General features: G+C 40.3%; 3 protein-coding genes across 8 annotated transcripts; 1 reads left to right on the plus strand and 2 right to left on the minus strand.

Annotated features, from left to right (window-relative positions):
• Positions 1 to 38,324: 38,324 nt before the first annotated feature.
• On the minus strand, positions 38,325 to 78,562 carry LOC101671379 (torsin-1A-interacting protein 2). 4 transcript variants are annotated; one of them, XM_004767885.1, is made up of 5 exons: positions 78,412 to 78,562; positions 49,910 to 50,088; positions 47,165 to 47,644; positions 44,298 to 44,399; positions 38,325 to 41,571 (listed from the first exon to the last, which is right to left on the minus strand). In XM_004767885.1, exons 2-5 carry the CDS (start codon positions 49,941 to 49,943, stop codon positions 40,805 to 40,807), a joined length of 1,383 nt encoding a protein of 460 aa, XP_004767942.1. In that variant the 5' UTR covers positions 49,944 to 50,088; positions 78,412 to 78,562; the 3' UTR covers positions 38,325 to 40,804. The 4 variants fall into 4 exon arrangements, with proteins under 4 accessions (XP_004767942.1, XP_004767940.1, XP_004767941.1 ...); XM_004767883.3 differs by lacking the exon at positions 78,412 to 78,562 and adding an exon at positions 73,640 to 73,763; XM_004767884.3 differs by lacking the exon at positions 78,412 to 78,562 and adding an exon at positions 73,636 to 73,760.
• On the minus strand, positions 58,483 to 60,776 carry LOC101671084 (torsin-1A-interacting protein 2). Its single transcript, XM_004767873.3, has one exon. The coding sequence runs from the start codon at positions 60,274 to 60,276 to the stop codon at positions 59,881 to 59,883; it is 396 nt and encodes a 131-aa protein (XP_004767930.1). The 5' UTR covers positions 60,277 to 60,776; the 3' UTR covers positions 58,483 to 59,880.
• On the plus strand, positions 78,094 to 119,941 carry TOR1AIP1 (torsin 1A interacting protein 1). Of its 3 annotated transcripts, none has more exons than XM_013064218.2 (12): positions 78,094 to 78,568; positions 80,192 to 80,269; positions 83,893 to 83,952; positions 84,859 to 84,903; positions 95,257 to 95,298; positions 96,118 to 96,204; positions 98,892 to 98,948; positions 102,019 to 102,060; positions 102,597 to 102,665; positions 113,735 to 113,779; positions 114,140 to 114,196; positions 117,503 to 119,941. In XM_013064218.2, the coding sequence occupies exons 1-12, from the start codon at positions 78,094 to 78,096 to the stop codon at positions 118,285 to 118,287; spliced, it is 1,842 nt and encodes a 613-aa protein (XP_012919672.1). In that variant the 3' UTR covers positions 118,288 to 119,941. The 3 variants fall into 3 exon arrangements, with proteins under 3 accessions (XP_012919672.1, XP_012919673.1, XP_012919674.1); XM_013064219.2 differs by having other exon boundaries at positions 113,735 to 113,746; XM_013064220.2 differs by lacking the exon at positions 113,735 to 113,779.
• The last annotated feature ends 1,955 nt before the right edge of the window (positions 119,942 to 121,896 follow it).

The following is a 121,896-nucleotide window of genomic DNA, read 5'->3' on the forward strand; positions in this document are numbered from 1 at the left end:
GCAAAATAGGTCCCGGCTGCTCCTTGGACGAGGCTCTTGTGCTTTTATGGAAAATTGGGTGAACTTTCGGATATTTTGAAATTATAATGGCCATTCTGGAGAACCCCTGTTTTAGATAAGTCCATTTTAAGGGGTACCCTTAAAAAGAGAAGTCTAAGCCTCTCAGACACAATGGAATGCACTCTTTGATTGACATGTAGAATCTTCTAAAAGATAAAAATGACTCTAACAATTCTGAAAGAATCCTTACAGTATACCAACTTCTGTCATGGAGCTCATACCCTTAGCTTACTTAGACCATCTGTCAGAAATACAGCCTGGATGCAATTGTTTTCTTCTGATTTATATAACTGAGACATGTTTTTTTGTTTTTTTTTAAGATTTTATTTATTTATTTGAGAGATGTGGGGGGGGCAAGGGGCAGAGGGACAAGCAGTCTCCCTGCTGAGCACAGAGGGCCCCCTCCCTGGGACCCTGAGCCAAAATCAAGAGCTGGTCACTTAACTGACCAAGCCACCCAGGCCCCCTGACATGGTTAACAAAAGCTATGAGATCTCTATGCCTACCTACATGTTACATATTTCTATACTATATGTGTTTTAGGTACATCATATTTTTCTATCTCTAGATGGTATGAAATTTAATTATTAAATTACTTTTAATTCAATTAATTTAATTAAAATTAAATTGAATTAATTAAATTAAAGAGCTCTCAGTAATTGGCCTAAAGAAAATTAAGAATTTATAGAAATCAGATATACTCTAAAGAACTATAGAAACCATCCCAAATCCTCCTCAGGTTCATATGATTTTAGATAATCTTTCATAAATAAAACCTAAATTTTAAATTGTTGCTTTAATAAAAACGGACATGTCCTCAGGGTAATTTTATTAGGTTTATTACACTTAATGTAGATAAACAAATTTTTCTTCCTGGGTTTACAAATCAAATAAGCGAATACTACATGTTACAAAATTTGTCAGTAAGAGGAATAAGATGGTGGTTAGCTGTCTGATGAATAATCCAAGTATAAGAATTGAATGCAAATAATTCAAATAAGTGTAAGTAAGATCACAGTTTGTATTAAATTAAACTAAATAAAGGATAGCCATTGAATATCTAACTTGTTTCCAAATAAGACAAACATTAAAGGCTAAACGTAAGTTTATCTACTTTTGGCTCCATCATGAGCACACTATAAAGGCACACACGTGAGTTGTGCCTTTCCACAATGTCCGTTTGATTCGCTCATAAAGCAAAATGAATCACAATTATAAAGCAGGATCTGGACCCCAAATTCAGCAGCAGTTCACCATGTAATTAAACCTGACCTTTTTGGGTGTGGTTTTGTTTCGGGCACACCGGTCTGTGATTCATCCATCTTACAGAATGCGCAGAGCTCATCCCAACGCACACCTTCCCCAGTGCCCATCACGCAGCCACCCCGTTCCTCCTGATGTGTGGAATTTGAGAAACAAGGCAGAGGAAGAGAGGGGAAAAAATGAAACAAGATGAAACCAAAGAGGGAGACAAACTGTAAGAGAATCTCGGGAAACAAACTGAGGGTTGCTGGAGTGGAGGGATGTGGAAGGGGTGGGGGGGCTCGCGGATAAACTTGACTTCTCACACAGCACACAGAGCAGAACCCAAGACAAGCAAGGTAACAGAAGGGTGTAGGAAGTTAGGGAACCAAGTGCAAAGTCCGTCTGTGGGTGCGCAGTGGAGATGAGGCCTCGGTCCGGTCCAGGTCAGTGCTGGGCACTCAATGCTTCTGACGTTGAGGCAGTGAAGGGTCTCGGCTCTCTTGCAGATCAACGGGGCAGAGCCTTCAGGGGCAGCTGCTTTTTTTTTTTTTTTTTTTAATGGTCAGGCATAGAGGGCTCAGTGTCTGGAGAAGCTGACAGTTTGTTGCAAAAACCTTCCCCTTTTCAAAGGGATTAAATGGGTCTGGGGCCCCTGCGGACCTCCTGTGCCTGTGCTCAGGATCAGCCCTGGGGTGTCGGCGGCTGGTGCTGGTCTCAGCGATATCTCGTGGCTGCAGTGCCGGTAACTGCTGCTGTCACGGCTTGACCCCGGCCCCTGCTGGACATCAGACACTCCAGCTTGCTCTCTACAGGCTTTTTAGGTTTTACAGAGACCAAAAATATTTGGATCTATTAATAAACATGTTTTATGCCACACTGAGAAAAATGTGTTGTAAGGAAAAATACGTTTCAAACAAAGGTGTAAGTGTCTTTAAAGTTTGCTAATCTACTACGGGATCCTAATATATGGTAGTTCATAACTGCCTGCTTCCTGATTTTCACAATATAAAGTGAACCTTTAAAAATTGTCAGAACACTTAGAATAATAAGCATTAACTAACCTTGCACAAACTCTGTATAGTAGTGCTGAAAGAAAGTAAGCAAAGCAGCAGGCGCCCCTTTGGGGAGTAAGAAATGAGGGTGCTCCTAAGAGAACTTTCTCCTACTATGGAAAGATTTACTGTAAACCCTTCATTTGCAGACTGTAGTCACAGACCACTGATGAATTACGATTATCATTTTTGGGAAAATAGAAAATACACATATAGGTAGGTTATGAAGAAGTACAGCTTCAGGGTTTTTTCTTTTTAAAGATCAGAGAGAGAGAGAGGGAGAGAACTCAAGCAGGGGGAGCAGCAGGCAGAGGAAGAGGGAGAACCAAGGGCGTGCTCCCAGGATCCTGGGATCATGACCTGAGCCAAAGGCAGACACTTACTGACTGAGCCACTCGGGCACCTGATATATCTTCAGTTTTATCTATAATCTATAAATGGATTTATTATCTGTAGATAAATTAAAGGGAATAATTTCATATTATGCAAAATAGAAGATACATGTCAGTTAAACGTTTATTTCAATGTTACACTTCTGGTTTCCCCTTTAGAGATATATGATGAGCCGTGATACACGCTGTATTCTTGCTGAGGAATGATCCAGCGTGTTTGAAGGCCACTGTTCTTCTATCACAATCAGTTGAGCAACAAAGGTTCTGTGCAGCCAGCTGAAATGCGGAATGCAAACACCCAGTCTGCCCTGTATGAACACAGCAACCACAACTCAAGGCCAAGGTACATTCGCTCTGATAGCCTCATACTTAGCTGCTTCGCCTTTTCAGATTCGCAGCCAGGCAACAAACATTACCTAAAAGGACTTGCCATGTTTCTTCAACAGCAGCTTGCAAGGCTGAGAATTCTGGTGGCGGCCCCCCAGACAAAGATCTGCCATCAGCATTAAAGTTGTCAAGTTTTGCAGATCTTGATTCTGCTGACTCAACTCAGGGCAACCTCTTCAACAATCACGTGGGGGCCCTGTTGCCCCTGCCTGTTCTGCCATTCTTGGTCCAACAGAACCCTGTGAGAATGAGACTGTGAACAAGTGAATCTCATCAGTCACTTCCATAAAGCAGGCAGGTTATCAGAACTGTGTAATGTTAAAGGAATTTACATTCATTTAATGTGATCCATAAGCCATTTTGCTAATCTTTAACCTTTGTACTATAAAAATTGCCTTATATCCTTTCTAGATCAGTTGCACAAGATTTTGGACATGACCTTTAAACTGATAAATGTGAAATTGTCAGCAAAAGAAGGGAGGAGCTTTTTTTAATGTATGGTGGTATTTATGTGTATATGAATTTTTTTAAGATTTTTTTTTTTTAAGTTTATTCATTTGACAGAGAGAGCACAAGCAGAAGGAGCAGCTTCCCGGCTGGAGCCCAATACGGGGCTCGATCCCAGGGTTCTAGGTTCATGACCTGAGCTGAAGGCAGATGCTTAAGCCACCCAGGTGGCCTGTATGTATGTATTTATTTAATTTTAAGTAGCTCCATGTCCAACATGGGCCTTGAAACTCCCCATCCCAAGGTCGAGTTTGGCTTGGGCTGTCCCTCTGGAGGGCCCTGCTGCCTCTGGCACCGGATGGGACCTGCAGTTCGTCTTTGCCTGGGAGCTAAAATCCTGCAAGTGTCGGGATAAGCCTAGTTCTGAGCATCGCCCTATGTTATCGTACATGTCCTCCCCCTCACCAGGCACTACCTACAATTGTGAGAGATTGCTCCAGAGTTCAAAGGTGGAGATTTTCCCATTCCCTTGGCAGGGGTACTCTGTAAATATAGGTCAGAGTCTCTTGCCAGTATGGGACTTTGCTCTTGACTGAAATATGTTACAACGAGGGACAACTAGGAGCCTGATCCTGACCCTGTTTTGGTATTCTGAGGGCTTTTTACAGCTCTGCCTTCACAGGTATAAGCTTACTTTTGAAGTTAGAACCTTGAAATGAGGAAGATGCTTTGTGACGCCAAGATCCTGCTTCCGTGACGTGACCTTCCCATATCCGTGCTGCTTTCCATGTTTCGGGCTGTCCAGAGCCCCATTTTCTAGGCATGCACTATTCATCTCCTTTAGCACACAATAGGCAGTGAGGCCCTCGGGCCCTCCAAGCCATGAGAGCTGTGCCTGGCATCTGTCACTTACAGACTCCAGTGTTGGGTGGGCTGACCATGAAACCCATCCTGAAGCCACACAGGCAGGTTACAGACAGTCCACCTTTGGAGTTAATTCCTGAGGGGCCTGGGGTTTCTTCTGCAACCTGGGCTCCCAGAAACCTCTTACTAGATGATACCACGCCAACCTTTTCTGCCAATTCAGTTCATTATTGTTTTTTTAAGGTTTTTTATTTATTTACTTGACAGAGAGAAATCACAAGTAGACAGAGAGACAGGCAGAGAGAGAGAGGAGGAAGCAGGCTCTCCGCTGAGCAGAGAGCCCGATGCGGGACTCGATCCCAGGACTCTGAGATCATGACCTGAGCCGAAGGCAGCGGCTTAACCCACTGAGCCACCCAGGCGCCCCCAGTTCATTATTTTTAACTCTGCATTCAGAAGGAATACTGCCCACTGGTCAGATGGGGCTGATGAATATTCATTTGCCTTGTCCCCTAGAGACATTCCTCCAACCCAGCCTCTCAAGACCATTGCCAGATTCTAGGTCCCTCCTACCCTGAACTGGGCCATACCTCCGAGGACAGTTCGCACCTTCAGCTTGCCAGAGCAGCAAGGGCCCGATACACAGTGAGAGCTGGGGCCTGTCCCCAGGCTCCTGCATAGCTTCTAGAATGGATTGGGCCAACCCTCTGGAAATCTGAGATGGCAGCATTCAACTGGCAACAGTTTATCCCTATCTAGACTGGTACTTGATGGGGTCCTGATTACTGGTAAACCCATGCTTCTCAGGTGTCCCTCAGTGAAGAGTACCCCAGCCAGCAGCCCCGCCCAGCCTCGTCCTGTCAAAGCAGGCCAGATTCCTCCAGCTTTACCTTTGTTCTGTGTTAATTGGCATGATTTCAAATCCACTTTTTTATGACAAAGACAAGAAGTGTTTTTAGAGGTTGTTTTCCTAGAGGAATGAAGTAAGTCGTGCCAAGATGTCATCATCTCCTCATTCTCACTCTTGAGAACTAAGTAGCTCAGCTGCTAAGAGACCCCTGTGAGGGTCTTACAGATAAACACCTAAGAAGAGGCAAATGTGGCAGGACGCTCCTGCTACAGATACTGAGATTTGGGAGAATTATCCAAGAGACTGCAGCCTGGGCAAGGCTACTCTTTGCTGATCAAAAATAGCTCTCCAGGGGCGCCTGGGTGGCTCAGTCGGTTAAACATCTGCCTTCGGCTCCGGTCGTGATCCTGGGGTCTTGGGATAGAGCCCCGCATCAGGCTCCCTGCTCTGTGGGAAGTCTGCTTTCTCCCTCTCTCTGCCCCTCGCCTTGCTCATGTTCTGTGCTCTCTCTCTCTCAAATAAACAAATAAAAGCTTTAAATATATATATATATATAATTTAGTCTTTTACCCCCCCAAAACATGACCAAGGCTAAAGTGCAGTTTTAAACTATCCCAAGCACGAGACCTTTTTTTTTTTTTTTTTTTTTAAAGTAGGCTCCACACCCAATGCGGAGTCCAGCACAGAGTTTGAACCCAGAACCCGGAGATCAAGACCTGCACCAAGATCAAGGGTCCAACACTTAAAGTACGGAACCACCCAGGCACCCCAAGATGTGACCTTTTAAATATCAAACTGAAATTTGCTTATTAACACCGAGGGAGGTAATCTGCATGAGAGAAAAACCAAGATGTTCTCTTCCCCATGAAAGATGTCCTGAAACATTCTTTTCCTTTGTAAATAGCTTCCTTACAACCCCTCCTTCCTATAAACAAACAAACAATGAACCAACCAACCAACCAACCTTACAGGTGTGCAACGCTGCCCCCCAGCATCTCTCTACTTGCTGGATGGGATGCTATCTGAAATGTGAATTGCTTACTATAGACAATTAGATCTTCAAATTTACTCAGTTTAATTTTGTTTAACAACAGGTACAGCTCAACTAAATTTGAACTTTATTCCTTTCACTTCCCCTTGCCTGAAACAATAGTGTGATTAATCTGTCATTTGTTTGGAATATGTTATTTCTTTGTTGGCTTATTAAAAGACATTATCCTTAATGCTATTGGCTCATGAAATTCCACAGTGAACCTGTGCTGACTATATTTTTGGCAAAGACAAAATCAGTCTCTGAGTGTTAATTTGCCTCCCGAAACAAAACATTTGGCGATGTCAGCAACCCAACCCAAAGTAATAATTAGCATTGGTCAGTGCCGTGGGATATATCGTACTTCACGCCAAATATGAAATTATAAATATAAATGATGAATTATCTTAAATTTGTAATTGACAAAAATCTACTAGAGCCCATTACTGGGGTTTAGGTTTGCTCTTTGGGTTTGGGTTTTGGGTGTGACAAACTTTAAATTTAATATACTGTTTACCATCTATAGCAACCTCCTGAAATTATAAACAGTTTTTTCTTTAAAAATTTAATTTATTATTTATTTGACAGACAGAGATCACAAGTAGGCAGAGAGGCAGACAGGGAGAAAGGGGGAAGCAGGCTCCCTGCTGAGCAGAGAGCCCAATGTGGGGCTCGATCCCAGGACCCTGGGACCATGACCTGAGCCGAAAGCAGAGGCTTTAACCCACTGAGCCACCCAGGTGCCACTAAACATCTTTTCAATAGGCAAAACTGATAGAGCTGTTTTATAGTTTGGATGCTAATGTTGACCACAATAATTTTTTTTTTAACAAGACTACATCAGATTTAAAAGCATACAGACAGAAAATCCACACAGATGTGGAAATTCGAAAGACAGGCAAAATGAATTATTTATGTCATCTTGAATTAAGGAGAAGTTAAGGACCTGTGTCTTCAAAGGTAAGGAATGTCATCCTCAGAAAGAATTAAAAAGAGTAAATGGTAAATAAATGTTTACTGGGTGACCAGAAACAATGGGACAGAGAGAAGATCTCGATCTAACAGGCCCTGCTAGGTTCATCCCTGTCTGCCATACCTAGCTCATAATGTAATGTAGTTATCTATGGTGATAGCCCTCGTCCTGAAGTAGGTTCTCCATTTAATTTCTTTTTTAGGTAGTTATGGGGGAGGTAGAGCTTTTCCTGAATCTGCTGGGATTTGATTGCTTTTTATTTATTTATTTATTTATTTGTAAATATTTTTATTTATTTATTTATTTGACAGAGAGAGAGAGACCCAGCGAGAGAGGGAACACAAGCAGGGGGAATGGGAGAGGGAGCCGCAGGCTTCCCACAAAGCCAGGAGCCCGATGTGGGGCTCTATCCCAGGATTCCAGGATCATGCCCTGATCTGAAGGCAGACGCTTAACGACTGAGTCACCCAGGTGGCCCTTGATTGCTTTTTAACTCAAAATAATCATCATGCCAAAATAATCTTCATGCCTATCTTAGGGTAGCCCACACTTGACCCCTGCAGTCCCTACTCCAAAGCATCCTTGAAGTTTCACAGATAACCGATTGAGGTGGTAGATAGCTTCATCTTGTTGAACCCACAGAAATTATCTTAATACTGCTTTAGTATATTATAAACTATTTGGAACTTTCTATTAAGCATCTCTGTAGGAGTGCCCACAATACTGACTCCATTTTTGGCCCTCCGTCTTGCTCATGTTCACATGATGACCTTTCTTTGGGCTATGCGTTCTGGGCCCCTTGGAGATTAGTAGACATACTTTAAAAATATGCACCAAGGCCAGGATAGGGAAGCTTGCTTTGATCTCCCATGAATCTGTTAGAGATAACAATCTTTCCCCCTTCCTGATTCACAGATGGTGCCACAAGATCTAATTAAAGGTTAGCTGTCAATTAGGTGCGTGCAAACTCTTTAATCTCACTACAGTGTCCTTCTGCATGTCTCCTCACTCTGTAAAATTGTTACTGAATGATCTATCACAGCCACTAACTTAGGAAACAAATGGTAAGTCTTGGCATGCTGCCCTGGCCAACTGCTCCATCCTAGAGAATCCCAAAATTCTGGACAAATAAAAACAAAGTTCTTGGATGGGTTTGCCAACAATGTTACTGAACAAACTTGGAAAAACCATTGCAACAGAAGCCAGTGACTCAAGAGATGAGGGTTTGGAAAAAGAAAAAGGGAGCAATTTATTTCACGTGCCTCCAATCAGGGGAGGTGGCAGGCTCAGGCCTTAACAACCAATGCTTCCACCACCAAGATAGACACCTAGAGTTTTATAGAGATAAGTTTGGGGAGGGGGACTGATATATGCAAGACAGTAGCCAGAGAGCATGGGATCATGGGTGGGTATCAGTGTATGTTCAGCCCATAATCGTAGGCAGGGAAGGGATCATGTGGGGTGTGGTTTCTAGGCATTCAATCATTGCTATCAGGGAATTTACAGTCTGGTGGGTGGAATGTTCTAGTCATTGCAAAACATCTTCATCAATGTCTTAAGGTCTTAAGTGCGATATGAAATATTCACAATGGGTTTTAGTTAGAACATGAGTTAAGTGGTCTTGTCTATTTGTGGTTCTAATTACTAGGGTCTATAGTTGAGTAAGAGGGTCCATTGACAAAATCTGTAGACTAAAGTCTGTACTTTGCAGAGAATATGCAGCTGCCACAGAGAGCCATCTGCCTGATTTCCTGTCCGTAAGTTACCTTGAATAAAACTCTGTGCTACGTGTATGGGGTTATCTGCTTCGTGTTCTGGTCTCAAAGTGCCTTCTCAGCTTGGGGGATACATTACTGTCTCTCCCCCACCTTCTAACAATCTTCATAAGAAAACGTATTTGGAGTACTATTCTAAAAGGCAAGAGGACAATACCCAATATGGCTTCCTCATTAACCCTACAAAATTACTCAAGAGGTGGTTAGAGATAGAACAGACTATGTATATTGATTTCTGAGCATCCCTGGAGTCTAAAATGTACAAAGCACATGACTTCATCATTCTTTCACTCTCAATTTCATTATTGAGTTTCCATGCACATATAACCAAATCTGGGGGGTTCTTCCTCCTATTAATCTCTTTCATGTCAATTTCTTAGACCAACTAGAAGAGCCTTGAAAAATAGAAGAAATTTTCTCATCCCCAAAATCTGGAATCAAGATTCCCAGTAATCTTTTAATGAAGGGTACCCCAGCTAGCCTACTTGGCCCTGCCCTAGCAAGATGGTTCAGATTCCTCCAACTTTGCCTTCAGAGGAAATATGCACATTTGTTGAATTTAGGGCTTGAAATAAGAAATGCCATGGAACCCCATGGCCCATTCCTGAGATCTGGCCTCACCCTAAACTTGGTCTGTTCCATCCCCTGCCTACCATGACCTGTATGACCTACCATGACATATGCACCCTGCACACCTTGTCAGCTGACCCTTGGCAGCCATGGTACATTTGTACATTTGTAGGCCTGGCAGAGATTTGTTATGTAAATGTAATGTCACTCTAAACTACAATGAAAAGAGTGTTTTTATTTCCTTGCCATCAGACCAAGCCCCAAATTTTGCTTTTACGGTGTTAAAAAGAAAACCACAGGCCTAAAATGACATTACTTAAGCCAAGTCCAAAAACCAAGACTTACTACCTAACTGAACTGCAGATTCACTCCCCAGGAGGGTAAACTTTCATCAGTCAGCAAGGAAAATCTGTGTCAATACCAGCATAGACCACTTCCACTCCACTTGAGGAGGACAACCTTTCCTACACAATGCATTCCTTGCTAACAAATTCCTTCTTTCTTCCTTCCCTTCCCTTTCCCCTTTCTCCTTTCCTTTCTTTTCTTTTGCCTTGTCCAAGGAACATTTCTTTTAATAACTTTCTTGTCCCATCCTTCTTCTATAAAAACCTTCCATTCTGTACAACTCCCAGGAGCTCCTTGCTAGATGGGATGCTGCCCAATTCAGGAATCATATAATAAAGACAATTAGATCTTCAAATTTATTCAGTTGCCATTTTGTCCTTTTAACATATTTGGTGATGGCATTGGGAACCAAAGCGAACTTCTATCGCTGGGTTGGGAATAATGAGAGACACAGAGGTGGTGCCTCAAGAACACCTGTAAGTCCACTGTCTTTCTCACCATTTCTGAGAGCTGTTGGTAAGCCCCTCTCCATTTCAGCTCTGTTACTTTGCATTCAAGCTACCCATCTAATTGGCTTTCCGGTCTAGGTTAATGGGTGAGTCTAGATTGAAGGAGGCTCTAACAGAGCCCTGGTCCTTAGCTCTTGGTTCAGTCCACGATTCCACTTTGGAATCTTTGTCCCAATTTCCCATCTGCAGTCTCCCTGAAAGGAGTCCGCTGGTGTAGCCCATATTGGGAATTGCTCATGGTGCCTATGGCCTTCTCTTGGCCAGCCTGCCATGACATTTTAGTTACTGGTGGTATGTTGAGGTGTGCGTGTTTGTCTTGTGTTGTGTAAATAAAGGCTAATGCTAGCTGAGATCTCAGAAGTGAAAAAGCCATAAAACTTGGGAGACACAGCTACCCATCTAACTGATAACAATTAGCTAACACTTAGGAGTTATTAGAGGGCCTACCACCTCCAGAAAACTCCCATGTTAGATTAAATTTATCACGACTGGATTAGATTGACATTAGGTCATCCACCAACTAAGAAAACTACTATGCAACAAGGCACACTATAAAACACGCACGATCCCCAGCCCCACAGCAGCTGTCTCCTAGTTTTAGTTTGCCTCCGAGAAACCCAAAGACCTAGCTAAAGGAGATATGGGATTCTTTATATCCAGAAGTGAGGAAAGGGATTCTTTATATCCAGTACCTTTTGGCACACTTACTTGTTTTATGTCTCAGAATAGAAACGTTGTACTGAAAACAACATGGCATTACAATGGCCGTATGGGAAACATTCCAACTAGATAAGATCATTTAAAAAGTGCGGCTGAAAGCCATTCCCAAATTAAGTGGAATGGGACACCTGTTTTAACTGGCAAGCAGAAGCCTCCCAAAGGCTTCAAAATTCCAAAAGTTTCATTAAAAGATTCATTGCAAAAAGTGAATGAGAAAGGGAAAGGACACCTAAACAAGACTACAGGACTGACATAACTCCTCCCACTGCTCCCCTCTGTCCTTAGATACAGGCTTTCCTTCTCCTCCGGCGCCCACTTCGGAGAATGAAGAGGTAGACCAGACAGAGAGGAGGACAGCAAAGCAAGGTTTATTAAGAGATAGTGAAGTTTATGGAATGATAGGGTACAAAGCTCCCGAAGGGGGAGGGGACCTGAGAGGGCTGCCACTGGAGTTTTAAGTTTAGGGGTTTATAGTGGGCTGGTTGGCAGGTTATTTTAATCTGATTCATCCTCCATGTGCCTGTCCTCCAATTAGGTTTTTGTCATCTATTTGTCACGTGAGAGGATGGGGGGCTCCTTCCAGGGGGGTGTGAGAGCCTTGTAAGGGTGGTTTCCTCTTAGGGCAGGGGCCCCTTGATCCTGCCTGCCTTTCTTCCAACTCTCCTCATCAGTATTCATCCTAGGGATCCTGTCTGAATTGCTTTTCTACTCTTGAGAGGCTGGTAAAGTTAATGTTTGTTTGTTTGACTGTAAGTACGGTCCACACCAGCATGGAGCCCGACCTGGGGCTTGAGTTCATGACCCTGAAACTAAGTCAGATGCTTCCCAGACTGAGCCACCCAGATGTCCCAAAAGTTACCTTTTTTTTTTTTAAAGATTTTATTTATTTATCGGGGTGGGGGGAGAGCGAGCACAGGCAGACAGAGTGGCAGCAGAGGCAGAGGGAGAAGCAGGCTCCCTGCTGAGCAAGGAGCCCGATGTGGGACTCGATCCCAGGACGCTGGGATCATGACCCGAGCCGAAGGCAGCTGCTTAACCAACCGAGCCACCCAGGCGTCCCCCAAAAGTTACCTTTTAAAATAAGATCCTGTGAAGAAAAAAAAGACAAATGAGAAAATTTATTAATTAATTTGTGGATTCATTAAAATAAGACCCCCTCAGGCTACAGGTGCTCTTCAAATCTATGTTGCTTAGTCAACTTAAAGAGTTTCTTAAACTTCAGGAGGATTTTCACAAGCTTGGGGGTGGGGGAGTGGTTAAGGCTTTTCTTTTTTAAGTAATCTCCACACCCAACATGGGGTTCAAACATATAACCTAGAGATCTAGAGTCACATGCTGTACTGACGGAGCCAGCCAGGCACACATAGCTGTTTGTCTTGCTTGTTTGTCTCATTTTACACCCTAAGAACATGGCTTGGTTTCTGCCTGCTTGGGATGGGTTCTGTCTGTGGTTGCCTTTGGGAGTGACTCTAGATCTTACAAAGATAGTAGCTTTCACACTCTCTTTAAGGACACCTCTTTGGTTCATGAGGTTGTTTGATACTGCCAGAAATATTAACTATTTGTCCTGGTTGAAAAACTACAAGATAGTTTAAAGGATTTAATAATTCTATAATCAGAAATCTGGCCAAATTGGAAGCGGATAGTCAAAGCCTTACAGGAGGTTTTATTTTGTTTTGTTTTGTTTTGTTTTGTTTTGTTAGGTCTTCTTCCCTAAATTGTATATACCCAGAGGGAAAGAAGGCATTTTCATAGATGGATGGGTAAGTCTATCCTTTGATACCATTTAGGTGGCTGTCCAGTTCTTTGAGGAATTAAAAAATAGTTGTCCTTGTTTTACAAATCTGGTGTTCAAGCAGGATCAGAGGTGTAGTTCCAGAAACAATTCAAAGACCACATATCCTTTTTACAGATTCAAAAACCTTGCCTTTTTTTAATCTCAAACAGCTTGGAAGTATAAAGATTCTGGTCCTAAGGGAACACAAGTCCTTCTAGGGAAAACTTGCATTATTTTCCCCTGTGCTTTTAAAATGTAAATGTTCAATATTCTGCCTGGTACTCTCCAGGAACTCAATCTAGTGCACCTCTTTTAAATGCAAATTACAAGGAGGTAAATCTTATCAAGAAAAAACAAACGGGGTGGGGGGATTATTTTGGAACTCGACTTGCCAAGGACAAATAAAACTCTTAAGTGTCTTCTCTACAAATGGAAAATTAAGAAAGCTTTAGCCATCTAAACAGATATTATCCCATCCACCAGAAAAACAAACTCAGATCCAACTTCTAGTAAATTTTGTACCTATTTCAATATGGCAATAATTTTAAAACAGAAGCTGTAAATTCTCTATATCTGTATGTTCATCTGTGTGTGTATATATATATATATGCATTGTAGTTACGTGGTATTTTCTACCTCTAGATGGTATTGCTAAAATTAATTTGTAAAAGAGTTCTATTTAGTTGGTTTGGAGGCAAATGCTTGTAAGGATTGGGCATTCTGAAACTCTCAGGCAGTCACCTGGGTGGCTCAGTTGGTTAAGTGTCTGACTCTTGATTTGGGCTCAGATCACCCTCTCAGAGTGCTGGGATAGAGCCAAGAGTCAGGCTCCCCACTCAGCGGGGAGTCTTTCTCTCCTTCTTCCTCTGCCCCGCCCTCATTTGAAATCCCTCTCTCTCTCAAATAAATAAATAAATAAATAAATCTTCATTAAAAATAAAACTCCAGGGGCACCTGTGTGGCTGAGGTGGTTGAGCATCTGCCTTTGGCTCAGGTCATGATTACCAGGTCCCCACATCAGGCTCCCAACTCAGCGGAGAGTCTGCTTCTACCTCTCCCCCTGCCTCTCCCCCTGCTTGTGCTGTCGTCTCTCTCTCACTCAAATAATCAAAATCTTAAAAAAAAAAAAAAAAAAAAGAAGAAGAAGAAGAAAATACACTCCTTGTACTAAGAAGTAAAAAGACATCCTTCTCACCAGAGACAAGAAGGACTATGAAGCTAAGAAAACTATAGAAAAAACTTTATCACCTTTTTTCTAATCTACGACCTCAGCCCAAATTCTGCTTAGAATTCCTTATGAATAAAAGCTTCCAAACACGCTTTCTTTATCCTGCCAATGTCTCACAAATTTATTGTCTGTTTGTCTAAAGTGCATAAATACTGCCTACCTTGGTCATTTCTTTAGTTCTCAATTTCATTATCTAGCTTCTGGGGGCTAGATAATAATAAATCTTTGGATTTTTTTTTTCTCCTATTAATCTTATATGCATTTCTTACTCCAACTGGAAGACCATGAAGGGTATAGAAAGAATTTTTCCTTCCCTGCGCCTTAAACTCATCAGCCACACACACACACACACACACACACACACACACACACACTACTTTTTTCCTTTAGCCTTTAAATAGGCTCTAGGCCCAAAGTGGGGCTTAAATTCATGACCCCGAGATCCAGAGTTGCATGCTCTACTGACTGAGTGAGCCACGTGCCCCATCAACTAATCAGACATGATATGTAAATTACACGGAAAACATTGTCAAATAAGTAATACTTAGCCTTCTTTCTACTGTATTTTTGAGATGTGGCACATGTGGATAAAGTCATTCTGCTTCTGCAAAATACGGCCCCTTGTTCCCAGACTTTTGCCATCCTGATGTCCTGGTAACAGTCTCCTTCTAAATTAGAAAAAATAAGGTACATAATCAATAGCTACAAATTAAACAAATATTTGGAGCTATGGAAACCCCTAGGTGGTCACTTGGTTCTTCCCGGCTCCCTGGCAAATACCGTTTTCCAGTTTTTGCTTTACGTTACCTTCCACGGGGCATTAGGATGAACTCAAATTATGAATTGACGTTGGTAGACTTCTATAAACCTGTAGAAATAGTTTACCAGCAATGTCACATCTACCGGCCCATAGTACTGGAAAGATGATTTTTGTTTGTTCCCAGAGGCCTCCTCCCTCTCGACCCCTGAAATACCTATAGCGGGACTTCATTCCGTTGCCACTTAGCATGGGTTATCAATATGTTCCTGTTATGATGCGTGTGTTTTCTGGATAGAGTAAAGCCTTCCCCTACTGCAAGGCTGATGCCCCCACAGTAGCAAAACAACAATAACTTAAAAAGTATATTTCCCGCTTGGGGAAATGATCTCCTGTGATCTAGCACCCACTCCCCTGGAAAAATCGTAACAAAAACCTTGCAAACTTCTTGAAATTCTATCAGGGTACAACCTCCCGCTGACCCTTCTTTTTTTTCTTTATTTTTTTTTTAACATTTTATTTCTTTATTTGACAGAGAGAGACACAGTGAGAGAGGGAACACATGCAGGGGGTGTGGGAGACGGAGAAGCCGACTCCCCACTGAGCAAAGAGCAGGGTTCAATCCCAGGACTCTCATGACCTGAGCGGAAGGCAGCCTCTTAAGCAACTGAGCCACCTAGGCACCCCACTGCTGACCCTTCTTGTCCCCTGCTCTGATGCCCAACTACCATAACTCTCTAATGTCTTATCCTCAAGTCAGTCATGCACAGGTCAGAGAGGCCTCTCTGGATCCCAGTTCAAAGCAACCTGTTGGTCACAGCCTGAGTCTGGTGACTGGGTATTCTAGAAACATCATCAAAGGAAGACAGCCTTGAAGCGCACTAAGAAGGGACCTTACCAAGCTCTCCTGACTACTGACACTGCAGCAAAATGTAAAGTTGCTGGAGACCTAAATCAAATTGATGAGGAAGAGAAGGAGTGGACTTCAAGGTCCACTCCTTTCAAGACAGGTCCAAAATGACATATCAAGACTTCATACTTTATTTTTTAAATTTGTATTTATTATTTATAATTTTATTATTTAAAAAAAATTTTTTTGAAGTCTTCATACTTTAAACATAAAACCCTTTCTCTTTCTTTTCCTTTCTTTTACTCTGACGTTGCCCTGGGAAGATAACGCCCTTATCTTTATCTCCCAAGCCATTGCTGGGGGCAGCGCTGGGGTAGGGATTAGAAAGTGGGCGACCTCTGGAATTTAAAACAACCTTTTATTTTAGCCTAGGAGAAAATCTAACTGGGCCCCGAACTTTTCACAAGCAAAATAAGACATGTCATTGGTCACCTACCCTTAATTTACATTGTTGAGCTTAAAAGGACCTACCAGGAGGCTTTCCTGATTCAGGATTTCACTCCTTTTGGCAGGTCCTTTTTGTCCCTAGTTAGAGACAAATGTAGATGAGGCTATGATTAAGAACTTCTCCTTAACTCCTGAAATTATTGCAAAATCTACCGCTAGAGCAATCGCAGCCCAGCAAAGAGCCTCACACTCTCTAGCCAAAGTCATCCTTGATAATCGAAGAGTCTTGCTTGTCTGTTAGCTAAGCAAGAAGTTATCTGCGCTATGGCTAGTACCTTCCAGGTCTGGATTAACACTTCAGAAGAAGCGAAAACTTGATTACATAAAACCAAAGAATAAATCACTTGGTCTAAAAGGGTGACTCCTTCTATAGAGAGCAAGATGGTGTGTCTGATGTCCAGCAGGGGCCGGGGTCAAGCCGTGACAGCAGCAGTTACCGGCACTGCAGCCAGAGATATCGCTGAGACCAGCACCAGCCGCCGACACCCCAGGGCTGATCGCGAGCACAGGCACAGGAGGTCCACAGCGGCCCCAGACCCATTCAATCCCTTTGAAAAGGGGAAGGTTTTTGCAACAAACTGTCAGCCTCTCCAGACACTGAGCCCTCTATGTCTGACCATTAAAAGAGAAGCAGCTGCCCCTGAAGGCTCTGCTCCATGGATCTGTTAAAGAGCCCAGAACTGCCTGAACATCAGAGGCAGTGAGTGCCCAGCGCTGACCCAGCCCGGACTGAAGCCTCATCTCCACTGCGCACCCACAGACGGACTTTGCACTTGGTTCCCTAACTTCCTACACCCTTCTGTTACCTTGCTTGTCTTAGGTTCTGCTCTGTGTGCTGTGTAAGAATTCAAGTTTAATTTGAAATGTCATTGAGTTTGGAATCCTGAACCTGCTTTATAATTGTGGTTCAGTTTCCTTTACGAGTGAAAAAAGCTGCAGACATTGTAGAAAGACACAGCTCATGTGTGTACCTTCCTAGTGTGTGCACATGACACTTTCCATGAGTCTTTCTTTGATTATTTGATTTTGATTTGTTTGGGTCTTGAGACTATGGCTCTAAAGTGCAGCCCAGGGATACCTAGGTAGCTTAGTCAGTGAAACGTGGACCTTCGGCTCAAGCCCTGATCCCAGGGTTCTGGGATCGAGCCCCACCTCCAGCTTCTTGTTCAGTGGAGAGCCCGCTGCTTCCTCTGCCTCCCCTCCCCCTGCTTGTGTTCTCTCTCTCTTTCCCTGACAAACAAGTAAATAAATAAATAAAATCTTTTTAACATTTTTTAAAAAGTAAAGTGCACTCCAAATATGAGGAGTAATCCTGTTTATAGTAATCATGATAATCCCGCTCGCACATTGCTTTCTCTCAAAAGCTGTAACCACCTGATTGCTGTCGTTGACCACCAAGTAAATGATCTGAGACGGCAACTGTAAGGAACAAAGAGAATATGAAACGGAAGCCATGGAGTACCTGGGTGGCTCAGTGGGTTAAGCCTCTGCCTTCAGCTCAGGTCATGATCCCAGCCTCCTGGGATCTAGCCCCACATCAAGCCCCGCATCAGGCTCTCTGCTCAGCAGGGAGCCTGCTTCTCTCTGTCTGCCTGCCTCTCTCCCTAGTTGTGATCTCTGTCTGTCAAATAAATAAATAAAATCTTAAAAAAAAAAAAAAAGAAAGAAAGAAAAGAAACTGAAGCCATGACCTGTGAATATCAAGGAAAAAAAAGTCATGGTCCTGATGGGAGTTGATATTGGGGTCTGACAGTAAACTGTCAAGAAAGAATTCTTGAGATGGTTTTGGTGCAAAACGGTGGTCTCATTAAAGGACGGGGTGGGACCTGCAGGCAGAAACAGCTACACGGGGATTGTGAGGAATGACTGATTATATACTTTTTAGTTAGTGGAAGTTAGGGATAGGGTTAAGTCTAAGGAATTTGGAAGGAGGGCTCCCAGGACCTTGAAAGGCTAGCTGTTGCTGAGATAAGGTTATTTACTACTGTCTAGTAAAACATTCGGCATGAGACCCTTCGGAGTGTATCACTGGGTGGGCCATAAGCTTGGAGGATGACTCCTAATATATATCTTCATGGGGCGGGGGGCGGTTACGGTTATCAGAGTGAAGTTACATTAAGCAGAGCAAAGCCACAGTAGGTCAAACATGAAAGGAAGTCCTTGAGGAAGGTGTAGGAGTGTTAGAGTCCGAGTGCCTCCAGAATCCTGCTTGGAGACCATGCACCTCGGCTAAGTCTGGCCTTTGTTCCATTTTCCCCCATCAATACCACTCAAAAGAACAACAAAAACAGAAAGAACTTCAGTGGTAGCCAAGAGGGGCGCGCTATGCCTTAAATTTTGACCACGTCTTTCAGTTAAGCAGAGAGCTGATTGGAAGGGGTGAATTCCTAAAAAGAAAATCACAGACCCAAAATGGCATCACTTGGGCTGAGACTCCAAACTGGGGCTTAATACATCATCTCGTAGTCTCAACCTCCCCCAGAAAAGTAGTTTTAACTGGTTAGTCAGGAATTTTTTTTTTTTTAAGATTTTATTTATTTAACAGACGGAGATCGCAAGTAGGCAGAAAAGCAGGCAGAGAGGGGCGCCTGGGTGGCTCGGTGAGTTAACTGCCTTCGGCTCGGGTCATGATCCCGGGATCCTGGGATCGAGCCCCATGTCGGGCTCTCTGCTCCTCCGGGAGCCTGCTTCCTCCACTTTCTCTCTCTGCCTGCCTCTCTGCCTACTTGTGGTTTCTCTCTCTCTGTCAAATAAATAAAATCTTAAAAAAAAAAAAAAAAAAAAAAAAGCAGGCAGAGAGAGAGGAGGAAGCAGGCTGAGCAGAGAGCCCGATATAGGGCTCAATCCCAGGTTCCTGAGATCATGACCTGAGCGGAAGGCAGAGGCTTTAACCCACTGAGCCACCCAGGTGCCCTGGCACCATGGGTTCTTAAATTCCGCAGGTATTTCTATCACTAATGGGCATATAATTGCTATTTGCCTTCCTTCTAAAATCACTGTTGTTCACTGTTCGGCCCATACGAAGGAAATGGATGCTAAACCTTTAGGAAACAATAGAGCTGACAGCTGCTAAGTATGAACCCCAGATGGGCCCCCTTATCCTTTCTCCACTCAATTTTCAAACCTACCTTCGTCCCCAACTGATACTATTATTAGGCAGGTGCCCCACAATCTGAGAAAGACAGTTGGATACAAAAGGGTGTTGAACAGTTATCAGATGGCTCACACGCTGGGCCAAGCAGAGGCCCTATAGCCCTTCTTCTCTTAACCTATTGACTTGCCACCAAATGGGATACAAGTGCTGATAGGAAATAGTTAAGGAACTAAAAAAACAATTGGTTTTGTCTGTCCTACACGCGATTTCTGACCAAAATACTTGTCAAGTTGTGTACGATCTCACCAAAGTTCTGGAAGAAATCAGCATACCTCGGGAAAGTTTTCCAGCACTCCAAATGGATTTGATAGGTTTGCCACCAGTCTCAAGGCTATTCTTGCCTTCTGATATTGTCTGCCTGTTTAGTGGATGGTCTGACGCTAACCAATTGGAAATGCTCATGCCACAGCAATGGTAAAGAAATTAGTAACTGAGAGGCGCCTGGGTGGCTCAGTGGGTTAAAGCCTCTGTCTCCGGCTCAGGTCATGATCCCAGGGTCCTGGGATCGAGCCCCGCATCAGGCTCTCTGCTCGGCTGGAGCCTGCTTCCCCCTCTCTCTCTCTGCCTGCTTGTCTGCCTACTTGTGATCTCTGTCAAATAAATAAATAAAATCTTAAAAAAAAAAAAAAGAAATTAGTAACTGAGATTATTCCTCATGTTGGCATTCCTTTATGGATTGAATTAGACCAAGAAACTCACTTTATGACAGAGATAAACCACTTGCTTACAAAAACTTGGGGTCCTCATGAAAATTTCATACTCTGTATCATCCTCAATCATGATGGCAAGCAGAACATAAAAATCTAGACATAAAAGGGAACTCAGGAAAGTTCTGTCAAAAAAAATTGGACTAAAATGGCCAGAAACATTGCAATCGGCCCTTACTAAGACCCAGAATACTCCAAACAGGAGACACTATTTTGAAACAGTGCTTTGTTCCCCCAATACCTACTGACATGCTGAATCTGTCGATGTGACTACCTGGTGGATGAAATATAGAAGACGGATAAATGGCAAGGTATGATGTCCATGACCAGAAGAACATTTCCCCTGATGAGCTACTTGGGCTTTAGACAATCTCTACAGAAGCTCAAGGATTATCCCTTGTCTTAATAATGACAACAGTCAAATTTTTTTTCCCTTTGCATTGAAAAAAGACCCACCATTGGACTTCTCCTGAGTGATACACCAAGACTATATTGCAACCGAACTCTGTGGTTTGATGCTAAAAATGGCATCTTCATTTTTTTTTAATTAGATTTTAAAACTTGGGTGTAGGTGACACACAATGTTACATTAGTTTTTGGTTACAACTTAGTGATCTGGCAAGTTTATACATTATGCTACATGTACCAAAGTATAGCTACTATCTGTCCCATTACATTGCTAATACGATATCATTGACTATATTTCTTATGCTCTGCTTTTTATTCCTGTGACTTACTACTCATTCCATAACTGGCGACCGATATTCCCCTCTCCCTTTTATCCATTATGCCCAATGTCTCATCCTCCTCCCCCCGGCCATCATCAGTTTGTTCTCTGTATTTATAGTTCTAATTCTTCTTTTCACTTGTTTATTCATTTTTTAAATATTCCATTTATGAGGGGAATTATATGGTATTTGTTTTTCTCAGTTTGATTTATTTCACTTAACATAATACCTCTAGGTCCATCCATGTTGTCCCAAATGGCACAATCTCATTCTTTTTTATGACTATGTAATATTTATACAGACACACACACACACACACACACACACACACACACACACACACACACACACACACACACACACATTTTCCTTACCTAATTATCTATTGATGGACACGTTGCTTCCATGTCTCGGCCATTGAAAATAATGCTGCAATAAACATAAGGGTCCATTTATCTTTTTGAGTTAGTATTTTCGTTTTTCCTGCATAAATACCCAATAGAGCAATTACTGGATCATATATTTCTATTTTTAATATTTTGAGGAAGCGCCATACTGTTTTCCACAGTGACTATACCAATATACATTCCTACCAACAGTTCATGAGAGTTCCTTTTACTCCACATTTTGCTTACAGTTATTGTTTTTTGTCTTTTTGATTTTAGCCATCCCCACCGATGGTGAACGTGACGCCTTCAACTCTGCAAGAGTAAAAGTAACTGTAGCATAGAAGTTTGCCAAATCACCATCTATTTTACAGATCAGCCCTGTACAATATGGGGTAGCTCAGCTGATGCCTTGTTAGATGGCCCAATACCACAGATTATATTTGCCTGGATCAAAATTCCAGTCTGATTAGGCCAGATGACAAAACTAAGCTGTACAGCTGCCTGAACTGAACCACAGGCCTCCTACCTCAGATGTTTCTCAACTGGTTTTGCTCTCACAGATTGAACAGAAGCACATGAAAAAAAGGAGAGGTATGGATGTTAACATTATCAATAGGAAAGGTCATGGAATGCTCTAGACCTTGAAGAGTATAGGCTCCAACCTAACCTTCCATAAACCGCACTAGTTTTTTTTATTCCATGGATCAATCAAGTATATACAGAATTCCCACCTTCATGGTCAGGATGATGTGGAGTTGGATACCTAGCTCCTTCACTCACTGCATACTCCACTCCAAACGCCAGCCAAATTACAAATGTGGGCTCCTTTATTCATGAAGTTGTGCCACATGGATGTGCCATTTGAGAACTTATAGAAAACTGCTTGTGTATCACAACTCCAAGGGTTTGTTTTTTTTTTCTCTCAACCTTAAGGGTCTTACTCCCAATCTTCGGAGATTATGAATTGAAACAAGCCATCCTAAATCTCTCTATGGTAATGGAATAAGAGTCAATACCACCATGCAAACTTTGAAAATACTCTAGTCAGAAGTTAACAGCTTAGCCTCTGCGGTGCTTCAGAGTTGTCACATCTTAGCTACACTAACTGCCCAGCAAGGAGGAGTCAGTGCAATTGTCAGTGAAAACTGTTTCTTCTGTGTAAACTCAATGGGACAATATCTAACTTAAATCTACTAAGGGAAAGGGTTAAAAATTTTCATCAGGTAAATGAAGTACAGACATTCTATTGGACTAATCTATTTCCAGGGTGGGGGGCCGGGACTGATTTAATGGGGTGTGGGGAAATGTGTTTTGATTTGTTCTTTTCTTTTGTTCATCTTCATTCTAATTGGTGATCTTTTATCTGTTTGCCAATCTCTTACCACTCAATTACTAGCTCAATTTCTTTCTCCACAGTGACCACCTCTGCTTTCAGTATAGGAGACTTCCAGGAAAGTTTCAGAGGAGAGAACTGTCCAGTCCCAGGGTGGGCTGCCTCAGGAGGTGCCCCAAAGGCATATTGATTATGTTGAGTTCAAATTACTTAAGAAATGGCCAGTGTAGGAAGAGCACTCTGACCTTCCTTTGTTTCTAGGAACCAAGAAATAGATCTCCCATGTGAAGAGTACCCTTCTCCTTCCAAGAGGTAGAAAGAAATAGGGAATTCAGGGCTGAGAAGGTTGTATAAACCAACCTCATTGCTTTACCAATTTACAACCCAGCCCCAAATCCTGTTTAGAATTTCTTACTATTTGAAGCTCTCAAATGTAAGTTTTCTTTGTCCTATCAATTCTTTACAAATGTATTGTCTCTTTGTCTAAAAAGTATATAAGCTAGATGTCCTGGTTATTTCTTGGTTATTCAACTTAATTCTTAGACAAGCTGGAAGAATATTGGAGGGAAGAGTGAAAATTTTCCTCCCCAACAGGGATAATAGTAAGACACGTTTATGAAATAACAGAGAAGAGTGGGGAATTTTGATGGACAGAGACTCAAAAATCAGCCTTTACTTATTTAAAAAATGCTCTCAGAACTGTTACTACATTGGCACTAACTAATGAGGACTTTAGTGCCTATACTCGCAAGAGTTTGCAACATGTTCACTGTGGACTAAAACACCACAGGACCTAAAGTCTTATCCAATTGCATTTTGGACTCAGAAGTTCCCATGGTCCAAGAACAGATAACCCCCCAATTCAAATATTCATCTGGGCATCCTATAAAGTCCTACAAAATACAGAGCCACTAACAAAAAATAAACTAATTATACTTGAACTGCAACACCCCATCCTGGAGTGGGTAAAGCAGACCCCTGACAAACAAGGGGAACTCTTCCTGACAATAAGGTCCTAACATGGAAATGTTATATTTCCAAGCAAGGCATACAGATGGAGGGTTGACCCTCCCAAATAAATAAGGAAATTTCAGCAAGGCTGTTGATAGATTTTTCTGGGATATTGAAGCTCGCAGTTGGGACTATCCTGGTCCATGACACTCAACAAGGCATGGTTTACAGATGGGTCAGTCCTCATAATGCCACACGGAGTACACTGACAAGCTATGGTCTTAAGACTAATGATGGTCTGCTCAGGAGAGTCAGTTCAATATGCTGAACTAATAGCCATAAAATTGGCTACCAATCTATTAAGAAGAATAAGAATAAGATATTTCTTTTCTTAGACTCATGAGCAATCACTAATGAAATAACTCTTTGGTCAGGAACATGGTCAGAAATCAAGTGGAAAATAGGAAAATATAGGTAAGGACATATGGCAGAAAATATCACTGGCTGAATGCTCAGTTTCTTCACATAAATCTCTGCACATCAGAAGAGCAAGTCTGAAGTAACCACGTTTAATAACTAGGTAGACAAACTCACTAGGAAAATGAGTGAGGGGAAGATTCCTAAAGTTTATGTTTAAAAAACACACTGAGGGATGCCTGGGTGGCTCAATGGGTTGAGCCGCTGCCTTTGGCTCGGGTCATGATCCTGGGGTTTTGGGATTGAGTCCCACGTTGGGCTCCTTGCTCAGTGGGAAGCCTGCTTCTCCCTCTCTCTGTCTGCCTCTCTGCCTACTTGTGTGCGCTCTCTATCTCTGACAAATAAATAAATAAAATCTTTAAAAAACAACAACAACAACACACTGATTTGTGGCTGAGGAAACCAATTAAAAATGTAACCATGCATGGGGGCATCTGTGTGTTTCGGTTGCTTAAGCATTGGCTCTAGATTTCAGCTCAGGTCATGATCTCAGGGTTGTGAAATTGAGCCCCTTGTGGGACTCTATGCTGGATATGGAGCCTGCTTGAGGTTCTCTTTCTCCCTCTCCCTCTGCCCCTTCCCCCGCTCACATGTGCATGTGCACATGTACTCTATTTCTCTCAAAAAATACATTATATATAATGTATTTTATGTATACCTTACATAATACATTATTATATATAATATATTATGTACATATGTATAATATAATATGTATATTATAATATACATATTATAAACTGTATATTATATATATAGATAAACCATACACAAGAAGGGCAAGGGATCATACAACCTGAACAGAGATATGCCAAATGATAGGGTCCTTGCGTGGGCACCTCAGCAAACAGCTCATGCTGACACACATAGCACTAGAACATGATTAAAGAGAAGAAATATGTACATACCTACCAAATACCTCCAAATTCAAATTAAGAAATGTGATCGCTACTGAAAATTTAAAGCTTGGAGTCCTTTAATGAATACTCCAGATGCCATGAAGCCAACAGACCCCTCCAGAATAAACAAACTGATTCTATAGGAGCCCTGCCTATATCGGGATAAAGTATACACGTGCTCCATTGTAGTCACGTGGTGAGGAATAGGATTACTCAATCCCTACAGGAAAAATGATCAAAAATGCACCATCAGAGCATCAGAAATCTAGATGCTTACTGTGGTATCCCAGCCGTCGAAAAATCCAACCACAGCACCCACTTCACAGGAAGGGGAATATAAGAAAGCGCTATGGAACCAGGCCTAATATGAAACTTCCTCTTATCCATAACCCAACTGCCTCTGGATCAACGGAACGGTATAATGGTTTATTTGAGCAGAAGTTCAGGTTGCTTACTGATAATCTAGATATGAGAGATTATACCAAAACAATCTGGGAGGTGGCAAGAGCTCTAAACCGCAGATATAGAAAGGATGGAAAAATTCCTATTGAATTAGTATTGCAGGCACCCAAGAGAAAAGAATTAGCACTAACTAATTAATCTAAATTAATACCCTAGAATCTAAATTAAAAGGTAAAGTACTGATTGTTATTAGCAGCATGCGCGACTCATAACACCTTTAGGGAGATCAAAGGAGAAAGCATATTACATCAATTAATCACAATAATTTGATGCCACAGTAAAAATTTCAGGCATGAAAAACCCCATCTTTGGGCACCTGGGTGGCTCAGTTGGTTGGACGACTACCTTCAGCTCAGGTCATGATCCTGGAGTCCGGGGATCGAGTCCCACATCGGGCTCCCAGCTCCATGGGGAGTCTGCTTCTCCCTCTGACCTCCTCGCTCATGTTCTCTCTCACTGTCTCTCTCTCAAATAAATAAATAAAATCTTTAAAAAAAAAAAACCCATCTTTGACAGTAGATGCCTAATATTTAGCCTAGCATGATGCAGGGCAACTGTGCTTGGGCCATCATAACTACAGATTTTCTTGGGCAGCAAGAATAACAATAAGGAATAAAAATGGACGCTATTAAAATAGGACACTCCCTTGATGTTGCAGGCAGGAGACTACGCTGCATGGTTAGCTAAGCGGGTCGGCACAGCACACTGTCTACCGCTTGCTATTAGCTGCCGTGCCCACTGCGGCTACCAAGACTCTGGCCATGCCGGCAAGAGCTGTGCACCATGGTTCCAAAGTGCAATGCCACCTTCTGGTCCAGATTCAAGGCCACTGTCTGTGACATCCTCACTTCCTTAACAGATCACCGTCCTGGTCACCTGATTGTCAATGAGGGCTCAGCATCACCAACATTGCCAGCATCACCAAGCCCAACCTCCCCACTCCACCCTTCTTTACCAGCACCGCCGACTTGCTGGGGAACCTGCGCTCAGTGGAGAAACCAGGTACTTCGGGAAGCTGATGGAGCAGGGCAAACCTCCACTTTAATCTCTGCAAGAATCAACAGGGATCCCGAACATGGAAAAATGCCTACTGGATTAGTATCGCAGGCATCCACAGTGGTAAGAATGAGCACTAATTAGTTCATCTAAATGAATTCCCTGGAATCTAAATTAAAAGGAAAAGGGTTTTGTGGTTTTGTTTTCATGTTTGCGTTTGTTTTTGTTGAGAGAGGGAGAGTGCATGAGCATTAAGGGGCAGAGGGAAAAGGAGAGAAAGAATCGTAAGCAGGCTCCATGCTCAGCGTGGAGCCTGATGTGGGACTCAGTCTCAGGACATGATGTCATGACCTGAGCCGAAATCAGGAGTCAGAGGCTTAACCAACTGAGCCACCCAGGCACCCCCCAAAGGAGAAGTATTGATTAAAAAACATAATGATACATACAGTACTAGGGAAATTATAGCACCTGCTGCTATAGTATCCCCAAAGGATCCTGAGGTGTGGGATGAAGATTGGCCTGAAATACTAACTGGCTTTTGGTCGTATGACCCAGCCCAGATACCAAGACGACAGGCAGTGACCTTTGTACTTCTCCCTCATCTTGCTGAAGCAAGAGGAACACTGCACACATGGCAAGAGACTCCATAAAAATGACCCCAACTTAATTCCCAGTTTTTATTATGTTCTAGCATTTCGTTGGTGAAAGAGCAGCGGCTGATTTAGATCTTTAAATATAAATAGGCCAAAAAATGGCTCATATATGCACTTTTAAATCTATATCCACTGTTAGAAAAATAAGAATAGATCCTTAGTCACTATATCGAGACATTAAAAGAGCAGGGACACCCTGTAAAGTTTATGGAGGACTCATAGGAAATGCAGCATAGAACACATATCTGCTGTCATGGTACTTATCAGGCTCCTCACACCCCAGATTTCTACCCCAATACTTATTGTATTGGAACCTACAGTAGTAGCCTATACCTTGAAATTTAATATAAATTTCAAGCCAGATATCGATCTCCAAATGTTGCTCTGTTTCATCTACATTTGTTTATTGTCCAACTTATACTCTATGACCAAACCAGATTTGCTAAAAGGAAAGAAACACATGTGGGTGCCTGCATGGCTCAAATGGTTGAGTGCCTGCCTTCAGCTCAGGTTATGACTCCAGGGTTCTGTGATCGAGTCCTGCATCGGACTCCCCACTCAGCAGGGAGCCTGCTTCTCCCTCTCTCCCTGCCTCTCCCCTTGCTTGTGTTCTTCTCTCTCTCAAATGAATAAATAAAATCTTTAAAAAATAAACATAAAGGAAAGAAACACTTATAGTTCCTTACTGGACTTTAAAGAGGTTTAATTGGAGGAACAATGACAGCCACTTTTTCTCTATTTCAAATTGATCAAATCACATTTGATTTTTAAAATTTTGAAACCACACAATCTCAGTTGAACACATATGCATGGCAGCTTTGTCAACGTTGTGTACACAGATGGATAAAATTAGCACTACATCACAAAACAGAAATGAATACCACATGGAAGTAAATAGAGCAATGGAAATTTGACATAAAGCAGTTGGAGAAAATGCTAAAAATAATGAAACACTTCAAAAAGTTCATAAACTATATTTCTCCAAGTGCGGATTGTCAATATGAAGGTTAAGCTTGGTTGACATATGAAATCTTAAAAAAAGCTATAATCTCAGGGCAGTATTGGTCACCTGAGATCATAGACAGCCCAACGAGAAGCAGAGTAGACACCACATATCCCTAGTGGTTCTGATTCCTTGGGCAACTGTGAAATCAGATATTGACACCTGAAGGATGAAACGTGACATTGGGTCCCACACATTTGCAGTTCCCCAGTATCGAAAGGGAAGGTGGAGTCTACAGGCTACGGAAAGATCCCTTATGAGAGAAGGAAAACACATTCCTGAAGGTATGTTGTTGGAATGGAACCAAAACACCTTTATGACTGTTGGACTTTTGGATATTCATACCTATGAAACAAGGACTGGTGATCATGGCCTTGGTGCCTCCTCCACCAGTTAATACATAACACAGAAACTAGACCAGGATAGGAGGCTCTAAGCCAAATCTCATGCTAGCCTATTGGGGTCAGGAAAAAATAAGGAACATAACATGATAGGATGTGTAAAAATAGAACAGGTAATGAATGCATCAGTAGAAGAAAAAAATATATTTGAGGTCAATGGGTGATAAAGGAACTATTAAAATAACCAGAGAAATATTTCACATTAGACCTCCTAAAATTAAGCTAATAAATATAGGGGTACCTGGCTGGCAGTTGGTGGCATATGTGGCTCTTGATCTCAGGGTCATGAGTTCGAGCCCCACATTGGGTATGGACATTAAGGAAGAAAGGAAAAAGGAAGAAACGAAGGAAAGAAGAAAGAAAGGGAGAAAGGAAGAAAGGGAGGTAGGAAGGGAGGAAGGAAGGAAGGAAAAAAGAAAGACATTTTGTTTTTAAAAATATCTTATAAAGGTAAATCATACATTAGAAGTCAAATTGTTTTGCTATTGATTAAGGAAAACTTCAACTTTTAAATTTTTATTTATTTTTAAGTTTTTATTTATTTACTTGACAGAGAGAGAGCACACAAGCAGGGGGAGTGGCAGGCAGAGGGAGAAGCAGACACCCCACTGAGCAGGGAGCCTGATGAAGGGCTTGATCCCATGACCCTGAGAAGGTGATCTGAGCTGAAACCAAGTGTTGGACACGTAACAGACTACACCACCCAGGCACCCTGACTTCTTCAACTTTTAATATTTGCAGGCTGTGTTCCTAGATTCCCAGGGAAGCTTTACTTCCACATTTAACAAGATCACAGTGACTTGGCAAAACCTCAAAGCATGGGCTCTCATGTCTCCCCTGAGCACACAGTGTTCATCTACCACGTTAAAGAAAGTAACCAAAAAGCAACATTCTGAACACAAAAGAAAAAGGAAGAAAGTTCTCTGGTTTCCCCACAGACGTATACTAGAAACTTAAGGTCTGCAACTTTATGAAATGTCCTTTGTCTAATAGTTTGTAACTTTTTATGTAAAAAATGTGGATAACCCTACCCCCCAAATCTTCCTTTCCTGGATCTTTGTGAAGATAGCCCGAGAAGCAGCTTGGCTGGGCTTGGGCTCCAACAAAACTCTCTTCTTCTTCTTATTTTTTTTTTTTTTTAAGGCATTCTAGAAGGGTTGTTCTCTTGGCACTGGCAATACAAACACGAAGTAAATGGTGTCAGGATGTCCTCATCTCCTCTGTCCCCATGGATGAGATCTCAGAACAGCTGCTGAGGGGCCTGCCGGGGTTTGTCCAAAGAGGAAGAAGAAGTAACTACGGCAAGGGGGCATGTAGACGGCAAACACGGAGTTTGTGAGGACCAACCGGCAGTGTTGGGTCTGGGCAAGCCTACCATTTGCTCATCTGAAATCGCGACCTGAAAACCACGGGTCCTGGGGAGTAAGGGCAGCTCTTTCACGAGCAGTGGCCAAAGCCATGCTGGGGCTCCCGGGAGATTCTCTCGCCCATCAACACCATCCCCCTTGTTCTCTAGCAACGTGCACCAAGCTTGGTCACAAGGGACATTTACTTCTGCACGGGCCACACCTGCTCCCCCAATGCCAACTCATGTAAAGGCGCATCTCAGCTAAAGCTGAACTTCATTCCTTTCATTTCCCTTTACAGGACTGTGATTAATTGATCATTGGTTTGGATTAGGTCTTCATGGTTTATGAGAAGACATCCAATGGGCTTGTGAAATTCACAAATACAGTGTGTGGTGTACATTAATTTGCCTCCCCAAAGAAAATAATCTTCAGCAGGAAAATGTGCATTTGTGTTTAGGGCCCAGGATTACTCGGATGCCCTGTGCCATCAGCTGTATCAGTGGCCTGCCCTCACTCAACTTTCTCTGTAAATTGTTTTCTGGCTGGTGTGAACTGGGAGGCCCATTCATGTACCGGGCATGCTCCTTGGGCTGGCCAAGGGCAATCAGACCCTCCATGCCTGCGGAGCATGGACCGTCCCCAGGCATCTGCATAACCTCCTGGACAAGGGATTCCCCCCCCCAAAATCTTGCTGTGGTGGCACCTTTAAACTGGTGACAGTCCCATCTTGGACTGGCCGCCTGGTGGGGTCCCAGACTTACCAATAATCAAGATGCCCAAGTGTCTTTTTTTTTTTTTAAGATTTTATGTATTTATTTATTTGAGAGAGAATGGGGGAGGGGCAAGGAGAGAGAGACTCTGAAGCAGACTCCTCGCTGAGCTTGGAGCTCGACCCCATGACCCTGAGACCACGACCCAAGCCAGAATCAAGAGTGAGACACTCTGAGTCTCACAGGTGCCCCTAGACTCTCAGGTGTCTTTTGGTGAAGGACCCCCAGAGCAGCCCACGAGGCTCCACCCTGGCCAGGTGGTCCAGATTCTTCCAGCAGAGTCTTCTGAGAAAGATGGAACATCTGTGTAGATCAGGGCTGAGAATCAGGCAGGTGGCATGGACAACTGAGAACCCACTCGGAGTCCTAGATTCTCCATACACTTCCCCACTTCCAAAATCCTGCCGGCCCTGTCCCGCATAGCCTGCCTATGAGCGACACACATCCCGTTAACCGGATCTGGGCAGCCAAGGCCCTCAGCCTGCAGAACTCAGGCAGTCCTGGCCCTCTGTAGAGGCTCCGTGGCAGAGTAGCCCACTCACTGAATGTCTTCCTAAAGCAGCAGAGAGAGAGCACACATGCAAGAGTGAGCGAGGGTACCATCAGGGGCAGAGGGACGTGGGACTCGATCCCAGGACCCTGGGATCATGACCTGAGCTAAAGGCAGATGCTCAACTGACTGAGCTGCCCAAGAGCCCCTAAAGCAACAGCTTTAAAGGGCCAGCGCTCAGGCCCCACGTGGCCTGACTGCCAAATGAGGGTCCCAGGTTTCTGTTGCAATCAAGTTGCTAGGAGTCTCTGAGGTGCTCTCGGAATGCAGTTCTGGCCAGGCAGGCCAGATTCTCCCAGCTCTGCCTCCCACCCTATTCTAAATCCCCGGCTGTCCTGACCTGTGCAAACTGTGCGTGCACAGCCCACCCTGTGTCATTGGGCCTTGGGCTGCAGGGGGCTCTACCCGCCTGGTGGGCTACACCTGGACCCCAACCATCTGTTTGGCCTCATGGTAGAGGAAGCCTTTCTGTCGTCTTTCTGAGACGGCAGCTTTAAACTGGTGACAGTTGGTCCCCATATGAACTGGCTGCTTGAGGGGATCCCAAGCCTTAGGATTAATCGGATGCTGTGTTCTCCCAATACCCCCTCTTGTGACCTGGCCTCACCCGACATGGCCCTCTCCCAGGTCACCGGCTCTCCAGGCCTGCAAGGCCCGCTCATGTGCAGTCCGCACTCTGTCAGCATTTCTCTGGCTGCCGAGGCCCTCTGGCCCCTGGAGCTCAGGCAGGATGCCCACCATCCGAACAGACTTTACAGTGGAGGAAGCCACCTTCAGCAACCACTCTGAGCCCACAGCTGCAAATGGTGCCAGTGCGTATGTGGACCTGCTGCCCGATGCGGTTCCAAGCTTCTCTACAACCCAGGGTTCTCAGGTGTCCCCAAATGGAAAATAGACTTTCCTGCCAGCCTGGGCCCTGCCTGGCCCCGCTGAGAAACCTCCAGCTCTGCTTTCGAGGGAAATATTCCAGCATGGGAGGATAGGCCTTGTGGGTCAGGCCTCTGCCTTCTACCCCCCACAGCCTCCTCCTCTGACCTGGCCTCACCCAGCCCTGCCCTGCCTCAGATCACCGGCCCCACTGACTTCCATACACACACAGCATACATCCGGGAAGTTGGCCTCGGGCTGACCTGGTCCTGAGAGCTTATGAAACTACCACAAGGCCTCAACCTAGGGGGAAATTGTTTCAAGCAAACAGCTACAAATGAGAGACAGTGAATCTCAACATGCACTTGCCGCCTGATGAGGTCACAGGCTTCACAAGGAAACAGGCCTCCCGGCTGTCTCCCCGTCAAGAGCTTCTCTGTCCTGCCTACCCAGCCCCTCCTTCACGAGGCAGCTGTAAAACCTCCATATCGGCCTTTGGTAGGTAAGCCACGTGATTAGGCCAACATTGTGGGCCCCTATCAGCCCTCTCCTGGACCTCGGCCTCTCCTGATGCCTGCTCTGTTCCAGGTTCCAGGCAAGCCTCACCTGTACGTCCCCTCAGCCACCACTGGGTAGCCAGGGCCCCCCAGGCCTGCGGAGCTAGGACCCAGGCCCAATCACCTGCATTGCCTCAGGGTGGAGGTAGACCACCCCCCATGAAAATGGAGGGGACTGAAATGGGCTACCGTCAGGCCCCTGGAGGACCGGCTGCCGATGGGGCCCCAGGCTACAGTGGCCACCAAGCTCCCAGATGTCTCTTATTGGCAGATGCCCCAGTCAGCCCACCAGATCCAGCCCTGGCAAGGCAGCCCAGATGAGCCCAGCTCTGCTTTCAGGGGACTATACCTGTTTGTGTAGCTTAGGGATCAGGGTCAGGAAGATGCCAGTTATCCGCCATAACGTCCAGGCCTGTCCCATCATTGCACTGTTTCAAGACTGGCTATCTGACCTTCAAGGTTTACTCACGTGCAGTCTAACGTCTTTCAGCCGGCCTTGGCCTACAGGGCCGCTCCAGGCCTGCGGAGTTCCACCCCGACCTCAACCACCGGCTTGGCCTCAGGGTGCAGAAAGCCCACCACCCGAAAATCTTCGAGAGGCACCAGCTTTACACCAGCTGCAGTCAGTACCCGTCTAGACTGGCTGGCTGAGGAGGTGAGGCTCCCACAGCAAGTAGGGCCCCCAGGCGGCTCTGACTGGAAGGTATCCCAGCCCTCCTGCCCTGCCGCCTGGGCCCGCAGCACACATCCCTCCAGCTCGGCCTCCGGAGGAAACAGACACATTTGTGTAGTGGGACTTGGAATTAGGCGGAGGCCAGGTACCACCAATAACCTGGTCCTGTGACCAAGCCTCTCCCAACACTCGCCCTGCTCCAGGCCCTGGGCCAGCCTGCGCTGTGTGTCCCGTGCATGCGCCGTCCAAATCCGTCAGCCACTCTCCGGAAAACAGGGGTCTACACGCCGGTAGAGTAGGGCCCATCTCCAACCGCGTGCATAGCCACAAGGATGTTGAGAACCCACCCCCCAGGCCTCACCGAGGCAGCCGCTGAGATGGGTGAAAATCAATGTCATGTAGCCTGACCGTCCGCGCGGGGCCCTGGCTTCAGCAGCAGGCCGGGCTCCCAGCTGTTCCTCTTTGGAGGCGACCCCGGCTTGTACAACCCACTCCGGCCAGACAGCTCGGGTGACCCCGGTTAGGTCTTCAGTAGGAACATGCACGTTTGTGTAGGTTAGGGCTGAGCACCGGGCAGTTGCCCTGTCACCCCAGGAGCCCACCCCAGGTCTCTTGCCCTGTTCAGAGCCTTAGCTACCCTGATCTGCACCATCCGCATACTGCCGTGTGCACCTGTAAGACGCCCGGCAGCCCCGCCCTGTGAGCCTGTGCACCCCCGCCCGGCCTCACGCTCTGGGGTGGCTGCGGCAAGAAAATGGGTAACAGTCGGTCCCCGTACGGTCTTGCTGCCTGACGGGGTCCCCGGCTTCACAGGTGACTCCTAATGGACCGATACCCTGTCCTGCCTCTTCCTCACAAGGGAGTCAACAGCCTCCAGCCGTGACTTGGGGCGGGGCAGGGGGCCATACTCCACAGTGGTAGGTAAGCCTTGCCCTAAGGCCGAAGTTCCGACCCCTAAGAGCCCTCTCTTGTGACCCGGCCTCTCCTGACAGGTGCCCTGTCCCAGGTCCCTCACAACAATAATCTACTCATCCTGGAGATGCACATTTCATATCCCATCAGCCACCCTTGGGCGGTCAGGGGCCCCCACACCTGTGGAGCTACAACCCGTCCCCAACTACTTGCTCAGCCTCAAGGATGGAAGGGGCCCACCGCCCCCCTCAGGACATTGCTCTGTGGTGGCTACTGAAAAGAGCGACAGTCAGGGCCCACATGGACTTCCTGTGACGCCCACATTGACTTCCTGTCTGCTGGCTCCCGGGCTTCTGCAGCAGCTGGGGCTCCCAGGTGGCTCTTAGTGGAGGCTACTCGGCCCGTTTGGTGGTTCCAACCCGACAAGGCATTACAGATGATGCCAGGGAGGCATTCCGTGGGAATAGGGACATCTGCATCTGTTAGGCTGTGGAGTCAGGCAGTTGCTTTGTAACCCCAAGAGCTCTGAATACCTGAATTCTCCTCGCCCTGCCAGTTCACTGGCTACACCGACCACTGCGATCCACACACGTGCACACTTACACTGTCAGGGGGCTTGGGCAGCCTTGGTGCTCCAGGCCTGGGAGCTTAGGCTGGGCCCCCACTAATTGCATCGCATCTCGGGCGTCAGGAGCCCGCCCTCCAAAACCTTTCTGACTTGGGGCACCACACTGGCCACAGTAAGCCCCTATGTGCAATTTATTATGCCTTTTGGGTCCTGTGTGGACCCATTGTCAAGGTTCACAGGTGTCCCTTAGTGAAGGACACCAAGCCATCCCGCACCCCCCTGCCACACCCTGGTAAAACCGTCCAGATTCGTCGAGCTCCGCCTTCAGGGGTCAGACTGGTCCCCAACCATGTATATAACGTCCTGGGTGTAGGGAGACCACCCTTTGAAAATCCTCGTGAGGCAGCAGCTTTATCCTGGCAACATTCTGTCCTCATTCATGCTGGCTGCAGAATGGAGTCTCTGGATTTTCCAGTTATCAAGGCTCCACGTGGCTCTCAGTGAAGGAGACCCCCAGTGGGTGGGCCAGGACCAATCCTGGAAGGGCAGTCCAGATTCCTATAGTTTCATCTTCAAGGGAAGTACGCCCATGTGTGTATGTTAGAGCTTGGAAGTAGGAAGAGACCACGGACTCCCAAGAGCCAGCTCTGGCCCCTTGATTCCCCTGATCTTGCCTAGTCCCAGCCCCTGGTTTTGCTGATCTGTATGATCTGCGTGTGTGCGGTGTCCAGCCCATCAGCCCCCCATCCGCATCACGGGCCTCCAGGAGCCATGGCCCAGGCCAGCCACCATCATGTAGTGTCAGGTGTGGAGTGAGGCCGCCCTCCATTCTGTGCTCTGAGGCAGCTGCTGAAATGGGTGAGCCTGTCCCTTTCGGACTTCCTGCCGGCTGGGGCCCCAGCCTTCTGCAACAATCAGGCTCCAGGTGTCTCTTACTGGAGGATATGTGGGCCAACCGCATTTTCCACTCCCTACCCTCCACAGCCCTGACAAAGCAGCCCAGAAGCCTCAGTGTGGCCTTTGCAGAGAATATATACATCTGTGTAGGTTAGGGCTTAGAATCAGGCAGATGACTTAGACCCATGGTGGCCCGCTGCCGCACCTGGACTATCCTTACACTTACCCTGTGCAAGTGCCCGGTGACCTTAACTGCTGTGAACTGTGCGTGCACAGTATGTGCCCTGCCATCCAAACTTGGGCAGCCAGAACTCTCCAGAACTGTGGAGCTCAGGTTCATCCCTAGTCATCCGCATGGCCTGATGTGTGGAGGGAGCCCACCTGAAAATCACTCTGAGCCATCAGCTAAAATGTGTGGCAGTCCCCATGTGGACTGGCTGGCTGTCGGGTCCTGGGCCTCTGCTGTGATCAAGGCTCCCAGTTGTCTCTTACTGGAAGATACCCAAACCAGGCCTTGAAATCCAGCCTAGGCAAGGCAATCTACACTCCTCCAGCTTTGCTTTCGGGGGAAATATTCACATTAGATGCCACCGATCCCCAAGAGATCCTCATTGAGATCTTGCTCTTCTGACACTGCCCAGTTCCAGTGACCCTGGCTGCCCTAATGAGCACAGACCCTATCAGCAGTCCTTCCCAACCACCTGCACAGCCCCCGGGGCAGAGGAGAGTGGCCCCTCGGAATCTTTCAGAGGTGACAGCTTTAAACTGGCAATAGTCCCCATGTGGACTGGATGCCTACTGGTATCCTGGGTGTCTCTCAGTGAAAGCCATCCCAGCCAGTGTGCCCACCCCACCTTGGCAAGGCTGTCCAGGGTCCTTCAGCTGTGCCCACAGGGCAGTATGTGTGTGAGCGTAGATAAAGGCTCAGAATTAGGCAGAGGCTTTGTGCTCTCAACAGCCCACTCTGGGAGCAGCCATCACCCAGCACTGCGAGGAGCCCTCGTGAAGTCCGTTCACACCCCTGCAGCCTGCCTGGGGCAGTGGAGACCCTTCAGCTCTGCAGAATGCCTACTGTTCTTTAACCATCTGTATGGGCTCCATGGTGGAGGAAGCCTGCTCCCTAAAATCTTTCTTAGCCGTTTGGTTCATACTGGAGAAAGTCCCCATTTGCTAGCTGCCTGATGTGGTGTCCAGTTTCTCCAGCAAAGCTCCCAGGTGTCTCTTCGCGAAGGCTAACCCTACCAACAGCCCTCCTTGGCAAGGCAGGACTGAGTCCTCCAGCCTTATCTTCAGGGGAACTACTGAATTGCAATTGTGTAGCTTAGGGACTTAGAATCAGGCAGATGCCATAGTGCCCCAAGAGCCTGCATTTTAGACCCGGCCTCTCCCAACACTCGTGAGTGGCAAGTTCCGTGGTTTCCTTGACCTGCACCGCCCATACATGCACAGCACAAGCTGCTGCCCAGTCTTGGGCAACTAGAGCTCCTGGGCCTGTGGCGTTCAGGCCCATCCCCCACCACCAGCCTAACTTGATGTAACATCAAGTCCTTGTTTTGACTGCTTGATGGAATCCAGGGCTTATCAGGAATCTAAGCTCCCAGGAGTCTCTTGGAGGATCTCCCCGCTAGCTTGCCCGGCCCTGCCCTGGCAAGATGGTTCAGATTCCTCCAGTTTTGCCTTCAGGGGAATATGCGTATCTGTCGAGGTTAGGTCTTGAAATAAGGCAAATGCTGTGGATGCAAATGCCCCATGGCCAGTGGGAGCCCACCTACAAAAATCGTTGAGGCTGCCACTTAAAACTGGCAACAGTCAGGGGCACCTGGGTGGCTCAGTGGGTTAAAGCCTCTGCCTTCGGCTCAGGTCATGATCCCAGAGTCCTGGGATCGAGCCCTGCGTCAGGCTCTCTGCTCAGCGGGGAGCCTGCTTCCTCCTCTCTCTCTCTGCCTGCCTCTCTGCTTACCTATGATCTCCGTCTTTCAAATAAATCAAATAAATAAATAAATAAATAAATAAACAAACCTGGCAACAGTCATTCCCCGTTGTGGTGGGCTCCCTGATGTGGTCCAGGCTTCTCTAGAAATCAAGCCCCTTAGGTGTCTGTAATCAGAACATACCCAGGCCAGCTCTGCAGGTTCAACAGGGTCATGAGCTGGAGGGGGATAGGTCCCAGGCTTGCTGAGCCTTACCACAAAGCTTGGAGGCTTTCAAAGGAAATATATTTAAACTATTTTATTAATTTTTAAAAAATACAAATAGAAACAATAGCGTTATTACTTTAGGGATAGGAAGTCCCTGGAACTTCTCTGCCAATCTTTGAAAACGAACTGGGAAATTTAAATTTACCACAAAGGTGAAAAACCTCCAAAGTTCCGAGACAGTGTCTAGTTCTACACCAGTTTCTTCTAGAAGTCTGGTATCACTCAAGAAGTAATTCGTCTTAATGCAGAATGTAATTAGAGTTTTTCTGTGATAATAATTAAACAGTGATATATGGTATCATGTATGGTATCAGATGCCCACAAGTCCCTGTTCTAAGTCAAAAAAACAGACTCCAAAAGTAATAAAAGATTAACTACCAGATACACAAAAGAAAATATGGAAACTTGAAAAACAAAACAACTGAATAAAAATTAACTTAAGAGGACATTAGATAATAAATTTTAATTATTTCACATTTAAAAAATATAAAGTTTTGTTTTAAAAATAATCATTTTATTCATGAACAGAGCCAAAAGTAATATACTGCTTCTTTTTAAAAAGTAAGTTTTGAAATAGTATAGAAAACTGACAATAGTTTTAGTTGATTGCACTTATACAAGGAAGGAAAAGTGTTTTTTTAACAAAGCCTGAACATTAAAAAAAAAAGTTCCATTTTAAAAGCTTTTGCTAAATTATATTGAAAGGAAGTGATGAAAAACCATATTCAACTGAATGAAGAAACAAAAATTTTTGTTTCATTGGTGATTCGAATCACTGATAGAGGAAATAGTTATACACATTTCATACTGGTTCGTCATAGATCTGAGGTAGCACCGGTCAGCAGGCCAACAGAACAATTCTACAAGGCACCATTGGTTTTGTGTGACAGAACACTAGCTGGCACCTGAGATCTAGAAATACAGAAAAAATTCAAACGTGGTATATAAATTTTTCTTCAATTTTCTCTGATTTTATATTGGATTGATACTGATATGATATTTACTTTGTCTTTTTGTTCAGGCAGGTCTTTCCTCAAATCTACTTGAGAGATTCCTTCACAAAGTTGCAAATGTAAATAGTTCTTTCAGGTATGTCCCTACACTCAACTGAACGCCACCTTAAGGCCCTGGTTAGAACAGATTTATATGTTTTTCCTATGACAGATATTTTCCAATAGGTTCCTCTCCCATGTCTCCGTAATCTGCTTTTCGGGATCAATAAAGATCCCTGTATCTTCCTAGTGTTTCAAAAACTCCTTCCATGTCTTAATCATGTGACTTCCTTCATGCTTTAAGCATCAAAATGCTTAAAGCATGAAGGAAGTCACATGATTAAAGGATGGAAGCATTCTGGAAATACTAGGAAGACCTATATACATACACACACATATATATTATATATACATACATATTCTGCTCTCACAACAGCAGAGGCCAAAACCTAGTTGCAATATTCCAAGATCATGGTAATAGTCCCCAGGTATGCTGTGTCATGGAACAGACCTTTCCTTAGGTCAAGATAATTTTATTAGAGTTCTGCCTTCAGAGCTGCAATGCCAATCAACTACTATCTCCATGAACACTGTTCTCAATCTTTCTTACTATCACAGAACACGGTTCAACAACTAATATTGGTCACTAAAACCTCTTGGAATCTATTTTACCATGTATGCTTCCTTTTACAAAGTATAACACCTCTTGCATTTCTTTAGTTGTTAGCCTAATGGTATTTCTAACCATCTAGTCGAGAAATGAGCCGCATTATATAATGTTCCATCACTGTGCAACAAGTAAACAGCATGGTGCAGTTAGTTACTGTACCCATATAAAACCTACTGTTCAATTAGTTCCTAAAAATCTGTTCTGCTTAAATGGCACTCAAACTCTCATCCTAGACAATTATAAAATTCCATTCAGGGGAGACAGAAATGATGATCAAGAGAAATTAACAACAGCATCAGAAATATGCTTACCAAATACTAACTTATACATTCTTCTTTTCATCTGTACGTCTTTATCTTTCATAAATAGCATGTCTGTACAATAAACCTATATTTCATCTTCTTCCAACATATAAGATTTAATACAGTCATTATTTTCCTATCTTCTAAGTTTTTTTTTTTTTCACTTAATCAGCAATTTTCAAATTTCGTTATCAGTGGAACTCTTTGTTCCAAGGAAGTCCTATGGAGGGAGACTCCCACTATATAAAGTGGTCAAAAGCAGAACTGCCCTGATCAGGAGGGGAGGGCTGTCAGTAGACACAGCTTAGAAACCACTGCTCTAAAACATTCCAGAAGCTGAAGAAAAGATATTGTCCACTGGAACTTCTTCATTTCCATGATTATAAACAATCTCCCCCTTGTTTCCACTTTTTAAAAACATTTCTTAAGGACAGCTACTTTTACCTCAGCCCGTTAATGGGATAAAAAGCATAGAGTCTTACATATAGCTGAGTATTTGAATTCTTATTTCTTTTCACACTATTCCAAAATGCAAATTAGTATAAGATGTAATCCCATGACTGGTTATTAAAATCAGTTTAAAATTATTTAAGATGTGATAGAAAAAGTTTTTAATTACCATTGCTTCATAACTGTAATTGTTCTAGTCCAAGTCCAACATTAGCCAAAAGGCTCGTTATCAAGAAAACAAAAATCACTTTGTAGTCATTCTGAGCAGGTTTTATCTTCTCATGTAATGATTCTGTGGCTATATTTTTGGATTAAAAAAAAAGCTTCAGTTATATATTCTATGCATATTTTAAACATGATTGGCTTAAAAGGCCAGGAAAAGAGGTCACGTTTTGTCAAACTTAGAAAGATAATACAAAAGTTTAAAAATGAAAAATTTTTTTTTCTAAAATAAGCTCCTTTGTGCTTGCCAGGCTTTTCATCAACCTCCTTCCACAGAAACAGGTTTTTAAACTGACTTTTTAATAAATCCGTGCCTTCCGAAACCCGACTCGGTGCTTAGCTTATAAAAAAACACCCCTGTTCTTCTATGTTCCTCACAGGCTGGACGGGCAGCACCAGGTGTGAAATGCGGCTCCAGAGCCCACTCAGCTTGTCCGAGTCCATGTGGTTGAAGGAGCGGGGAGTGTCGGAGTTGGTAAACCTGGCCCAGAGTAAATCTCTCACTTTTTCCTCAGTTTCCCTTGGGCCAACACTTGCTTCTAATGTTTCCTCCTCCAGGAGAACAGTCAGCACCAGGGCCACATCTTTGAAGGCGGCATTCTCATGGTCACAATACTTGTAGAAGATCAGGGTAGAGCCCGCGGGAAAGGATTCGAAGTGGTGTACCACAGCAGCCTTCTGGCCATTCTCGAATCCCGAGCTCAGCTCCATGTCAACCAATTGCTTGACCGTGTCACTGTCCTCCAAGGTTCTTCCAGCCCCGTCGATCTGAATGGCGGAGACTTTTTGGAAGGAAGTGTAGGCGTCTGCGACGAGGTGACTCAGGCACTTCAGGGTCTCTCTTCCCTCTTGAGCTGCTGTAAATATGACGGTGGCCGGCTCGGTGGGGTTTGAAGCATTGAGGTGCTTCTGGAGAAATTTACGTCCTCTCTGCCACAAGAAGGAGCTCTGGCCTGGGAATTTATCCTTCAATTGGCTAAACTGAGCCAAAAAGGCCTCTAAAGCTGGATTTTTGGGCACTTGCTGGGCTGGAGAGGAACAGTAGCTATTAACAAAACTTACCAAAACAATAGTCATAACCATGAAGCAAAGAAAGATGGAGCCTGTCAGAAAATAGGATAATAAAATACAAAATTAGAACATCGACCAGAAACAAAACATGTGGTAAACTGAAATGCATTAGAGATACTGTCAGATTTTACTAATTGTGGAGAGTTTCTTTTGCCTATATCCTCTAAAGTTTGAGATATTAAGGTCTACCAAAAATACTTACTCTCTAATTTCTTAAATTATTTGAAGGTAAAATATTTTTGTTAAAAGGTGAAAGTGAAGTTTATGTATTTGTTGCTATAACTAATGATGTGACTTGGAACTATTGGGACAGTCTTCCACCTTCTCGAAGTACCATTACCCACAATAAGCTAATTCGTTCTTTATGGGTCAAAATGTGGAAATGCCACTTGAGAAGTTAAAAAATACTCTGTAATAAAAAGCAGTTTTAGTTTCTTATTTTTGAAAATGGGAATTCCCATTTTGTTAAGGATGGTGAAATATCTGCCAGGGCCCCTAAAGGAAAAATCCTTAAAACTCTATTGCTCTATTTCACTATTAGTTATTATCAAACACTTTTTAAAAACATATTAAAACAAGCCACAGTAATTAGATACCAAAAAGAAATAAGAGGCTTCTAAATTGGTAAGGAAGATGTAAAACTTTCACTATTTGCAGATGACACAATATTCTATATAGAAAACCCTAAAGAAACCACCAGAAAACTACTAGAACTCATAACTGAATTCAGTAAAGTTGCTGGATACAAAATCAATGTGCAGAAATCTGGTGCATTTGTATACACTAATAATGAGGCCGCAGAAAGAGAAATCAAGAAAACAATCCCACTTGCACACCAAAAATAATAAGATACATTGGAATAAACCTAACCAAGGAGGTGAAAGACCTGTACTCTGAAAACTAAGGAACACTGATGAAAGAAATTGAAGATGGCACCAAGAAATGGAAAGACATTTCATGCTCATGGACTGGAAGAACAAATATTATTAAAATGGCCAACTGCCCACAACAATCTACAGATTTAATGCAATCCCTATCATAACATCAACAGTATTTTTCACAGAACTAGAACAAATAATCTTAAAATATGTATGGAACCACAAAAGGTCCCAAAGAGCCAAAGCAATTTTGAAAAAGAAAAGCAAAGCTGGAGGTATTACCATTCCAGACTTGCAGGTATGTTATGAAGTGGTAGTGATCAAATAGGACGGTACTGGCATGAAAACAGCCACGCAGATCAATGGAGCAGAACCAAAAACCCAGATATAAACCCATGCTTATATGGTCAATTAGTCTTCGACAAAGAGGAAAGAAAATCCAATGGGGGAAAAAGATGATTTCTCCAACAAATGGTGATGGGAAAACTGGACAGCTACATGCAAAAGAATGAAACTAAATCGCTTTCTTACACCATACACAAAATCAAATTCAAAATGGATTAAAGACCTAAATAGGAGACCTGAAACCATAAAATCATAAAATCCTAGAAAAGAACACGGGAAAGTAAGACCTCTGATATCAACCATAGCCACACTTTTCTAGGTATGTCTCCTGATGCAAAGGATATAAAAGCAAAAATAAACTATTGGGACTACAACAAAATAAAAAGGCTTTGCATGGCAAAGGAAACAATCAACAAAACTAAAAGGCAACCTACCTAATGGGAGAAGGTATCTGCCAATGACATGTCCGATAAAGGATTAGTATCAAAAATTTATAAAGGGCTTACACCAATCAACACCCAATAAACAAATAATCAAATTAAACAGTGGGCAGAAGAAATGAAGAGACATTTCTCCAAAGAAGACATCCAGATGGCCAACACACCCATGAAAAGATGTTCAACATCATTCCTCATCAGAGAAATGCAAATCAAAAGTACAAATAGGTATCACCTTACACCTGTTAGAATGGCAAAGGTCAACAACATAAGAAACAACAGGAAAAGATGGCGAAGAGGCGGAGAAAGGGGAAGGGTCTTACACTGTTGCTGGGACTGTCCTCTCCAGTGGTGCAGCATCCTCAAAAGTTAAAAACAGAGCTACCCTACTACTCAGCAACTGTGCTACTGGGTATTGACACAAAAAATACAAAAACACTAACTCAAAAAGATACACGCACCCCTATGCTTATTGCAGCATTGCCTACCACAGCCAAATTATGGAAGCGGCCTGAGTGTCCAGCAGCAGAGGAGTGGATATAGATGTGGAGTGCGTGCATATGTACACACACATACTGGAATAATATTCAGCCAAAAAAAAAAAAATGAAGTCTCGTCATTTGCAACAACATGGATGGAGAAAGTATAAGGCTAAACGGAGTCAGTCAGAAAAAGGCAAATACCATGTGATTTCAGTCGTATGTGGAATTTAAGAAACGAGACAAATGAGCAAGGAAGAAAAGAAGAGACAAACCAAAATCACAGACTCTACAGAGAGAACAAACTGATGGTCATCAGAGGGGAGAGGCGAGAGGCGGGGGGGATGGGCACACAGGTGACGGGGATTAAGGAGGGCACGTGCCGTGTCGCGCACCGAGTGATGGATGGAGTTGCGGAATTACTAGCCTGTACACCTGAGACTGACAGAACACTGTAAGTTAACTGTACTGGAATTGAGACAAAACAGAACAACACACTATAAAACAATGTTAAAACTGTTGGAATCTGTTAGTTTTCTAGTTCGAGTTTTCTCCTTTTCTCTGAGGATTTCTGAATGTGAATCAACACAACAACAAGACCAATTTTTTTTTCTCCTACCATAACTCCAAAGATCCTTTTTATCCATCTTTTTTATGGTATCCGGTGCATTCTCTTTGTTTTCTTCCAACTCTTGTGTTTCTTGCTGATGACTCTCAGCCTCTGGGGAGAAAAGGAATATTATTTGCAGAAAATATACTAATGGGGTATCATATACTTTAAAACTCTTACCAAACCAAATTATTAGATTGAGAGGATTTCTGTACTTTGTAAAATCTTATACAAAGCTAACTTTTGTTCTGTCTTTTCCTTAAGGCTATTACTTTCACTCTACTTAGAAGAATAAAATCAAGTGCTGTAAATTCATGTAGGGTTACTGTTGCTACAGTCACTATTCCTCACTGGTCCTCATGTCAAGGACAAAGAAACAAGCATCCTAATATTACAGCCAAGCTTATCTACAATGTGTCTCGAGAAAATGTTCAAAATTAAAAAGGGATTTAAGAAGTGTTAGCTGCGGGCACCTGGCTAGCTCAGTTGGGAGAGCATGCACTGATCTCAGGGTCATGAGTTCAAGCCCTACACTGGGTATAGTAGAGCTTACTCAAATAAATAAAGCACAAATAAATAAATAAATAAATAAATAAAACACTTAAAAAAATTAAGTGTTAGCTGAACACAAGACTCATTATCACAGAGCAATGGTACTCTAACTCCAGGGTTCAAGTCATGTGGCAAGACTCCAAGTACACAAAAACAGAGACTCTTTTAAGTTTAGAGATAGGAGAGATTACTGTACAGTTACAAAACAGCTTACAAAAGCAAGTTTGAACTTCTTAGTGAAGGAAGGACAAAAAGCAAGGAATACAAAGTAAAGAAAATTGGTGAATTACATAAAAATGTAGGTGTGAGGCGAGATAGCAATCTTAAAATGTGAAAAGGAGGGCAGTATTTTGTAGCCCTCTCGGTCACTCTACAGCCGAGATGTGTGCTTACGGTGTACTCCATTAACATGAAGAAATAAGATCATCTCCACCTATAAAGGGTCGTGTATTTAGTCAAAGCCCACCCCAAAGAATGGACTTTAAAATATCATATCACAGGGGCGCCTGGGTGGCTCAGTGGGTTAAAGCCTCTGCCTTCCCGCTCGGGTCCTGGGATCGAGCCTCGCATCGGGCTCTCTGCTCGGCAGGGAGCCTGCTTCCCTCTCCCCCTCTGCCTGCTGCTCTGCCTGCTTGTGATCTATCTCTCTATCAAATAAATAAATAAAATCTTTAAAAAAAAAAAAAATATCATATCACAGACTATAAAAGGATCTTTACTGATACCCTCCTGTAGCCCCACCTTACCCATCATGGCAAAAGGTCTAGCAATGTTAAGGGCTTTGCCCAAGGTCACATAAAGAGATGTGATTAGAACAAGGCTTCTCATCTGCTAGGTCAGCTCATTCCATTATACATATAAATATATATATATATATATATATATATATATAATGGAATATATAGAATATATATATATAATGGAATGTATATATGTATGTAATATAATATATATTATATATATTATATTATATTATATTAAGTTGCTTCCCATACATAGCCTGCATTTTTAAAACAATATTTTCTTCCTCTACTCAGTGAACCTGCATACTGGTGAAAATCTGATGGAAGATTAATAGTTCATACAAGTCACATTCATTTATGTAACAACTATTCATAAAGTTGCTTCTCTGTGCCCAGTGCCACAGAAACACAATGAATGACAAAGACATAGTCCTTGCCTTCACTGAAGTTACAAACTATCCTAATGATTAGTGAATGAAACATTATATTATTTGAGATCTGTCACTGACTTATTGTGAAACATGAATTTCCAGTCCTTAGTCGAGTCCCTGAGGCAGAATGTCTTACATTTTATATTCCTTTGCACTTGGCAAATAGGCGTTTTAGACTTAGCTCTTCTGTGTACTTACGAAATACAAATCTGTCCATGCAATTATGGACAGTGAAAGCTAGGAGAGACCAGCTTTTGGATAGTTCTTATCCAACCTTTTCATACTACAAATAGGAAACTGAAGTACCAAGGAGTTAAGAGACCTGCCCAGGGTCACCCAGGTTAGCAAGTGGTAGGGCCACAACTAAAACTCATGTGTCTTTTGTGTTCCAGTTAAGGACTTAGCTGCTGCAACTATTATCCTCATAGAAGATAGGATGTTTACTCTCCTTAATATACAAGTGGGGGAAATCATATAGAGAGAAATTAACCGACCTGCTCAAAGTCCTATAAAATATGACTGAGTTAAGGGCACTGGACCATTGATGCTGGTTTTTAAATATACCCATCTCTTGATTTATGCAGCATTTAGTTTCAAAAAAAAAAATTAAAAAATGTTAAGTAAAACTGTGTTCCTAAAATAAAAAAATAAATAAAAGCCAGAGGTGAAGTTTTAAAAAGTCAATCTCTTTTTAAAAATCATACTACATTACTACAAACAGTAAGTAAATAAAAATAGTTTAAGGGCATCTGGTGGCTCAGTCAGTTAAGCACCTGCCTTGGGCTCAGGTCATGATCCCAGGGTCCTGGGATCGAGCCCCACATCAGGCTCCCTGCTCAGCGGCGAGTCTGCCTCTTCCTCTGACCCTTCCCTCTCTCATGCTCTAAATCTCTCTCTCTCTCTGAAACAAATAAAAAAATTTTTTTTAAGTTTAAAAAGGCAGTTTATGTGTTGGAAGCTACTTAAGTAGTGCAATGAGCTAGTCAACGAGATGAGAAACCTCACTATAATCTCAGCTCAGTCGTGTCTCTTTAAGTGGCCTTGATCCTATAAAGAGAAGTTCTCTAAAAAGTTCTCTAAAAAGAAGGCCCCTGACCTATGCTGTGTCCTCAGCAACAGAGCAAGACAAAAGTCCGATGGGCTTCCTCACCTGGTGCCAGCCGTCGCCTCCTCACGGAAGGCTGGCTCTCCGGCGCTACAGGGGAATGCTCAGGGCTCGGGGCACCCCGAGGGTCCGCGGCGGGTGGCTCCGGTGAAACTCCAGGTTCGCTGCTCACCTCTTCAGGCAGGGCTGCAGAGCCGCTCTGTAAGACTGCATCTTCTCTTTCTACCCTGTCACTTGGAGATCTGGTGGGTTCTGGTAGGTTCTGTTCTTCCTGAAAACTCTGGTTATTCTCATGTTGTGTTTTAGCCTTTGGATAGTTCCCATAATTTGTCCCATCTGGACTGTCTGATTGATCATCTGTGTCTGCACTTCCTGTACCTATGGTTTCTACCCCTTGGTGGACGACGTCATTGAGACCAGAGGCAGAGTCTGGGGTCTGAGCTTCTTCAATGGTACTTTCGGGGACTGTGGTCTCCTGTGCCTGAGGACTTACTGATACGTCATTTTTCAAATCCTTTTGAGGGGCTATTGAGATAAAAATTTATAATTTTTATTGAAAAAAATTCCCTATTTTTTTGTAGTTTAACAAGGTCCCTGATTAATAAGGAATATGTGTATAGATTTGATGGTTTACAGGCACTCTTCCTAAACATTACTTCTCTTGATTTCTACTCCAGGTGGTTAAGACAGACTTACTATGTGTTAATAAATCTAATAACACTAATGTAGAACTATTTTGAATGACAGAACCAATTTTTGGTTTATTAAATACATCCTCTTCCCTAACAAAATAATGAAAATAGGCAATAATCGTCAAGAACAATTAAAACCACTATGCAAAAAGCTGATGAGACATTTTATAATGAATGAACCAACTGATCACCCTTAACATCACAGAAAGAGGGAAAAAACAGACATCATTAACCTCCCAGGTCAGTGCAGTGGGAAGTGCACTATACCACCTATGAAGTATTCTTGCCAAATGAACTGGTATCTGATCAAGATTCTAGAGCTAATTACTGGCTTCCATGAAATATTTGGATAGAGGAACATATTAAATCATGCATCAAAAAATTAACATAATAATTACTATAATAATAAAATCGATTATTGATTAAATATTTTTAAAAATCATGCCTCAGACTTATATAAATAAGACTCAAATAAATAAATAAATTTATAATAAATAAATAAATAAATAATAAATAAAATCTTTAAAAAAAAAGAATTGCATATTTATGACTAAAATTACATGATGTCTAGAATTTGCCTCAATTCAAGAATGAGGGAGAAAGGAGCAAGACTACAGATGAAATAATGTGTTGACAGCAGATGAAGTCATTTGATGGGTATGTGGGATTCATCTCATCTCCGTCTCCATGCTTATGTATGTCTCACATTTTCTATAATAAAGCTTAAAAAGAAAGCAACCTAAAAGATATATCAATCAAATATAGTGAGTAGTCCACTAAAAAAAAAATCCCAAACCGCAACTGTGGAGAAAAAAAAAGATTAGGGAGAAAAAAAAAGGTATGAGGTAAGCGGGGAAATGTACATACTGATTAAATGTTTTATGATATTAAGGAACAACTATTAATATCTTTTTCAGGTGTCATATGCTATTTTGGTTACTTTTTTAAAAAATTATCTATAAGAGACGTAAACTGAAGTATGCACAAACAAAATGATATAATGCCTTGGATTTGCATTTAAATATTCCAAGGCAGGCAACATGATCAGCATTATAGGAATGCCTGGGTGGCTCAGCTAGTTAGTCATCTGCCTTCGGCTCAGGTCATGATTCTGGGGTCCTGAGATCGAGTCCTGCATCTGGCTCCTTGCTTGGCAGGGAGCCTGTTTCTCCCTCTGCCTGCAGCTTCTCCCCCTACTTGTGCGCACACACAGGCTCCCTCTGACAAATAAATTAAAAAAATGTTTTTAATCAGCATTATGTAGGTTATAATTGAAATTTAGATGTTGAGGGGCACCTGGGTGGCTCAGTGGGTTAAAACCTCTGCCTTCATCTCAGGTCATGAACCCAGGGTCCTGGGATCAAGCCCTGTGTTGGGCTCTCTGCTCGGCAGGGAGCCAGCTTCCTCCTCTCTCTCTCTGCCTGCCTCTCTGTCTACTTGTAATCTCTGTCTGTCAAATAAATAAATAAATCTTTAAAAAAAAAAAAAAAGGAAAGAAAGGAATTTAGATGTTGAAATTACCATATTGTTTGCCTGAAACTAGTATTACACTGTATTTCAACTAACTGGAATTAAAATAAAAACTTGGAAAAAAAAAAGGAATTAGATGTTGAGTATGTGGGAATTCATTATAGTACTAACTTTTATATATTTTAAAATACCCTCAATAAAAGTTTTAAGTAAATATGCCCTCTTCTGAAATATCTACTTACTTTGCCTATTTTTATCTTCTACCTATACATACAAGCAAGATAAAGAATTTAAATTTCATCTTTCCCTATAACTTAAAGTAGATGGAACGTCAGTTTTCTTGATTTTTAAAAATAGAACTCCAAAAATTAGTCTACTGTCCCTACTGTATTTTTCCTAGGTTTCTACTACTGGAATCTCTAAAACATTAATCTTCCTCATAATTCGGGTCAGATACTATGGTAGACTTCTAAATACAAAAGAATAAGAATAATCATACCAAACTATCAAACTAATCTTTTTTACTTCCGAACTTCAGGTTTCCATCATCTGAGATCCTCCCTTAGAAAAGATCTAGATTCCTACAGCACAGATCTGGACAAACCAGTGCTGTACAGACTAGTCTTACCCTCTGCAGGATCCCTAAGTCCTCTGTCCGCCATGTTTGTGTTCTAGCTCTTCAGACTTTGGGATACTTTTTGTTAGTGTCTGGTTTTTCTTGTGAAGATGTCTTGTTTTCTTCTTGTCCCAAGTCCCAACAGACTCATGCTTCCCGTGGACCCAGGAAACAAGGCATTTATACAGTGACTAAAATAAAATGAAAAAAATTAAATGACTTTTTATTCATACATGGAATAAATGCCAATTTTAGCTTTATTTATTCAATCTGTTTAGTTTGAGTAATAGTTCCTCTTTGAAACCTTTCTACTGAAGAAGAAATGTTTTCTGGCTTTGGTGAGGAGTCAAATCCTTGACAAGTAGAAAAAAGCTTCAGATTATTCAATTTTGCATAGATGCCATAATCTCCTAATACATTCCACTGAGTTGAAAGGATGGAAAATGCTAAATGACCAGAATCTTAAAGACAATGTCTTTGAAAATGGAATAAATAGTAATTCTAAGAGTAGACATTTAAGTCACCGCTCAGTTAATCGTCACTACAGATTTCCTTTATGTCTTCAATTTCTGTCCCATACAAATCTCTCAGCCCATCAGCAGCTTTCACTTATCATTACTAAATAACAATGCACAGGGAGTACACCTACAAACTAAGGTAGCTGCCTTAGGAAATACATATTAGGAGTTGTATCACTGCCTTTGCAGAGATTCCCTCACAGTATTCTTTTTAGATCTCTTTAATGCCTTTCCATATGGTGCTCAAAGAAGACTGATGTATAATTATGAGCTATATACAAAAGGAATCAAAATCAGAGGCAATTCATAATCAATAAAATATTTCTATTATCATATATATTATATATATATAGCATATATATAAATATTATATATAAAAATCACTTTTTTGGTCAGGAACAATAATACCAAAAATACTTAACTTGTCTTATCTGTAAAAATGATAAGGACTGCTATGAGGATTAAATACAAAAGTATATGTGAAATAGGTTTGGAAAGGGTTACATTTTTGATGGCCTAGTTGAGAGGCTAGCCAGCTAGCATCGTGTCTTTTTCACCAGCACTCCTCTGTAAAATTTTATTTTACGAGTTGAATACTTTAATCCCAAATGCCTGGTATAATGCCTAGGGTAAAGCAGACTCCCTATTTTAATTTAAAAGAATATGGATAACTAAATGTATGAATGTACAGAGTGGAGCCAATTATAAACGTGAAAGGAGGGAAGGAGTTAGAGACAGGCCTTCTTTCTGCTGGTGTAGACATCCAGAGAACATGTCTCAGATTTGGAGAGTTCGTGGTCACCCTTTTATCTTCTTCAATCTCCTAAGACTAGGCTTTCAACTCTACTTTTCATCAGCATGATATGTTGCAATGAGGGTTTCTCTCCTATCCTAGGTTCATAATAGAAATAAAAAGTCCCCAGTCTTTTTCTCGTTAAAACACTTTTTTCCTGTTAGCCCAAACCAGGAAAACGATGGGTAAAACTTTCTTATGCACCAGTGACAAAAATTTTAGAAAGCAAAGATGCTATTCATAATAACAATAAGGAATCTCATATTAAAAACTAAAAGATACCTGGTAATAAATCAAACAACAGCTATGCAAGAAATTTAGAATGGGGTGAATTTTATGGTATGTAAATTACACCTCAATAAAGCTGTATTTAAAAAAAAAAAGAACTTTAGGAAGAAAAGCATAAAACTTTATTGAAGGACATAAAAAAGACCTAAGTAGAGAGATACATCATGTGCATAGACAGTAAGACTAAACCATTGATGCCAATTCTTTCCAAATTAATCTGTATATTCACTGTAAATTGAAACAAAATTGTAAGACAATTTTTGGATTGTTGCATGTTTCTTAGAGAATGGACAGCTGACCCTAAAATTCACACAGAGCAGTAAAGGATTAAAAAGAGGTAAGATAATTCTGAGGGAGGGGAGCTATCTTTGCCCCATACATCAAGACTTATTATAAAACTTACAGTAAATAAAAATGATAGGGCAATGGTACAAGGAACAAATAGAACATACAGAATAGAGAGCCAGGAAATATATGCACACATAGATAAAGGAAACTGGCTATAAGCGACAAGAGGGAAAGAATGGATTAATGAATAGTTTGAGGACAAGTGACAGTTTAAATGGGAAAAAAATAGATTTCACCCTGCCACCCGACACAAAAATCAATTCCAGATTAGAGACCTACACATAAAGAGAAAAACTTTCAATTTCTTTATAATCTCAAGGTTTTCTTAAAACAAGATATAAAATACACAAACCATAAAGGGGAATTCTGATGTAATCACATATTAAATGCTCATTTCTATACAAATCATCAAAATCGAAGTTAAAACATAAATTCACTGACTAGAAAAATATCAGCAACACATATAATAATCAGCAGGGGATTAATATCCAGAACACATAAAGACTCCTAAGAGACAGATAATGCTATGAAAAAGTGGACAAAAGAGTTTAACAGTTTTAACAAATTGTTAAAACGAAGAGGAAACCTACCATTCTAATGAATCAATAAGAAGAGTGGTCAAGGAAATGCAAAACAAATTAATGACATACAACAGCTTTTTACAACCATTGACTGGCAAAAATTTCAAGTCAGGCAATACCAGGTGTTGGCAAGGATTTGGATATACAGAGTTCTTAAATGCTACTGGCAACAAGGCAAACTGTTACAACTTTGGAGAGCAATATGGCAATATCTGGTAAAGTTAAGATGTGCATGTTCTACAAATTGTCAACTGCACTTTTAGATTTATGCCTCAGAGAAACTTTCGAGGTTGGTGGCAGCATCGCTTAAAATGAGCAAAAATGAGAAAACCCCCTAAATGTCCATTAATAAGGAAGTGGATTTTAAAAAACTGTGGTATATTCTTACAATGTAGTAGCATATATGGCAATTAAAACAATGAATTATAGATCTCAAAAATTTGTAGAAGTACAGCATTATTAATTTTACATACAATTTAAAAAATAAATTTATACTACATCGTGTTTCAAAGAAGTATACAAATGGCATAAATAAGAACCACTGATACAAACCACAACCACGGATGTTATCTAAAAAGTGTAAGTTAAAGTCACACATAAAGGAGTATTATGCCAAATGATTTCATTTATATGAACTTCCAGAACAGGCCAATCATGGTCTATGGTGACAGAAGATCTATCAGTGGCTCCTGGGGAAGAGAACTGACTGGGAAAAGGCATAAGGAAACCTTTTGGGGTTAAGAAAGTATCTCATATCTTTATTGAGGTGGTGGTTACGTTTATCATCAAACTTAAAATCTGTACATTGCATGTACCCTCAATAAACTTTATTTCCAGAACTGAACATTATTTCCAAACAACTGAATGCTTTCAAAAATACATTGCCTGCTAGCTAGAATGTAGCCAATACACATTCTGTAGAAGGAACCATCACAGATCTTTCTATAATCTTACAAATGCTCAGCATATACCTTTCTTGTCACGAGGCACACATTCCTGCAGCCCATTTCATTCAGGCCCTTTGTAACAGATCACTGTTCATAGCTGAAATGGTATCCCCTCAAGGCTACAAGGAAGAAGTGGTATAAACATGGAGGTTCTCGACACATCCTTGCAAGAAGTCACATGGTGGGGCACCTGGGAGATCTTGAGGCCACTATTCCCAAAGCAGGTCACCTTTCGAGCGGTGTCCGATCCATATGAGGAAATGGAACCTCTGGACTGATTAATGAAAGTGAGGCAGAGCCTCATCCTGATGGAAAATGGCAATGTTGGAGACATTTTGCAGCGGCAGGAAAAACCCTTCCATAATCATGTCCACAAAAAGACTCCTCTGATGGTATCCTTTGCAAAAAGAACTGATGAAAACCCATGTGCTTCATATGGCACAATATTTACTTTCAGCAAATCCCTTACAAGTTTGTGAAATGTTGATTTTCAGTGCCCCATACATGGATGTTATGATTCATTTTGCCACTTAAGGAAAACACAGCCTCACCAATGGTGACTATCTGCACTTCCCTGCGACCCTGAATCCTGCAGCAAAAGTTGTATCATTTTATTTTAACAGTCTCTGCATGAGGGCTTTAAATAGAATAAAGCAATAAAGTTTTATTCTCCCTTAAGGAAGAACGCCATAGATGGTACCCTGAAGGATGCTTTCCTTCATTTCCACATCCTGGGACTTCTCTAAATAAGGACACAAATTTGCCTCCCTACTTTTCCTCTGCTGCTGTGATTGCCTTGGGCTCTTTTAAGATGTATCCTTTCTGTTCCATCCATTGTAACAATGGTAATGCTTTGACAACTTGGTTAAGTGTTCACAGACTAGTACACTGCCTGACCTTTGCATCTTTTAGTGGACTCCAACACACATGATGAAGTGTCGTAAGGGGAACTCGACAAACTGGTGCACATTACATCTTTATGCACAAATGTTACTGGTGTTACTGAGTAGTAACATATTTAAAGCAGTCGATTGTCTTATTGCTCTGAACCATTGTTTAAATACATATAAAATAAAAAATTAAACACAGGAACAGGAAGGATACACATCAGCTTCCATTTGATGCTTGCTTCTGCTGACAGAAGGACAGAAACAGGATAAGGACAAGAACGGGTTCCAACTCTATTTGTCAAGTATCTTTAAAAAAAAGAAACTTGAGGCAAATGTAGCAAAACATTAATGTATTTTAGATCTGGTTACCTGGTGAATGTTATTTTCTGGACTTTTCTATATGTTTGATATAGTTAATACTTTTTTAAAATGAGTAATACAATGCATCAGCCTCTGTAAGGAAAAGCATCAAAAGGCAGAGCCTATGATGCTTTTGCCTTTGAGCTCGCAAGCAATGAATTTATGCTACACAGGCCACTTCAACCACAGCCTTCCATGCATTTTGTCACAAGCAGCTGGGAGGAGAAAGGACAAGAAAAAGCTGCCTGTGAGAACAGTATCAGGGCTGGGAGAGCAGCAGGACTTCACCCAACTTCTACTCATTCTGAAAACCTCTGGTCCCACCATGGGGACCAGGCAGGAGGGAGGGCGGGAGGGGACAGAGACCGAGAGGAGACCTGGGGAATAAAGGGTAGGTACCAGGAAGCACTGGAATCTGTAACACTTAAGCAATATTTTTTTTTAAGGATTTTATTTATTTTAGAAAGAGGGAGAGCAAGAGGGAACATGAGTGAGCATGAGTGGGGGAGGGGCACAGGGAGAGAGAGAATCCCAAGGCGGGGATCAATCTCATGACTCCAAAATCATGACCTGAGCCAAAACTAAGAGTCAGACGCTTAACCAACTGAGCCATCCCAGGTGCTCCTAACGTGGTATATTTAAAAAAAGAGAGAGAGAGAGAATCAGAAGCTCAGCAGCTAAGGACAAAAGAGAATCAGTCAATTCAAGACAGTAATTTAGATATAAATGCCATCATGACTAACATATGGCAGTCAGGGCCCAATAAATACATATTATCTTTCTTCTATTTTTAAACACTTTTTTTTTTTTTTAAAGATTTTATTTATTTGAAAGAGAGAACAAGACAGCAAGAGCAGAAGCACAAGCAGGGGGTGTGGGAGAGGGAGAAGCAGACTTCCTGCCGAGAGAAGGGAGTCCTGTGTGGGGCTCCATCCCAGGACTCTGGGATCATGACCTGGGACGAAGGCAGATACTTAATAGACTGAGCCACCCAGGCCCACCTGCTTTTGGTGTCATTTTAGGCTCTAGGGATAACAAGCAGGTATCCTGGCCCTCAAACGATTTATAATTCTGCTGTAGAGACAACATAAAAAACATACACAGCAAAAATAATTGGTAACATTTATTGAGTGCCTTGTTTATGCCAACAGCATCCAAAGCACTTTATGTATTCATTCATTTAATCTTCACAACAGTCTTATGAGGTCTGGACCATTAATATTCTTACTATTTTACAGACAAGGAAACTGACAAACACAGAGCTTAAGAACCTTCCCCCAAAACACAACTAGTAAAGGCAGAGTCAGGATTGGAACACAATCTGACTGTGTGACCCAAGCTTTTACCCATGCCCCCCCCCCAAAAAAAAAAACCAAAAACAAAAAATGAAACAAAAAATGCCTATTGTAAACATAGTATAAAGAGCCTGGTGTCTAGTTCTGAACTGTGACTCTGGATCCTATGACCTGGCTCAACCTACACGTAATCTTTTTTTTTTTTTTTAAGATTTTATTTATTTATTTGACAGAGAGAAATCACAAGTAGATGGAGAGGCAGGCAGAGAGAGAGAGAGAGGGAAGCAGGCTCCCTGCCGAGCAGAGAGCCCGATGTGGGACTCGATCCCAGGACCCTGAGATCATGACCTGAGCCGAAGGCAGTGGCTTAATCCACTGAGCCACCCAGGCGCCCCACCTACACGTAATCTTAAAAGTTTTCTCAAACTGCTTGTTTTGGTGCTGCGGAAAGTCTCAGGTGATGTAGTAAATCACACAGCAATTACACCTCCTACAATAATGACTGTAAACGAGCCTGAGAAATGTGATAAGGATTTGCTTGGGGTCCTCCATCCCTGTAGACTTGTTTTTACACCTAAGACATAGGGCTGGACTCAGCTACAGACTCCACCTCAGTTATCTTCCCTGAAAGGTACAGGTCCTTCGGTCCTTCATTGGAAGGGACTTAAGAAGTTTCCAGTAATTCAGCATCAAGCTCTAACAATTGGCTTGAATCCCTCTTTCTGCCTCATTCTCCTGTACCTTTTCTAGTTCTAAAGACTTACTACGCGCCCCAGGATTGGCATGAATTATCCCATTTCAAACCCCAGAGTAGGAGGTAGGTATTACTGCACTACCTATGTGGCAGATAAAGTAACTGGAGAGAGAGAGAGGTTAAAATGCCCAAAGTCATCTAACAGTACTAGAATTTGAAAATACACACAGGTCAGATGGCTGCAAGACCATTATTTTTCCTATATAATAAGCAGTTTTCAAGCTGTGTTCTCAGGACTTCGCAGACAATCCAGGGCCATCGGGGAAGACTGAAGAAAACAGAAGGGGTATGGTTCATCTCACTCTTACAGATAAGTGTAACCTGCTGTTTGCCACACATTCTTTGGATTCCGTGGAATTCTTTTATGCCTCCCTGCTTGCGTGGGCTTCTTTCTCCTCCTATCACTTAAGAGATAATCTTAACTCAGTTACCCCCAATGCAGGAGAGCCTCCTCTTTAGTAAGGGTACTTCCTTCCCAGGTTACCCCAGCACATGTCTCTGAATATTCCACTCCCAGGTCTGCCATAAAATAACTGGAAGTGGTTTTAACAGTCATTTTAAAAATGGCCACCAATACATGTAAGTAATAGTATCAATTCTGCCACAGTATGAAGATGATTAATATGGCTCATATAATCTAAAATAGCGGATAACCCTCTACAACATTTGTTTTGAGACTTAATTTTAGGAATATATTTATACTTTATAATTCACTATCTGGAACCATGAATTGGAACATTGTGGAGTATTTTAAGCCAAGTAAAGTCATACTAAGAAGACCAAAGCGGAAGAGCTACAAAGTCCCCTGGATTTTCTGCTTTGCTCCATTTTATGAACTCTGCCACATTGTTATTTCTGAGAGCTGACTGTGTAACAGGTTATGCGATGATACAATCATGTCTGAAGGTATTCTTAAAGTAATTTCTAATATTTTTTACTCCTTTCTCCCGTCCATATACTCACAAAGCTCAGAATGACACCACAAGAACTACAGCAGTCCTGATTATTTTAATGAGAAACATGTGACTAATAATCTGAACTAGCACAGTCACCTACCGGCAGTCCTCCAGGAAACCTCTTTATGTGGTAGCAGCAAAGTACAAGAACTATCAACACCTTGTGGTATTAGGAGTACTCAGTTCCCATCCTTTGAAGCCAGATAACTAAACACCATGGAGGTGCTACTGTTGTACTTCTCGAAGTAGCCATAGAGCACCTGGGTAAGAATCTCCTGCACCACTACTTAGAAATGAAGATTCCAGGACCCTGTGAGCAACCTAAAGAATCAAAATTTCTCTAAGATCAAGAAATTTACATGTTTTGACAAACTCATCCAGGTACTGATTTGGAAATCAACAGGACAAATCCGTCTACTTTTTCTTAACTATTTAAAGGAAAGACTGGTTAAAACAATCTTTGGTTAAAACATTTTGCCGAGGGGCACCTGGGTGGCTCAATGGGTTAAGCCTCTGCCTTTAGCTCAGGTCATAATTTCAGGGTCTTGGGATCGAGCCCCGCATCAGGCTCTCTGCTCAGTGGGGAGCCTGCCTCCCCACCCCCCCCCCCCGGCCTACTTGTGACCTGTCAAATAAATAAAAATCTTAAAAAAACAAAAAAACATTTTGCTGATACTTAAAACTGCACGCATGTAGAGTGTTTTGGTCAGTATGTGTTTGAAAAAAACGTAGGGACCAATAATATTGGTCAAAAGCATTACCTCTAAGTAAATTTTCACTTTTTACAAAGAGCTTTAGTACCGTAAAGGAGTTCTTAACCAAGGGTTAATGATAAACTAACTCGTCTTCACTCAATTTAGCAGTCCACACAGTTTATTCCGCAGTAACAGGAGAGAACGTCCATTGCAACAGACATAAGGCAGATACAGGGTAGATCTCTGGGATACATCCTTTATACAGATGAACAAATAACTTTGGGTTTCACAACATGTGGCAGGCATGATTTGTTGCATACCAACAGCCATTCATTCCTCCCTTCTCCCTTCCTTAAAGGGCCATGGTTTTATTAGGGGAGACTATGTGCCCTACCCACCCAAGCACTGCTAACCCCATTCCCCTTTGCCAGGTTCCCCTGGCTTATGAACCAGTACTTTCTAATGACACATAAGAAGAAATCTGTGAGGGACTTTTAAGATTTTTTTCCCAAATAAAAGACACAGACTTGAAAGGCAAAAGCTTTTGCTTCCTACTTCCAGCCTTTGGGAATGAAATGTCTGAATAGCAACAGCCACACTTAGGCTCACCCAGGAAACAACTATAAGGACAAAAAAGCCACCATGATAAGGATCCCAGTGGCAAAGAACAGAGCGAGCCTGGGACCTTAGAACATTGTTGAGCTGCTACACAAGCAACGGGTTATCTAGGATCTTGGGCGGAATTTAAAAATTGTTCAGTGGCCTCTGAGATGTTTTCAACAGAAATTCTAAGTTTTCTCCTGTACTCTAAGTTCCATGATTCTCATCAAGTGAAGGCCAGCATGTGGTCAATGTCCAGCAAGACATTCTTAGTTCTCAGAAAAACGCTTCCTTTAGACTGTTCCTCTTGTCTGTGGAGTCAAGCTTGATAACCCCTTGCCACTTATCTCATAGCACAAATACTTTTCCATTTCCAGGGGAGTACATTCTAAGTTCACTCACCACTAAAACAGGACAGCCTTTGCTTATGTGGTGTCAAGTAAGTAAAGACAGTGGCATTTCTGCATGTTTTTGTGTATCTTATGTAGGTATTACCACTGGTTAATGTACAAGAGGTGGAATTTAGAACAATGCAGCTTCTAATCAAAGTATCTAGCTGTTTTATTGGAATCCTCTATAATCCAGCTTCAAAGTTGCTTTCCCACAAAAGTTACCACTAAAAGTATCATTATGGTACACACAGTACAGGGCCTCTCCTCCAAGACTATCCTGTCATATATCCATAGTAAGGCTGTGGAGCTTTTTAGGATGGGGAAGCTAATTCCAAAACATGGGGAACATAGATTAGACTGGTTCTAGATGAACAGCCCAACTGGAATACTGATTAAATTCATGCTGAACAAAGTATGTGTAGACAATGAGAATAGATCCAACAATTTAAGCAGTTCCCCAAGGTACTGACAGTTTAGATCAGACTTAGAAAGGAGACATTTTCCCATTCTTCCTTGGGCTACTAGTACAAACTCTAGAGTCTCCATGATTTTGACTGCTTAAGAAGTTACTTGTTTTGGCCAAGTTTTTTGTTCAAGGTTTTGTCCGTTCTGGTCAAGATTAACTGCAATGCAGGGTTAAAGCCAGCTACTCTAGAGTCATGTATCCTTTTTCTAACCAGTGGAGGACCCAGAAGAAACGGGTGGCAAGCTTTTTCAAAGGTCCATCTGGTAAGATTTTGGGGAGCCCACTCAAGTGGGAAAGACCAAGGCAGAACAAGGCTTCTATTAGCAGGATTATCAGGGTAACATTCAGGGCAATAATCAGCTCTGTTAATGCGGTCTAAGAACACCTGGTAACATTCATTTTCAACAAGTTCAGTTTGGTACAACCAGTGGCCTAGTTCTAAACTAGGGAACCACTGTTGTCCACAGTCCGGGCAATGTGAATTATCTGAGAACATCTGGGCCTAGAGAGGTAACACAGAAACCAACGTAACAGTAAAAGGCAACAATGACAAAGAGAGATACCCAAATAACCAGTCCTAGTACAGGTCTGGTTGAGCAATTTCTCAGTCCAACCAACGATACTTGGCGACCAGAGTTAAATTTGGCTTGCACCTCCGTGCAATTCTTCAAGATTTCGTTGTCTATTTTTCACTCAACTGCAACTCAGTCTCTGAACTCACGGGCCGATCCGTCTACAGTGTGATCAGTCACTTACTAGCTGCACAGATTCAGAATAGCTCCTTCAAATCCCAGTTTCTCGAGAAAAGACAGGGCTCTAGTCTAAATTGGTTATTTTTTCTTGTGTGTTATCAGCTGGTGGTGTCATGCAGAGGCACTTGGCTTACTCTGCTTTGCTGGTAAGTTATTATATCTGCTTGGTGAAACAGAGCAGCTGACAGGTCCAATGGGTCTTTTGTGGGCGCTGGCACTTGCCGTTGTAATACACGTACCCAAGTCTTAAGGCCTTGGCACTTTACAGCGATGTAGGGGGGTCAGGAAAACCTGGTAGAGTCCTCTTGAATGTGGATCCAATGGAGTCTTTCTTGGGAAGACCTTAATCAGGACCCAGTCACAGAGAAGTAGCTGATGCTGAGTTGGTTGAAGCCTCTGGGAATGCTTCACATACCTGTAAATGATAAAACTTCAGACGACTCATATGGGCTTTGAGTTGCTCATATTATTATTAGAAACATGCATTTGGAAATCAATTGGACCAGTCAAGGTGGATGAAAATTGTCTTGTGGGTCTTTTTATGACAATTTCATAGGGGTTCACAACAATTTATCCATTGGCAGTTAATCTTGTGCTTATTTTGGGCACTAGGAACGGTTTTTTGGTTCACTTAGGATTCATACTAGATTGGGTGGCTCAGTCAGTCGGTTGAGCATCTGACTTCAGCTTACGTCATGATCTCAGAGTCCTGGGATTGAGCCCCAGGTGGGGTTCCCTGCATCTCCCTCTCCCTGCTCACGTAAGCACTCACACTCTCTAAGCCTCTCTCTGTCAAATAAATAAAATCTTTTAAAAAACTTCTGTACTAGCTTAAAATTTTTAGGACTGTATTTCTTCTAAGTCCTTCTGCACTCCAGTAATCGTAAAAGTCTGTATAATCATATTTTATCTAGTAAAACTTTGAGATTTCTCGTGTATCTTTTTTGTGAAATGGGTACCATATATGGTATTCCTGTAATGTGTGGACTAACATTAACAATGGTGACAGCTTTTCTATAATGTACTTTAATCCATCCAGGAAAATGCTTACAAAATCATCAGGAAATATTTTTAATAGCTAACTGTAGGAAGTTGGGAGGAAATCTTTCTGAAGGCTAAAAAAGAAACCAAGAGGGGTATGTCTCATTACCCTTATCTATCTTCATTATATATTTAAGAAAGAAAGTAAGGTATAATCTTGAGCAGTAGTTCTGAGCAATTTTTGGAAAATATTTAGAAAATCAGTTGGAATTTGGAGGTGCTATCATCATTTTTATACTCCTTCATGACACTTAATATAACAAGTAAAAAAAGGTGGGGTTCTAGATGCATGAACAACTACATAGCCACCTCGGGAATGCTATAGATCAGAAAATGACATAAACCTTGCTTTTCTCCAGTGCTCTTTCTTGTGAATTCTGAGGCTTGATCCTGTGAAAGCATGCAGAGACACTGGGGAAGGCATAAGTGCTAAAACTGTATAAAGATTTGGCCTGAAAAGCAGCAGTGACAGCCTTAGTTGTGGTCAAAGCATTTTCCTTGCAGACCTTCAATAGTAGCTGTGACTGTCAGATTTTAAAATGAAAAAGTTTAAAAGGCAACCAAAGAGCCTCTGACAGTGCTGCAACACAGAGCTCCTATTCTGATGAGAGCCCAGGCTGAGGTGAGGCCGTCAGTGAAGGTACAGGAAGTATTTTCTGAGGTGAGATAACAATGCATTGGTGTGGGCCACCAACTCAGCTCCTCAGGCAAAGTGAACAGAAGGTGTGGCAGGGTTCCTGGGGCATAAAAGATTTCCCGAGGGCCTACTGACAAGAGCCACCACAGTAGAAGTTTCAGTTGCTGAATTGGGAAATCTTCCATGTTTAGTACCTGGCACAGACAGATGATGAATAAAACCCACACAACCATGGGGTTCAACATAAAAGTTAGTAGTAAAGTTATATGGCTAAGTCTAACGTTGAAAAGATAAAGAATTTTGGATTTTTTGAATGAAAAGGGGATATGCAATTGAAATCACAACAAGATACTATTTCACATCCACCAGACTGGCAAAAATTAACAAGGCTGACAACTGGGGCTGTGTATACTCTAGGCACAACCACCCTCAGGATTCCACATCTCCACTGGCAGTGGCAGAAGGGAGTCCTAAAGCTCCAAATACTCAGAATAAACCCACCTTTCCCCCAACTTTTATCTCTCCAACTTCAACAGTCAACAAAGCCTTAGAGCTCCAAATACTCCTCAATTAAGAGAATTCTAGTGTTCCTACGTTTCAGACGAGACAGCCCCTAAAAACCACGATGGGCAAGTGTCAAAAGGGGACCCCAAAGCACTAAGCTCACATTAAGATTACTTGCCACCCGCCTCCTTGCTCACTCTTAGCCTTACCACTACCGGATGAGTGAAGAGGCCTCTTGAAAATGGTCCCCGCGTCATCCTCAAACCCCACCCCACGCCCACTCACAGCTTCACTCCCCCTGATGGCCGACCGATCTCATCATACCGTATCTCTGTTTATACTGACCACTAAGCGAAGCCCAGGGCTTCCTGGTTGTACCTCATCCCCTTAATCTCTAATCCCCATATACGGCCAAGAGCAGCCAAGGTAACATCCCCTTTTCCTTGCCTTATGTTTTCCATTTTGATGTATTAAATATTTCAGCTCTTTGTTTCTACGAAAATATACACTCCTTGAGAATAGCGCTTCTTGTCTTTATTTACTGTTGTACATGACCAATAAACATAGAAAGAACAGAAAATCGAATGTGAATCCTTATACCATAGAAGCATAAATTAGTACAACCATTTTTGGAATTACTTTGGCATTATCTAGTACAACTGAACATATACGTGCTTCCTGTAACTCAGTAATTCCACTCAAGTATATACCCTAGAAAATTTGCACATTTGTGCTTAAACATGTGAATGAAAATATTCATGGTAGTACTACGTGCAGTAACAAAACAGGCAAAATGGCCAGGAACACTAAAATGGATAAATAAATCGAGGCACAGGCATACGGCATTTCATCGCACTTTCCTTTACTGTGCTTTCTAGATACTGTATTTTCAAAACATGAAGGTTTGTGGCAACCCTGCATCACCAAGTCTGTCTGCACCATTTCTCCAACAGTATTTGCTTGCTTTGTATCTCTGTGTTACATTTTGGAAATTCTCACAGTATTTCAAACTTTGCCATTATTAATTATATTTGCTACGGTAATCTATGATCAGTGATCTTTGATGTTATGACTGTTACTGTTTTAGGGTATCTGAGACCATACCCATAGAAGACTGTGAACTTAATAAACGTCTTGTGTTCTAACTCACTAACTTGCTCCCCTGACTCACTGTTCCCCCATCTCTCCCCCTCTCCTCGGACCTCCCTATTCAGAGACACAACAGTACTGAAATTAGGCCAATTAATAACACTACAATGGGCCCTAAATGTTCAAGTCAGAGAAAGAGCTGCATGCCTCTCACTTTAAATCAAAAGCTAGAAATGATTACACTTAGTGTGAAAAGCATGTCCAAAGCTGATAGGCTGAAAAATAAGGCCTATTGCCCCAAACAGCTGAGCTGTGAATGTGAAGGGAAAATTCTTGAGGGAAATTAAAAGGGCTGCTCCAGTGAACACACACATGATAACAAAGTGAAACAGAGCCTTCTTGCTGATATAGGGAAAGTTTAAATGGTTTGGTTTGAAGATCACACCAGCCACAACATTCCCCTAAGCCTAAACCTAATCCAGAGCAAAATCCTCTCTTGAATCCTACGCAGTCTGAGAGACGGGAGCAAGCATAGCAGAAAGCAGAAGTCTGAAGCCAGCAGAGGTTGGTTCATGAGGTTTAAAGAAAAGAAGCGGTCTCCGTAACATAGCAACAGTGCAAGGTAACACAGCAGGTGCTGAAGGAGAAGCTGCACATGGTCTGGAAGATCTAGCTAACTTACTGAATGAAGGTGGTTACACTAACAGCAGATTTGCAATGTAGATTAAAGCAGCCTTCTACTGGAATAAGATGCGATCTGGGACCTTCAGAGCTAGACCGAAGAAATCAATGCCTGTCTTTAAAGGACAGGCGACTCTAGTTAGAAGCTAATGCAAAGGCGACTTTTAAGTTGAAGCAGCCACTGCTCATTCCAAAAATCCTAAGGCCCTTACTAATGATGCTATATCTACTCTGCCTGTGCTCTAGAAATGGAAAACAAAGCCTGAATGACAGCACATCTGTTTACAACATAGTTTACTGAATATTTTAAACCCACTGTTGAGGTCTACTGCTCAGAAAGAGATTTCTTTCAAAATACTCCTGCTCCTTTAACAACGCACCTGGTCACCCAAGGGCTCTGAGGGAGGTGTACAAGGAGATTAATGTTGCTTTTGTGCCTTCTAACACAATGTCCATTCTGCAGCCCACGAATCAAGGAGTAACTTAGATTTTCAAGTCTTACTACTTCTGAAATACGGCCATGGCTGCCACTGGAGAAGGATTCCTTTCATGGATCTGGGCAAAGTAAACTGAAAACTTTCAGGAAATGATTCACCATTTTAGATGCCATTAAAAATATTCCTGATTCACGGGAAAGGGCCGAAATCAACATTAATAGGATGCTGGTAGAAACAGATTCCAATCCTTATAGATGACTGAGGGGTTCAAAACGTCAGTCGGAGGAAGTAACTGCAGATACGATGGAAATTGCAAGAGAACTAGAATTAGGAGTCAAACTGAAGAGGTGAGTGAATTGCTTTCATTTCAATGGATGTGAAGTTGATTCTTATGGATGAGCAAAGAAAGCAGTTTCCTGAGATGGTATCTATTCTTGAAGATGCTGTGAAGACTGTTGAAATGACAACAAAAAAGTTAGAGTATTACATAACTTCGTTGATAAAGCAGTGGCCAGATTTAAGAGGATTGAGTCCAGTTTTAAAGAAGTTCTACTGTGGGTAAAGAAGTTCTACTGTGGGAAAGTGCTGTCAAACAGAATCACACGCCATATGGAAATCATTCATAAAAGGAAGACCCAACTGATGCCCCAAACTTCACTGTTGTTTTATTTTAGGAAATTGCCACAGCCGCCCCCCCCAGCCTTCAGCAACCATCACCCTGGACAGTCAGTAGCTATCAACATTAAGCTAAGACCCTCCACTCATTAAAAGCTCAAATAACGATCAGCATTTTTTTAGCAATGAATTATTTTTTAAATTAAGGTGTATACATTTTTAGAAAACACAATGCTACTGCACAATTAACGTACTACAGTACAGCGTAAACAGAATTTTTAGGTACTTTGACTTGACTCCCTTTACTGAGATACTTGCTTTACTGCAGTGATGAGGACAAAAAACCCTCATTATGGCTACACAGTGGAATACTGTACATACAGACACAGATGAAACTCACCCCACCCACCCACCCATACGCTTACACAGCTCGCATTTACATTAAATTTCAATGTATTATCTAGGAATATTCAATAAAACTATAAAAGAATGAACGATAAGCAAAGGACAACCATTACCTTTGATGGGAGAGGAAAGGGGATAGGGCTGGGGAGGGCATATTAAAAGCATTTCAAAGATAATAATTTCGGGGGATGGGCAGATGGTGTAACTGGGTGATGGACATTAAGAAGGGCACGTGATACAATGAGCACTGGGTGTTAGATGAGACTGATGAATCAGTAAACTCCACCTCTGAAACTCATAATACACTGTATGTTAGTTAACTGAATTTTTTCATTTTTTTAAATTTTTAAAAAAGATTAATTTTTTTTTTAACTCAGTGGAGGTACGAGGTTCATTGTATCACAAGTTGTAAAAGTTGTAATGGCTTACAGAATCTCTATTCAATATGTTATAATTTTAAAAAACTACTAGTAGAGTGGAAATAGCAATGGGCTAGAAAGAGAGATTTAGCAAAACCAGAATTCCATATTGTGGACAAGGAAGAGCAGCAGTAGTTACTTTGCCCAGAGGGTAAGATAAAAAGGATAAAAGCCTACAGAAGGATACAGATGTGGGCACCTGGGTGGCTTAGTCTGTTAAACATCTGCCTTCAGCTCAGGTCATGATCCCAGGGTCCTGGGATGGAGCCTGCTTCTACCTCCCTCTGCCACCCCCTCCTGGTTGTGTTCCCTCCCTCCCTCAAATAATTTTTTTTTTATAGGAAGGATACAGATCATCATTTTTCTCATAAAATTGTAAGCAACTACCTCTTCATAGAAATAAAAGAAGCCTACCTGGTGCTGGTGTGGAAAAGAAAGCTCATCTAAGCATATTCCCATAAAGGCATGCATCTGTGTGCAAGAATTTTCACATGGTGCCTTTGTGCTAAATTAGAAAAAAGAACTCTTCTTCCAAGTAATCTGTAGCCCAGAGAACCTCACGTAGCCCGGTATTCCACAGTAATCCTTTGTCAGTGAGATAATAAGGCTGACTAACAATAACTAACACCAAGTACCACTACCCATTCTAAGCACTTTACATATATTATCTCATGTAATCCTTACAATAATCAATTTTATAGTTAAGGAAACAGAGGTTGAGCAACTTGCAAAGGTCAGAGGTCACTGCAGAGAAATCAGTATCTGAATCCACGCAGACTGGTTCCAGAGCCTGTATATCTTAAATACCAAAGATAGTACCTTTTTTTTAAATTACATAAATGATGTTTATTTGATTTTTTAAAAATTAACATATAATGTATTATTTGCTTCAGGGGTACAGGTCTATGAATCATCAGTCTTACACAATTCATAGCACATACCCACCCCAGTGTCCATCACCCAGCCACCCTATCCCTGCCCCCAACGCCCCCGCAACCTTCAGTTTGTTTCCTGAGATTAAGATTCTCTTAAGGTTTGTCTCCCTCCCGGGTCCCATCTTTCTTTCATTTTTTCCCTCCCTTCCCCCCATGACCTTTTTGAAGCAGAAACAGTTAAGCTTTAAAAAACCCCTTCACAAACTGTTTGCTACTCTTCAATGGTGCGGATGGAGAAAATCACCTACCACAATTTTCCGTTTCCAGACAAAAAGATCTAGGATAGGTTTAGGGAGTCCTGAATCCCGTGAAATTACATCAGGATTTTTTATGTACACTTGTGCTTTTTTTCTGGAAAGAGAACAGATACTTTTAAACTCCCCAAAACCATTAGGTTGTTAATGGTTCCTAATCATTTTACTACCAAATGTATTCCAGCACATCCCTCCTCAGATCTCATTTTGGAAGGATGTTTAAACAATGAGCATTCTTCCAATAATTTCATTTTCTCATTTTTTTAATTAATCAGATGTCTGCCAATGTCAATCTGCCAATCAAAACTTCAAAGAAGATAATTATTGTTACTAGCCCTAGTTTAGAAATTTTCAGTATTTTAAATTGCAGGTAAATATTCAAAATGCCTCTATCATAAAGTTGCAAAGAGTTACATATTCTGGGTTTGTTTCCTTCCTCAACATGTTATTAGCTTATGTTAAAAGGAGTTCATTTAAAGTAAATATATGATTACTACTTGGCTTGTAGAAATGCTGAAAATACCTTGACAACCACCATTTCTCTACTGATTAAACATAATTGTTTAAGTTACCGAGGGAACTAACCATGTAGTTGGCTCAACACCAACTACTATGGATATATAAAGAAAACTCTTACAGGACTTCCAGATGTCCAGGGAATCCAGATTGGAAACAATGCTTTGGGTAAAGGTTAAAAGTCTTCAGATGGATATTAAAAGACTGTACGTAGAGTTCATAGGAAATTCTGGAAGACCCACAGAAGCAGAAAGGTTTTCAAACCTTTTAACCAGCAACAGTGGGTAAAAACCAAAGTTTAAAGAGTTTCTCTACTACACAAATGCTATACAAGAGGAAAACAAAAAGCAGGTTTTTCTGTGTGTAAGGACTACAATAAAGTTAAGATCGATTCTTCGTGAAACTTTGGAGACAATTTAGAAAATAGCACTTTAACTGCAAAATGAAAATGCTATTCTAACCCACTGAAATCTGTATCTACTAATAACGGCACCTTAATACACATTAAATATTTATCTTCCCTAAATAGTCTATTTCATTCTTTGTTATTTCCTGAATGGCTGTTAGTAAGCAAGCTCAAATCTGCCTTTGTCAGACAAAAATTCTCTTGTTCTTTTTGGTAGGATAATGTAAGTCTCAGACTGAGTCAGGATTGGGGTGACTTCTCCAGGCAAACATATTCCTTAGAATTCAGCCTCCACTAACTCTTTATATAATATGTAAAATCAGAAGACAAATATACAGAAAAAATATAAAAATAGAAATTAAACCATGAGTTCCCATTTTAATTATTTTCTTCCATGGAGTATTACATTCTAAGGTTAACCAATTTAAAAAAAATACCTCTTTTTTGTATGAGACAATTTCTCTGATAAGTTTCATACACAAATCCAAACCATTCAAGTTTCCTATTTTGTAAGTAATTTGGAATTTATAGGCAGGAGATTAAGGAGTATGGGGATAAACAGGAATATTCTTTTTAAATTCTCATAATCTAAAATAATTGTGTTAAATATATCATGAAAATAAATGCTCCTTAGAAAGTCTTCAGACTGTTTTGTGAGAAACTGTTTCTAATTTGCCAGAGCTGGAATCGGTGAGAAAAGACCTATGGATGTCAATCTTCAGCACAACTTACCACATACACTGTTCCCTGTTATGAAGAACACATGAGCCAAACAAACAAACAAACAAACGATCCTAAGTTAGAAAACAGCTGCCTCTCACTCCAGTAACTGACCGACAAAAACAGGTTTAAGCGGCCTGCAAACATACCCTAAAACACAACAGCTGCTTTAGACGTTTACGCGTACATTTCAATTGACCTTGCCGTAATGGCCCAAAAGTTATGGTTCAAATTCAAACACCAACAGTAAAATCTTTAAGGTTAATACACAACTTCCAATAGTGGGACCTAGGGCCAAGTTCGGGTGTTTCTATTCTTATACGTATGCTATTTGTGTCTGTGTTTAAAACTAAATTTCTAAGTCTTGCCCACTCCTCTGGACCATATTTATTGTCATAATATGCCAGTATTATTCTCTATCTCGTAAAAAAACTAAAATCTTAAATAAAAAAACCAAGAAACTAACATTGATACAAGTCAGTTAACTAAACTACAGACTTTTCAAATTTCACCAGTTTCTCCACTGATGTCCTTTCTCTGTTCCAGATCCTTTCTGGGATCTCAAATCACATTTAGTTGTTAATTCTCCTGAATCTCTAAACTGTGACAGTCTCTTAGTCTTTACAGTTTCTTTTGTCTTTTGTGAACTTACTTAGTCTTTGGGACCTTGATACTTCTGAAAAGTAACTGTCACTTATTTTGTAGAATGATCCTCAATTTGGGTTTGTATAATGTTTTCTCGTAACATTTCTCATGCATTTTTGGCAGCAGTATCACCAAAGAAATGATGTTGTATCCTTCTAACTGCATCATATCACTGAGTTCATGATGTCCATGTCCTGCTACTGGTGATGTTAACTTCTATCATTGGGTTAATATGGTATCTCCAATGCCAAGTTACTACTTTTCCTTTCCAGCTGTAATTATCTTGAGAGAGTTTTTCAGAACATTCAGATATCCTGATTTTCCTCAAACTTCCATCCACTCGCATTAAAAGTGAATTCTGTCTGTAGTAATTACTACAAGGGCACCTGGGTGGCTCAGTGGGTTAAGCCTCTGCCTTCGGCTTGGATAATGATCTCGGGATCCTGGGATGAGCGCCCACACTGGGCTCTCTGCTCAGCGGGGAGCCTGCTTCCTCCACTCTCTCTCTGCCTGCCTCTCTTCCTGCTTGTGATCTCTCTCTGTCAAATAAATCTTAAAAAAAAAAAAAAATTACTCCAGTGCTGTATGCCTGATGATTTTCTACTTCCTGCTTTTCATTCATTTTATTCACTGGACTTCTTCAGTTAAGAAAGAGTTGTCCCTTTTCCTGTTTGTTTACTCAACTATACCCATTCAACATGGATACTTAACTTCGTTCCCTGCCTTAAAATTCAATACTACCATTATTCATTTTGTTGCTCAAATTGTTCCAACTTTGGCCAATTTGAAGCTCCTTCAAGTTGGTTCCCATGTCCTTCCAACAAGCATCTACATTTTTTTGAGCATTTCCTTAATTTCAAGCACAAGATGTTCCAGGCTCCCTGTTTCAGCCCTGGGATCAACAGTGTTTCAAAAAAAAACTCCTCCGTCCTTTTAGCAAAAGATAGTGCTTAAACCAAAGTTTCACTGTCAAATCAACAATCTGGATAGCCACCACTATTTGTTTCCTTACTAAATTCATTAGCTGGGAATCATTAGCGTCATCTTGGAGCCTATTAGAAATGCAAATTCTTGGACCTGACCCCAGACCTACTTTAACCAGAGTATTTGAGAGGCTGGTGCAGGCTATGTTTTAAGAGGTTTGCCAAAAGATTCTAATGCTTCACTATGAAGTTTGAGAAACACTACTTTGGAGAAGATTTCTTTTAGTGTAGACCCTATGTTTAATAAACAAAGGAAAATTTACTCTTAGTAACTCACCTTGTATATAAATCATACTTTTACTGACACAGCTAATAAAACCATAGGTGAATGCTTCACTTGTTCAGACAGTCTACACTTCCCTACTCTTCACTATTTTCCTATAAAAAGTTTTTTAAAGTGGTTACAGTAATTACAGATACTGTTATACTTTTATACAAAGAAGTTTTAAGTCCGCCTCCGGGATCAATTCCTGCTTACATATACGACCTAACTTCCATACACTGAAGGTACGAAGATAAAGCCCTTGCAGCACTGTACTCTAAAGTCAGACTGCCTGGGCCTGCAGTTGTTGGTGAACTCCTCTCTATGTTTTCTGTTTTCTTAACCACAAAAAGGAGTAACACTACCTAGAAAGAAGAGGAACTGAGGGTTAAAAAGATAATGTACCACACTTGCCAAAACTATTGTTTTGAACTTGGGCTAAAATAAAGTTCTGCTGTTTCTTCACTAGTAGATCAGAATAAAGGCAGACCCAGAGAGCTCTATCCATATAAAACTCTCAGAAGTTAACAAACCGATCTTTCAAATTTGACTTTTTGTAAAAAGGTTATTATATTTACATTACGTATACCTATGGTGAAGGGCTAAAGGAATATATTAAAAAAAAAAAAAAAACAATTTGATCTGTTGAGGTAGTGGAATTATAGGTGAATTTTCTTCCTGTTTTGTTATCAAAATCATGGACCAACTCCCTTAGTGTTAGTAGCCCAATTAGTATTACCAGTTCCCATCTATTGAGTCCTTAAACTATCCTATTTAATACTCCAAATAACTCTATGAATCTCAATTTTGGAGATGAGGAAAAGAGCTCAGAGCAATACAGCAACCTGCCCAAGTCACACAGTGACAGAACAGGAATTCAAACTCAGCTCTGACTCCAAACTCAGTCATGATCAATGATGGGGACAATCATTCTTTATTCACAAAAAGCTTGAGGGGCGTCTGGGTGGCTCAGTGGGTTAAAGCCTCTGCCTTCTGCTCAGGTCATGATCCCAGGGTCTTGGGATCTAGCCCCACATCGGGCTCTCTGCTTAGCGGGAAGCCTGCTTCCCCCTCTCTCTGCCTACTTGTGATCTCTGTCTGTCAAGTAAATAAATAAAATCTTTAAAAAAAAAAAAGGCTTGATTTGCTGTGCAAAACTTAAAAGTGTAGTCACTGTATGGACTTACGTCTTGTGGGACACAATAGTAGTCATAAGATGTAAAACACTAATGAGATTTTAACACAAATTCTATATGCAAAATGAGACAAGCAAACTTCCCGTCAGGAAATTCAAATGGAGCTTCAGAGAAAGGTGGAGTTCCACGGTATACAGTTTAAAATTATGTCTCAGGCAAAAATGAATTACATACAAGACACAGGACATTACTAAAATACTCCAAAATCCTCAAGTATTATTAGCTAAATTTGTAAGTTACTCTATTCATAAGTTACAGGAGCTCTCCGGCTAGTATTTTCTCTATGGTAGCAAGGAAGATACGTGAAATAGAACTTAAGTGAGTCACTCATGGTTATGTGATGAACCAGCAGTGAAACTGGTAATCAGGTTGTGGACTCTGCCTTCAACATAATAAAAAAATTACTGAGGAGAGGATCTCAAAGTTTCCGTAGCAAGTACCAGTTTTTCAAACCGTTGTAATCCACAAAGGTGCTTCCAAGGGCATTTTTAGTTCTTCTACAATGAAGTTCCTTTTTTTCATTAAATGATTTTCCACTAGCCATGTATATGCTAATCATGTACTTAAAAAATAAAGCTTATAAATATGGGTAGATTCCATGGCCCTAAATATTTCCCCTGCCCCCCAACAGCCCCAATTCTTAAAAAAAAAAAAAAAAAATAGGAACAAGTAAAGGGTTTCTCATACAGATCAAAAATAAAATGTTTTAAAACTCAGAGACAAGTAAAACTGAAACAAAAGCAGTATGTAGAATCAGATTAAGAAAACTCCATGTAGAAAGTCTAACAAGCCTGACTGGTAGAACACTATACAGTTTCCTGAAAGAAGAAAAAGGGGTAAACTTTCACAATGGGTATGAAATGCAACTGAGAAAAAATATGTATGTACATAAATAATATATAAACAAAATAATAAATGTAGGTTCTTACCAAAACTTCAAACTTAGCCTTTTTTTTTTTTAGCACCATTAAGGCTAAAAAAGGTGGTGGTGGGGGGAGAGTACTGTTTTATAGGATAAAGATGACGACGAATAATGAGACCCTGTTAGGCATGCAGGTAAAGAGTGTAATCTCCATCTGCACTGGCCGATTTCCCGTTTATATTTTGAGACTTACAGGAATTCTACTTCTCGTCTCAAAGTCCAAACCAAACAATTATCCCCACCTTAATTTGTTTAATGTTCATAAGATCTGATTTCTCTTTACTCCAAAACAAAAATATGCCCCCAAACTGCTCCGCTTAAGGTTTTTTGCAGTACGGGGTGGGGGTGGGGAGGGATTATTTCAGAAAAATCTCTCCAAAGGAGATATCAGATCAAATATTAGCACACGGAAAAGTTGTATGTACATTTTACTTACTTACAAATTCTAGCTGGGTCTTAAACTGTGAACTGTCAACGTCAGGGGAGCCCTTCGGGTGTTCTTTCCGCTCCACGACGCCGCCGGGCTGCACCCCTGCTCGGACGCGGCCGATCAGAACGTCGTCCCAGCCCCGGTCCACGTGACACGACCTCCGTGGGGAGGGGAGGAGCCCGCGGAATGCTGGGACTGGTAGTCGGCCCGCCCCTCCTCCGTCTCAGGACGCGCCCCCCTTCCTCCATTCTCCTCCCACCCGCCAAAGCCCGGACTAGAGGTGTGGCGAGTGCGCCCCACAGAGCCGCCCGGGACCAGCTGCCCTGCAATCCCACAGGAAGGCACCCATCTCTGCAAGACGAGCACAGACTCTAGCCCTTATAAATTTACAGGCTGGAACAACCCATGGCACCAACTCTGTGAGGAGCACTACCCAGTAATGGCAAGCACCAGGCAGACGTGACTTGGAACCTCTGCTAGGTGTGTGTCCGCAAACGAGAGCTTAACCCAAACCTCAGTTTGCTTGTGTCAAATGGGGGCAAGGCTCTTACATACATACCTCATAAGGTTATAGTGAGCAAACGTGCTAATTAACGAACGTAACGGTATTTGCTAAACGACAGTAGTAAATTTTTAAAAATAGCTATTATCTTGATTAATTATATAAATGTTAAGATTGAGAGACAGCAAGGAATTTACGCTAGAACACATGATCAGCCAGGGGCAGCCAAGGAAGTCTAAAATTCCTGTTCCTGATCAACACCAATTCAAAACAACGCAAAGAAATCTTCCTTATTTTTTCCTCGTAACATTTCTGACCAAGACACTATTTTACTTACTTTGATTTTTATCTGACTCCCATAGAATATAAATTCCAACGCAGGGTTGGTTGTATTTTAGTCTAGTCTTTCACTGCTTTATCCCCAGAACCTAGAGCTAGGTTTGTCTAGTACAGAGCAGAAGCTCAAGTATTTATTTGGTTAATGATTCTTCATGTAGTGGTGATTTTGGGTGCCTTCATCTCTCATTCTTTCTGCTGAAATCACAGAAACACTGTGATTTGGGAACATTCCTAGATGCTGCAATTTCTAATTCAACAAAGAATAAGTATTATATCCCACTTACTTTAACTTTTTTAAATTTCAGTATAACATTTCCAGCTAGACACTTTCATTTGTATTGTCTTTAAAATATTTTTCCTTTTACTTGTGAGAATGGGGAATGAATGGAGTAAGCTACTATTTCTTTACTTTACTTTCTGAATATTTTAAATCTTTAACTTGTAACAATGTTGCTTTTTTAAGATACAAAGTTCTTTCCCTACTGACCAGAAATGTGATTATGCACAAAGAACTGATAGATGCTTTCTCAGTAAATAACTGGATTTCTGCTTACCCTAAACAAAAAACTCTGGTACAAAAATTATATTATTTTAAAATGTTTCTTTTAGAACAGCTGCTTTAGAAATCCAGTGTCAACAACACTAGACTTCTAGACCTAGGCATGAGAGCTAGGTATATAAATAGATGCCAGTCATTTAATCTGAATTTTAATTTTTTGTGTATGTCTTTCTCCAAATAAATGGCAAATTCCCTAAGGATAGAGAATACACATTAATTTAACCCATACATTTACCAAACGTCTATTCTGTCACAATATGGATGTTTGATAAATATGTAAATTAAATTCTTTGTTAGAATCATTTCTTCTCTTACCTGTCTTTTCCTGTGATCCACTGAATTCCTCTATATATCTCAATATATTCCTCTATATTTTCCTGTGATCTCACTGAAGTAACTGTCTAACCTCCAGAGCTCGGGTTCCATCTTGGGATCAGTGACCCAGCAAATCCCTTACACTATTGGCTATGAATCTACTGCCTCTAATGTCACCTCTTATGGGCCAGCCTTGTAGTTTGGAAAATATCTACAGCAGCAAATCTGGTTTGACAAGAGCTTAGCTCGACCTCACAGTGACGAAAGCTGGTATTTGTAAGGTTGCTAGGTGTGGGAGACAGGTATGGCAGAGCTAGGAATATGTATGTTACGTAAACAAAAGAGAGAAAATCCTAAGCAAATATATGTGTTATCATCAAAGTTACCATACCTGTGACTTTATGATTCCCTATTTGTTTCTTTGGAAAGCCAAAGCCATTAGTTTCTTTCTTAAGCCTTTACAAGCATCTAGTGTAACACAGTACTGATTATTCAATAATATGAAGATCATTTTCTTTGATTGTTCAGTAACATATAGAATCTCTCATCCTTTTTCTTAGTATGTCCCCAAACCTAAGTTTAAAAGGCTGTGTCCGAGTTCCTACATAGAAACTGTACTGGTAAGTGTTTGAAAGAGGTACTTACTATGCATTAATGTTCATAATATGAATTTTGTATATTAATACTATAAAGTTTTATATTATTTGATTACATTATGAAACTTTTATTATGTTAATAATGAGCGATATAATAGGCACCTTATAGAGAAATCATTACTTAAATAAAAGCCAAGTATTACCAAGTATCAATTTCTTCAGCATTTTATCAAAGAATTAAGTCCCACAAATTTTCTAAATACTGTATCATTTTATCCAAGCTGACAAAGGAGAATACACCTTTAATTTTCCCTTAAAAGATTAAAAAATAAGTAGCACCTCCTTTGTTACTCTTCCTCCGATTTCTTTGGCTATGTTGTATATTGTAAACAAAACTAAACTAAGCTCCTGACAGGCTAAAATCTAGGTAACTCTAAAGCATGTAACCAGGTCTGAAGCCGAAACTTATGAACTATTGGTGAAAACATAATAACACCTGAAGATTAAATTGAAATTTTTGCCCAGTTGCAACTGAGTCGCTGAAAAGCATTCTTTTTTTTTTTTTTTTAAGATTTTATTTATTTATTTATTTGACAGAGAGAAATCACAAGTAGACAGGGAAGCAGGCTCCCTCTCAACGCGGGACTCGATCCCAGGACTCTGGGATATGACCTGAGCAGAAGGCAGCAGCTTAACCCACTGAGCCACCCAGGCGCCCCAGCTGAAAAGCATTCTAAGGTGATTTAAAGTACTTGAAATAAACATCTTCAGTTTTCAGAATCATTCATTGTAACTGGTGCCCGAAATTACAATTTTTAAAAAAAGATTTTATTTACTTATTACTTAAGAGATCACAAGTGGCTGAGGGACAGGCAGAGAGAGGAAGCAGGCTCCCTGCTGAATAGAGAGCCAGATGTGGGACTCGATCTCAGGATCCTGGGATTATGACCTGAGCCGAAGGCAGAGGCTTATCCCACTGCGCCAAGCAGGCGCCCCTGAAATTACATAATTTCTTTACTCACTAAAACCAAGTCTGGAAAGCCCTCTAAGAAGACAAGTGTATATGTATGAAGTAACCTTACTCCTTCTCCCAAATACTGATCTTCTCTATGTCTAAATTTGGCTAAATATCTGCAGATTACCCGCGTCTGTAAACATGGTACAGAGAGGTGAAACACGTTAACTCTTACCAGGTTCTCTTACTCGGTAAACTAAATACAGGAAACCCTAAGCCAAGTTCAGTAGATCACATCATACCCAGAATCAACATAACAACAACGGATCACAAGTTTAAATTATATTGCTCTTACTGAATCCGAGTATTTATTTCTCAATGTCCATAACGCGGCCCCACCTGGGTTTCTGAACAGTGCTACCGGCACAGAGCCTTCACAGGAAAGCCCGAAGACTGCGGAAACTCTGCAAATGGGAATCCACCCGAGTGTGTGCGCGCCTGCAGATACGATTTTGGGCTCTCAACAGGTGACTTAAACTTTAAAACTCGCTGCCTTCTTAAGGAGCTCAAAACTGAAAGTTTTTCCAAGAAAAGACGGCACTTGCCGACGTACCCTTAAACCATTACTCCAGAAACACCTGGAAAGGCACGGCGCAGGTAGCAGTCTCTCAAAAACGTTCCAGGAAAACTGCGCAACAGCCGAGGGGCGAGGACAGAAACGTCTGCCCCCGACTTTCGCTCGGCCTTTCCCAGACCCTCGGAACCCGGTGCCAGGACCGGCGTCTGCCGCGTGCGGGTAACACTCGCCCCGAGCAGCTGGGTTCAGGAAAGGCGATCTGCCCGGCCAGTTGTCCCGTCTTCGTCGTCCCCTCCCTCCCTCCCCCAAGGCCAAGGACAGCGACGTCGTCCTCCCTCTCCTCCTCTTTGGTGCCTTCAGCCAGGAGGCGGGAGTGACCCGCAACAGCTGACCCGGCACAGGCACTGCCTCTCCCACAGCCCTCAGGACACACCATGGGCCCAGAGGCGGGTTTGCAGCACAGCAGCGACGACGCAGGCGGCGGCCCCGGCGACTCTCAACTGCCCCCCTGACCACCGCGACCACCGCCCAACACCACGCGAAGTCGTCGCCACCAACGACAGGACGATCTACGGACCTCCCAAACCACCTTCGCGATCGACTCAAGCTACGTCAACAACTATGGCGGGCGACGGGCGGCGGGCGGAGCCGGGGAGGGAAGGGTGGGGGATCTACGTCACACCCCGGGCCCCCCTACGGGAGGGGAGACGCCGGCTCGCCCCTCAAAATGGCGGTGGCAGTGACGCGCCTGCGTACGGAACTCCTTCGCCGTCGCGCCACGGCCGGCGGGAAGTGAGGTTCTCAGAGGAGCCGCCAGAAGTGTACGGCGACTTCGAGCCCCGGGCGGCCAAAGAAAAGTCCCCGGCGAGAAGACGAGTCCCGCTAGAAGAGTTCCGGCCTGATTCTGCAAAAGAGGAAGTGAGAGAAAGCGCCTACTACCTTCGGTCTCGGCAGCGGAGGCAGCCGCGCCGCCAGGGAGCCGAGGAGATGAACACGCGAAGGACTGTCCGCCAGCAGCAGCAGTCACAGCGGCCCCTGCTCCAGCCGTCTCCGGTTACCACCAGGAGAGGGTTACGGGACTCTCATTCCTCCGAAGGTGAGGCCGCGGGAGGGAACAGTCTCAGCCGCGAGCCGGGGAGCGCGCGCAGCGCGCGGGTGCGCGTGCCGGGCGGGCGGGCGTCCCCGCGCAGCTGATCCCCGCCGGGGCTCCGGTGGCTCCGCGGCGCGGATGGGCGGGCGCCCCCACGCGGGGTCCGCCTCGACCGCAGGCGGGGAAGAGGCGACGGCGGGAGGCTTGGAAAGGCGGTCGGGCGGAGCGACCTGAGCGGGCAGCTGCGCGCATCCCTGGGCATCACCTTGGGGGCTCCGAATCGCCTCTTTCCCGCAGGCCTTCACGGGCGCACGGCGGGTGGGGGAGCGGGCGGGACAGCGGAGCACTTCGGGCTCGGTTTCACTTCGGTCCCCTCTGTCCTGCGGATGTTGCTACCAAGACCACTTCCATTTCCTCTAACTCTCAGAGGCCACAAGTCCCCAGCCGAGAGTTAGGGTGCTGCTGTAACCCTCCAGTCCTTTCCCATCGCCCCCCGGGTCGGGGGAGAGAGGGGGAAATTTGGTCAGTGGGCGTTTCGAGGGATAGCGTAGTGGGTGAATGGACCAATATTTACACCGAGGTGGGTTAAGGCAATTCTACGGAACTAGATCCCTAATGCCTGCTAAACTTGAACTCTTTCTCAAGTATGGTGGTCTCTGCAAAAATGCACCGCGTTGGGGGCCCTCGATGTAATCTCATTGGTTAAGTAGCTCGACAAAACGAAATTCTTAACTAGTTTTCCTCTAAATGGGCAGAAAGGATGTTGGCAAAGCGAGTGTGTGGTTTTAGGTAAGTCACAGGGGAAGCAACTCCCTTAAGCCGTCTTCTTCCACCCACCACCTCTTCCCCATCCAACACTGTCACAGGTGAAGTTGGTGTTGGCCCCCAGTAAGGCACCTATGAGCTAAAATGCCCGGGGATTGAATCACAATGGAATTACATAGTTAGTGATAGCCCATTGCCAGGTACGAAGAGGAGGTGGATTGTCAGCTCAGAGCGGAGTCCTAGAGAACGCCTGTACCTGCTGATGCATAAAGTGCGGACACATTTGAAGATGCGTTGATTTTGAAAACTTGACATTAAAGAGATGTAAGCTGTTGTTGGGTGGAGCTACTCAAGACAGTTTAGCCCGCTTAGTTTTCTCTTTCAAGATTAGAAACTTCCTGAAGACAAAGATCCCATCATCTTTGAAGTTAATTTTATCTCCTTCAATATCTGAAGACCCGCTTTGCACTGGGCCCTCAATAGATTACATTGTATTGACTCTGCCGCAGAGCCTAGTGCAGTTGTACAAGCTAACTTTTTTTTAATACGTAAAGAATTTATTTCTATATTAGTCTTTGAGGATCTAAACATTCTTCACACTTCTGCTTTCTTCCACATCATTTCTGAAACTCTGGCCCATCTTTTAAATTTCTAAATTAATACACCTTTTTTGTAAAGCATCAGAGCTGAATAGTTGATTTTTATGCTGCGTTAAAGAGTAGTTATACCTGAGTTCCTTTGTTCTGGTACTTCTAATTACATATTTCTAAAGAAATGAATTACTTGCATTTCTGCTTATATATTGGGTAATCTCTACACACGTCATATGTTCTGAATATTGACAAATGTCATGTCTGTTTTTAGAGGATGAACCACCTTCACAAACTATTTTAAGCCAGACAGTTCCAAAGAAAACTATCCAGAGAACACCAGAAATTCCCGGTAAGAAAAGTGATTTTGTTTGTTGCCTTATCTGCCAGCTTCTTTGTATGTATACATTATAGCCTGGTTCATCCATGATCCGAAATCATAACTTAAAACTTAGAGGTTCAGCGAATCTTCTCTATAGATTGTTTCTTGGATTAAACCATACAGGCATATGTCAAGAAAAGATGGGATGGATACTGATTACCAGCCACTTTGCATATGGTCATTCATTCACATAACTCTGCGGGGTAGATGTACCCATTTTATAGGTGAGGGAACAGGAGCTCAGAGAAGCTAAGACTCATCCCTACAATTACATGATGTATGATGAACCAGAATTCATGTTTACATTTGTCTTCTCCAAAGCCTTTTCATTTTCCCCCAAGTACCTCATTGTCACTCTTCTCTGTAACAATTAGCATCTCAGTGAAGTTCATTAAGTGTATCTTGCATGAATATGTTGCACTACTTTCCATTTAAAATGGACTAACTGGGGGGTGCCTGGCTGGCTCAGTAAAGCATGGGACTCTTGATCTCAGGGTTTTGAATTTAAGCCCCATGCTGGGCATGGTGCCTACTTAATAAAAAAATAAAATGGATTACATAGTCTGGATGATAAAATCATGACATGATATGGCCAGTATTTCATCAAATCTAAAATGTCATCAGTTGTAAAATTCACAGCATTGTTTTATGTACCACCTAGAAGGGAGAAATGCTGCCAGTTAAACTCCTAATATGTCATAGATGATATGATGCCTCCCAATTTCAGAGATGTTAAAGTGTAAGAATATTTGTGTCAATTAATCAATGTAACATAGAAGTGGGCTACATTGGTAGTCTACTTGAGTTTTAAAAAACTGTTTAAACTATTTTAAAAAGCGGGGGAAAGGATTTAGTTCAGTTATTAATGTTTAGTATCCTTTGGTTTTTAGTTCCATTTATTTTCAGTTTGCTTTTTTTGATATCAGGAAAGTCCCACAACCATAAATAATGGTAACTATGAAATTGACCATCCCTGACTTTTTTTTTTAACTCATATCTTGACTTGTTTCCTTATCCATTGCTCTGATAAGATAATGCTTTGGGGGCATTATCTGGGTGGCTCGGTCAGTTGAGCGTGTCACACTCTTGATTTTAGCTCAGGTCATGATCTCAGGGTCTTGGGATTGAGCCCCACATCAGCCTCTGCACTCAGCGTGGAGTCTGTTTCAGAGTCTCTCCTTCTTCCTCTGCTCCCCCTCCTATGCATGCACATACTTTCTCTCTCTCAAATAAATAAATAAATAAATCTTTAAAAAAAATTATGCTTTATAATTTATTCTCTTTAGAATAAGGTTCAAGTTTAGTTCCAAATAAACATACCCTTTATATTTAATGCCTATGTTACTATGTTAAGATTATAAACTCTCTTGGGAAAATGCTTTGAGGGCACCTGGGTGGCTCAGTCAGTTAAGCATCCAATCTTGGTTTTAGCTTGGGTCATGATCTCTTGGGTGGTGAGATCAAGCCCCGTATAGGGCTCCCGGCTCAGCAGGGAGTCTGCTTAAAGATTCGCTCCCTCTTTCTCTTCCCTCATTTGCACACATGCATGCTCTCTCCCTCCTCCTCTCTCAAATAAATAAATAAGTCTTTAAAAAAAAAAAAAAAAAAAGACTAAAGACCCAAACCAAGGGGCCACCTTCTAAAGCAGCCTAATAAAGACAACTACATCATTTGACATCCTGTTTTTGTAAGTTATGGTAAACATCAATTATATTAATTTAGAACAGGTATAGAGTTTGAACTCTTCTTATTGTTCTAAGTTCCAGATTTGATTTATTTTCACATTAAAATAGCCATTGGGTTGTTCATTCAGGTTAGTCCATGTATACTTATATAACTGTTCTGTAATCAGATCATTCTTGAAATCATGAAGCTGGTATTACAATGTGAAATTATATTAGAATTTCATTTTTTCTTACAGTTAAATAGATACTTTTGTTCTAACAGTTGGGGTTTCTAGCTAAACAATCATAGATAAATTTTTCTTAATGCCTACTATTTTGTCACAAACATTTGATTCTTTGGGTGCTGAACATTTGATTCTTTGGAACATTCTTTCATTCTTCAGATATTTGTTGAGCATCTACTTTATGCCAATCCCCATGCTAGGTGCTGCGGATGCAGTGGTGAGCAAAAGCCATCAAGGGACGAAGATTGCTACAAAAGAAGGATACTTGCTATTTTATTCTCCAATTCCTCTCTTTGGCACTCTTTCTCCTTTAAGTAACTTATATAAGGCTATGTATATCATAGAGCATAGGGAAATTGCTTCTTAAAAGATGGATCTGAAATAGAAATTGATGTCTGTAGATTAAATTGAGCTTTAGGTTTTAAACCTGAAAAGAGTGGGAATACAGAAGAGGAAAAGAGGAAAGTTGTAATGATGGGATTATGAACGTGTACAAGATTTATTTTTAAAGTTATTTCTTTAAGTTCCAATACCTGATGTGTGAAACGCTAGCAACTAAGGTAGATAGTTCATAAAATCTTAAAGCTGGAAGATTGAGGGAAGTCATCTACTCAAAGTTTCTATCAGTGCAGGCTGTCAGCATCCGTACATATAGTCCCTGATCATTTCCACTGTGGAAATCATTGCCTCACTATCTGTTCTGTTTTGGAGCCAACAGCAATAATTTATTTGTTTAAGTAATGAACTAAAATCTACTTCGTTGTAACTTCCTCTTATTGATCTTAGTTCTGCCTTTTTTGAGCTATGTAAAATGAGTGTAATCACTTCTCTACATCTCTGTCTTTAAGATGCATAGAAACATGCTCAGTAAGTATTTTTTGAACATATGAGCAGCTGACCCTTCAGAATATCTCTTCTAGATACTTTAAAGGGGAAATTGGGTTAAGTCAGTTTTGTCAAAACAAATACAGGCAGTTAGTGTAACGGAGGGGACCAGTGATATCCAGTTCAGAATGGTTTTCACAATTATACCGAGACAAACAGAATGCCTTTTACAGAGAGAGATGAAACAAACATATTATAATCCGAATTTAGATATATATTGGACTTTAGTTTACGTTGTTTAGGGCTCTCTGATAAAACACACCTTGGTTTGCTAGGTTAATATTTTATCTAACGGGATTGGCTTTTCCATTAACCCTATGCAGTTGAACCTTAGTCTGAAACAAATCCTGGCTGGATTAACATTTCATTTAAAATTAGAGCTTGAATTTCTTGAGTATACCTAAGGTTAAAATTTTGATGGACTATATTAACTCTAAGGATGTTAACCCCAAAATTAAAATATGCCAGGAATAATCCCTAATGAGGATAAGCCCCAAATGGAATAAATAATTGAGTTGCTGTTGCAGTGCAAATTTTGGTTCTTAATTGGAACTATTAGAAGAATTTTATTTGGTATTCTTTTCTTTTTATATAACTGTGGTCTGTTCAGAAAAACTGCTTATTTTTCCATCATGTTCATAAACTTTTTATGGCAGGAAACTTGTCTGTAGTTCACTATTATATTCCCATACTTAATGGAAGGCTCAGAAAAACCTTTGTGAAATAAATAGATGATTGTATAATAAATTTGTATGTTTGACATTTCGTATTTTTTTAAATACGTTTTCTTCTATATTAGTGGTGAGTGAAGATCCTATAATCAGCCTGCGTAGACCCCCTCTAAGAAGTCCAAGATCTGGTAAGAGATTGTTTTGTCTGTTAACTGTTTTATAAATATAGTCTTATTTTTAAATAGGTTAGTACTTGTATTCATATGGTTCAAAATTTTAAAGTTATTAAAATACACGATGAAAAGTCTCCCTACCTTCTCTGCCCTTTACTACTAAGTCTCCTCATCAGAGACAACCAATGTCTTCAGTTTCTTGGGTCTTTTTTAGAGATATTTTATGAAGATACAAAGAAATTCATATATTAATGATATTTTCCTCCCTTCTTAACGCAAATGTTAGCCCAGTGAACACTCTTATGCACCTTCCTATTGTCTGTTTTTATTTTTACTTACTTTCCATATATAAAGGGCTTCCTCATTCTTTTTAAGAGTTGGTTCTTATATGTTGCTATGATTCTTTTTGCTAGCATGATGATTTTAAACTAGGATTGGGAACTTTTTATTCTTCCCAGCATAGTGCTACTAAAAAAATCAAGACTGAGGCTTTATAGCTCAGGGCTATAAAATTTTTCTGCCTCATTTTTATTTCTTTTTGACTAAGACCTCTAAAAATGTTGCCCTTAAGTTGATTTCATGAAAGAAAACTAGTAAAGTTATTCCAGGCAGTTTACTTCTGCTTCATTTTCAGAGTTTATTAGTCAATAAGGGTGCTTTATCATGGGAACTAAAACACAACCTTATTTATCTTCCCATTGGGTTTTTACTTCTCAGTCCTTTTCTTTAAGAAAAAGTTAGGATGGTTTGCATTTTTTTTGTTTGGTTTTTTGGGGGTTTTTTTTGATGGATGGATAACTGTTATTTTAAGTACTATAATGATAAAGATCTGTTAAGGTTTTGATGATGAACCTGTGGTAAAGTACCATATGATGCATTTCCTTTTAAGCTCTAATCATTTTCTTGCTATCTCTCTTGCAGATTCGGCATACAAAACAAATGGAAATACTAAAATGAGTGAATTAGGTTTGTTTACCTCTAATTTTTATAGGTTTTTTTTTTTTTTGAGGGTTTTGGTTATCAGAATACAGGAATATACACATTTAGTCACAGACTTGAGAATATTATTTTGTTCATTATCTTAGCTTGTGGGACACTGTCCCTATGGCCTTGATCTTTCTTAATTGCCCTGGTTTTTAGTCTCTGAAATTACATCATTTGTCATATTATTTAAATTCATAAATGAAGATGTAATAACATACATTTTAATTTTTATTAGACTTTGTTAAACTCAGACTTTTGGGAGAAAAGGGATATCAACTTTGGCGTTCACATTTTTTCTTGATTTTAGAAAGTAAATTCAAGATGTCTTTTGCAGTAAGTTCAGCATCCTTTCCGATGTTTGCTGAACTGGTTTAAATGCTTTTCAGTGTTTGCTTTGGTGTAGGACACGAGATACCAAGAGTGAACCTACATTGATTGTGGTTGGACTTAGTTTTAAATTTAGAGATGAGTCAAAAAGGAAGGAAGTCTCCCTTTTTTTTTTTTTTTTTTTTTTTTTTTTTAAGAACTAGTTGCAACTTCTTTGAAATTCATCTTTCACTTAGGCTCAGGCTGATTTCTTAAAGATTTCAGGATTTAGTGTCTGGCTACTGAAAACATTCTTTACATTATGCAACTTACCCACCAGAGTTTCTCAAATGCTTTATTTAACCCCCCCCCCCAAATTTTTTTAAGTTATAATCTCTTAATTGGAAGAGAAGTTGGAGCTGAAATAATTCAGCACTTTTACTTTCTATTTACTTTCTATATACTTTATAATAAGAACTAACTTTTTAAAAACTGCTTTCCGGTTTAAAGAAATATTTCTACAGGATTGCCAGAGAATGGCGTCTTCTGATTCTTTTTTATGGTAATATTCTTAGAGTATTAAAAGTGGCTATTCATGGAGCTTCAATATTATTGATATCCCCAAACTGTTTTTTATACTCTCCTGCTTGCTGCCCCATCCTGACCCTTTCTTCAAAAGCATGGTTGACATTGAATAATCTTAGAGGTACCTCTCTTAAAGGTATCTGTATGGGGAGTCAGCTTCTGAGTAAAATCTTACCTGCAATTCTGTTTTTGTAGAGTCTGTGAGCTAAGAAAAGAGACTTTGTGTGGCTGGCAGAGTCTCAAATATTTACTATTTGGCCCTTTATGGAAAAAGTTTACCACTTTCTGGCTTATATCAGTGGCAGGAATAGAGACCACAAATCAGCCAAAGTGACATTTGTTTAAGAGTAAATTCAGACAGTTACATACTTGCCTGGACGTAGATTTATTGTAGCACCCCATTATCAGCCTCTGTGGACACCACAAAAAGACAGGAGATACAACGGCTCCTGTATTCTAGCTCATCTTCTCTTTGGGAAAGCATGAGAGTTTGATTTATGAAATCTATCTTTGTCCTCAGACAAAGCACAAAATAAAAGTTTTATTTCCTTGCATATCCTTCACTTCTCACACCAACACATTCGATAAGTCTCTAGGAATAGAAAGTCTGTAGTACAAATATACCTGGAACTTTGTATTTTCCTTAAAAACTGTAGCCAAGCAAAAGAAGGTGATACAGTTAGTAGTTGGTTTCCACCAGAAGAGATGGTTGTAAGTGATCTATTCTTATAACAAGCAAGTTCCTAGGACTTCTGAAAGTACCTTTCCCTAATTGGTTGAGATTATTGGAAAAGTAGTACCTCCTTAACAGCTCCTTTAATTATTGCCATTTGTCTACTAAATGGCACAGCTTTTACGATTTTTTTCCCTCTTGGGCCCACTTTATTTGGAATTGGGGGTGGGGAAGGCTCTAGGCCTGCTGGGCCTGCAGCAGTGTTCACACTGGGCTGATGTGCCTATTGACCCTAGAGCCCACTGTGCCACTCAAGGCAGTATACTGCTCCATGCTGTGTCTGTAGTACCACAGGCAGCCCATGTGGCCCACGAACAATGACCCATTGGGCTAAGGGCCCATAGCTCCTTCGGTGATAACTGGTTGAGGGCAACCCCTTTGGTCTTGGCCATGAACACGCCTTCTTGGAGATCTTGTGGTCCTGATGGAATGGCATCCCTTTGCAGACCAGGTAGTAGGTAATGTCAGTGGCCAGAATGTCTAGGCTAAGACCTGTACCATGTTCTCACAGTGGATCTGAGGGACACCGGTGGTAGGGAATGGTGAGTTCTGGAGATCCTGGGGGGTGAAGTTGCCAGCCCCAGGCCCAAGCTCTACTCCCCTCAGCCAGGATGTCCCCACCTATGGGCGGTTGTACTCAGACCTAGCCTATTCTCTCTGTTTTGCCACAACTTTATAATATTTTAGCTATATTTTTTAAAATTAAGGGTATTACTGCTCCAAATAAGAGTTTAATTTCTCAAAGATTCTGTGTAAGCATAGTGAAGAATAATACCTTTAAAAAAAATAAATGTTTTTAACCTTCTACATGTAGAAGCCAAGGAGTTTAAAAAAGAGGAAGATGAATACAAAAGAGGGAAATGAAATTAAAACTTTTGTATAGTCCTAGATGCTGCTGATTCATCATCAGTTGTATTTAAATATTTATATATTCTTTGCAGCTTAGATTAAAAAGATGAAAACGGAATGTTTAAAACCTTGCATGAAACCTAATCATTAAGCACTAATTTCACAGTATTTTCTTGAGCTGTTAAGTAATGTTGTCATGGTGTGAGAAATATATATATTTTTTAAGATTTTATTTAGTTATTTGACAGAGATCACAAGTAGGCAGAGAGGCAGGCAGAGAGAGAGGAGGAAGCAGACTCCCCGCTGAGCAGAGCGCCCGATGGTGGGGCTTGATCCCAGGACCCTGGGATCATGACCCGAGCCAAAGGCAGATGCTTTTAAACCCACTGAGGCACCCAGGTGCCCCATGGTGTGAGAAATATTAACGAAAGCCTTAACTTAAAAATTTATTCTGTGATATAAAAATCTATTCATTTATTAAATATTTTATTTTTAATAACCTTCTCTATATCAGTGACTGGCCTAATAAATGCTAGAACCATAACGAGCCATGGGATTTTTTTTCTCTAGCTCTTATACTCATGATCTAATGGAAAAGAAAAACCTGTTGGGAAAATTATTGTAATTTTCTAAGTGTTAAAATGGTGCTATGTGTATGTGATAGCGTGGAGGAGAGGTTGGGCAGGTTTCATGAAGGAAATAGCATTTGACCTGAATTTTGAAGGGTCAGTAGCAAGCAGAGTGGGGAAAGAGATTTGCAGGTACTTGTTAATGTCTTGTAATAGACATCTCTGTTTATCTTCAGAGTCTGTGCAGTATGAGAAATTAAACCCTTTTGCATTAGAGACAATAGTCTCAGATTAGCTGTGACTCTGAGATATGTTAAATAACTTCTAGGATGACAGTCTAACAGTAGACTTGGAATTCTTGACCTTCATTTACTAAAATGAAAACCATGTTAAGCATCTGCCTTTGGTTTGGATCCTGGTCCCAGGGTCCTGGGACCGCGCTCTGCATCAGGCTCCCTGCTCAATAGGAAGCCTGCTTCTCCTCCTCCCACTCCCTCTGCTTACATTCCCTCTCTCACTGTCTCTCTCTGTCAAATGAATGAATAGAATCTTAAAAATATAAAGTTAGGGAAACTTAGTTTTAAAAAAATCGTAAATATAGTCAAGACAATGGGTAGACTGACATAGTGATGATTATTATCAAATCAAATAAATGTATAGGTTTTATTATTATTTAGAACATCTAATTCATGACATATCTTTGGATTATGCATAAGGCACAAGGATATTAGTGATATTATCAAGATATCCGTGTTTAGCAAGTTACTGTTCATGTCTTGAATACTATTGATAAATATTGTTAGAAACATAAAATTCTATAGAAAGGGCTTTTAAAGACTAGAATCAAAGATTTAAAAGTGTTCAAAAATCGATAAAATCCATGATATATTGAATACTTAAAATATAATGATAGAAAAAATGGGAGCTCCCTTATATAAATTGGTTAAAAAATTTCTTAAATTATCCCACAGACTGATTAGATAATACATACATAAACAAAACAAAGGAAATTGAATTTTCAGCAACCTGTATATGAGGGATTGATTATTAGGTGAATTGGCTCTAAAGAAATTGACCTGGAGTTTAAAAAGTACATGGAAATAAATTAGGATCGAAAAGGGAAGGATAACTGCACTATACATTCCCCTCACACACACACACTGGTAGCTCAGTGAAGGAATATACAGATTCTAAAATCAATTCAGCCTTAAATTTTGCTATACCAAATAACTTTTTAATTATATAAAACATAATGCCCTAATATAAATGTGACTTCAGCAAAACTGCTTTGTAAACTGCTGAGAAGAGTTCAGCACTCTGTCTTTTCTTTATCATTAATTTATTTTAAAAATTGAGATACTTCTGGTTTCCCTCCTTGTCCACATGTAAGAAGCTTGGAAGTCACCATGCCAACCTAACAATAAATAAACACAACTGAAAAATCAAAAGCTCTTTTTGGATCTGTGAGAAAGGAGAGAACGCAGGGCAAATCCTTGCCTCCCAGAGTAGAGAGACAAATATAGGATATCTTGGCTTCCCAAGAGCAAAGACTGAAAAGTGGAGACCTCTGCAGGAACCAGTTCTGGGGTAGAAAAACCTGAGCTATAACTGATCAATTGTAGGAGGCTCCATGTGAAGTCTGAGAGTGAAAAATGCCAAGGGGACCCAGTCAGCATGGTGCCCCCACTGTACTGTGAGGTTTACCTCCAGGAGCTCAACCAAATCCCCATAGTAAGTACCAGAGAAAAATTCTCTCATGCTTTGGCAGGGAGAGGGGGGAAAGGAATCATTTGGAAATATGTCCAATTAACAAGGCCTGCCTTCAAGGCAGTCGAGTTAACCAGAGCCTGACCTACTGGAGTATTATCAGCATGCAGCTGGGGGGAAGGAAAATAACATACGGCAGGCCACTCTAGACAACCTGTCCCACCTAAGGAAGAAAGAAAAACAATGAGAACCACTTGTGAAGTTCACAGTTCAGAGGCATAAACTCACTGAAAGACTAAGAATCACAGGACTCGGGAGCCCTTTCCCTCCCCCCAGACCTCATCACTGCATTTCTGAAGGCTTGTTTACAGCAGTTCCTTTTACCCAGTCCACCATGTTCAGATGTCAGGACAGAAGATTAAGATTTGGTGTCAAGACATACACAAAGATGGGTGCCTGATTTCGGCTCAGGTCGTAATCTCGGGGTGGTGAGATCAAGCCCTGCATCAGGCTCTGAACTGATTATGGAACCTGCTTCAAGATTCTTTCTCCCTCTCCCTCTTCCTCTGCCCCTCCCACATTCATGTGCGTGCATTTGTTCTCTCTCTCTCAAAGAAAAAAAAGGGAAAAGACCTATCAAAGGGCAAAAAATAATTTGAAGAACCCACCAACATCAGAACCAGATACGACAGGAATGTTAAGAGTTATAAGACCAGAAATCTAAAACAACTATGATTGATTTTGCTAGAGAGTCTAACGAGTAGAGTAGACAGCATGCACAAACGGACAGTGTAAACAGAAACAAATCCTAAGAATCATAAAGAATCGCTGGAGATAAACACTCTAATAGAAATGAAGACTGCCTTTGACGGACATCGTAGATTGGATATGGCTGAGGAAAAGAAAGTTCTGTGCTAGAGGGCATATCGATAGACTACTCAAATAAATGATAATGTGATACGATAGAGGTGTTAACTATGCTGTGATCGTGGTAATGCAATATATAAATGTATTAAGTCAGTGTGTTGTAGACAGACTTACACAATGTTTATGTGTCAGTTACATCTTAATTTTAAAAACCAGAATTCTCAACCAAAAAGAAGTATCAAGGACTGAAAAAAACACCACCCAAGGACTATATAGCTATAAAATGTTCAACACACATAATGGGAGTGGCAAAAGAAGAAAAAAGGACACAAGAAATACTTGAGACAATAATGATTAAGAATTTCTTCAAGTTAATGTCAGATGCCAAATCACAGATTCAGGAAGCTAAGAGAACACCAAGCAGAATAAATGCCAAAAAAAAAAAAAAAAAAAAAGAGAGAGAGAGAGAAATACACCTAGGTGTTTATCATTTTCAAACTACAGAAAATCAAAGACAAAACCTTAAAGAAGCTAGAAGAACTGACCTATAAAGGAAAAAATAGAAGAATGACATTCAAATTTTCTTCAGAAACCATACAAGCAAGGAAGGAGTAGAGTGAATGATTTCAAGTGTAGAGAGTAAAAGACCAAGCCTAGTACCTTGCAAAATTACCATCAAAGGTAAAGCCTTTAGCCAGGCTAACCAAGGAAAAAAGAAAAAAGAAGAGATAAAACTAAGAAAAAAATGTCACAAATTACTATATATAGAAGCAGAGGAATTGCTTCCCAGCTCATCCTGTGAGGCCAATATTCCCCTAATACCAAGCCTAGACAGATACAAGAAAACAAAACTACAGATCAATATCTCATGAACATAGAAGCAATAGTCTTCCACAAAATATTAGCACAATGAGTCCAAACCAAAAAGAATTGGGCATGTGACTGGTTCAAGTCAGTAAAGCTTGTGACTGGATCTGGGGGTTGTGAATTTAAGCTCCACATTGGGTGTAGAGATACACTACAACAAAGTAGAATTTGTCCCAGGCTGGTTCCACATTTGAAAGTCTATCACATAAACAAACTAAAAAAGAAAAATGACGTGATCCTGTTGATATATATAGAAAAAGCATGTGACAGAATCCAACACTCATTCATGATAAACAGGAATAGCGGGGATCTTTCTCAGTTTCACAGTACTACAAAAAATCTAAACAGCTAACATCAAAATGGTGAGAAACTGGAAGCTTTTGTATTATTACAAGTGCTAAAAAGAAATAAGCTGTCAAGCCATGAAAAGCCATAAAGGAACCTAAATGCATACTTAAGCAGAGATGGTCCTGTTCACCATTCCTTATCAACATTGTGCTGGAAGTTCTGGCAAATGTAAGACAAAAGGAAACAAAAGGTATACAGGTTGGGAAGAAAGAAAGAAAACTGTCTTTGTTCAATGGTAATAGAATCCTCAATGTAGAAAATATAAAAGAATGGACAAAAATAGGAACTAGTAAGTAATTATATAGCAAGGTTGCAGGATGCAAGGTTAATATACCAAAGCTAATCACTTCTACATACCAGCAAAGAACGAGAGAAATTTGAAATTGAAAACACTACAATTTACAATAGCATGCCCTCCCCAAATGACATACTTAGCTATAAATCCCAAGATTTGTACAAGATTTATATGAGAAAAACTATAAAACTGAATTAATAAAATCACAGAATTTTTTTTTTTAAATGGAAATATTCCACATTCACGAATGGGAAGACTCAGTGCTGTCAAGATATGGCTTCTTTTCTACTTAATCTATAGATTCAGTGTATTTGCAATGAAAATCTCAACAACTTATCTGAAGTTACAAACCTCTGCTCTGCTAAAGACGATAAGGAGACAATAAGAACAAAAGGCACAGACTGAGCGCAAATACTTGCAAATGACACATCTAATAAAGGACAACTATCCAAAATACACAAAGAACTGTTAGCACTCAACAATAAAAACATAACCTGATTGAAAAATGAGCCAAAGACTTAACAGACACCTCAATGGTAGATACACAGATGGCAAGTAAGCGTATGAAAAGATGCTCTACATTATATGTCATCAGGGAAATGCAGTTTAAAACAATATACCGCTACATATCTCTTACAATAGCCAACATCCAAAAAACTGGCAGTGCCAAATGCTAACAAGAATGTGGAGCAAGAAAAACACATTCATTGTTAGTGGGGATATGAAATGTACATACACTTTGAAGACAGTTGGATGGTTTCTTACAAAACCACATTCTTACTATATAATCCAGCAATTACATTCCTTGGTATTTACCCAGAGGAGTTGAAAACTTAATGTTTACACAAAAACCTGCACACATATATAGCATCTTTATTCATAATTGCCAAAACTTGGAATTAACCAACTTGTCTTTCAGTAGGTGAATGGATAAATGAACTGGCACGTCCAGACAATGGAGTGTCATTCAGTGCTAAAAAGAAATGAGTTATCAAGCCATGAAAAGACATGCAAGAACCAATTATGACTTTCTGGAAAAGGCAACACTATTGAGACAGTAAAAAGATTTGTGGTCATCAAGGATTTGGTGGTGGTGGCGGCGGTGGTAGTGGTAGTAGGGGAAGGATGAATAGAATGGAGCCCAGGATTTTTTTAGGGCATGAAAATACTCTGTATGATGCCATAATGACAGATACATGTCATTATACAGTTGTCTAAACCCACAGAATGTGCAACACCCAGGAGTGCACTGTAATGTAAATTAGGGCCTTTGGGGGATTATGGTGTATAATATAGATCCATCAGTGGCACCACTTCTCAACAAATAGACTACTCTAAGGGGAGATGTTGATAATGGAGGAAGGAGGCTATGCATGTTGGGTCTGGACCATATAGGAAATCTAACTACCTTCCCCTCAGTTTTACTGTGAATCTTAAACTGCTCTTTAAAATAAAAGAATTAATTTAAAAAGTAATGATCATTGCTGACCGTATGCCATTTATAAACTAGACTGATGCAGTGGTAGATGGACAGTAGACTAGAAATCGAAAGAGCCCTGTGTTCAAGTCTTTTTTTCATCTATTCTGACACCCTTAGAAAAGACATTTAATATCTATGAGCATTACCTAGGAAATTATTCCCTTATGACCTTGTGAGAATCCGATCGCAGACATGAAGGTTTTTAGAAAATTAACTAGCAGCATTTAAATATCAAGGGCTTAACTATTATGAAGATAATGATGTAAGACATAACCACTGATTTTTTTTAAGAAAACCTCTGTTTGCATGCTGTGGGGTAAGTTATATGAATAAAGAAAGTAAACTGCTGTATAAAAGACAAGTAGAGTAATACATGCCTAGAAAACTCCAAATGGGAATTCCCTCCAAAAGGGAATGATACCTTTTTATACAAATGGAAATATTCATTAAAAATTTTAAGAGAATAGCACTAAGGCATATTTGGCTTTCCATTTTTCGTCTTGGAAAAGAAAATTGAAAGACAGTCTAGGGACGCCTGGGTGGCTCAGTTGGTTAAGCAGCTGCCTTCGGCTCAGGTCATGATCCCAGCGTTCTGGGATCGAGTCCCATATCGGGCTCCTTGCTCCGCAGGGAGCCTGCTTCTCCGTCTGACTCTGCCTTCCACTCTGTCTGCCTGTGCTCGCTCTCGCTTGCTCTCTCTGACAAATAAATAAAATCTTTAAAAAAAAAAAAAAAAGATTTAAGAAAGACAGTCTACCTAAAGATCTAGATTAAAGTGGAATCTAATATACCAGATTCTAGCTTTTTAAGAGTAACAGTTACTATGTGCAGTTACAGTTAGTTATACCAAAAATTTTACAAATATATTTCACATATTGATGTACATTTGCCACTCTTACAGTAGGAATAATTTGACCAGTGTTATATTAATATAATTAAACTGACCTGAACAGAAGATTCCTAAATTCACCATAAAATTTGTTGACACTTGTCTTTCACAGTAGTTTTCCCTTTTGGAAAGCAAATACAGGTTAAGATAATTAGAGGGAAAAGAAACAGATTTCGGCTTTGTGAGCAATCTGATTCATGCTACTTCTCAAATTGTCAAATGCAGTATTTTAGCCCAATTAATGCAAGGCCACATTTGGATTTATCTCCCTTCAATTAAAAACCTTTCAGAATACCCCATATAAAAATATTACATTTAAAATTTGTTTGATACATTGTGTCATTTGTCTTTGTCCAGATTATCTGCCTCTGAGAAATAGTGGTGTTCATGAACTTGCTGGAGCTACACAGTTTCTTTCCCTCTTTCTTTGTTTTTGGCTATATCAGTGCAATAAAGAACTGGTTTGTCAGTTCTGCCAGGATGGTGGGTGTCTTAAGAGTGTGTAGGGACTCTGGCAAATAGGAGAATGAGAATACAGTTAACCTATATAGGGACTGGAATATTTGTCCACAGAGAATTTAATGTTTCCTGCAACAGGTTACATTTTAGAGTTCAGATGGACCTGGCGGCTAAAGGAAAAATAAACTTTCTGATTCTAGTTTCTGTCAGACTTATTTCTCAGATAACCTAGAGGTAAATGATACATATATTTTTAAGATTTAATAGGAAAAAAGTTGGTTGGTCTGTCTTTGTGTTCCCTTTCCTAAATTACATGTTCTTACTTATTTCTGAGCTTTAGCTTTTGGTATTACATGTGACATGTCTGCTTTTCTTTTCTAGAAGCCACCAGTATCCAACAGAAAGTCAATTTTTCTGAAGGAGGTATTTTCTTCTAAAATATTCTAAATCTTTTTTTTTTTTTTTTTTTTTTGGCCCATTAACATGAGGTGCAGTTTTGATAGTACTTTAGAAAGAGTAGAAAATAGTGTTTTTCTTCGGGAAAAGAAAAAAATCCATGCTTATCTGAACTCATAATTGGGCAGGTAAAATAGGATAAGAGTGAGGGATGATAGTCTTTATATGCATTTTAAGCATCTTTTATCTGAGTTGTTAATTTTAAGCAAAGTTAATAAAAAAAGATTCTGGCATATGTTGGCCTCTGACTATGGTATTAAAATAATCATTTTTCCAAAATCAGCCTGTAAATAGTACAATAAATTTAGTCCTATTTTAGAACCCACATAATCTAAGGTTACCTGCTTACTAGATTTTGTATATAGATATATGTGTACATCCCCCTTTCAGAAACACAGAGGGACATATGTATACACGTGTGTGCCTATATAAATCTTATCTATATTTACACACTATATATAGTTCCCCCCATAATGTAGAACTTTTCCACTACTTAATGCTCAATTGTTCACTCTTTGACTCTATAGTAAAGCCTCAGAATATAATCTTATAGATATTACTCTGAATATTTGTTTGAGAGATAATTATGTGCCTCAGAGAACATTAATGAGCCCAATTTTAGCTTGTAGGAAAATTTGCGATCCAGAATAGTAAGCATAATAAATAACAATTCTATATCTGATAATTCGAGAGGTCTCATTTTAATGTTGAATTACTTGTTTTTTAATCTAGATCATTAAAGTATTGAGTAAAGACTCTACTAGTGTATGATTTACTTCTTTTTAGGAGAAACTGAACAGGATGATCAAGACAGCTCTGACAGTGATATTACTACTGTTAAGGTCAGATCCGGGGATTCTCTTGATTCTGGAGGTAACATTGCTTTATATACGTATGACTTTATCTTAGGAGCTGTCTTTTTAGTTAAAATATAAAGGTATTTGTGAATTTGGTTTTTAAAAAAATACTTCAAAGTGTTTTATTAAAAGTTGTGAACTTTTTTACTATTTATTAAAATTACTGATTTCATGTGTGCATCTAATTAGTACTGTAATGCCATGTAACAACTAAATAAATAAGTCACTTTTTAGCCTACTTTGATATTAATGGAATAGAAGATACTTTTTGTGCTCAAAAGTAGAGTTATTTGTAGTTTTTTAAAAACATATTATAGAGGGGAATGCCCAGGATGGCTTAGTGGGTTAAGCATCTGCCTTCAGCTCTGGTCGTGATCTCAGGGTCCTGGAATTGAGCCCCATGTCAGGTTTCCCTCTTAGCAGGGAGTCTGCTTGTCCCTCCACCTCTGGCCCTCCCTCCTCTTGCATACTCGTGTGTGTGTGTGTGTGTGTGTGTGTGTGTGTGTGTGTGTGTATGCACACATTCTCTCTCTCCCTCTCAAAGAAATCTTTAAAAAAATTTTTTTACATCTTATAGAGAAACTGATCTCATTGGCATTGGTACTCATTACACCAACAGGAATGTTAGTTAGCTTTTAGGAAGTTTTAATATACCTAGGTAATTGCTTTTATCTCTGGATTGTTCAAATTCACGCCAGGTCAATAATAACAGTTTATGATTGTTCACGTGAATTTGTGTAGTAAAGGAAAGAAGTGACTGAAGAGAAAAAATACCAATTGAGTTTTAAGAGGCTGCGGAACCAATTTGTAAACTCTGCAGATAATGAATTTATATTTTAGTCCTATGAAAGAGTCAGTTCTTACTTTCCCCTCACCACCTTTTGAGAATTTCTGTAATTCCTGTTTTACTTCATCGTTCCATTTTAAAAATAAGCTCCTCAGCCGGCATATGGGCATTTGGTATTCTCTCTGTTTTCCACCCTTCCTCATTTTCCCCCATTCTTTCTTGATACAGAAATCCCAAAGGAGATATGCACCATTCTAGCATAGTGGTTAAGAACATGGGCTCTGGAGCCTGAATCCCGGGGTTCCAGTCCTCCTCTACTAGGTTGGTGCCCTCGGGCCATTGTTTAACTTCTGTGTTCCTCAGTTTCCTCATCTGGGTTTTTAAGAGGTTAAATTAAGTCACATGTGCAAGCACCTAGAAAGTACCTGTCACATAGTAAGCACTGAAATTCATCGTTCTTATTAGTTTTGGTATAAGTATACACAAAGCTCTAAAAATTAGAGACTGATTAAGCCATTCATATAGCCAATAATTTGACGCCATTGCTACTAGCATATAGCTCTTCTAAACTACGTAAACCACAGGCTCTGTGATCCCTTTAGAATTCTAGTAAATTCTTAATGAAGCATATACCCGCATGTGGAAGAAAACTCTAGCTAAAGAACAAAAAGGGGAGCATATTAAGAAGAACACATATTTTCCTAGATTATTTCTTGGGCTAATTATCACAGAAGAGGTACAAGAAGAAACAAATGAGCCAAGGGGGAAAAAGAGAGAGAGAGGCAAAGAAACAGACTCTTAACTATAGAGGACAACCCGACCAGTAGGGGAGGGTAGGTGGGGAATGGGTAAAGCCTGTGATGGGATTAAGGAGTGCCTGTGCTGTGCTGAGCACCAGGGAGTATATGGAAGCATTAAGTAACTTAATCCTACGTCTGAAACTAGTAGTATACCATATGTTAATTAACTGGAATTTAAATAAAAACAAAACAAAACCAGATCCATTGGAGTACAGGAAGAAAATACTAGAATTTCATGTATATTTATATTTCATCCATTTAAAATGTCTTTTTATTTTATAATAAATGCAACACATTAGTTAATATATTATTTTAGTAATATGTTTTAGAGATTGATGCTTGGAATTTTTTAGTAATAGAATATGGTAAGAAAGGGGCGCCTGGGTGGCTCAGTGGGTTAAGCCACTGCCTTCGGCTCAGGTCATGATCTCAGGGTCCTGGGATCAAGCGCCGCATGGGGCTCTCCGCTCAGCAGGGAACCTGCTTCCTCCTCTCTCTTTGCCTGCCTCTCTGCCTGCCTCTCTGCCTGCTTGTCATCTCTGTCAAATAAATAAATAAAATCTTTAAAAAAAAAAAAGAACATGGTAAGAAAAATATTTAGCCACCACCTTGAATATGCTCCTGCTTCCTCAAATGCTCCTGCTTCCAAGATAACAATCTGATTGCTTTTGAACAGGTTTAGTTATGATTCCCCTCTTTATATGAAAACAAGTAAGAAGAGTAGACTAAAATATATAATGTATTGGCCACTTACAAGAAAAATTTGAGGCAAAATGTGTAGTAATGATTTCAAGAAGATCCATGATAAACTAAATGTTCCCAACTTAAAGCTTTTATTATCTCACTTACCTCATGCCATGTTCCATATCTTACATTTTTCTCTTTAGGAAGTGGTTAGGGAAAGTTAATTTTTTAGATCCAACATGACTCTTTAGAAACTTTTTAAAAATAAATTGTGTGCCCAAGTGTTGAATTCCCTGGGGTTTTATTGAATATCTTTGCTTCTTTATTACTCATTGTTCTCCTATTACTCATTTTTATCCTATAAAATAAGCACTTAAAAAGTATACTATACTTTATAGTATACTGTATTTATTTTTGTTGCTGTTTTTTTAGATCAGACCACCAGATCATCAACTCAATATCCAGAATCATTTTGGCAGCCATCCCAAAGTAAGTAAAACCGTGTCTTCAGTTCTTAAAAGTCTATCTCAGTGTGTGGTCAAATGCTGTTCTTTTTTAAAGATCCTCTTTTGCAGTTTAACATGCAGTGTTCAAAAAGAGATCTAGTGAATGCTAAAAAACTCATTCAGCATCTTGAATTTGCTTCAGTTATGTACTTAAGCTTGAATTTAAAAAACAAGCATCTAGATTCTGTGACTTGTTGAATGTCCTTGCTTCCCATATAAATTTCTTGACTATTTTCAGTTTAATTTAACTAATGTAGTTTGAGTCTCCTTAGGTGTACATATTGTAATAAGGATATAAAATTTTATATGTAATATGATTTGAGCTCTGTTGCAAAAGTTTAGAAGATTGAATAAGTAATAAACCAAGGTATAATAAAAAGTTAATGATAAACTAGGTGGTAGGTATATAAAAATCTTTTAGCCTCACAGTCTTAAAAATTTTCACAATGTGTTGAGAAAATTTAACAAAAGAAAAGATTAGAAAGTAATACAGTAAAATGCTAATAATAGTGATTTGTTCAGGATGGTAGAGTAATTGGTGATATTTTTCTTTTCCTTCTGTATTTTGCAGATTATATACCATGGATATGTATTTCTTAGATTAAGCAGAAATGATAGTTTATTCCCTTCCATTTATAAATCAAGTCCCAGACTTTAATTATTAATCAACCTACAATATCCTTGTATATAAAATTTTCAAGGACTTTTTTTTTCTTTCCACATCACCTTTTTTTTTTTAAGATTTTATTTATTTATTTGACAGAAATCACAAGTAGGCAGAGAGGCAGGCAGAGGTGGGGGTGAAGCAGGCTCCCTGCTGAGCAGAGAGCCTAATGTGGGGCTCAATCCCAGGACCCTGGGATCATGACCCAAGCCAAAGGCAGAGGCTATAATCCACTGAGCCACCCAGGCGCCCCTCTACATCACCTTTTTTTAAATCTTTATTTATTTATTTGTTGCAGAAAGAGAAGCAGGCTTCCTGCTGAGCAAGGAGCTAGATATGGGACTTGATCCCAGGACCCTGGGATCATGACCTGAGCCAAAGGCAGAGACACTTAACTGACTGAGCCACCCAGGTGTCCCATGAGACTGTTTTTAAAGAAAAAGTCTTTAGAAATCTCTTTTGTAATTACTGTGTTCATAGAATTCCATTTTATTTCACTTTTTATATATTTAGTTTTTGGAAGGTTTTGGGTTTGAACTTAAAACTGCAATAAAACAAGCCACTGAGACAGGAAAATAAATCATTTGTGTAAAATTACTTGCTGAATCATCTGGTATCTTTGCCCTTTGTTATTCTATATCTTTGATCTTTGGACGCTCTTAAAAGTATCTCCATATAGGGTCCCTGGGTGGCTCAGTGGTTTAAGCCTCTGCCTTCGGCTCAGGTCATGGTCTCAGGTTCCTGGAATCAAGTCCCACATTGGGCTCTCTGCTCAGCGGGGAGCCTGCTTTCCCGATCTCTCCTGTCTCTGTGCCTACTTGTGATCTCTCGCTCTCTCTCTCTCTGTGTCAAGTAAATAAATAAAGTCTTTAAAATAAAAAGTATGTCTGTATATAAATTATGCTACATGCATGCAGTGGAATACTTTTTAGTTATGAAAAATGAATACCTACTATACTAATGAATAGGTGATTGAGATATATATCCTCAAATCTAAGATGCCATTATTTTATGTGTCACCAGTTAAACTGTGACATATCCTTGATTATAAGATACAGATCTAGGGATATCTGGGTGGCTCAGTCAGTTAAACGTCTGCCTTCAACTCAGGTCATGATCCCAGGGTCCTGGGATCGAGTCCTGCATCAGGCTCCTTGCTCGGCAGGGAGCCTGCTTCCCCCTCCCCCCCGCCTGCCTCTCTGCCTGCTTGTGATCTCTGTCTGTCAAATAAATAAAATCTTAAAAAAAAAAACAGATACAGATCTAAGTTAGAGACTTTTTTTTAAAAAGTACTTCTTGGGGTGCCTGGGTGGCTCAGTCGGTTAAGAGTCTGATCTTGGTTTCGGTTCAGGTCATTCTGGTTGTGGGAATGAGCACCGTGTTGGGCTCTGCACTCAGTGCAGAGTTTATTTGAGATTCTCTCCCTCTCCCTCCGCTTCTGCCCTCCCACTTCCCACGCTGCTCCCTCTCTGTTCCCTCACATGCACATAGGCTCTCTCAAATAAATAAGTCCTTAAAAGACGTTTTAAAAAGCATGTGTCTGCTTTTTTTAAAAAGCATTTTGTTGGTATAGACTGAAAATAAATCTGAAAGAATGTTCATACATCTTACTCACTATGGTATTCCTGCCCATAGTATGTACTTAATAAATATTTATGAATTTTTAAGTTCTACATTTCTAAAATGTTTTTCTTTTACAGCTAGTGTATATTGCTGAAAAAAATTGACATATTTACTGTGACATTTGTATCAATTGTAGAAATAACTCTTTTCTTAAGGGCAGATTTGGATATTTATTTTGTTATAGTTGTTTGAAATACCATTTCTAGTTGTCCCATTGTATCATTTTACAGTTGTTTTTAGGTACCATTCCAAAACAAAAAAATAGCATCTTTCTCTCCATAACTGCTTTGCAATGCCCACAACATTGCTTATATAGTATATATTAACATATATGGACTGCCTGGGTTTATATCTCAGCTCTGCTCCCTCTAGATACGTAATCTTGGACAAATGATTAGTTTGTCCAAGTTTAGTTTAGTTTAGTTTAGTTTCAGTGTCCTGATTTGTAATTAGGAATAATGGGATCAACCACATAAAATGTGAAAATAAGTAAAATTATGCTTCATACCTGGTAAACATTCACTGCATACAGCCATTATTTCGATGGTATTGATCCAAAAGTTGACTCACTAATATTTAATTCTTGAATACTTTCAAGTTTAGAAAAGGGGGAAAATGGATATATCGCATGTTTGGGACTGATGAAAGAAAGGTTTGATTTTGGGGGGATTTTTTTGGTTTATGGTATCCATATTATATAACTAAAATGTCTGTGCAGTTCTTATTTCCATATGTTGTATGACCTTCTCTTTCTGTTCTGTTTCAGGTCGAGACTTCATAACTGTTGATAAGCATCCTTCTGTGCTAAGTATGTGGTTGGTTTGTCTGTCCTTTTATCAGTCAAGTAATTTTGAGTAGCATTTGAATAGCATTTTAGATTTAGATTTGAATAGCATTTTAAGTAATTTTATCTTCTTTGCCTTTTAATCCCACCACACATTGGTACCAAATGTGTAATTACTCTGTGATGCAGAAATGTGTTTAGGACTATTTTACCTGAAGTAACTTATTTACAAGAATAAATGGTGAACTTTTTCTTCTTAAGTAATACTGAAATCAAGTTCAGTTATTATTGAATTCAGTCATTCTCAGACCAGAACAAAGGACTTGTACATAGGTTTGTCTATTAGGTGATTATATATTTATTTGTTGCCTATTTTAAGTAGTGGTTCATCCTTCATGGTATGATCTTTTAACGTTATCTTTTACTTCTGAACCTATTGATTTTGTTATTTTCCTCCCCAAATTTGTTTTGCCTCGGTGATAAATTTACCTTGTAAATTTGTATGGTATATATTTTCAAAGTATGTGAAATGATAATCTTGATATATGTATTTGTTTCAGGCTCGGGATATCAAAAAAAACCTCAGGAATGTTTTGAACAAGCTGCAAGAATAAGGGCTAGGACACAAAGTAAGTTGATAAATCTCTACCTATCCCTGAAGTAATTGTAAGTTTATTTGTTATCTTCATTATTCAACATACAAAAATACTTAGTTCTTCAGATAGGGATTTAGACTGTGATTTCATTAATAAAGAACAACTATGATTACTGGTTATTTCCATCTGCTTGGAGGAGCAGAAGATGATGTGGGAAAGCCGGTGGATGATGGGTCCAGACTTCACAAGTTGTCAGTTCTGTCTACTTTCCTGACAGTACCTGGTTTTTATTTGTAGCGGACTTTGTTTACTTTTATATAAATAACCACTTAGAGCAACTCTGCCTGCCCATTGTATTAAGTAATAAAGATTGAAACCTACAAATAGTAAATTCATGTTTAGGTTTAAATGTCACAAAATTTGAGAAATACCATAGATAGATATGATGAAATAATCATGCTTTGAGTTCAGTGTCTTTCATAATTTCTATAGCTGTGTCTGGATTAAATCTTGACTGTGTTAAAAAAAAAAAAATAAGTCCCCCTTAACCTTTTATACCTTCTTTATTCATCTAACCACAATAAATCTCAAGGTCATCAGGTACTCCCTTACTTTTTATTTAGATAATATGAAAATTCCCATTACATATTTCTTGCTCAAGAAATGACTAGCTGTAGCGGGGCATCTGGCTGGCTCAGTTGATGTGACTCTTGATCTTGGGGTTGTGAGTTCAAGGCCTACACTGGATGTAGAAATTACTTAAAAATAAAGTCTTAAAAAAAAATGAAAGGAAATGACAGACTGTAATAGGACAAGATTACCTTGTAGTAAACAAACCTCTGTGGCTTTGCTTTTCCATCATCAGCAAAGTAGTGACAGTCACAGCTCAGTTTTTCCCACAAGTGAATTTATATCCCACATGTGAGTTCTTCAGCTGACTAAAATTAAAAAAGCATTCTATTCTTGCTTTATTATTGGCTGTCATTCCATATTGTATGTACCTTGCTATCAGAAAACCATTTCTTGGGGCGCCTGGATGGTTCAGTTTTAAAGTGTCTGCCTTTGACCCAGGTCATGATCCCAGGGTCTTGGGATCGAGCCCCACGTCAGGCTCCCTGCTCAGTGGGAAGCCTGCTTCTCCCTCTCCCACTCCTCCTGTTTGTGTTCCTGCTCTTGCTGTCTCTCTCTTTCTCTCTCTTTCTCAAATAAAATCTTAAAAACAAAAAACATTTCTTCTTACAGTTTGCTCTTTATGACCTATTATAATAAGAAAGATAAATATTAATTATTTAGCTTACTAGGATTATGTTCATAACGAGTATCAAAAATTAAAACTTAGGGGTGCCTGAGTGGCTCAGTTGGTTAAGTGTCTGATTCTTGACTTCAGCTCAGGTCATGATCTCAAGAGTTGTGAGATTGAGCTCCAGGTCAGGCTCTGTGTTGCGTGCGGAGCCTGCTTTAGATTCTCTCCTGATCCTCCCTTCCCTGCCTTCTCTAAAAAAAAAAAAAATTAAAACTTACTTTATAGATCTGAGAAATATATTCTTAGAAGTAAAAATGGTTGGGGCACCTAGGTGTCTCAGTGGGTTAAAGCCTCTGCCTTCAGCTCAGGTCATGATCCCAGGGTCCTGGGATCAAGCCCCGCATGGGCTCTCTGCTCAGCGGGGAGCCTACTTCCCCCTCTCTCTCTCTGCCTGTCTCTCTGCCTACTTGTGTTCTCTGTCTAACTTGTGATCTCTGTATGTGATATAAATAAAATAAAATCTTAAAAAAAAATGTAAAAATGGTTGAGTTTAAATATATACACTATATAAATCTGGGAGATCTGGTGTGTTAGTTCTTTAACTGTATAGTCTGTATAATTTATAGCAGATACATTTCTTCCAAGTAAGTGAAGTATAGTACACATTGTTACCAAAAAATGTTGCTATAATTTTTATTTCCTCTGATAAGACACTGTGCAAATGCAGTGCAGAAAGAAAAATAATGATGTTGAAGATATGATTGGAATGTAGAAATAGATCTTTTTAGTTGCTAAATTGATAGCTAAGTCTTGGTACTTTATCTGTTTGCCTCCCTACTTTATCTTAACTTAGTGTACTTATTATGGCTTAAGTAACTGTATACTGATCAATAGCCATCTACCATATATAGTTTTGAGAGTTATATAGAAATTGTGTACCAGAAGTAGGATGCAGATACCAGAGTTTTTTAGACATTTAACCGCATGAGGACTTTAAGATAAGAACAGTGAACACAAAGAAAATATTTTCGATGAAAGTGGAAGACTGCAGTGATTGTCATACAGCCTTATAGACCCTTTCAGTCCAAAATCATTTTAAAAAATTGTTTGCTTAGCATTCTGAATTTCATATTTCATTAAGTTTACATTTCTGCCTGCTTTAGTGCTAAAAAAAATTAATTTTCAGATTTAGGTGTTCAGGAATCTAGGATTTTAAATTCTTTTTTTTTCTTTTTTTTTTTTAAAGATCCCATTCATTTATTTGACAGAGATCACGAGTAGGCAGAGAGGCAGGCAGAGACAGAGGAGGAAGCAGGCTCCCTGCCGAGCAGAGAGCCCGATGCGGGGCTCCATCCCAGGATCCTGAGATCATGACCTGTGCTGAAGGCAGAGGCTTTAACCCACCCAGCCACCCAGACACCCTGGGGTTTTAAATCCTTATTGTCATCCTATGTTAGCACTACTTCCCTGGGTAGACAGGTCCCAGTTTGGATTTCTGCCTATGTCCTACCCTTTTGGGGAAGATGAAAAGTAGTGCAGAGACAGGAAAGAGAGTTTGGAGTTAGAGCTCCAGTCCCAACTCTATTACTTACTAATAGAGAGATCTTGGTAAAGCTCCTTAACCTTCGTGAACCTCAATTTTCTTTCCTTTAGAGATAATAGTGCCTATAATTAGGTTATTCTAATTAGCTTAAGATGTATGTGAACACAATTTTTAAGTCTAAATAATAAATGAATAATTACTAGTGTTATTGTTAACAATATATTGTATAATAATAATAACAACTATAAAAGAGTCATGCCCTCTGCTCTTGACATTTATAGAGTGACTGATTGTTACTATACTCTTCAAACTGGAAAATCTTGAGCTTTATCCTTTGTGTGTGTGTTTTTAAGGAATTTCTGTCACTGTTTTTTTTTTTAATATTTCATTTATTTATTTGAGAGAGAGACAGAACACAAGCGAGGAGAAGGTCAGAGGGAGAAGCAGACTCCCCATGGAGCCCGATGCAGGACTCCATCCCGGACTCCAGGATCATGACCTGAGCCGAAGGCAGTCGCCTATCCACCTGAGCCACCCAGGCGCCCCTCTGTCACTGTTTCTAATAAATTTTTTTTTTAAGATTTTATTTATTTATTTGATAGACAGAGATCACAAGCAGGCAGAGAGGCAGGCAGAGAGAGAGGAGGAAGCAGGCTCCCCGCCAAGTAGAGCTTGATGGCGGGGCTTGATCCCAGGACTCTGAGATCACAACCCGAGCCGAAGGCAGCGGCTCAACCCACTGAGCCACCCAGGCGCCCCTCTAATAATATTTTTTAATAAGAGGGATAGTGATGCTCTGCCTGAGCAGTAGGTACCTTATTAAGTTTGTCCCTGTTCTGTGAAGTTTATATTGCATGTTATATAATAACTGTTCTTTAGCTGTCCATCATTAAAATCATTATAGAGGACAACAATTTTCATACATTATCTCATTTGAACTTTGCAACCATGGAATAAGATATTCAAAATAAACATTTTTTTCTTAAGATTTTATTTATTTATTTGACAGACAAAGATCACAAGTAGGCAGAGAGGCAGGCAGAGAGAGAGAAGGAGGCAGGCTCCCCGCCAGGCAGAGAGCCCGATGTGGGGCTTGATCCCAGGACCCTGAGATCATGACCTGAGCCGAAGGCAGAGGCTTTAATCCACTGAGCCACCCAGACACCCCAAGATAAACATTTTCTTGATGGCTTTTTTTTTCTACAACAATTGTATTGTATTTCACATGTCCTTTCCCTGCAGTTTCCTCTACTGCCATCCTCATAACGTTTTTAGTCATTTTACTAAAATATGATTGCATACATAAAGTACATAAGTACATAAAGTATGCATGCATAAAGTATGATTGTATACATTTAATGTATACAACTCAGTGAGCTTGGAGATAAATATACATCTGGGAAACCGTGACCATCTGGGAAACTATGCCATAGTATATCATCTCCAAAAGTTTCCTCACACCCTCTTTATTTATTATTATGTGTGTGTGTGATAAGAGCACTTAACATAAGATCTACCCTCTTGGCAAATTTTAAATATACAGTACAGTATTGTTAACTATAGGTGCTCTGCTTTATAGTAGAGTTTTAGGACTTACTCATCTTGTATAACTGAAGCTTTGTACCCTTTAATACCTCCTCATTTTCTCCTTCCCCCAGAAACCACCGTTCTACTCTCTGCTTCTGTGTATTTGACTATTTTAGATTCCTCATAAAATGAATTGTCAGAACCTACCACTCTGTTGTTTTATATGATGCAAAACATTGTAGATTTAATATGTATTATTAACACTATTAAAAATTAGAGGATATGGGACACCTGGGTGGCTCAGTTGGTTAAGGTCATGGTCCCGAAGTCCTGGGATCGAGTCCCATATTCGTGCTTCTCTTGCTTTGCGGGGAGCCTGCTTCTTCCTCTCCCTCTGCCTCTCCCCCTGCTTGTGTTCTCTCTCTCTGTCAAATAAATAAATAAAATCTTTAAAAAAAAAATAGAGGATAATGTGAAAAAGATATTTGTATTTACTTACAGGTATAATGATTCATACCAGGGCACCTGAGTGGCTCAGTGGGTTAAAGCCTCTGCCTTCGGCTCAGGTCATGATCCCAGGGTCCTGGGATCAAGCCCCACATCGGGCTCTCTGCCTGGCGGGGAGCCTGCTTCCTCCTCTCTCTCTCCCTGCCTCTCTGCCTACTTGTGGTCTCTGTCAAATAAATAAATAAAATCTTAAAAAACAAAAAAGATTCAGGGACACCTGGGTGGCTCGGTGGGTTTATCCTCTGCCTTCAGCTCAGGTCATGATCCCAGGGTCCTGGGATCGAGCCCCGCATCAGGCTCTCTGCTTAGCAGGGAGCCTGCTTCCTTCTCTCTCTGCCTGTCTCTCTGCCTACTTGTGATCTCTCTCTGTCAAATAAATAAATAAAATAAAAATTAAAAAAAAAAAAAGATTCATACATTGATAATGAAGAAGCAGCAGTATGATTGTTTTATGGTAGCCTGGTGTAACTGATTCCTTCCTAGTAGCCTAACCTATATACTAATAAAGGGATCGTTATAACATTTTTATAGCATACAGTATTACAGTCATATTCATAATACAGTATTGGAAACATTGCTTTTTAAAAAACATTTACCTTTGATGATAGGCCAATAGACAGTTTCTCCAGTTACTAGAGAGAGAGGTATACGGTATCCTATTTTTTTGAAAACAAAGTTATGAAACAGTAAGAAAACTGACATTATGAATTTTATATGAAGTATCACTCCTTTTATGCCTATAAAAGGATAGGCTATCCTCTTTCATACAAGTCTTGCGCACATGTTCTACAGTGACTACTTAGGAGAAGACAATGACACAGAAACATCTCCCACAGTTCTTGTCATACAGTTAATTAGATTTTCACACCAAGACATTCATACACATAAAACAGATAAGCTCATTGACTGTGCAGCGTGTTGGTTATTTATTGTTCATTAGGTGGAAGTGCATCACCATAAAGGTCTTCAACCTCGTCTTTGTATCACGTAGGCTGAGGCAGAAAAGGAAGGGTTGATGTTGCTGTCTTCAGGGGGCAGAGGCTGAAAAGGTGGACAATGTAGAAGGGGAGGCAGAAAAGCAGGCACATACCGAAATACTTAATTTCTGTCTGATTTTTTTTTTTGCCTTCTCATATCTCAAGAAATGTGTCTATATGGCACCAACTTTCTTCCACCATTTTCTTTAGTTTCAGTGCCTCTATCATAAAAAAGAGTGCATGTTATAAAAGAAGTCAAAGGCGGTCTTGAATAAGTGGAAGGCTTCTGCCAGATTATCTAACGTCAGTTTGTTTCCTGACAGTTCTCCGTCTTCTGCCTTCTTCCTCAGTGCAGGCCCACTCATCTCCATCAGGTCATCTTTTAATTCCTCTGATGTGCGGTTTGCTCATGAGTGTCTCCAAGATGCATATCTTTGTTTTTAATTCCAGTGTAATTAACATACAGTGTGATATTAGTTTCATATATACAGTATAGTGACTCAGCAGTTACTCAGAGCTTCTCACAGAAAGTGTACTCCTAATCCCCTGCACCTGTTTCCCCCTCCTCCCTCCTACCTCCCCTCTGGTAACCATCAGTTTGTTCTCTATATTTAAGAGTCTGGTTTTTTCTTTTGTTTCTTTTTTCTTTGTTTGCTTTCTTTGTTAAGTTCCACATATGAGTGAAGTCATATGGTAGTTGTCTTTCTCTGACTGGTTTATTTCACTTAGCATTATATCCTCTAGATTCGTCCATGTTGTGCACATCGCAAGATTTCATTTTTTATACACACACACACACACACACACACACCCCAGATCTTCCTTATCCATTCATCTATCAGTGTACACTTGGGTTGCTTCCACAATCTGGCTATTGTAAATAATGCTGCAGTAAACATAATGATGAGTGTATCTTTTCAAATTAGTGTTTTCATATTCTTCGGTTAAACACCCCATAGTGGAATTACTGGATCATAGGGTAGTTCTCTTTTTAGTTTTTGGAGAAACCTCCATACTGTTTTGCACAGCAGCTGCACCAGTTTGATTCCCACCATTAATACAACGAGGATTATTTTTTCTCCTCATCTGTGCCAACACTTGCTTCTTGTGTTTTTTATTTTCTCCATTCCAACAGGTGCGAGGTGATATCTCATTGTGGTTTTGATTTGCATTTTCCTAATGATGCGTGATATTGAGCATCTTTTCATGTGTCTGTTGCCATCTGTGTCTTCTTTGTAGACATATCTAGTTCATGTCTTGTGTCCATTTTTAATTGGGTTATTTGTTTTTGTGTGTGTTGAGTCATAGTTCTTTCTCTATTTTGGGGACTAATCCTTTATCAAATATGTCATTTGCAAATATTTTCTCCTATTATGTGGGTTGTCTTTTAGTTTTGTTCATGATTTCCTTTGCTGTATAGAATTTTTATTTTGGTGGAGTCCCAGTAATTTATTTTTGCTTTTGTTTCCCTTGCCTCAGAAGGCCTATCTAGAAAAGAAGTTGCAGCAGCCGATGTCAGAGACATTATCACCTGTGCTGTTTTTTAGGATTTTTGTGGTTTCAGCTCTTACATTTATTTAGGTCCTTAATTCATTTTGAGTTTCTTTTTGTAGATGGTTTAAGAGAGGGGTCTAGTTTTATTCTTTTGCATGTAGCTATCCAGTTTTTCCAACACTATTCGTTGAAGAGACTGTCTTTTTACCATTGCATATTCTTTCCTCCTTTGCCGAAGATTGACTGTGTAATAATGAGTTTTTTTCTGGGCTCTTTATTCTGTTCCACTGACCTTTATATCTGTTTTTGTGTCAATACCATACTGTTTCGATTACGACAGCTTTTTAGTATAGCTTGAAATACAGGATCTATATCTTGAAACCCTTCACCCCTTACCTTTTCTGCCACATCCATGATTTCTTTCATGATTTCCTTGATTGGCTGTATTGTAAATCCTCTGAGGTCATACACATCTGGACAGTTTTCTCTGGCAGGAATTTATTGTTTTGGGTTTGATGGCTTTTTCTGTAACACCTATGGCATTATTAAAGAATATACTACTGTCAATTTTATGCAACTATTAATACTGCATCTTTATGTTCATTTACATTTCTTTCAGCTGCAAATGGCACCATGTACAGTCTGTGTGCATAAATTCTGATAAATGTTGACTTTTGTCATTTGTGTGTATTTTATGATAGCAAATGATAGAAGAGTATCTACATATGTTATGTGTTCACAAAATATCTTTTTCTTAATATTTGAAAATACTTCTAGGCTATCCATTTCTACTGTAAGTTTTTTCAAATTGTTCTAAGCCATTAAAAAATTTTCCAATCTATTTATTTTTAAAAATAAACATATGGGGGCACCTGGGTGGCTCAGTTGGTTGAGCATCTTCCTTCAGCTCAGGTCATGGTCCCAGGGTCCTGGGATCAAGCCCCGTATCAAGCTCCCTGTTCAGCAGGGAGCCTGCTTCTCCCTCTGTCCCTCCTCCTATTTGTGCTCTTTTTCTCTCTCTCTCAAATAAATAGTCTTTTTAAAAAATTCACATATAAGTGGACCTGCACAGTTCAGACCTATATTGTTCAAGAATTAAGTATGTATGCCACATTTTTTATCTATTCATCCATCAGTGGACATTTAGGTTGCTTCCATGGCTTGGCTATTGTGAATATTACTGCAGTGCACCTGGGCACACAGATATCTCTTCAAGACCCTAATTTCATTTCCTTTGGGTATACCAAAAGTGGGATTGCTGGATCATATGGGAATTTCATTCTTCACTTTCTGAGGCACCTTTATATTCTTTTCCATAGTGGCTATAGCAATTTAAATTCCTACCTACAGTGTACAAGGGTTCCCTTTTCTCTACATCCTCTGTACATACCTTGCTCTTGTTTTTTGGATAATAGCCATCTTAACAGGCGTGAGGTGAATCTTACTGCGATTTTGATCACGTAGCTCATCCTGTTGTTTTTTTTTTTTTTTAAGATTTTATTTATTTATTTGACAGACAGAGATCACAAGTAGGCAGAGAGACAGGCAGAGAGAGAAGGGGAAGCAGGCTCCCTGCTGAGCAGAGAGCCTGATGCGGGGCTCGATCCCAGAACCCTGGGATCATGACCTGAGCTGAAAGCAGAGGCTTTAACCCACTGAGCCACCCAGGTGCCCCAGCTCATCCTGTTTTTTAAGTGTGCTATAATCCCATGGTCTGTTTCTGGTTTTGTTTCCTGTGTTTTGGTGTCATATATAGGAAATCATTGCCAAGACCAATGTCAGGAAGCTTTTTCCCTGTCTTTTTTTTCTGAGAGCTTTATGGTTTGGGGGTCTTTTTTTTTTTTCCTTAAGTTTTCTTTTTTTAAGCAATCTCCACACCCAACATGGGGCTCAAACTCACGAACCCAAGATCAGTTGTCACATCCTCCTCAACTGAGCCATCAAGGCTCAGTTATTTGATTCTTATGTTTAAGTCTTGAATCCATTTTGATTTTTTGTGTATGGTGTAAAAGTCCAGTTCATTCTTTTGCTTGTGGATATCCAGTTTTTCCAGCACCATTTATTTTAGGAGACTGTCCTTTCCCCATCATTTATTGTTGGTACCCTTGTTAAAGATCTCTTGATCATATCGGCATGGTTTTATTTCTGTACTCTGCTCTCTGCTGTTGGTCTCTCTGTTTTTATGCCAGTGCCATACTGTTTTGATTACTCTGGCTTTATAATGTATTTTGAAGTCAGGAAGTGTGATACCCCCAGCTTTGTTGTTCTTTCTCAAAATTTCTTTAAACTATTTGGAATCTTTTGTGTTTCCATACAGATTTTAGGATTGTTTTTTATTTCTGTAAAAGATGTCATTGGACTTTTGATTGAAGTATCCTGAATCTGTATATTGCTTTCGGTAGTATAGACATTATGAGAATATTAATTCTCCAATCCATGAACATGTGGATATAGTTGTGTCTACTTCAATTTTTACTTTAAGATTTACTTATTTGAAGAGAGAGCAGGAGAGGGGAAAGGGTCAAGGGAGAAGCAGACTCCCCACTGAGCTGGGAATCTGATGTGGGACTCAAAATGGAGCTCTGGGATCATGACCTGAGCCAAAGGCAGTCACTTAACCAACTGAGCCACCCACGCGCCCCGTCTGCTTTAATTTTTTATTAGTGTTTTATAGTTTTCAGTGTACAAGTCTTTCACTACCTTGTTTAAGTTTATTCCCAAGTGTTTTATTCTTTTTGAAATAGGATTATTTTCTTTGTTTTTTTAATTTTAAAATTTAAAATATTCTGAGTTGTGTAACTATTATATTTGTTACATAATAACTGTATAACTAATGTTATAAGTATAGTATTATTATAGTTATATATTATATGGTAGTTAGGTATTACATAAAAATGTATCTCATTTGATCTTTTTATATAATAATGTATAGTACAGTATTATAGTTTTATATTATTATAATTATGTATTATTATATCATACATTGTTTCATTTGATCTTTGCGACCATAAAGTAAGATATTCAAGAGAAACATCATTTCATGGAATTTGTTTGTTTTAGTAATAGAGTTCTTAACTATGGTGACCTAACTTGGAAGTTTCTGAATAATGTAATTTCTAAGGCTAAACCAGTAATTATAGAACAATATGCCTTTAGAATGCAGGTTGATGTCATTTTGTTTCATTTGAGGTTTTTTTTGTCATATGACCAAAAATAAGACTATTTCTGTATCTTAGCAGTGCTAATTTTATACCTCTAGTTTAGTCCATTATTTCTCAAATGAAAGCTCTTGGCAAACACCTGGAAGGTCGTTTATAGATACATAAGTTATAAAACTCCAGGCAAATGATGGGTAACAGTATTGGTAAATATAGGTCATACAAATTAGTAACTCAGCTTCTTCACCTTCTGAACCCTGTCTTTCCATTTCTTCTTTCTTTTATGTTAAAATCTGTGGTCATACCAAGAAGTATGGAGGGGGAAAGTAAAGAGTTAGGATAGTTTTTGTTTGCTAAACTAATGATAGAAATAGAGATTTGGTGGAGTCATAATAAAATTATTTTTAAAATCTTTGGTTTAACCATAAACCTAAATAAAACTGAATTGTCTCTCAATAGAAATGGTGAAAGATTTTTAATATAATTTTTAAAAATATTTCTCATATTTGAAATGATCAGAGGCACCAGAGCAAATATTTGTATCAGTCTGAGGTAGAGAATAGAATTAACATTGCATTTTACCTAAAACTTAGCCTTGTCCAGTTAGCTCAGTAATCCATAATCCATATTTTGTCCTTTTTTCCCTCTTACAGCATCATCACCAGGCAAGAGCTCAATATATGGCAATTTTTCAGATGGTATAACATGTTTTTGTTTTAGTTGTGCTTATTTTCTTTGTTCTCTTAACTTTGTGCCATAAGTTTCACTACTTCCATTAAATAATTTGGGTCAAATACTTTAAGGCTTTCTAACAAAACAAATGTACTTTATGCTTTATACTAGACCCCATGGCATGCTGTGAATAATTATGAAAGAAATAACTCTTGAGTCTCAAGGAGCTGTCGGTCTAACAGGCATCTAGATCTTCCCACATTTTCTTCTATTTCTGGCTGATTTCTGCCTTATATTCTCTTGGTGAAATTTGTATTTTCTTTCTCTGTTGGAAATACTTAAATTATGAACCATAAATTGATAGTCTTTATTATTCCTATCATTAGATGACAGCATTCAGAAATCAGAGCTTGGAAACCAGTCTCCTTCAACCTCTAGCCAACGTAAGTTTGTGTATTCAGTTTCTATTAAATGAGTTTCTAAAATTGGTCATACATAATTGTTTTAAACTTTTTTGACAGCAAAAAATAATGCTATTTGAAGAGTTATATTTTAAGCACTTAGGAGGAAAAAGTGTGTATTTTACTAACAGTGAAATTCTTTAAGGACAAACTATATGAAACAACATCTGGTTTTCCCTTTCACTTAATTAGCCATAAGATCAAAGTAAAAAAGCAAAACTACTAATACCAATACCCAGGTGAACCTAGCTGTGTCAAAAGAAAGATGGCACATGGCATGATGTAATAGGATTACCACGGGTTTTAGAGTTCACAGACCTGTATTTGGATTAGGTTGGACCCCTTAACCTTCTGTCACAGCCTTCCAGCAAGTTTCTTTAATTCTCTAAGCGTATTTATTATCCCGAAGAGTACTAAGAAAGTAACAGTGACTCTCACTTTGGTCTCAGTACTACTTTCCACTAGCAAGATTAGTACCTTTAAGGAACTTTTCTTATACCTATCCATATTTACCTAGAAATTAAAATTGAAAAACTTTAAAAATACCTACTTCTTTTTAAATAATTTAGTAAGAATAATGACAGATTGCTTATATTTAGTAAGAATAATGACAGACATAGAGGAGATTTTCTAATCTCTTCAATGTCTGGGTTTATAAAATAGAGCTGGATTCTCATATCAGCTTCTGTATTCAGTTGTTAAATATATTGTTTTGGTTGCGGTATATAGAAAAATCCAGCTTTATACAGATAATGTAGATTTTTCTAATAGTTTAAATATAGTTTGGAATATTCTCTTTCGATACTGTCCAAAACTCAAAAAGTTACTTAATATGTAAGATCTGAAACCAAATTAATGACTTTTTTGTGTTCTATTACATTAAAATTGGCCTTTCTTGGGACGCCTGGGTGGCTCAGTTGGTTAAGCAGCTGCCTTCGGCTCAGGTTATGATCCCAGCGTCCTGGGATCAAGTCCCACATCGGGCTCCTTGCTCCGCAGGGAGCCCGCTTCTCCCTCTGCCTCTGCCTTCCATTCTGTCTGCCTGTGCTCGCTCTCGCTCGCTCTCTCTCTCTCTGACAAATAAATAAATAAAATCTTTAAAAAAAAAAATTGGCCTTTCTTGCACTTGGAATAGAATATCATGCACTGATCATTGGGAAAATACTGGGTCACTAAATTATGTCGATCTTGCGAATGTTGACACATTTCTAAGACAGTATAAAAAGATCGCATTTGTTAATATCACCACCAATCTCGTGAGAAAAAGTCTTTAAGGGTTCAGGAGCTGTCGAGTTTATAGTGTCAGATACAGTATTTCCACAATCCTGATTTTCACTTTAAACTGTGAATTTTATAATTGGCAACAAATATTGTCAGGTGTTTTCCTAGAAACAGCAGACTCACTTTGTTCATTTTCAAGAAAATGTCTGGCAAATAAATACTCAAGTCTGACTAACCATAGTTTGTCCCTTGTTTTTGAAAGTACTAGTTCAGCTCAATTCAGTTGCACAAAATTATTTTCCCTGAGAAAACTACTGTACTGTGCCAGGTAGCAGAAGCACTTTATGTACATTTCCCAGTTCTTTGCATACTTTGTTGAGATTTGCATTCAAGGGTTGAATTTTAATATGATAAATAATTTTAACTGCTCTATGAAGCAGTTTCGCTGATAGCCCTAAATGCATGACTGTGAGTACAAAGACTACATTAGCACTGCCCTGTGATCTATGCTAAGGTATCATTTGTTTTTCCCACCATGGCTTTGCACCATCAATGCAAACGTCAACATGGTAGGAAAAGTCAGAGAACATCTTAGTGTTACGAGACTAACTTTTTAACCTCAAGGACCCTCTTGGAAGGATCTAGAAGTACCCAGCAATCACAGTTTGACAACCATTGCTCTAAAAGGTTCATAGTACAAATAAAATAGAAGGTGTAAAAGTATTGTTCCTATTCTATTTAAATGAAGTGGCATATGAGAAAGTATAAACTGAAAAGCGCTAGATAAATGTAAATTGATATTATTATTGCCAGTAATAATTAGGAATGAATTGCATAATCAGTTTTACTGGTATTAACTTGCATTCCACAAAAGGTGGGCATCGGTGCAATTAAAGGGACAGCTAGCTACTATAAAATATGGAAGACTTTCACTTACAGTGCATCCTTTTTTAACCCCTTTATATACTTCAGAAACATTACATGTCTGGATAATAAGCTGTATGAATTTGGGGTGTCTAAATTTAAAACTATATTATCAAATGACTTTTATTATTGTTTGCCTCCCAAATATTAGCAGTAGTAATAATAATAGTTCTGCCTTAAAATAATACTATTTCCGGGGCGCCTGGGTGGCTCAGTGGGTTAAAGCCTCTGCCTTCGGCTCAGGTCATGATCCCAGGGTCCTGGGATTGAGCCCCACATCGGGCTCTCTGCTCAGCAGGGAGCCTGCTTCCTCCTCTCTCTCTCTCTCTCTGCCTGCCTCTGCCTACTTGTGATCTCTGTCTGTCAAATAAATAAATAAAATCTTTAAAAAAATAATAATAAAAAATAATACTATTTCCGACTTGCTTATGCCATTTCGTATCTTTGAATTCTGCTTTTTCCTTTTAAGGCTTTTTATTATTTTGACATTGAAGAGACACATGCATACTTATATGCCTAAAACCTATGGGTGTGAAATTTTCTTAAATACATGTGAGGAACATTTCTTTTTTTTTTTTTTTTTAGATTTTATTTATTTATTTGACAGAGAGAGAGAGATCACAGGAAGGCAGAGGGGGGGTGAAAGCAGGCTTCCTGGTGAGCAGAGAGCCCGATACAGGGCTCGATCCCAGGACCCTGACATCATGACCTGAGCTGATGGCCTCTGCCCAACCCACTGAGCCACCCAGGCACCCGAGGAACATTTCTTTAAGAAAGTAAATTCTGGGGCACCTGGGTGGCTCAGGGGGTTGGGCCTCTGCCTTCAGCTCGGGTCATGATCTCAGGGTCCTGGGATCAAGCCCCGCATTGGGCTCTCTGCTCAGCAGGGAGCCTGCTTCCCCCTCTCTCTCTGCCTGCCTACTTGTGAGCTCTATCTCTCCGTCAAATAAATAAAATCTTAAAAAAAAAAAAAAAGAAAGAAAGTAAATTACTAGCTCCATTCTTTAAATTCCTTCCTCTTTTATCTAATGTTTATGAAGAGTAATACTGATTTTAAGTCACTTGTCCTTGAATCTAAGAAAATGGTATTTGAATCTGTCATTTCTTTCTTTTCTTTTTTTTCTTTTTTCCTGTCCTGAGCAGAAGTGACTGGACAACCCAAAAGTGCATCTTATAGCAAGATGTGGTGGTGGCTACTTGTTCTGATAGTTTCTTTGGCTCTTGGGAGTTACTTGTTCCCTCATCGTCCTGAGGCGGAAACCACTGCTGTTCAAGAGTTCCAGAACCAGATGAAACAACTTATGAATAAGTATCAAGGTCAAGATGAGAAGCTGTGGAAAAGGAGCCTCACATTCCTGGAAAAACATCTGAACAGCTCCCAGCCCCGGCCTCAGCCTGCTATCTTGCTGCTCACTGCTGCTCGGGATGCGGAAGAAGCGCTCAGATGTCTGAGTGAACAAATTGCCGATGCCTACTCTTCTTTCCGGAGTGTCCGTGCCATCCGGATTGATGGGACAGGCAAAGCTACTCAGGACAGTGATGTTGTCAAACAAGAGGTAGATTGGGAACTGAGCAATGGATTCCAGAACGGCCAGAATGCTGCCGTGGTACACCGCTTTGAGTCACTGCCTGCAGGCTCCACTTTGATCTTCTATAAATATTGTGACCATGAAAATGCAGCCTTCAAAGATGTAGCCTTAGTCCTGACTGTCTTGTTGGAGGAAGAGACACTGGGAACCAGTCTAGGCCTAAAGGAAATTGAAGAAAAAGTGAGAGATTTCCTCAAAGTCAAGTTCACCAGCTCGGACACACCCAACTCCTACAAACATATGGATCCAGACAAACTGAGCGGGCTCTGGAGCCGTATTTCTCACTTGGTCCTGCCTGTCCAACCTGAAAATGCCCTGAAAAGTGGCATCTGCTTATAAGTCTGACAGAAGACAAATCATGTCTCAAGTTCTGAGAATTTTTCAGACTTTCTAGCTAGAGACGGGATTCAGAGCTCTTTTTGAAGGAACTGGTTTCTTTTTAAAGGAAGTCAAATTCTTATGTAAACATGGAACATCTAAATCATTTATTCAGCCTAATTATCTGTTACCTGAGAGAATCATTTCTCTGTTTCCTTTGAGATCTGTGTTAATGATCTCTGAGGACTATAAATCATATGGGATCCCATAGAGGATCTGTTTAGGTTCAGGGTTGCAACATTATTGCTATGGTATGACCAGACCAGGTTGCGGGGGTTGGGTTGGGGGGGGATTGGGGTCCTTCCTATGAATCCTCTCAATTTTTTAAGTTAGATTTTTCACAGAGTTTGCTATTAGTAAGGCAGCTCTCTAAATGCAACTGTGGGTTTTCCCATTTTGTTCTCTTCTACATTATTAGGTGTGAGTTCCTTAGCTTCCCCTTGTAGGAACGAGAGTAATGAAAGGTCACCAGAGTGTGTTTTGGGATTTTTTTTTTTCTTTGTTTTTGGAGGGCGGGAGAAGGAGACAAGGCAAAAGAGAAATTGTCGAATGAAGAAGGAAAGGGGGGAAAAATCTTCAAGATGAAATTTAAAATAAGCCACTGAGACTTAGGTCTCTCAGACATAGCCATATGAACTCCATTCTCGGTGAATTCTGTTCGGGTTTATTTTTCACACAGCCTTTTCTTCCTTTAAGAAATTTTTGGTCCTCCAAAGGATTTTGAAGCATGTGTATTCTAAGGTTTAGCATATTTGTTCATTTGTCTCTGAAGGGTGTGGTCAGTTCAGAGCAGTTTATTTTGGAAATATCCTGAAGCCTTTGTTTTGAACTCAGAAATGCAGTTGCAGGAATTGGTAAACCATTGGTCCACCAGCTTTCCTAGACTGCTGAAGAAGGACTTGATTCTCTGCGTGCAGTCCTAAGTCCTTTAATGACACTCTTATGACAAATGTAAAGATTTACTGTACACGTGATAAATTTTATTAAGAGTGCCTCAAGCCAAAATGAAAGTAAACTTGGCCATATGTGAAGAATGTTGAAATGTACTATTGTGCATTCCTGTGCTACTGTTGTGTTTCAGGTGTCACTTAGCTTCTGTAACTGAGATTTCTCAAAATTTGTCGACCGCTGTGCTTTTCTTAAAATCTTAAGATTCCGGATCCACCATGGTTTTGTTTAGTTTCTTATTGTCTACAAAACTTAAAATGAAAATAACTGTTTTTAGAATACTAGAGGCAGTCATTGACTTAACCATTTACCTGTTGAAGATCCCATGCCTGGTAGTGGGGTGTGGTCTGGTTTCCCCCAGCTACAGGACAACCAGTATTCCTAAATTTATACCCTTTATTGAAATTTGCTCCTGACTGTCAGAAGTCAGGCCATCTGATTTATAGAGGATTCTAAAACAAGAGTTTTTGAGAAGGCTTATTTTATACACATATATTATATGGAGAAACAAATGTTTTTATTAAATGTTTCGCTGACCAAAATAATTTTAAAGAAATTAACGTTACTTATATCTTTCAGGAAAAATAATTGTAGCAGCTGATCTGTAAATGACTTTAGAAGCTATTTTAGTAATTTAAATAAATTTACTTTCTTGGTTTTTACTCTATGTCTTGTAAACTTAATGATTCATAAACTTTTGGGGTTTTTGTCAGTTAATCCTAGAGCTTTCTTGACACTTGAACAATTTTAGTAACTTCCGCTAACAGGAACAAAGGCCAAAGAACTGGAGCTATTCACAAGTGTATTGGTTTAAAGATGTAATCACCATGGTTTTCTGTTTCATGCAGGTATTTGAAGTATCACTATGTTGGAATTAATTTAGGTTTTCCTGGCTTGGCAAAAGTATCTACAGCAGTGTTGCTCAAATTTTTCTTCTTACCTTGGTAAAGAGCCTTAATAAGATACTGTTTTTTCTAATTGTCTACCCCCTAGAACCACACATATACCACACATATACACTGTACCTGTTCATGGACTATTTATTTTTGTCCTTTATACATAAGAAGATAAAATTTTTTGCCCTCCAAGAACCAATATTTGTCCCCGCTGAGAATGTAAGCTCAAGAACACCTGTATTTGATTTAATTTATGTGTGTATGTGTGTGTATTTATCTATTCATTACGTAGACTCCACGCCCAGCATGGAGCCCAATGTCAGGCTTGAACTTAGAACCCTGAGATCAAGATCTGAGCTGAGATCAAGAGTCAGATGCCACCGGGGCATCCCGAGAACATCTGTATTTTGGATGCTGCCTGAAACGTTCTGTTTTCTGTTTATGTTACCACCCTTTTGGGAGGGAAAATTTAGTAAGTCATCAGCTTGAAAATAGAAGCTAGGGTATCTAGCAATTAAGCACATTGTGACTTTGGGTGGCAACACTGGCCCAGGGAAAACCACAGCACAGAAATCTTAGAGATTTCTAGAAATTAATTTGCTTCCCTTCCTTTAATGACTTTCTTATCTTTAGGGAATTTTTCTAGCTCTCCAGTTCTCAAAACAAAGGTAGGAAGTAAACTTGATTTTTATTCTATGAAGAGAACTGTAACTTCTTTGCATAGTTCATGCCCTTAGTTAATACCTAAAGACACAAAATCCAGTTTCCCTTTGATCTTAGGTCTTTGGAAAGTGGCCTTTATGTTGGCAATGTAAGGAAGCATTTCTAGTGACTGGATAATGGACAGTACTGGTACATTGTCTCTATCAAGGTCATAGAGTAAAATCTTACAATATGAGGATTCTACTGGCATTTTCCACCTGGGAAGAAGATGTGAGTCCTGAGTTGGAAAACAAGCCAAGAAGGTTGTCATCGACTAAAAGGAAACTCCTGCCTTGAATATCTTTCTCTCTTTGGCCTGGATTTAGAGAAGTCCTGACATTCTTGCAGCCTCTTGGGGATTGTAGGGAAGAGAGCCTGTCACCTGAGCATATATAGGCAGAAACCCTTCACCATTTACATATTGTACCCTTGTCTTTTGCCCATTCCTAGACACATCTGGAATATTTCCTCCTCTCTTGCCTTCTCCCTTTCCCCAATTTTATGCTTTGCTAATTCTTTTTTTTTTTTTAAAGATTTTTATTTATTTATTTGACAGAGAGAAATCACAAGTAGGCAGAGAGGCAGGCAGAGAGAGAGAGGAGGAAGCAGGCTCCCTGCTGAGCAGAGAGCCCGATGCGGGACTTGATCCCAGGACCCTGAGATCATGACCTGAGCCGAAGGCAGAGGCTTAACCACTGAGCCACCCAGGCGCCCCTGCTTTGCTAATTCTTATTTGTTTGTTCTTCGGGCTCAGTTTTTTAGGCAGACTGCTCAGATATTTGTTGAATAAAAATTGCACATCCTACCTAATTAACTGAAGTAGGCTAAGTCGTATCTTAGTACTTCACCTGCTCTTTTTCTGTTATTCCTGAGCCTTTTTCTAAAGCTGTAGAACTATTTCACGGGGCACCTGGGTGGCCCAGTGGGTTAAGTGTCTGCCTTCTGCTCAGGTCATGATCCCAGGGTCCTGGGATAGAGCCTGGCATCAGGCTTCCTTGCTCAGCGGGGAGCCTGCTTCTCCTTA

Source organism: Mustela putorius, unplaced genomic scaffold (assembly GCF_011764305.1).
Source record: "Mustela putorius furo isolate JIRA1106 unplaced genomic scaffold, ASM1176430v1.1 tig00537335_pilon_pilon_pilon, whole genome shotgun sequence".
Taxonomy (NCBI): domain Eukaryota; kingdom Metazoa; phylum Chordata; class Mammalia; order Carnivora; family Mustelidae; genus Mustela; species Mustela putorius.

Excerpts from the sequence above, each read along its gene's own strand:
- LOC101671379 (XM_004767885.1), bottom strand. The coding sequence starts at position 49,943 with ATGGCGGACAGAGGACTTAGGGATCCTGCAGAGG. Across the intron at positions 47,645-49,909 it reads ACTTAGGGATCCTGCAGAGG|CCCCTCAAAAGGATTTGAAA; the intron begins GTAAGACTAGTC and ends TTATCTCAATAG. Across the intron at positions 41,572-44,297 it reads AAAGGATCTTTGGAGTTATG|GCTCCATCTTTCTTTGCTTC; the intron begins GTAGGAGAAAAA and ends ATTTTCTGACAG.
- LOC101671084 (XM_004767873.3), bottom strand. The coding sequence starts at position 60,276 with ATGTTCTCAGATAATTCACATTGCCCGGACTGTGGACAACAGTGGTTC.
- TOR1AIP1 (XM_013064218.2), top strand. The coding sequence starts at position 78,094 with ATGGCGGGCGACGGGCGGCGGGCGGAGCCGGGGAGGGAAGGGTGGGGG. Across the intron at positions 78,569-80,191 it reads GGACTCTCATTCCTCCGAAG|AGGATGAACCACCTTCACAA; the intron begins GTGAGGCCGCGG and ends GTCTGTTTTTAG. Across the intron at positions 114,197-117,502 it reads TCCTTCAACCTCTAGCCAAC|AAGTGACTGGACAACCCAAA; the intron begins GTAAGTTTGTGT and ends TGTCCTGAGCAG.